The sequence below is a fragment of the Cydia strobilella genome, chromosome 6 (genome assembly GCF_947568885.1).
Source record: "Cydia strobilella chromosome 6, ilCydStro3.1, whole genome shotgun sequence".
In the NCBI taxonomy this organism is placed as follows: domain Eukaryota; kingdom Metazoa; phylum Arthropoda; class Insecta; order Lepidoptera; family Tortricidae; genus Cydia; species Cydia strobilella.
The window spans coordinates 80990-225168 of record NC_086046.1 but is presented as its reverse complement, the minus strand read 5'-3'; the positions used below and the strand labels follow the sequence as shown (position 1 = coordinate 225168).

The 144179-nt window shown below is 37.6% G+C and overlaps 2 protein-coding genes across 5 annotated transcripts; one reads left to right on the top strand and one right to left on the bottom strand.

The window, feature by feature from the left end:
* The first annotated feature begins 24486 nt into the window (after positions 1-24486).
* Positions 24487-26814, top strand: LOC134742516 (probable DNA replication complex GINS protein PSF2). Its single transcript, XM_063675736.1, has 3 exons — positions 24487-24835; positions 25233-25503; positions 25912-26814. The coding sequence occupies exons 1-3, from the start codon at positions 24591-24593 to the stop codon at positions 25987-25989; spliced, it is 594 nt and encodes a 197-aa protein (XP_063531806.1). The 5' UTR covers positions 24487-24590; the 3' UTR covers positions 25990-26814.
* Positions 26815-29845: 3031 nt separating this feature from the next.
* LOC134741948 (TNF receptor-associated factor 4) lies at positions 29846-141430 on the bottom strand. 4 transcript variants are annotated; one of them, XM_063674839.1, is made up of 7 exons: positions 141127-141430; positions 125240-125291; positions 37826-37930; positions 35119-35280; positions 34070-34219; positions 33151-33582; positions 29846-32221 (listed from the first exon to the last, which is right to left on the bottom strand). In XM_063674839.1, exons 1-7 carry the CDS (start codon positions 141159-141161, stop codon positions 31868-31870), a joined length of 1290 nt encoding a protein of 429 aa, XP_063530909.1. In that variant the 5' UTR covers positions 141162-141430; the 3' UTR covers positions 29846-31867. The 4 variants fall into 4 exon arrangements, with proteins under 4 accessions (XP_063530909.1, XP_063530908.1, XP_063530912.1 ...); XM_063674838.1 differs by lacking the exons at positions 125240-125291; positions 141127-141430 and adding exons at positions 73437-73892; positions 74604-74803; XM_063674842.1 differs by lacking the exons at positions 125240-125291; positions 141127-141430 and adding an exon at positions 38192-38489.
* Positions 141431-144179: the final 2749 nt, after the last annotated feature.

The window sequence follows — 144179 nt, the reverse complement described above, 5'->3', positions numbered from 1 at the left end:
AGACTTAGCTTTAAAACTCCCCGTTTGAACACACGGCGTAGCGATAAATTATTTTGTATTCTCTTTACTAAAAAGAAATACAAATCAAACTCCTTTCTGATAAGAGCTTACAGATTTAAGAATGATATTTTCTCAAAAATTGATATATTTAATGACTCCTTGTCTAAATTTAAACGTCAAGTACTTTTGGTTTTATATAAACAAACGAATTAAATACACTGTAACTTTACACTTAATTGCAAATTTAATGTATAAAAATAGTTTTATCTTCATTAATTTAGCCCCTGTCCTAATTCGACCCTCGTTGTTAATCTTTAAGTTTAGTTATCCCGTATTTTGTTTTTCTTTAATGAGCTATTAAGTGGTGGCAACTGTCCTGGTTTATGAATTATGTATAAGACACTAGTTATAAGAAACATGTACCGTTTGTGCCCAAATAAACATTAAAACATTAAATGTCTCATGATTGGTGCTGTTAACATATTAGATTAGATTCATGATTGTGTTGTATTAAATGTAATTTTTCCATTGGTACACATAAGGAAATTTATTTATAATACCACAGACGACATGATAATACTACATACATACAAAAAACATAGCATACGAGCCAAAACTGTAAATAATAACAAAATTGTACCCCATTTACCACCAGTGTCGTGTGCCACTGTAAACTCGAGAAATGTGAATTGTTACTTTACGACTAGAATCTTGTCTTCGTAACTTGACTAATAAGTAACAGCCTTATGTACATAACAGCATCCTTACGAACATAATATAACCCTCGGAAAAATTCAAAATCAAACAAAACATTCCGACCATTACGGCAACACGAAACACATTCCATTCAGAAGTTTGTAGCGCCCCTCTCATACGTCCAATAAATAAGGGGGGCAACAAAAACTCCACGAAGCATCACCTCCGCGTCACCCTGTTCAGATTTCATTATCATAAAGAACTGGAGGCCTTAAAACCCCCTACAGTCTAAAAGGTGACGTATACTAACCATTTTTGTAAAGACTTTAACAGCGCTCCGCGCCGCTCTTTCCTCCCCTTTCTTTAAGTAGGAGGAGGAGGGCAGGGGAGACCAGACTTGGCCGGCGGGTCGGATTCCCTAAGCGGGCCGGTCCCCGCGTCGAAATGTGCCGTAAATCGTCATAAAACTGTCTAGATCCATGATGTGACGCTGCCCCGGGGTAATTAGAGCGCAATTTATAGTTTCGCCCGCTCTCCCCTTTGGTCGGGCGACTGTTTCGGCAGTTTTTTGTTTAGCTCTCGGTCATTACTCGCATATTTTCAAGGAAGTTTCGGTCATATTTCAGTTTCTGCGGATTTTGTACATTACTGTATCTAGACTATCGGTTACGAACATATTGGATTATGGATAAACATTAGAAAACTATGTTTAAACACATGGAATTTATTAGACGCAGTTTTGAATTTCATTTTTAAATGGCAATATTATTATGATCATTTTAACAACAGATTAGTAGAAGTTTTTTTTTACCAAATTTAAAAGGATTCATAATTTGGCAGGACCCTTGTCTCTATGAAGTTTTTGTTTTATCTAGTTACTAACCTACCTACAAATTTCTGCACAAACTTTACATATCTGATTAATCACAATCACAAACGTGATGTAGGGGACAATTGTAATTTGTGTTTCAACTTTCAACACTGTTTTCTCAAACTTAAAGGAGGAGACGGGGAGAAATGTGGATGATACATATCTGTAACTGTAAATTATACCATTATATTTTAACGGTTTTCATCCATACTAATATTATAAATGCGAAAGTCTGTCTGTCTATGTGTTACCTCTTCACGCTTAAACCGCTGATCCGATTTAGTTTAAATTTAGCGTAGAGATAGTTTGAGTTCCGGGGAAGGACATAGGATAGTTTTTATCCCGAAAATCATCCCTTAAGAGGGTGAAAAGCGGAGTGGAATTGAGATAATTAATGAGTTGCCTAATAATTTGTGTGCATATTATGCTCAAATTGAATGATTGCTATAAGACTTTCTCCAGGCGCTATTCTTACTCTAGCTGGGGTTACTAAGTCCACGCAGACGAAGTCGCGGGCAAAAGCTAGTAGAAAATAAGACAGATGAACAATACAGTCAGAAACTTCAGAAAGTAAGTTTTCTGAACCTAATACTAAGATTTTGATGCAAAAAAGACGTTAAACTTGAAACAAAACTTGCAAGGACTAGCCATATCCGTAATATACATAGGTAACATAGGTAATGTATACTTATATCACTTTTTTCTTGAAATAATAGTATATTTTAATTAGGTAATTGCTAATTTGCTTTATTAGAGGAAAAACCGGGAAAAACCAGCCAGTTACATGTTAGCTCGTTTTTGTGTTCAAAGGTTAGACGAAGTCAGTGCTGGCTTCAATAGGCCGGCGTTCTATTCCCGTCAGTGCTGGCAGCCAGCTATCTGTACGAGGCCAATAACAAGCCAGCACAGCACAACTAAACCTAGCTTAACAGATACTTTTCTAATCTGTAATTGTTGATGACATATTAAAAACATTTGTAATTTTCTTGATTCAATTTTTTTGTTTCAACACCTGTAACTCAAAAATTAGTAGGCTATAGTATACGTGATCGATTTTTACCTAACCCAACCATGCTATACCCACCGATGTCTCATCTCAGCGTGGACCATAGAGTAACTGATACTAGAGCGTTACTGTCATAGTAAATTTTGTAACCCCAGTAAATTCACTGCCATCTGTCGTCACACTTTACAACTAAAAATGAATATTTATAAAAATACGATAGAATATATTTAAATATAGATAAATGTTTTTTTTTATTTGCATTAATTATTTTTATGATTTTGACCCATGTTCTTTCACTGATATGCGTTAAACTTGTTAAATAACAAACGAAACCGTCAACGCCATCTATACGACTGTAGGCCAAAACTAGTAGCGCCCTCTGAACGAGAATCAAATTTTCTTGATTTTTGAGGCACGTTTTTTTCCTTAGACTGTATCCATCTATTACGGAGTTATATCTATCTTTGGCGTGGACGCATGCCTTAACTATCACAGCCGTGTAAACCTAGATTAGATGTGTTATCGCCTTCGTCCCGAATACCAATGGCCTCATCCCGGCCTATCGCGTCACGTTCAAATCATCCTATCATGCGCCTGACGGACACCCGTCCCTACGAGCTACGTGACTCGCTTCCGAACATAGAACATACGATAAATCGCTAACATTGCTCCAAACAACCAACACCCCTTTGCACCACATTGGGCGAACTCACCCCGCGAAATGACCTGCATTTCTTAAGCCACAGCGGGGGAAGGCAGACCAAGATGTAATGGTGGCGAAATATGGTTCCGTCATTATTGAACGATGTTATTGCTATTATAAATAAGGATCTCATGATATTGTGGAGATATTAAAATGCTTTGTTTTGGCTACGAAGGGCGTTTGCAGCATGTGTAGATACCAACTTGTTTGTCTTTGGTCGTACGGTGAATGTAAAACTATTTGTGTTTTCATTTATCCGCTTCATAAATTACAAGTGAACTTTGCTACTAGGGTTGCCAGATTTTATTTGACTAATATAAACTCAATTCAATTAAATGATAAATGAGGTAGTTCGCAGGGCTTTGGTTTCAGTCAATGTTCCCTGTGTCCTGGAGCCTCCGGGATTGTGCCGGGCTGATGGCAAAAGGCCAGATGGTCTTACATTGGTTCCTTGGCAGAAGGGTCGGTGCCTCTTATGGGACGCAACGTGTGTTAGCACCTTTGCCCCGTCCCATCTGAGTCACACCATCGGTGCTGCTGGTTCAGCTGCGGAGTATGCGGCTAAACAGTACGAAGTACTCTGCCTTGGAACCAATGTATGATTTTATACCAGTTGCGGTGGAGACTGCAGGACCTTGGGGTGCGGAGGCTAAGGAGTTTGTGTGGGAATTGGGTCGGCGACTGAGAGATAGGGGTTGCGATCGTCGCTCCGGATCGTACCTGGTCCAACAGATCTCCTTGGCAATTCAACGGGGCAACGCTGCCAGTGTCATGGGGACGTTTGGGCCGGCTACGGTCCGGGGTGGCACCATAGCCTAAATAGTTTAATTTAGTGGTTAAGATTGACAAAGCCTGTTGCGGATTACATCATTTGTAAGTAGATGACGAAGCCTGTTGCTGATTTGCTTTTGTGTCCACTTGACGAAGCCTGCGTTGCCGATCACGATCTATGCATGGACTTTTTATTTACTGTTTTATTTATTGTGACGTGAAAATCTACCAATAAACAATAGATATATTCAATTAATAATATATATAAATTCAATTCGTTTAGGAGGTGCAAGCGCGCATTGCTCGCCCTTAGAGCTGGTCAAACACGCCTAGTCTTACGAAGATGGCATATAGTCGGGAAATTAGGACGGGTACCGCCGTGGCGAGTTGGCCTAGGGGTTCATGGCATTAGCCGCGATAGCTAAAGACGACGGTTCGAATCCGGCCTTACCACTTCCGGGCTTCGTCACTTTTCTTTAATATATGACATCGATTACAGTTTATAATTTATATATAGCAGTGTGACTACTTAAAAAACACAAATCAAAATATTTAATAAAATAATTTGATTTGTTACAAACTTGTTGTGGGCGTCAAGCCAAACGTTTTATGTATTTACTACTAATTTTATGTTAATTTACACCTTTACATTTTACAGTTTTATGTTTTTCTAATTTTATTGTGCAATTAAATCAAATTCATTTTATTATTTATTTTTTTCAATGTAATTAATTATTTATTCAAAATTATTTTAACGTTACATATTTTGCATGTCGAAGTGGACAAGCAGATCCCCCGTTATATTAGATAATTTAGCGCGGCGACTGCATACGTCACGGCCGAGCCGGTTCTCAGCCGACCACCTTGCGCTTGTGTGTGTGTGCTCAAGAATAAAACAAAAGAACATATCGCTTGTTTACTTTCTACGCCCGAAGCCGTGCCTATAGCAAGCAAGTGGATAGGTGTGGAGTATTCCTGCGTTATTACGCACCCCCACATTGGTGACTCCCTGCTAAACACCTCAGAATGACTAACACCAGCGGCACTGAACCAAACAAAGAAGTACCGTTACAAAATGGCGCCGAGCACTTAACGGCTGAATCATTTCGGGTTGGCGTCAAAGTGCCACCGTTTTACCCTGACAAACCTGCGCTATGGTTGGCGCAGCTGGAAGGACAATTTCGTTTATCTCGAGTAACGACAGACGAGACAAAATTTTATTATGCCATGGCGCAACTTGAACCTCAATACGCGGCGGAGGTTGAAGATATTATTACGTCACCGCCGGAGGAGGACAAGTATGGAAAGCTCAAGACGGAGCTGATTAAGCGCCTTTCTGCGTCGCGGGAGAGGAAGGTACAGCAGGTCCTGAACCTTGAAGAGTTAGGAGATAGGAAGCCTTCACAGTTTCTTCGCCACCTTCAGAACCTGGCAGGACCAGGACTACCTGAGGACTTTCTGCGTTCCATCTGGGTCAACCGGCTACCGAAACGGACGCAGGATATTGTCGCGTCGCAACTGAAATCATCCCTGGAGGACTTGGCGGAGCTCGCCGATCGCCTTCATGACGTCGTCACGCCCGCCCCGCAGGTGGCAGTAGCAGCGCTACCCTCTACGTCATCGGAACCCCTGATGCTGCAGATTGCGGAACTGAACAGGCGGATGCAGGCGCTGGATGCTAAAGTAGGTCGAATGTCCCGGCCCAGGGAAAGGTCATCGGGCCACACCAGGCAGCGTTCAGCGTCCAAGAGGTCCAACTCCAACTACCGGAAGTTCCCTACGTGCTGGTACCATCACAAGTTCGGAGAGCAGGCTAAGAGGTGCATCAAGCCTTGTGATTACCAGTCGGGAAATGCAGCGGGCAGTCGGTGATGGCGGCGAACGGCTGCCCTAGCAAAGGTCGCTTATTCGTCGTGGACTCCAGGTCTAAGATAACATTCCTCGTGGACACAGGTAGTGATTTGTGCGTTTTTCCGCGTACTATTTTAAAAGAACGCAGACAGCCAACAAACTATAATTTGTGCGCCGCTAACAACACGGTGATAAATACGTACGGTTACGTGCATCTCGTGCTTAGTATAGGTTTGCGCCGCGACTTTCCTTGGCGATTTGTAGTTGCAGATGTAACAAAGGCGATAATAGGTGTTGATTTTTTAATTCATTACAATCTTATTGTCAATTGCAGAGAACATCGACTCATGGATGGCAATACACTACTTTCGACCGCGGGTTTGCCTGCCCGATCGTCTGATGACATTGCCTCAATCAAAGTTGTAACTGGTGAGTCTGTTTACCACGCAATACTACGGGAATATCCCGACATCACACGCCCATCTGGCATACATCGCACAATCAAACACAATACACTACACCATATCCGAACTACACCTGGACCCCCAGTTTACAGTGCACCTCGTAGGTTGGCTCCTGACAAACTGAAGATCGCCAAGGAGGAGTTTTCTTCTATGCTCGCTAGTGGCATAGCCAGACCCTCCGAGTCCCCTTGGGCTTCTCCCCTGCATTTGGCCCCTAAAAAGGACAATGGTTGGAGACCCTGCGGCGATTACAGGATGCTCAACGCGCGAACAGTACCTGATAGGTATCCCATTCGCCATATCCAGGATTTTACGCAGAGTATCACAGGCTGCCGCGTGTTTTCAACCATTGACCTTGTTAAGGCCTATAACCAGATCCCCGTCAACCCTGAGGATATCCCGAAAACCGCCATAACAACGCCGTTCGGTCTTTTCGAATTCCCGTTCATGACGTTCGGGCTTCGAAATGCCGGACAGACGTTCCAGCGTTTCGTGGATGAGATGTTGCGGGGACTTGACTTTTGTTACAGCTATCTGGACGACTTCTTAGTCTTCTCAAAGGACGAGAAGACCCATGAAGTCCACCTTCGTCAGCTGTTCACCAGGTTGCAGGAGTATGGCATGGTCATAAACACGGCCAAATGCGTCTTCGGAGCGGCAGAAGTAACATTCTTAGGCTACCGTATCTCTGCTGAAGGCACCAAGCCCCTCCCTGCCAAGGTCGACGCAATCAAGGACTTCCCTCCACCCAAGAACGTGCGGGAGCTCAGGCGTTTTCTGGGTATGTTAAACTTTTATCGCAGGTTTGTACCCGGTGCTGCCCAGAATCAAGCTCCCCTGAACGCTCTCTTGGCGGGTTCGGTGAAAGCTTCGCACCCGGTCCACTTTACGTCAGCAGAGCAGGAAGCATTTGATCGCTGTAAGCAGGACTTGAGCCAAGCCGCTCTATTGGCCCATCCAGATGCACAGGCGAAGCTCTGCATAGTCACAGATGCATCTGACGTGGCTATGGGCGCGGTGGTACAGCAGTTCAACGAGGAGAAGGGCTGGGAGCCGCTAGCCTTCTTCTCGCGCAAGCTGAGTCCTGCCCAGCAGAAGTACTCGCCTTACGATCGCGAACTCCTTGCGATTTATGAGGCAATAAAGTATTTCCGGCACATGGTCGAAGCCCGCGACTTCACCATCTACACAGACCACAAGCCGATATGCTTCGCGTTCCATTCTCGTAAGGAGAATTGCTCGCCCAGGCAATTCCGTCACCTGGACTTCATATCGCAGTTCAGCACAGACATCAGGCACATCTCGGGTAAGGACAATGTCGTAGCAGACACTCTCTCTAGGGTCGAGGAGATCACGCCACCAGTGGACGTGAGCAGGCTGGCCGCAGCCCAAGGCAACGACCCGGAGTTGGAGCAGCTGCTGAGTGGTGATAACTCGCTGCGTCTGACGAAAGTCCAAGTACCTGGAACTAGTGCTGAGCTGTACTGCGATGAAAGTGGGAGTTCCTCAACTGCTAGACCTTACGTCCCAGCAGAGTTGAGGCGCCAGGTCTTTGAAAGCCTTCATTCATTTAGCCACCCAGGTGCAAATGCATCTGCGAAGCTTGTGGCTGACAGGTATGTCTGGCCCGGGGTCAGGAGAGACTGTCGTGAGTGGACCCGGAACTGTCTGGCTTGCCAGCGTTCGAAGGTAACTCGACACGTCTCCACACCACTGTCATCATTTGACGTCCCCAAAGGCAGGTTCCTTAACATACATATTGACCTAATCGGACCGCTTCCACTTTGTCAGGGTTTTAAGTACTGCCTCACCGCCATTGACCGTTTTACGAGGTGGCCTGAGGCAATCCCAATACAGGACATGACCGCCGATACCGTCGCACAGGCTCTGCTACATGGCTGGATAGCTCGCTTCGGGTGCCCGGTGAGTATCGTCACGGACAGAGGTCGCCAGTTCGAGTCTGCACTTTTTAAGAAGCTCTCCGAGCTGGCAGGGTTTGTACATAAGCGTACCACAGCATATCATCCTGCGTGTAATGGCATCGTGGAGCGTCTGCACCGCCAGCTAAAGGCCGCCATTACGTGTCACGCCGGCAGCACATGGGTTGAATCACTCCCACTGGTGTTGTTAGGCGTAAGGAACTCCTTCAAAAAAGACCTCCAAGCCTCCTCTGCGGAGCTCGTCTACGGACAGCCCCTGCGAATGCCTGGTGAATTTTTCAACCCAGGCGCTGATCCATTTCCTGATGTGACGGACTACTTGTCTCGGCTTCGCACGTTCACAAAGAACTTGCGCCCGACACCAGCTTCCCGTCACGTGAGTCAGCGTCGTACATTTATTTTCAACGACCTAGCAACGTCTTCTCATGTATTTCTCAGAGACGATACTCTGTTCAAGTCGTTGAAGCCAGCTTACACGGGCCCCTACAAGGTCCTTCAGAGAGGTCCAAAGGTATTCACTCTGCTCATAAATGGTAAGTCTGTGACAGTATCTGTAGACCGCATAAAGCCAGCCTACATACTTCACGACACACACACCAATCACATTACACATGAAACACAAACACACAACAACTCCCACAAAACAACCACCACCGGTTCAGCTTTGAATGAGGAAAATGTCGTCAAACGTACACGCTCAGGTCGTGTAGTTCATTTTCCAGACTATTATCGCCCTTAGCCGGTCTCTGGGGGGGGGGTGATGTGGGCGTCAAGCCAAACGTTTTATGTATTTACTACTAATTTTATGTTAATTTACACCTTTACATTTTACAGTTTTATGTTTTTCTAATTTTATTGTGCAATTAAATCAAATTCATTTTATTATTTATTTTTTTCAATGTAATTAATTATTTATTCAAAATTATTTTAATGTTACATATTTTGCATGTCGAAGTGGACAAGCAGATCCCCCGTTATATTAGATAATTTAGCGCGGCGACTGCATACGTCACGGCCGAGCCGGTTCTCAGCCGACCACCTTGCGCACGCGCACTCTCTCGCGGGCCGCGCTCACCAGTCAATCAGCCGCCTTGACGCGAAGTGCATGTCGCAGCGCCGCGTATTGCACCGCAAATTGCATTGTTTTGTATTCGCTCGCGCCTGATAGTTTTAAGTGCCTATCTATCTTTCTTCATTTCTCCTTCTGTAAATACTCCTATATACTCTGTACCTTCGCTTACGCTTGTGTGTGTGTGCTCAAGAATAAAACAAAAGAACATATCGCTTGTTTACTTTCTACGCCCGAAGCCGTGCCTATAGCAAGCAAGTGGATAGGTGTGGAGTATTCCTGCGTTATTACGCACCCCCACATTGTTAATATAAACTCCCTTTACATCGAATCATTTTACGGTTTAGACTCACTTGTTTTAGTCACTCGCGCGACATGTTTCGGAGAGCCTAGGTCTCCTTTCTCAAGCACTAATAGTCTGCAAAGCGTCTGGTTGACGTAACTGGTGACCGAAGAGCTGGCGGCTTTCTCACACAACGTATCAGCATTGCGATACAGCGGGGAAATGCCGCCAGCATCCTTGGTACAATGCCTCAAGGGCCTATTTTAGATTTAAGCTAGTTATTAATTTCGTTTACGTAGTACCACTGTATATATCTTGTATGTAAATAAATTTGTAAATAGTTCTAAAACAAGTGAGTCTAAACCGTAAAATGATTCAATGTTAGTATGTCTCACAACAGTTTAAATTCGATCCCTTTACATCTATATCCACATTCCTAAAGCCAGTCATTTTTCTTCTTCCAGGTTGTAAACAGAAGTAAATATAAAAATAATTATTTAAACATCATTTCAACACCGTGTCCGCTTACTCCCCTGTCCCCTCCGCGCTGACATCCCCCCGTCCTTTAAATCTATATCCACATTCCTAAAGTCAGTAATTTTTCTCGGCAACAAAGTGCGCTAATTAAAGTGGATGCCTGAGGTAAATCTGGCCGGCTTTGGTCTGGCTCACTCGCTAAGGATTTTGTCTCGAGATCTTCTCGTCCCTACTGTAACTAGATCTCTATATTCAGAACAATGATACACTAAAAGTAATGTTTGCATAAAACAGTTTGCATCTTCAAAAACTTGTGAGAAAGTTGCATTTATTCACAAGAGTGACAAAGTAATTTGATGCAAATTAATTGTGAGTTGTTTCGTCATGTTTGTTGGTGGATTTGGCTATTAAGTGATAATTTTGAATGATAAACTCATTCACTCAATTTCAAAAACTCTGGAATTTCATGTGATGTTGAATAAAAATGTTCTATGTCTATAAATATTTAATATGTTTCGTGGGTGACAAGCAAAAGTCACTCAGTACCACCACAAGTTAATAGCCATAGTAAACCGTATTACTATCCGAATAAAGTTGATTTTTGTTTAATTATTTTTCAGTTATTAGTGAGTTTTGCTTGTCACCTGACGATTTAATGGCGTTCATTTGGATTTCATTTGTAATGTTTTACAGTTAGTATTTTCCTCGCGTTGGTGTGGTGAAAAATTGTGTGTTCCATTTAATAGCAAAGTTTGCTTGACGCTCATGTCTTGGAACCCTCGCAACGCTCAAGATTCCACTTCTTTTCATTTCGAACCGCGTGCGTAGTGAAATCTGAGTTCCTACTCGACTGGTTTCATCCAACAATGCATGAATTGCTTTGAGAACAAGGGCTGAGGACGTATGAACACTTTTCTTTTTTAATCGCGCTTAAGTCTGATTTACGCGTCACGAGATTTGTCGGAGGGACGGATGCTAATGGCCCGTGTATATCTCCGTCGCTGACAGCGTGGTTTGTAGTTTGTGTGATGGTGGTAAACAAGTGTGCAGCCTAGATATTAAGACAAACTGACGACTGCCCCGAAACTTTGCCATATGAACTTAAAATCTGTACACGATGAAACCAGGCCATGCATGATCTGGTATATCTTTTTACCGAATGCACATATTCAAGCTGTTCTTTTATTTTTATAATCCATCATTATTGTAATTTATAATAAAAACACAATTATATTACAATGTATGGGCTTCTGTGAGTTTCCACCGAATATAATTTATCATACCATACCATCATACCATACCATACCATACCATACCATACCATAGATGGTGCTGGCCGGGGTGCAGGCAGGCCTAAAAGGAGATGGCGGGACGACTTGGACGCATTTTATCCGGATTGGCGGGACACTACATACGACAGGGTAGAATGGAGGAAACGAGGGGAGGCCTTTGCCCAGCAGTGGGACACTTAATTAGGCTAGTAAAAAAAAAAATCTATCATACCTTACATTTTTTGTCTAGCGTTTTTTGATAATCTTCACTCGCTTTGTATTACAATGCCACAATTGTATTTATATTTTCATACACTGTTTTATGCTAATTAGAATGTCATCTTACCAAAAACATACTTTTGGAAACTCTTTTATACTTGAGGTAGTCAGGAAAACTTTCTACTCCAAGCACTGAAAGTTGTTTTTCCGAGGCATATTTTGTCAAAAAGTCAAATTAGCCAAAGTTTAAACACTTCTGAACTATCTCAATCTGAACACAATTACAAAAATTTTAGGTATTGTCAAAAGAGAATCTAATAAGGTATAATTTGGTTTATAAATTTAAAAATAATAAAATATTTTTAACTGAAAAATTTGGTAAAGACTGTCAGAAGGCCGTGGACGAAAAAATATAGGTCCTGTGGAATATACAACGCTCAGTCACAGACAACCTATAGGTATTATGTTTCTAATTTTATAATGTTGTATGATGACCACAAATTATTAAGGGACAAGTGCTGCTTGAAAATGTACGTTCATTTAAAAGATTTACCACATCATGCGTGGCCGGGTTTCAACGTGTACAGTCTTTACGCGTCACGAGATTTGTCGGAGGAACGGATGCTGGCCCGTGTCACCCCGTGTGTGTCTCGCCGTCGCTGACAGCGCGGTTTGCAGTTTTTGTAACACGAAGGTGGCAAACAAGCGTGCGGTCGTGGCTTGCAACTCTAGCGGTAACAAAAGCAGTGACGTCTTTCACAACATAGATCAGGAGTTCGGCAAACTTTTGAGAAAAATAGCCGATAGATAACAGTAGAAGTCACCAGTTCTAGGAAGCTCAAAAAGCTACAAGTGTTACTTAGGGGTCTAAGATCTGTCAAGTGTTCATTTTTTGGGATCACTTGAAGAGCCGCTATTAATGATATGTCAGGGGTCGTCAGTTTTCTATAGAGAATGGTACAGAAATGAGCTGCAGAAGAGTTGCTCGGCCATTTAGGCAAATATGACTATATGACGTACTTAGCATATATACGATAGATTTCACTGATACTCGTATTTTAGTAATATTTAAACATACCTAAACATTATTAGGCTGCTACTCAGGGCCGGATCTAGGGTAGAGCGAGTGGAGCGGCCGCTCTAGGCGCTGGATGGCAAGGTGGGCGCACAAATGCCAAATGAGAAAAAAAAATAAGTTAAAAGACGCGAGTGTGACGCGGGCCCAAAATACGGTTCGTTTTGTTTTTGGGTAAAAAACTTCAACGAAGGGCGCCAAAACCCGATTTCGCTCTACCCTGATCAAGGACTCGGGCCGGCACTGCTGCTACTATAGGCTTTGAATTAAGATTATTGTAGGGAAGACCATGCATCTTTTGGTTAGGAGTTAGGATCCGAAGACCGTTATAGGGCAACAAGCCTCGTATACTCGTATGTATACGACAACGACATACACAGCCAGCAACATGCTGAGATGGGGCTATTACGTGACACTTTATTTTCACTATGTTCTTTTCATGTATGTCTATTCGTGTGTGTCTACGAATAAAAACTATTTTATTCTATTCTATACATACGTACTTCAATCAGACATAGTCAGAGAATATATTCTCTCCTGCTCTACCGACTTTTTGTAATATGAAAGAGTTTGTAGACGGTCTTACCTGATAAACGATCTTCACCACATTTACCTCATATTTGAATTAAAAAAATCTTACCCGTAGTAGCTTCCAATGTCGAATATCGAATTAAAACACAATCCACAATCACTCACTAAAACATTAAACACATATAATATGGCAAATGCACCACACAACTACACATAACACAAAAATTGTATATCACAAACTCACTGGGAAATTATTCCAACATTTCAACTATGGTATGGTATAATTTCAACACCCACTGACACTGACATAACAGATTCACAAATTCATCTAGAGTTGTTAGTTGCTAGGTTGCTAGCTTAGGTAAATATCTAAAAAGGTCTAAAGACTTTCTCTATTTCTATACTGTGACTATACAAAAAATATTCTCACACTGGAAGCACAATGTTTCCTATACACAGAACTACAATCAAAGGATACTTATACGTATTACCAGTTTTGATGGGAGTAACTAACTACTACTAATATTGTCTTCGGTTACCGCGATCAAAGAGGATATAATAAGATAGAGCGGTACTACTGTCATAGTAGATTTTGAAACCACAGTAAATTCACTGCCATCTATCGACACACCTTAAAACTAAAAATGAAGATTTATAAAAATACGATAAAATGTATTTAAATATGGATAAATGATTTTTTTGTTTGCATTAATTATTTTTATGATTATGACCCATGTTCTTTCATTGATATGCGTTTAAATTGTTAAATAACAAACGAAACCGTCAACGCCATCTATACGACAGTAGGCCAAAGCTAGTAGCGCCCTCTGATTGAGAATCAAATTTTCTTGATTTTTGGGGCACGTTTTTTCCTTAGACTGTATCTATTACGGAGTTATATCTATCTTTGCCACTAGGCAAAAGTTGCCGTGTATAACAATAAAAAAGTTAAGTCCGTCCATGGTAACTTTGCACCGACATGAATAGAATAAAGTGAGAGAGTGCAATAGAAGTATGACATTAGAAACGACATTGCAGTGTTAGCTTTGCCCGACAACTACCGATAGGATTTCCACAAGAAACTTTCCTGCGCTGATTCGTTGAGATTAGGGAACGCAAAACCGAATTTTAATAGGGGATATTACTGCAATGTTCTGCCACCAGTGTAGGACTAGCCTTTTTAGTAAACCATTTAACAGGTTTTTGACAAGTTTTCAGAGATAATAAAATATGACATTGATGCATCAAGGCGGCTTGTTTATTGAGGACCTACCGGGAAACGCGAATCCGAAATTACGCTATCTGCCTCTTTATCGCTCGAACATGCAAGTGACAGAGATGTTAGATAACGAAATTTCGATTTTCTTGTTTCACGATAGACCCTCAGATTGTGGTAGTGGCGCCCCCTACGCTGAGTTTCGCGTAATATTCCCTATTGTATGGAAAAATCGGTTAATAACCGAATATTAACCGAATTTCCATACAAATAAAAACCGGTTATGCATTCCCTATTTGAGATATAGACCTCAATCCTTGTTGGGTTCCTTGTTCCAAAACATGCTCACCCCTCAAAAGCCTTTCCGTTCCAGCGGCCATCGGCAAAACTTCAATTTAATTCTTCATCCGTTACAATCTTCCTCAAACTAAAGATTGATTGATTGAAGAAGTATAAACTCTAAAACAAATTCGTTTTCTTATGATATAGGAGAGGCAAACGAGCATATGAACCGCCTAATAGTAAGCAATTACCGTCACACCTGAAACACCAGAAGGGTTGCCGTTGTCGGCCTTTAAGATGGGAGTAGGTTCTTTTTCTTTTTCGAGAGTGCAGTCAATGACTTTTACACCACTATAAATAATATAATTCAAGAATTAGTTCCCTCCAAAACAATTACAAAACCAAGTAATTTTCCTTCTTGGTATTCCCGTAATCTTATCACGTTAATTAAGAAAAAAAACAAGATACACAAAAAATGGAAAATATATGGACGAGTAGCTGACTATAACGCTTTTTCTAATTTACGCTCTAAAATAAAAAACGAAGAAATCTCTTGCTACAATTTATTTATCTCTAGGGCTGAAAATAATATAAAAGTTAACTCTAAGTCGTTTTGGTCATTTATAAAATCCAGGAAGGATAATACTGGTATTCCGGATTCGCTCTATTTAGACAATATTACGGCAAACGATGAAGTCAGCACGGCTAATCTATTTAGTGACTTTTTTCATTCAGTATTTGAACCTATCTCAACTTCCATGCCTAGTGTCAGTAGCCCACAAAATTGTGTTATTAATAGCGTTCATATTGACGCACCTCTGGTGGAAAAATACTTAAAGAAATTAAAAGAATCCAAGGGCAGTGGCCCGGATGGCATTCATCCTGTGTTTTTAAAACGTTGCAGTAAGTCTCTTGCATTACCGGTATATATGTTTACTCTACAACATTTCACTTATGTCTGGGTCCTTACCAAAAATTTGGAAAAAATCTATCATTGTGCCTATTTTTAAAAGTGGTGATAAACATAATATTAGAAACTACCGTGGCATTTCCAAATTATCTATACTTCCTAAACTATTGGAAAAAATAATTTATGACACGCTCTACCCAACAATAAGACCGATGTTAATAACGCAGCAGCATGGCTTCATTAATAAACGGTCAACTGAGTCTAATTTGTGCGAGCTCCTTGATTATGTTCTGAGCGCAATGGACAAGAATTACCAAGTCGATGCTATCTATACCGATTACTCAAAGGCATTTGATAAAATTTCACACTCTGTCTTATTAAAGAAACTTGAAATGTTCGGTATCCATGGAGACTTGTTGCGTTGGCTCACATCGTACTTGCGGGATAGAACTCAGGCAGTTACTATCAAAGGATACACCTCTAGTTTTGTGCCTATCACGTCAGGGGTCCCACAGGGCTCGCATTTAGGACCACTACTATTTAACATATATATCAATGATGTCATTAACTGTTTTTTGAATTCTAAAGTATTATTGTATGCTGACGATACTAAGATATTTACCATTGTGAAATCCGAGGCTCATTGTGTCAAATCTATTAAGGTCATCCTCTTAATAGATTGAACAACTATTGTTTATGTAATAACCTGTACTTAAACATAAATAAATGTTCAATTATTACATTTACGCGGAAGCTTGACCTTATAAACTTTAATTATACCATCGGAAACCAAAAGCTTACTAGAGTTACGGAGGTTAGAGATTTAGGAGTATATTTAGACAGTGAAATTCAATTGGTTTCACACATAGATAAGATAACATCTAAAGCCTACAAAATGCTTGGTTTCATTTTTAGGCAAAGTAAAGATTTTAAAAATCCCACAACGTTACTTTTTTTATATAATGCATATGTAAGGTCATATTTGGAATACGCATCTACAGTTTGGAGTCCCAACTATTTAGTGCACATTAATTCATTAGAAAGTGTTCAAAAAAAGTTTCTTAATCGTATGAAGTATAAATTCAAATCTTTTAAGCCCGAGAATTTTGAGTCCTTGCAAGTGAGAAGAGAAAAGCGGGATGTAATTTTCTTGTACAAAATATTAAATAATTTAATTGATTCGGAAGATCTTCTCAGCAAGGTGTCATTTAGATGTCCTACGTATCGTACACGGTCCACCGCTTTACTATCAAGTTCCATTCACTCGCAAAAAATATGTAAACAACAAATTTTTAGCAAGAGCATGCAATATATTCAATAAGAAATATTCACACATTGATTTGTTCCAGCATAGGTGTAATAAATTTGTTTCTGTCATCAAACAAAATAAAAACATAAAAAATGTCAAATTTCGTTAACTCGTAGCTAGTAATAAAATTGTAAAAAAAAAATGTAATCTTGTGTTGTCTTGTTATGATTGTTATTGTAATTGTACCTATTTGATTTCAAATTCTAAATTGAAAATTGTGCTTGTTATTTTCCAAATTCTAAATTATGCTTGTTATATTTTTAATCGTGCTCGTGGAATATTACTGGATGTTATTGTTAAATTCAACTTACTACTTATTCAAAATACCTAATAATTGTACTTTTTTTTCGGAGCAAAGGAATTTTGTATTAACTATAAGTGGAAACTCTTTTGGCCTATGTTCTAACTATATCTTTTACCCTATTATATTATTATTATGTGCTGTATGTTTCCCAAATAAATAAATTAACAAATTAAAAAAGAAAATTTCTTAAAGGTTTGAAGGTCGTATCGGTCCGGAAATACCGAGGGTGACTGTTCATTCCACCAGTTTATGTAACTCATAGATTGTAGAAGTATGTAGATTGTAGTACCTCGAGCTTAAAATAATTTGTCAGTAAAGTTATCGTAAAAGTCGCTTCGACTCCGTACTTAAAAGTTCAAAATTATTATTTGACAATTCAGAAACCAAATAACTTAAGGGGTTATTACATTAAGTACATGTATCCTTTCGCAAGACTTTTTCTACTAGATTATGCCTCTCAGAGGAAATTGTCTTTAAAAATGGTTATGACGCCGTACAGCCGAGCGCTATCTTCTTCAATATTTACTTAGACTTTACACATCTTATACAACCACTGAATCCTTGCTCAAAACTCATCCAAGCCCACCCTCAAGCGCACCAATCAAAGCCCTCGGTTCATTAAACTCGGGTAATATTTTAAAACCATTAAACGTATCCAAGCAAATCAAACGGGAGTTGGGCAACATTCGGCGCGTTACTCATCGGAATCGGCGAAGTTGCAAGACTTGTTGGCCGATAAATCGTGCGGATCATAACGGTATATCAGGCTCGTCCATCCGTGGTAATTAACGTCTTAACTGGGGATGTGGAAATCTAAATGATTTTGCGGTCGTAAAAGTAGGGGGCAAAATTCTTGGTCAAAATCGGAGAAGCGCTACTTAATTGGAAGGTACTGTCGAGAGTACGAGTATGTCAAACTACTCGTCAACCCTCGCTTTTCGGTGAAGGAAAACATCATGAGGAAACCGGACTAATCCCCATAAGGCCTAGTTTACCCTCTGGGTTGGATTGGTAGCCCAGATGGTCGCTTTCGTAAACACTAGTGCCTACGTCAATTCTTGGGATTAGTTGCCAAGCGGACCCCAGACAACTCGAGGGAGATGATGACCATGTAGTTTTATATAAGGTATCATAAAAATCCATATTTTTTCAAAACTTTTGTTAAAGGCATGGAGGCCATTAGGGTGTTTAAAAACTTCTAAATCGAAGTTAGTTACCTACATATATGAAACAATTCCGTTTTAGGTATAGGTAAATAAATACTCGCGTACCTAATAGGTCGCGGGAATTCGGTGGTTGCGAGCGGCACAGGATCGGTCGGAGTGGCGAGCCTTGGGGGAGGCCTATGTCCAGCAGTGGACGTCTATCGGCTGACATGATGATGATGATGATGATGAAATAAATACTTCCCAAAAATCTTTAAAACTTGAAAGATATTTCTCAAATATTGTCGAGCTCCTTTAAGAAAGGATTTCGTGAAATTCAATCCTCGGTTGGAAGTTTGTAACGACTTAAGCGCACGAAATCACGGGCAAAGCTAGTCATGAAAAGAATCTTTATATAAAAAGTTTAAGCCACAAATACAGATTGTGGTGAATACGTTTAAGAGGGTAATTAAGTGAATTATTGTTATCTGTGCGGCCGCTGCACAGAACTTTGCAACTTTTCTCTTAAACTTAAGCTGCGGCCAACCTCGAGGGATCGCTGCAATTGTTTTTATTAATAATTATTGCTTTTTATTTCTCCATTTCGCTTTTGTATTAGGTATTTTATACATATTATTTATATTATAAAATCATTTATTTACATACAAGATATATACAGTGGTACTACTACACGAAAATATTGCGGTGCGGCGCTGACGATGATATTTTCCATCTTTAAAGGACTGTATGTCTGGAACAATACCAAAAAGATACTCAAAATTGTCAGAATATACGTGTTATTTCAAATGTATTAAAAATTAAAAATTATCAAAAAGTAATAAAATATAATAATGGACGCCATCTTGAATATCTCACTTCCGGTCAAGTTTTCGATCAGGCAACCAGCAAATTTGGATTCAGCGGGGTTAAATTAGATAAAAAAATCCGGTTGCCAAAACGTAACATGATTTGCCAGTCGCATCAAGGAGAGCGATTTTTTTTTTGTCTAGACTAATAACTATTGCACAATGTATGCAATGAAAAAAGTGTCAAAATTGCAAAGATGGTTTAAATAAAGTGTCTTTCGAATTAATATTAACACAGCTTTATTTATTTAGTAATTTGATTTACTGAATACTTATTTCGGTCATTTTTGTGCGTAGCGGCGTAAATTAGGATTAGGCGTCTTTTCCTAATTTTTTCCTAATTTCTTTGCTAGTTATCAAATTTAGTCACCAAATGTTTAACAATCTTACACTCATCATCATCATCATCATGTCAGCCGATAGACGTCCACTGCTGGACATAGGCCTCCCCCAAGGCTCGCCACTCCGACCGATCCTGTGCCGCTCGCAACCACCGAATTCCCGCGACCTTCACCAGGTCGTCGCTCCATCTCGTTGGAGGCCTACCGGCAGTTCAGTTCAGTTCAGTTCAGTTCAATCTTACACTGGCAGTCCTTAACTGTGTGTTTCTCCAGAAACTTCCTGCCACGCATAGCTAAACTGTGGAATGAATTGACGCCCGCGTTATTTCTTGACCGATACGACCTTCAAACAATGACGAAAAGAGTTGGCAACGCACTTGCAACCGCTCTGGTGTTGCAGGTGTCCATGGGCGATGGTAATCGCTTATCATCAAGCGATTCATCTGCTCGTATTGGTTTTTTTATGATAGTCATAAAAAAATGATAGCAGTAACATTTGTAAAGGTAAGATTTCGTAAAATTCTCGTAAAACTTGAACCCGCAACGGTTCCGCGCAACTGCACCCAAACGCGCTCAACCTCTTAACTTATCTCCGCCAAACCTTATAGTAATTTAAATCACATTTGCGCCTACCGGGAGCAATTAGCTGGATAATTACTTACTTGCGCAACTTACTGCTACTTATTATGAGTGCGTTCAGATTTTAATGGTTGGATAGTTTGAGATAATTCTTGGTAACTTAGCGCCACTTGCATCATCCCACGAAACCGGGGTCCAGGTTCACCGTTTAAGTAAACCTGGAGTTACCATGGCTACCAGTACAATTTGACACTCTTTAACGGTTTAACCGCTTAACCCCGGGTCAGTGGGGAGACGCTCGACACTCCTCCTTTCGGGCAAACTCGGCTCCGTTCAGCTCAGCATTGCTTCGAGCAATTATTAAGGTTGGCACAACTTGACGTCCCTTTGCGTGTACGACCACAGATAAGATAATGACCTGAATTTTGACAACCCTAAATAGCCGAAAGGGATACATATGAAAGGGACAGCATGATTCATCCCTGAATCGCTGGCAAACTTCGGGTTTGTAGGAACAGGAAGTGTCCCTTCTGTACGGTAGTACTATTATATACTTATTCTGTGGTCCAGGTTAGTGGTATCACCAACGTGGCTGCAAAATGTGGTGGCGTGGGTGCGTGGGTGTGAGTTGGTCAAGCAAATCTTGTCAGTAGAAAAAGGCGCGAAATTCAAATTTTCTATGGGACGATAACCCTTCGCGCCTACATTTTTTTATAATTTGCCGCCTTTTTCTACTGACAAGATTTGCTTTACCAAATAGTTTTACTTCTCGCGCTTAATCTTTACGCCGGTACCTATTCATCCTTTACCGGCGTAAAGATTAGGCGCGAGAAGTAAAACTATAAATAAAGAACGAACACATCCTCGTAACCAGCAACATTTAATCAGAACACACAATATTTATACCCCAAGCTCATGTTATTTACACATACCTAATGCAGTAGAAACGAAGAATTCGCGCTGAGTGACACACAGCGCCATCTATCTTTGAGCTCCGTGACTAGCGTACGAATCGCCGCGCGCCCCGCCAGATGTCGCCCTGCTATGCTGACTGTCACCGAGACATATTTATGGGCAAAAAACAGCGTTTTCCACAAACGGAATGGGTTTTAAATGACTGGGTGAATTTGCGCGCGATCTCACGAATTTGTATGCAGATTTAAGGAGAAAGATGTCTGAGGAGACAATGTGTTTTTTCGTTCGTGCAGACAGATTTGTTATTTATTTGCTGTGCGAGTTTGCTTTTATTTTATAAATCTTCTGCACTCACACTTATTACACGTTCTGGCAAGAGATTAACGGGTCTGTTTATTCACGATAACATATGTGTGTCTACTCCGGAAAAACACCTAGAACAAAGTTAATTTAACGAAAAAGGGAGATGTACAAGGCAACAAGAAGGCCGGAAACCGGAAGCGGAAGAAGAAACCCCTGAAAGCCTCTGACATCCGAGGGACAGCTGCAACGCTGGTGTGATATCTTCCGCGTCCACAGCGACCCCAGCACTGGGACTTAAAGTCAACACCCGGAAGACTCAGGAGATGAGGTGCAGGGCGACAAGTACCGTGCCGCTCCTTATTTTTTTTTAATTTATTTATCTCAATGTACATCACAACAATTTTCTTACAATTATATTCCTCGCCAAACTGCGATTGCAGATTGGCACAGAGGCTGTGGAGTAAGTCCACATATTTAATTACCTCGGGGGTGTCATGTCGGAAACTGGAAGGACCGAGGACATCGCTTCGAGAATAGCCAAAGCAAGAGCAACCTTCGCGCAGCTCCGCCCCGTATGGCAATCAAGTAAATTGACACGGAGAGTCAAGCTCAGAATATTCCGGTCAAGCGTAAAAACCGTATTGCTGTATGGGTGCGAGACGTGGAAGGTCACAAAAGACATCTCGCGCCAGCCATCTCAAGCAATCTGCATTAACCCCTGCCTCCGCCGAATTTTCGGTATACATATATATATATATGTATACTGGCCCGAGAAATTATCCATGCCAACCTGTGGAGACTGCAATGAGACCCCGATCGATCAGCAGATCAAGCGCCGGAAATGGAGGTGGATTGGGCAATTGGGCATACACTCCGAAGGGATCCTGATAACATAGGTAGGCAAAGTCAGGGGCGTGCACTTCATAAAGACAAAAAGACACTGCCTACCCTACTATAATTCCGATATCCATCCTTTCAAAATTATACTTGATCATACTCGTACTTTCCATAAACTTAAACAAAAAATCTAAAAACGTAAAACCGCTCCATCTATCGGTTAATGATTGTCGTTATCTGTAAAATAGCGACGACGTTCGCACCACGCGGCACTAGCGCCGCTGCGTGGCTTTACGGCAAAGACAGAAAACATTTCAGTCTAAACCTTTTCTATGTGTGCGCCTCCGTGCGTCGTAATTACACGGAAGCATCGAAGTGAGGCTTCCTATAAATACGTGCACACAATGATACACGTCACGCGCACAAACAGAGATTATAGGCACTGTCTAATCCCTGCCGATGCTAAAATGACGGCCGAAAGTTTCCGAAGATTACGTGAATATTTTAAAAAGTAGCTTTATTCGAATTTAAACTGCTGTGAGACATACTAACATTAAAAACATGTCGCGCGAGTGACTAAAACAAGTGAGTCTAAACCGTGAAATTATTTAATAGTAGCTTTATTTATGGGAATAAATGCAAAAACGAGACCATTTTATTTATTCGTTTATTTACTGTATTTGGGAAAATTAACTAAAAAAAATATTCGGCCGCCATTGTTTGTTTGTTTTGGTGTGATAAGTTGATAACGACTACCGGCAAATAGAAACAAGTTATAATTAGTGAAAAATTGATATTTATACTGTGAAAGTTGTACGGTGGGTGTGTGTGTGTTAAGTTTTATTTTACTTCTTTTAGTATAAACATGTCATTATGTCATTACTAACAGACTTGACAGCGAAAATAAAATCATGATTATCAGGAAGCAATATATTTGTTTAGTTAGTAGCTCTTATTTACTTTTTGTCTACCCAGTCTCAAAACTCTGTGCACGCCACTGGGCAAAGCCCTATATTGGAGTCCCCAAAAAAAGAGAAAACGTTGTTGCCCAAAGCAGACCTAGCTATAGCGACGGACCATTATTGCAGAGGCGAAGGCTATTGGGAAGACTGAGCGAAATGCGAAATCAAGCACGAAGCTCAAGACCGATCCAGATGGCGGAGCACAGTGGACGCCCTCTGCCCCATCTAGGGGACATAGGACATTAAGTCAAGTATGTCATACCTACTTTTTTAAATGGTAATCATAATGCACCTAATCAAACTAAATAACTTAGTTAAAAGCAGGTTGAAAAGCAAAATTGCAAACATAAACGCATTGAAAGTATTAAAACCATTTCCTACAAAGTCTAAATTAACGTTAATAAAACAGATACCCATAAGCCCCATAACTTAAACTACGACACTCGGCACCCCGAATTTCCACAACTACACATAAAATATCCTAGTAGTAGGTACAAAGTCCTTCAACAAACCTTAACTATAGTCTATGCTATGACAGACGTTGGGGAGGCAAAAGTCCGGGCCCCGTCATCCCATAAATATTAACCGTCTGAGACATTGTCAACCGTCCACCCTAATTTACTGCTAGTAATTAGGAGTTTGCACTTTGCTCGAAGCCATTTGCTTCGATCGCGTCATAAATCGACTTTAATTTCGCACGTACTGGAAATAATGATCGTCTTTGTTTAGTTTTTAAATGTTTTTTCTCTGTTTCCAATTGAAAAAGTTTGATCTTGGGGAAATGGTGTTGTTGAATATTGTTGTAAAATGAGGTTGTTAGCGACATCTATTAGAATAGATTATCTTTCCAGCGATAGAGCTCTGCTTTAGAAAGAGGAGCATCATGTTGGGTAACAAGGGCACACATTGATAGATGGAGCTGTTATTTATTTTTCGTCCGTGATTTTTCGTTTTATAACTTCTTAGCATTTTTTCTGCCCTGTACGTAAATTATTGCAAGTGTAGAGTTTACCAATATAGTTTGTCAAAGGATTGTCTAATTTCAAACATAGACGAAGAGAATCATACTGTCTGTTTTACACTAGTACTAGCACCCAAAAGAAAAACTTTTTTAATAGCATCGATCGCATACGTTTCTGCTTGTTAAAAATTAAAAACTTTTTTGTTCTTATTTTCTGACAATTTGGTATGACCAACTATAATTGTCTACAGCGGCAGTCTGCATCTGCACTAAACTGAACGCGTCTTTATTTTCCCGCGCTTTACTTTGACATCTAACCTCACTGTCAAGTCAAAACTGTCAAATCAAACCTGCTTTCCGGCTTTTGATAATTGTTTATTTACTTAGTTATACTGATAAAATTGCACTGTAAAAGCTTTAAATCGAGTAAGCAATGGATCCTTACGAAATAGAGTTCATTGGCGAGAACCGAATAGTTAGTATCATACCGAATTTCACTTACGACAAAATCTACTTGATTTGCGGGGAATTTGGGCCTTTCCGGGCTGGTTTGCCGATGAACGTGCCCCTGTGGTTGGCTGTGATGCTGAAGCAAAAGCAGAAGTGCCGCATGGTGCCTCCTGACTGGATGGATATCGAAGTTTTAGAAGGAATTAAAGAGGCGGAGAAAAACTCCAGGTTAGAGTTGTTTTTGTTAAAAAAATCTTTAATTTTGTTGAGAATGTGTATTTTTCTGCTAAGAATGGCAGTTGAGAATGTTTGTTTGTTATTTCTTTAAACATAAGGCTCTATTTGTTAAAGTAATTGGCGAAAACTAGTGGCTCTATGAACTGTAAACCTCCCTAGCGTAACTCAAAACTAAATCTATGGCTCGGCCATATTGACCAATTTCCAAAACTGAATTGACAAATTTTTTTTATTTGATCATAGATCCTGCTCACAAAATTTCACGAGAATCTGTTGAAAATTGTGACCTGTAGAGAAAAACATCACGACATATGAAAGCATTATTGCCCAAGCTGAAACGGAGATCTTTGTTAATGATCGGTCAATAACTTTCATCATCCTCTTCCAGGTTCTTCACAAAAATGCCCAATGAACACTATATGGTAGAAGCCAAGCTCATTCTAGGAACTGCCCCTGAGGATGTCCCGAGAGCCGCTGAGATCAAAACTATAATAAAAGACATTTGGGATATCCGCATGTCGAAGCTGCGGACTTCTATGGACGCGCTGATGAAGGCGGGAGGGAGCTACGGTAGGCTGGATCATTTGACCATGATGGAGATTAACTCGGTGAAGCCTCTGCTGCCGGAGGCAATGGATGAGTTGCATAGGATACAGATGGTAAGTACCTATTGCTTAAATAATTTCAGATTTAACACATTCACTGCCCCCAACGCACATGTGCATTCACCGTCATACAAGTTTGTGCCACGCCCCCTGACAGTAAATGCGTTAAACATTTCAAGGAGCCAAACAACTTAGTTACTTTATCCTTGGGAATATTATTTGAGATGAACAAATCTTCAATTACCTAAAGCAGCTATGGTGGTCGAATTGACACTTGAAAGTTGTCTTTAGCTCTTCTGGGTGTCACTAATGATGACCAGTGGACCTAATTCACTATTGCTACTATCTCTGCAGTAGTCTGCCATGTCATGCGTCATGCATATCTCATGTAATTTAAAAACCAAATTACATTACTAGTTATATATTATTTATCATTCTCATTTCTCATTCATTCATTTTCAGATGACATCAAAGAACATTCCCACGACCAGCCTCAACACCAGCTCTTTCAGCCAGTCGGGAAACTCACAGAATTTATAACCTTAAGCTTGCCTACTCACTATCTAGATACATACAGTACCGGCCAATAATATATCACCTCCATGTTTTTACGGTATAACTTTTTTTATATTTGTGAGTGACATCCACCTCACTGCTTTAGGTATTCTAGTAATATTCCTTTGTACGGGCGATGAGAATAGTAATATTCCTTTGTACGGGCGATGAGAAAAACTCAGGTCTCATGTAATGGTTTTTTTCATAGAGGTTTTTTTACTACAGGTTTATATTCATCATATATTTGAAAAAATAAAATGACTAGTAAAATATCATCATATCAGCCCTTTATCGGCCACTGCTGAGCATAGGCCGCTCTTCCAGTACGCCACTTGTTCGGTCCTGAGCTAATCTCATCCAGAAGTGACCCGCAACCTTCCGGATGTCGTCCACCCAACAAGCCGATGGACGCCAGGGGCTTCTTTCTTTCTTCTCTTCTTTCTTCTTTCATTCTTTCAGTAAATTCATTCAATTCATTCAGTAAAATATGCAATCTACAAACTAACCTACATTGTTTTGCTCTATACAAGCTCATACAAAATCAAAGGTGATGCATTATTGGCCGGTACTGTATAAGTATTTGTGGTATTTTCTATAAAAAGGGACCTTATTGTCGATGGGGCTTATGCCATTATTAACGATGCTCCGATATAAATACAATGCCGCGCGACGCTGTGCAGCGCAAGCGCCATCGACAATAAGGTCCCTTTTCATAGAAAATGCCTCATTTTTCTATGGTTATTGATAAGTTAGTATACCTTCTGGAATTAAGCGATCTTTGTTTATTTGATTATAGCATTTTAAGATTTATTGAAGAATTTTTATTTCAGTATTACATTTCATATTTGTATCCATAGTAAATCTGTATTAGTCATATCATTTGATATTTACCAGTCGCTTTTCGGTGAAGGAAAACATCATGAGGAAACCGGACTGATCCTAACAAGGCCTAGTTCCCCCTCTGGGTTGGAAGGTCAGATGGCAGTCGCTTTCGTAAAAACTAGTGCCTACGTCAATTCTTAGGATTAGTTGTCAAGCGGACCCCAGGCTCCCAGGAGCCGTGGCAAAATGCCGGGATAACGCTAGGAAGAAGGATCCATAGTAAATCTGGATCCAGGTCCCAACTAGATATAGGTACAGATGTGTCGGTTAGATTGTCTAGCAGATATTAAAATATGGTGAAAAGATCGTAATGTCTGACCCAGTAGGCACAGATGACATAAAAACCGGCCAAGTGCGAGTCGGACTCGCGCACGAAGGGTTCCGTACCATTACGCAAAAAACGGCAAAAAAATCACGTCTGTTCTATGGGAGCGCCACTTGAATATTTATTTTATTCTGTTGGTAGTATTTGTTATAGCGGCAACAGTAATACATCATCTGTGAAAATTTCAACTGTCTAGCTATCATGGTTAGTGAGATACAGCCTGGTGACAGACGGACAGACAGACAGACGGACGGACAGCGGATCTTAGTAATAGGGTCCCGTTTTTAGGGGTTACGGAACCCTAAAAATTATCTTCCAGAGCAGAGATAGGACAAACACATTTTTATGAATATCTATAATCAATTCAGCTTAGTCAACTGTGCATATCTGTTCAGGCGTTGCATATTTCCACCGATTATCATGAAAGCAGGTGTAAAATAGTTATTTGTGCAACAAGAGAGGAAAGTTGGTTTTTCTTGCGAGTGTTTATTTTGAGTCCCGAGAAAGCGAAAGATTCTATAATTGAATCACGAGCGAAGCGAGTGATCTTAAGGTAGAATCTTGAGCGTAGCGAGGGACTCAAAAACACGAGATGTAAAATAACTTTGCTCTCGTGTTGCACACATAATTTTTCACCTCAGTAGTGAGAACATATTAAAGGTTAAAATGTATTTCGAATTACACAGAATAAACAGAAAAAAAAGTATTATAATATGTACGATACGATACGAGACGAGACGAGGCCGGACCGGACCGCACCGTACCGTACCATACCATAAAAAAAATGTAATAAAAGTATGAAGTTCATGGCCTTCACTAAATTAAAAAGCTACATTGTTTCACTCCCTGGAGTGAGGAAAGTCGCACTTTCCTCACTCCAGGGAGTGACGAAAGTAGGCTTGTTCGAGCTGCTGAGGTGAAAAAAATATTTACAGTTTTGTGTAAGTTTTCAAAATGGCGAAGCTATGAGGGTTTTCGATGTCTACTGTCTATAGTCTATACAGTTCGCAACGCCATACTGAAAATGGCTTCAGTAAGCATCTTATACTACTAGCGCCCCGTCCTGGCTTCGCACGGGTGCAATGCTGATGAATTATACATATGAACCTTTATCTTGAATCACTCTATCAACCACCACCACCACCAGCTTGGGATCATGTAGTCCATCTGATAAAGGAGCAAGCGAGACATAGACTGTGAGACCTTAGTGTTGGATGATGCTGGACATTCTGATGTTTTGAAAAGATGTGTCCCGCCGAGTTTGTTGCCGGTCGCATATTGGGATACCCTCCTACAATTTAGGAGGGAATTAAATCTTCTCGGGTCCGTGGTGTAGGGTTGGAGCCGGCGTAGTTTTTATCGCGTATATATATATCGTTACTTGAAAATAATTGTAGTGTATAACTAGCCTTATGAACCGATTTTGCATGTACAACCAGCCTTAAAGTTTGTAGTCTATGATTGTTCATTATTTTAGTCTGTGGGTATTTTTGCACTTTGTAATTTTTCCTCAGTCACCCGTTGACCACGAACGCTGTAAAGGGTTTGAAACGTCGGGATGTATTATAAATTCAATATACGCGATATAATCCGTTTTCATAGTTTTATTTCACTCTGTCAATTTAAAAAAACCGTATCAAAATCCGTTGCGTAGTTTTAAAGATACATAGGGACAGACAGACAGCAGGAAGCGACTTTGTTTTATACTATGTAGTGAAGTGATGTCATATTTACGATTGCTAAAATGTAATTGATTCCTTTATCTGTCCTGCTCCAATTTTGCGTTTCTAGTTGCACGTCAACTTTCTGAGCTTAATAGATAACCTTTTATTGGTTATTGGCTATTATTGCTCGTTGTAAGTATTGTAGCGTATAGTTAAACTAGTAAGATTGACAATAATAAGGCATTATTATTGAAGGCATTCAAAACAATCTAACTTGTTATCATTCAGTGATAATTAATAATTATGCTAGTTGTCCAGTATACTATAACACATAATTACAAAGCAGTGCAAGATAATTGGCCGCTGACATAGACACAGCTTAATATGCTGTACATATAATTATTTCCATCTAGCCGAGTATAGGTAAATGGTGTGGGCGGTGTGGCGCCATCTATTCGAGAATGACTTTTTCTTGATTTCCGGGGCACGTTATTTCCTTAGACTTTATTTATCTTATATCTGTAACAAATTAATCAAGCGTAACGTTTGACAATTCCGTAATGTATGGCGCCATTTACTTAATATTTGCTACTACATTAAAGGTCGGTTGCACCAAACCTACTGTCACCGTCTGCGTTCGCAAAATTTTATTCTATAGGAAGTTCCATAATTCACTGCTGAGTGATGTTCACCAGTCCGCTAGGTAACTGTGGTTGGTGCAAACCGGCCCTAAATTGCCACTTTACGAATCTACCAATTACCTAACCATAGATAATGTTTATTATCTCCTTGGTTTTAAGCTGAGTTGCTATATAAAGGGTACTAGTAATGTTTGGATTGGAGGGGGTCCAATGGTTGCATCGACTGGGCTCCCTGGTGAATTTTCTTCAAAATAAAGGCCAATGATAGTATCGAAGGACCAATGACTGTCCGTTTCATTTTAGAAGGATACGCAATAAAAATACAAAAATATTTTAAGAAAAAAATAATATATTTTTATCTTAATCCAAAGTCATGTACAGTCCTTAATGCTAAGCGTAGAACTTAACTTTAGCTACTCTAACTTAACTACTTTGTTAGTCTTATGTTCCTTAGCTAATACACATTATACTAGTATATTGCGAAATGAGGAATGAAATAAAAAATATGCAAAAAACTTAGTTCAAAAACAGACCAAATTGACCAAAATAAAATATGACCAAATTGACCATAATACATAAAAATCTGTTATGGTATTTTGTACCTATGTTATCAGAAGTATTTTGGAATAGCCATAGAATAATTTTAGATATTTAGATATTTCTTTTGAAAAGTGAAAAAACGGCCTTCCTGGTAATAGCCAATTGAATTTGTTCATGATGTAGGATTAGGTACCAATTTTAATGTTTTTAGCTTAAAAAACTATTCAGTTGCTAAAACTTTAACTAATGGTGGGTTTTTTGTTAGTTTATGTACTGGTCACACAATGAAAGGCATTAAAATACGAGTATGGGTTTATGAAACGAACGAAGTGAGTTTCATAATATGATCACATTGATCACACGAGTTTTAATGTCTAATTATGTACAGTTACATACACTGCTTCATCTGATCAATAATGGTAAGATTTAAATAAATTTCCAATCAAAAATGGGTTAGCTAAAAAAGGACAACTGTTACAGAACTTATTATATGTTTTAATTGGAATGTATAATTACCGTTGAGATTAGTTTAAAGCGAGCTTACTAGAGATCTGACAATTTTAACAATTTAAAAAACGAAACACCAATTATAGAGAAATATCAATTATTAGAAAATTATTTACAGAAATAATCATGAACGCTCAAGCATTTTTCAAATTAACATTTCTTTGTTTAAATGATTTTGATAAAGGAATCAATGATAAATGCCTAAATATACCTACACACATATAACTACAGCGTTTTGCTGTTACATGTTTGATGGACTTTGCTGTAAGAAATGTATGGAGCGCCTTCAATTTGTGTTTGCCTTTTGATTCTGGTAATATATTTTTGAAAAGAAAACGCCTAAATAACTATAGTTTAAGCTATTTTCTAATCGACAAACAAATCTTTGGCGCCATTTTTTTCTCCCCTGGCAAAGTCATCACTTTGGTCTATCTCCAGCCTTATAACACACAGATAATGAGACTTTTTAAAAAAGTGGAAGAAAAAAAATATGTATTTACAATTTTTGTTCTTCGATAGTTTTGTATTTACAATAAATTTCTCAACTTTAATGGATAAATTATTTTTTGTTAAAACAGAGTTCTATGTACAAAGATCTGCCGAGGTAACGGAACTTGGCACGTTTCAAAGACAATCATTTTTAATCTGTGGGTCAGAGGTCGTCGGCGTTTTTCAAAAAGCCTTTAATATTAGTCTCAAGGCTGACAAAAACGCCTAAACGTAGCTTATTTGACAACACACTATTTTTGCAGTGTCCTATAAAAACGTGTGTCCTTTCTTATGGCACTTATAACATCCTAATTGCGTTAATTTCTCAAAGCGATATGCACTATTTGGCCTATATAAAGAAGGTTCAATTTTCTTTGAAACAGCTCAGTTCGTTACGTCCGTCTGCCGGCAATAAAATTCAAGAGATCTTTAGTGAAAGGATAACAATGCATCAAATGTGCTTCTACCCTACGATATTTACAAATATTCACATAAATAACCTAATTATAATATAAACTTAATTAATATTTACATTAAAACTATGACTTTTAAATATTTTAATACTAAATAACGATGACTAATTAAATTTTGTGCGGTATTCGCCTGCATGTCTTTAATTTTCAATAATGTTAATGTCAGATTTCCTACTAAAAGTACCAAGAACGTACGGGTATTAACTGAAAACGAAATTACTAATAAGTTCAAAATAGCAAAACCGTTGATTCTAAATAAAGTTATTGTTTCCAAAATTATCAAATTACTGGTGGCTTTTACAGTCAAAAATTTTGATCAATTATATTATTTTATTTCTTAACCTAAACGGCGACAATTTTGCTCGGATCCACCTTAACCCTCAGAAACATGACGTCATCCTTCACAAAACTCCTCTTCTTCAGCATCTCGTGCGACACGAACCTCGGGAACCCAAACCCAAGCGCGTCCGGCTCCTTCGACGGTCTTTGGAAGTTCTTCCACGTAGGGTCTGGTACGAAGGATTCCACGATATTGCATGCTCTGTCTGGCGAGGCGCTTTGGTCGAAGAGAGTGAAAGAGACGGTGTGAGCGAAGGGCCAGCGGAGCAGAGCGTCGTACTCTCCGGGTAGGATCTTGATGTAGACCGACATGTGCGTGGCCTCGCCGGCACCGTTGCCGTTCAGGAAGAGAGACGCCTGGAAAGAAGAGGTTAGGTAAGAAATTGTTTCATGTCACATTGTTGGGTGTAAAGTTTATCTCATGGAAGTAGGATGTATTCTTGTATGACTATTCAACAAATTTCTATCAGAGGAAAGACCTAGCTGTAGCATCAAACGCTTCCGAAACGAAAAAGTCTCCACGCAAAAAGTTAGTCCAGTCGAACTGTTTGTTCAACAGAGGATAGGCAATTTTTTTATAAATGTTTTTTGCTTGTGTTTTTTAAGTCTTTTCAAAAAGGCTTATATATCTCTATGAACACCATACAAAAATAATCCCTTTTGAAAAGACATTCATGAATTGTCATGAAAGCGTAGCATAGTAAAATATCATGTCAAGCAACAAAGATATCGTAACAGGATTTATGAGACAACGATATAATGTTGTTAAGTAAGTGTGTCATCGTTCTTTGATAGTCGGTTTAAATAAGGATCAGTGAGTAAGCGGTTAATTTTGTCGTGGCAACAGTGCGTCAGTGAGCGTGTCGGTAAACAAAGAGCTTTCGGGTATCATCGCAAACTGTCACGATGAATTAATGTCGTAAGAAAATGATTTATTCGTTAGGTACCCAAGATTAATAATATTGACGATGCATATGATACCGGGCGAAAGGTACTTTACAGAAAAAAAGTTTAGAGTTTAAAGCCGAGCGCGATTAATCCATTCAGCCGAGTGGATTCTACAACGATGAAGATAAGATGTCCAACATTAAGATGTTTTTTTACTCCTCTGCCGTTATGTCAGTTATACATTCATCACGAACACCAATATAAGAACACACATAATGCCCCCTCCATACTCGTGCGCGATATCGTGGGGGAGGAGGCGCTAATCGGCGAAATAGACTCCACACTCGCGTTCGAGGCTCGAAGGATAGACATTCGGGAGACACTCGCATACAACTAACCTGCAACTTATATCCATATTGAGTAGTATAGAACGCGGGCGACACCAGCTCCACGCCGTCCTTGCACTTGGCCTCCGCCATCTTGGCGGCCCAGTCCGCCACGCGCCACACGAGCGCGCCCGAGCAGTTGACGGCGAGCCGCGCCACCGCCGCGCGCAGCGACTCCAGCGCGCGCGCCTGCCGCGCCGCCAGCCCCGACACCAGCGCCAGGTGCTGCGCGCACGCCGCCTCCGCGTGCCGCTCCAGCGCCGGCCGCGTGCCCGAGAACCGGCAGCCGGCGTCCTTGAACGCGCACGCCCCCGCCCCGGCCCCCGCCACCGCGCAGTGCTCCCTCAGGTGCGTCTCCAGCTCGTGTCGCGGCGCCGCGGCCGAGCACTGCGGGCACGGCACCGGCGCCCGAGCGCACGTCGCGCCGTGCGCCGACACTGTGTCCTGGAAAGATAAACGGTGTTTTGTTAACACCCTGATACTCTTGCATCTTTTTTTTTCATTATTGTTGTTATTGTTTTTGTTCTTGTTTGCACAAATAGCTCTGTTTTACTCTGTAGAAACTTTATTAAACATGATGTGAAAATATTTTCATTAAGGAAACTGTAAGTCTAGCTTTAAGAAAATTTCCAATGTTATGTATAACTATAGAAGACTGTTTGTTTCTTAAATAAATAAATTAACGAGTTGTGTTCCATTATCGAACACTAGATCGGTCGGACCTTAAACGCGTCTATCTTTTTCAGAATACGGGTCTCGAAAGCGGGACGACGCGGGAAGATCGAGTTTAAGTGTAAGTGCGACCCGGTAGAAGTACCTCGCACATGCTTGCATCTGTTGGAATTGTTTGAGATGAACGACTATGGGAAAGAGTACGAGAGAAAACGCCGACAATTAGGTAAGTTAGGTCACGATCGGGAAGACCCATTACCTGTGTGTACCGCTGCCCGCAATGTCTGCAAGGCACGAGCCGCTTGCTGCAGTGCTGCTGGATGTGCTGCTGCGTGTGTCGGCGTTGCACTTTGGCGCCGCACTTGTTCTCGCAGTACACCGGCTCGTGGCCGCAGTTGCCGTGGTGTTCCTGGAATGAGATAAAATTGATGGTTTAAACAAATGGCTGAATTTATATTATAAGAAAAGTCATCTAAGTACAAACACGCTTTTATTAGGTCGACCTGTACGTAACTATGTAATGGAACCTAAGGTAACAAATTTGACCATCTTCCAAGGATCGTAGCGTCATGAAAATTGGCAGCTGTATGTAGTTCTGATGACAATACAATAATATGGTACTGTCGAACTGATCTGATGATGGAGCCAGAAAATATAAACTGAAACTTCATGATGGAGCATCGTACCTATCATAGCTGTGTTTGGATTTCTTAGAAAAATCTTGAGCACCAAGTTTCAAGGTCTGATGATGAAGCCGGAAGATAGGCACTGGCATTCCATGATGGAGTATCATATCATAGTCGTGTTTGCACTTGTGAGAAAGGTCACGTGATGGACTTTGAACATAAAAGCGTGTTTTTCTAGTGTTTTTTAAACTATTGATTTTTAGAAAGGTAATTTTACAGGCCACACATCAGGAACTCTTGAATACTCTAGCATTGGTTATGTCGTAGAATACTTATACAATAAATGGAATACGGTTAAGGGAATGAATATTAGCCAACTTGTTGCCAGGTAGAGTATGAAAAACCTAAGAGCGTTCAAATGATATATACGCAGAACCCAATTAAGTTATTCAGAGCAAAGTCTTGAGTGAAATAGTGGAACATCAACCATCTAGGTGTTATGGATTATTGCAACAAAAAATGTACGACGCCATGTGTTTGGTAAGGAACAGAGCCTAGGGAGGAACTGATCTTCAACAGAAGAGTTTGAGTCATGACCTTCGGAACCACTAAAAGAGCATGGTGACAGAAAATTCACACAAAACCAATTTGGCTTTAATATTTAAAGATAAAAAGTCCTTACCTCAAGAGCGCTTCCTGAAAACTCCTTCCCGCAATGATCGCAGTTAGCTCGTCTGCGAGCACAGGTGTACCGGAGATGATCTTGCATCAGTACCCGCGGAATCATTGCACCGCACTGCGCCGCGCAGAGCACCGCGTCATGCTTGCAGGTGTTCAGGTGCGCCTGAAATATGACAAGGTTGGAATTTTTCTTAAGAATGCCATAAAAATAGGTTGGTTGGTAGTTCCTAAAAAGACTAGAAAGAAAGAAAGAAAGAAAGAAAATAACTTTATTTTGCATGAAATATGGTACAAAAGGTGGTCAGACAATAGTCAATGGTCTAGGTATTCTTTAATGGCTTAATACATGTCCTAATGAGCTGACTATATACACTTAATTAACCGTATTGAAAGGAAAACAATTGTGTAGCGTATGATAAACAACAATAGAGAATGAAGAAGATCGAAAAGCTTTGCTACTTAAGGTAAGGTGGGGTGAAACTAACATAGTTTATTTTGCTCGGGGCAAGACAAACAGTATGAGGATTCAATACAAGTGATAGTCTAACCACACCTTACCTTATATATTTCTGTTGATTCAACAATAAAGATCGACTTGACACTTCTCTGGATGGATCTATTAATTAACACGATTTACTACGCATTTCTATCCTACACTTCAAAGAACCAGAAGTGAGTATTAGGATCACATGGAAAATTAAATTAAAAAATTCCACTCGACGCTTTATTGACACTGCAACCCAATAAGGTGTTCAGAGAAGTCTTTCCAAAATCAGAATAGTCATACCAGTGACATGACTGAGTGCGTTAGATTGTGAAGAAAGCGTATTAATCTGCGTAAAACTGGAGAAACTTCACTCGTCCGTGCATAGGCCCATTTGAAATAGTTTCTCCAGTATGCTTGAATTGCTACTATCACAGACCCCAACTTCATAAGAAACAAAAGTAGTTCGGAAAAACTTTCTTGTATAATATTGTCTTCGGTTACCGCGATAGTTACTCATGAAAAAAACTATGAAACGTCGAGATACATTCAATATACGCGATATAATCCGTTTTCATACTTTCTTGTATGTTTATTAAGAATGGTTTCTGTAGGACTTATTCTTATATTTTTAGTGGCTCGTATATGTGGCTTGGCTTTAAAACTCGTACTATAACCAATTAACACATATTCCGATTTTCTACCTTGCTCTTCAGAATATAAGGTATTAAATAGTTTAAAAATTATACATCTTATAATTTTACGTTGATTATCGTTGTTAGTTCCAGATTTTAGCGATGGACGGAAGTGAGTATTCTAAATTCGAGACCATAACACGGCTGCTAAGACACGGTCAATAAAAGCCAGGATCGGAATTCAAATCCGTAAATATTGGACATGTTCCTCAACAAATACTTCTACGCCGCGTTAACTTAATTGACCGTCAAACTGATTTGTGTTGGAATGCTGCGATACCGTGTCTTATCGGATATTTTTGGTATAAAGCACCTTTTCCCAACAGACAGGTACGAGTACAACCTATTTAGCAGAAATAAAATGAACCCTAGAGTTGTTCCTTGAGAGATTCCAAACAACTAGAAGAGAATAAAACACGAAATTTGAATTGGGATTTTCGGAGAGCGTATTCATTGCATTTATTGAATGGAATTCAAATGCTACATGTGTGATAAAATAGGTCCAATCACGGTTACACCAATAAATAGTAAAAGTGAAGTGAGAAAGCTTTCCCATGCATTTATCACGGAATACCGAGACTACCGAAATTAACAAACAATTAATGTAGTAACTTTTGTTTAAAGCCAAAGTCATTAACACGGCGTCCATTATCCAAATTAACATAAACATGTAAAGTAAATAACAATAAAGCGAGATAAGTGTGCCGTGTGACGTACCTATTGATACATTCGCTCGTGATCTAATTTCACTATCACTACTGTCGCAGTAAATACTTCTCAGTATTCACTATCACAATAACAAAGCCTAGAAACCTAGTTCAGTTAATCTAGTCAAAAAGTGAAACCAAAATACAATTCAACAAAAAAGGTAGCGCGTCACGATTTCATACAACTTTAAGTGTCACTATATCTAGGAATAAAAGGAACACGCAATAAAATGGTGCCTTGCGTTACACTTGCGCTGAAATGACAGTATTATCTCCATCACCGTCGCTCTTACAGTAATTAAGGCGGTTCCCTGAGCCAGAAGGCGAAAAATCTCCTTATATGATCATGTTTTTCTAAGAGGCGTTGATATTCGTAGACGTGGCAAAAATATATGTAGTTCTTGACTATATTATCTTTAACAACATAGCTTCCGATACACGAATTATGACACTTCGCTCGATTCAATTAATTCCCAAAGTAACCTCTAACTCGGACTTTCAATCCTACTTTACTCGGTTATTTATTATGTGATACTATAAACAAAAAAAATAAGAAAAAACAATCTTAACATCAATAGTAATTTCATAGCTTTAGAATTTCGATATTGTAAGGTAACGTTTTTAAAATAAATAAAAACCGACAAAATTCGATCAAAATTGACACTTGCGCGTATGTTAGACTTCTAGATTGAAAAAGCGATCAGCGCAGTATGAATATTCGACCAGAATTAATTTAAGTTTAAATAGTTTTACTGCTGGTACCCAAACCTACTAGCCTAAGTACCTAGGTACTAGGTATTAAGCACATTGTATAAAACTCACCTTGAGTTTGCGAAGCTCGTCTGACCACTGGCATCCTTCCTTATGGTGGATGCAGTACACCACGGATCCCATAATCGCCTTCTCCGACTCTGGATCCGGGTATATCTGGAACAAAACAAACAAACCATAAACAAATGTTGCTGACAAACTTACAAAAACCGTCATTAACAAACTCACTTTTGACATATTAGTCACTTTTTTAATTTTAGAAACTAGTAGTTTAAACATGTTGAATGAGGATCAGAAAACACGCGTAGCGAACGTTCACGCTAAGACTGAGCGCTGGCATAATGGATTAAATAGGACAACCCGATTATAAATAAACTCATCTCAAAAAGAGAATATAAAACGAACGCTCGTACGCACCGCGCGTTCGAATATGGAACACATCGAAATGGCGGCTTGAATTTGTTTTTCGCGCGTAATATTTTCAACGCGCGCTCACTTCGGAACGCTTGTACAAAATGAATGCACGCGTACGTTTTATCTTTATGGGTGCAACGAACATCTGCTCGGAGACCACCGCTGCCTGTTTGTATAGAGATAAGCGTGATTTTTCACTTCCCAAACCAGCTGGGTAATGGAATGGGCAAATAAACTCGTTCGAGCCTTTGAACTCGGTTTCTTCACATAACTTAGCTAATTCTTTGAAGCACCAAAGCGCAACGTTTTAATATGCATTCACCTTAAAGCACGCATTGTTTCATTTCTTTTTAATTTAACAATCAGCGGCGAAAGAAAACTTTTCTTCAATGTTAGGTATTTTTTTCTTCGTGGTGTATTTGCAGAATACATTTTCATGTTGATATTATTTTATGTTCAAAAGACGGACATACCTTATCTATCAAGACATATATTATAATCTCCATCTGTAACGTATCCATCAGTAAACAATAAACAAAAGTTGTTTGTAAACAATCCAACTAGAGATGTGTTAGCATCCTAAGCATCCCCACTAAGCGTTCGGTGTCACCGGCCAAACGCCTGCCTCGCGCTAAATCCATCACCTAACGACAACTACCTGCACTTCTCCTTACATTAACGCCTTTGTCCTCGTTCGTAATATTAGCCTCTGAGGCGAGCAGCCGATGGACGTAATAGTATAGTGAGCGAGAAGCGATCGAAATAGTCTCATTATATGCGGGTTCTATTTACAAACATTGATGCATGTGGTCATCGGCAGGACTGCCGCATAACCATACCACCTTAAGATCCATGTTCTACAAAGTAAGCCACGCACCTGATCCCGCTTACATTGCAAACTATTATAAATCTTGCTGCTAAGTTTTAAAGGTGAGAGTTCTGTGAAAGTTTCAAGGAAAATGCTGCTTACAAAGTTTGTGTATAAATTTTCAAATATAGAATGTTATTTGTGTCGTATTCTAAAAAGATAGAGTGCGATGTTGAACTCTCCCGCATCGCTCAATTATAGAACTCGTATCGTGAAGGAGACAAGACGGGAACATCACAAGCTCCAACATAATGCGCTTAGCTTATGGCCCTTTCGTGTCATTAGTCTTGAAAAGGGATAGAGAATGAAAACGAGGATGTTACGATGACATTTGTAAAACATAATTCAGTTGGAGATGTTGCTACTGGTTTATTTTGATCAAAATGGTAGGGATTTTGTGCTGGCAACTTTCCTATTCTGGAATTCTTATGTGGATGGAAATCAAATTCCTAGACTATTTTAACTCGAAGATGCGATATTGCATACTGTGCATACAGTCGAATTCGCAAACAAGGTAACGTTCCAATGGCCCAAAAATATAAAATACTCGCAATAAGGTCGTGTAAAATTAATATATTTTTGGAATGTGGGCTTGTAAAATTTGTGATCTCGACCGTACCTGGTTTATGGTAACCACAGCAATGGAACACGGCAATAATTTTAAAGATTTAACCGTTTTCCGGAAAGACTGAAAAGAATCCGGTTAGAAGGACCAACCGGTCCAGAGATGCGCGTGGGCAGCCGCAATCAATCAAATATCGACGCAGTGAATGCAAATGATTAGTGCTGCGTTTACGAAACGCAATCAGAGAAATAGTAACCTCCCGCCCACGACAGGCGGCGCGTAGGCAACGAGTCCTAATCAACGATTGTTTAAACATACTGGTAAAAAAACCGTTACTTGGAAATAAAAGATGGAAAACAAATAGATATGAGTTATGGTTTTCTATGTTCTTTGCTAATTCGGTATTTCTTTTGTTAATTGATAGAACTAGGAAGAAGGCTAACCTAGAAGCTTTTTTTTTCGTCCATCTGGACAGGCTAAAGCTCTAAGCCATTAACCTAGAAGCTAACTTAGAAGTCATAAATTATTACCTATCTGTGTGCCAAATCAGCGGGCTTAGCACGGTAGCATTTTTATCGCCTGTCACCATGCCTGTCACGTTCTAACAAGTATGTAAGTGCGAAAGTGACAGGCATAGTGACAGGTGATAAAAATGCAACCATGCTGACACCTCAGGTCAGTTATTCGTAGTTAAGGAATGTCCAAACATCCAATTTGAATGGTAACTATGGTCATTGTGGTCATATTTTGCTTTGTATCAAATAACACAATTATTTTATTACTTTAAAGTGTTAATCACACACTTGACTACCCTATAAGGAATATCTACATTTGACGAGTGGCAACATTGTCTGTCAAGGCTCGATGAAGGTCTGCGTGTGCGTAGGCGCCGATGCAGCGGCGTGGGAGTTCTATAACTACGTAATTAGATACTATTTAGTACCTTATTATTAGATAACGATCAAATTCTTGTTTATTTCGAAATTTTACTGCCATTTTTGACGAAGTACTAGCCACATATCCACATGTAGTGTGTAAACTTTATGGGTTAAGGTGTGGCTTCTTTTATCCATTTGTGCCATTTTCAATCAAAAGGGTACTCATAGGGTTGTCATAAGGCGCTATTTCCATACAGCATCAATTTGAAATCAACCTTATTGACAAGCGTTATAAGCGTTAAACCTTTTGGTTGACAATGTCACATTTAAACATACAATTTTTTTAAATATTTTTATACATTTTCATTTTTAGTTTTAATCGTGTATATGTCGATAGATGGCCGTAAATTTACTGAGACTACATAATTCACTATGACAATAACCCTGTATACTATCTATTCTCATTGATGGTACTATGTCAATTTTTAGACATGCCAACTTATACAACAACAAAATACAAACTATTTCACTAGCTCTAAAATAAGACAGAAATAAACGTGAAAATTGGAGACGTATCTTTTATTTGCTAAAGTTAAATTAACATTAATTAGTCTTAACGGTTTCCGAGTAAAACGATGTTAATTAACATAATTAAACAAACACAAATAGACATTTCAAATTTTTAGTGTTCTGTCATGTTTGAATTAACAACGAATATTAATCCTTGTAACCTCTTTTCGAAAAAAGGTATTTTTAAATAACAACTTGTCATGTTTTTGTTTGCAAAATTTGAGTCAATAAATAAAGTTATTTTAGTCGTTACAATGTATTCATGTTGCAACACTGGCATGTCCGCCGCGGGCGACAATTTACCCGACATAAACGACTCGACATTATTTCCAACGTTTAAATTTCAATTTCCGAATTTTTGTGCGCATTTTATAATTAAGCACGCGTTCCGTTGTACGCAACCCTTTGGATTGTTTTAGAAGCAAATCCAGACTTCATGCATTTGGATATGGTTATTAATTTATTTAAAAATGGTACTAATCTATCATAATAACCAAAGGGAGCCGCTTTGAACCATAAATACAATCCAACGTAGACAACAAATTACTTATTACTCTAGACTAGATCCCATAAACAAACTGTTTTCGAAACTTGTAAATGATTGACAAGTGACGGCGCCTGCACATCAGCAACCGAATCAATATCAACTTTAATTTATAGGCGATAAAGTTTAGATTACAGAGGCAAATGAACAATCGATAGCATATCAGTGTGCATAGTGACATGGGAATGTAAACAGTTCCCGAAATATCTGGACTTACAAAAACCATTACTCTGTGACCCCTAGCTTCGTTACTAGCTTAATATCTCGAGGGTCAGTGATAAATGGACGCAGTTTGAAGTATTTTCGTAGTAAACTGTTAAGGAACTGTTCGTTAGCCGTTATTGCGATTTGAGGATCAAACGGTAGCTAGTTAGTTGAAAAATTTGTGTCGTTTTCGCTTTTTTCCTGTGTTCTGGAAATTAAATGTTTTTACAAGCAAATAATTATTTTTTCCAACAGATTTTGGCTTCAGAACCCTTAAGTTAACGTCTTTATTTTATTTAGGTACCATTACTGCCTTAAATGAAATGGGACATGTTGAAACATGCTTTTCTTTATTATATTTCTCAACCCCCTCTAAATCTTGAGTCTATTAGCCAGAGTTTCAATTGCCCATACAACTAATACGTAAATTATAAGTCACAAAATCATGAATAAACAATTTAAAACACGAGCGAACAGTGTCAAAGACAATAGGGAATAAAGAGACGATTATCTATGGGTATGGGCACGACGTAAGTTCGACGGCCGCGCGTGAGATTACGTGTTAATTGTGATCGTTACTGTTTTGTTTACATTACTCGTTTACTAGCTTAAGGCCTCTACAGAGTCTACAGAAGTTGCAACAAACGGCATGCGATTTAAGATAATTGCTGGCTAAAGGATGACTCACGCCACGCTAGACCGGGCCGGGGCCGGGCCGGAGCTTCTGGCGCTTCCGTTTCTATGGAAAACACCATGGGATCACCGGTCAGCCGTCATAGAAAATTACGAAAATGACATGTCGGACGACTCGGCCCGGGCACGGCCCGGTCTTAAGTAGGAGCAACTAATTATATCGATCGACGTAAAAGTAGGATAGTAGGTAGTAAACTGGTTAATCTAAGTGTAATTTTAGTATCTAATATATAAAGACAAGGCAATAATTGTGACAATAAAATATGACTGAGACATGCATTAATTGATGCCAAGATTATCTGCATTTTATAATAACCAAGAAACAATGGGGTTGGCAACTGTCAAAGGTTTGCAGAGATGGCGCCATCATAGCTTGCCCCTTTTTCTATGAGATTTGGCTTTAAAGGCTGGCATCCAGGGCATTAAAAAAAAAATGACACAATTCTAGGGATTGACAGGGCAAGCTATGCTGGCGCCATCTGCTAATTATTTCGACCGGCCAACCCCATTGGATAATAGAAGTCGTTATAGGCGTAAAATAGAGTCATTCATTACCTATAGCGATTTATATCAAGGACCCGGGTATGTCCTTAAACTACGTCCAAAAGAGAGGTATGGGCACTGTGAATGACATCTCGCTTTGTGTGGTAGGGCACAGGACAGCGGATGTCATTCCAGATCTAGAGCAGAGCCCAACTGGGGAGGTACCTCCACCTTACAGAAAACCGCAGCCAAATAACACTAGACCCTACTAATAGTGTTGTGTTCCTGCCGGTGAGTAAGGTTGCCAGAGCTCGAGGGAGAGGAGTGTTAGGGTCGGCAACGCGCATGTAACTCCTCTGGAGTTGCAGGCGTACATAGGCTATGGAGACTGCTTAACATCAGGCGGGCCGTATGCTTGTTTGCCACCGACGTAGTATAAAAAAAAGAGATTTAATAAGCATTTTGTTTAGAAGCAAGATAACTGACAATTAGAGAGACAATTGAATTTTACAAGCACATCGTAATGCTATGAAACAAAAGAATGATGCGTCTTATTACATATACTATACTCATAACTTGGTTACAACTGAAAGTTACACGATCATTCGTCAAGGACGGACGGACAGCGGAGTTTTAGTAGTAGGGAGTTTTACCCTTTGGTTACGGAACCCTAAAAAGCGACAAATTAAAAAAATGTAGGCGCGAAGGGTTGTCGTCCCATAGAAAATAAGAATTTCGGGCCTTTTTCTACTGACAAAGTTGTTTGACAGACTATAGGTACGCCTTTATTCAATTAAAAAAACTGATTACCGATTAGGATACCTGAACGCAACGCTCATGCATCGATTGTTTACACACGTCATTTCAAACGTCAAAATTTATTTTCACGCTGGCAACCCAGCCATGTTAATTAGAAAAAAGAAATCCATTTGTTTTTCTAAAGAATAAAAGGTGTTTGAAAATAGAACACTTCATTTGAATGTGGAACATGATATCAATTAAGTTGGTTGTCGTCGAGACGTCGGGTGTCAGGTTGCAAGTTTTAATTTCAAGTACGAGCACCTATTTGTTCTATTCTCTAAATGAAAGAGTGTTGACATGTTAGCTACCGATAGCTGTTAGGATCGGATTTATAATTAAATCCCGTTGCTTATGTCAAGTCATAATATAGTCAGAGGAATGTAATATTATAGAGCGGTACTGTCATAGTAAATTTTGTAACCACAGTAAATTCACTGCCATCTATCGACACACTTTAAAACTAAAAATGAAGATTTATAAAAATACGATAAAATGTATTTAAATATGGATAAATGATTTTTTTTATTTGCATTACTTAATTATTTTTATTATTTTGACCCATGTTCTTTCACTGATATGCGTTTAAATTGTTAAATAACAGATGAAACCGTCAACGCCCTCTATACGAGAGTAGGCCAAAGGTAGTAGCGACATCTGATCGAGAATCAAATTTTCGTGATTTTCGAGGCACGTTTTTTTCCTTAGACTGTATCCATCTATTACGGAGTTATATATCTATCTTTAATATAGTACATACACCGGTCACAAGTCAAGTTATATATATGTGTATACGTAGAGAATCACTAATCAAGTGTCGCTAGTCAACATTCCCCACTTCTATTGGTCATTTTGACCTGAAATCAGTGAAATCTGATAACTCGATAAGCAAATATACCATGCAAATTTGATATTGACAATGCAATAATTTTGCTTACCGTTAAATATAACAATAACAAACTTATTTTAGATTACTTACCGACTAAACTAACAGTTAGTCTTTATAAAACCGACCCTTTATCATTGTATTTAGCTTTCTTACTACCAAAAAAAGGTAATTACCAACTAAGTATTTAACCTCTTGATCCTGACCGAATTTTAGCCACCTTTTTGCATTTTTTGCTAGAATGATTTTATCTGCTCTACACGGCACAACCGAGGTTTGAACCCACTATTTTTAACCACCACACACATATCAAAGGTTATAAGAATACCACTGATTGTAAGTATTTGCTAAACAATTTTGCTACCTACGCATAAGTCATCAACTCACCAGTAACAGAAACCAAGACAACCATATAAATAATGCAAAACTCAGTCAGCGCCATGGTAAATCTTTGCTTGCGAAATATAGAGTTTTGAATGATTCACGGTTAGTTTCACTAGACTTATATTGAGTCAATATAAGTCAATATTATTGACCGGGATATAGACCGTGATTACCTTTTGTATTATTTGTGAGCTCCCGATATTTCGACGCACACCCGCCCGCTATCTTCAGTCACCCGTGAACATGATGCATGTAACTGTAACTGCGTCGAAATATCGGGAGCTCACAAATAATACAAAAGGTAATCAAGGTCTATATCCCGGTCAATATAAGTCTTGCGAAATATATTCTTTCTTACAATTCATTCTAAATTCAAACGAGACCGTTGAAACGTTTGACAAGCCTAGGATCTAGGATTAAAAGGGCGCAGCTACACGGATACAATACGACACATACGACTTTATGGCTAGTGTTTTTTTTAAACCGCAAATATGCGCGTACGTTCGCCGCTAGGCACGTAGGTATTGTAGCGGTTCATGAAAAAATGATAGTAATAGGTTAACCCACTTGCTTATCTGATCAAGATTATCGAACTTTATTGATAACTAGCTTTTGCCCGCGACTTCGTCTGCGTGGACTTAGTAACCCCAGCTAGAGTAAGAATAGCGCCTGGAGAAAGTCTTATAGCAATCATTCAATTTGAGCATAATATGCACACAAATATTAGGCAACTCATTAATTATCAATTCCACCATGATTCCACCCCGCTTTTCACCCTCCTAAGGGATAATTTTCGGGATAAAAACTATCCTATGTCCTTCCCCGGGACTCAAACTATATCTACGCCAAATTTCAACTAAATCGGTTCAGCGGTTTAAGCGTGAAGAGGTAACACACAGACAGACAGACAGACAGACTTTCGCATTTATAATATTAGTATGGATTACTATTGGTATTAATATTGGATGGATTTCGCCGATTTAAAGGTAAGTTTTGGTTTTTATTGTATGTAGTCATAAAAACCGACATTCAGATAGTTTTATTTTATTGTCCCGAATGCAATTTGATAATAATATGTATATCAAGTGACCTTTGATTCCTAGATACGTTAAATAAAGTCGGAACTGAACAGCAAACAAATTAAATCACAAGTGCGTTTCGAAATTTTCTTTTGTCGGCCTGACACGACCTTTCTTCCGACTCGTAATAATATTTAATATCGATTATTGGAATCGGTAACTTTGAAGATAATAGTTGCGTAAATGTGTTTGATTTATAGGCCTTATCTGACGCGAGCTTACGACGTATAAGGACGTATCTGCAATTATTTTAGGAATAATATGCGTCATTTTAGTGAAAGTGAAAGATGGTGGTGCGTTCTGATAACGGTTAACGGTCGACACAAAAGTTCATATCATGCTATTGTTCTTTATTTACATTTATTAAACAAATATTTACCTACATAATATATCTGATGATAAGTATAACCGTTAGATTATTGTAATCAGTAATAGGATAAATTCTGACATACTTGTTATATTAAAAATCGTTGATATTAAACGGTGATAATATGAGAAGTTCCCAGAATTCCGATTTTGTTTACATAGCTACTTTCTGCCCCGTCATAAGAAGAAAAGAAAATTCTTTTAAGTTGGTTTAATTTAGAGAAAACTTTACAACAAAAATAAACAATTCTCAACTATTATAAAATAAAAAAATATTTTATACAATCGTGATATAATAGAGAGCTTTTCAGTCGAGTACCGTGTTTAGGCCACGAAACTTGCTGTGGCCTAATGAAGGTACGAGATTGAAAAGCTTGATTATATCACTATTGTATACAATACTTTTTCTACATCTAAAATCATACTTTTTCTACTATAAAATCTAAATAATTAAAGAAAATTAGGTAAGTATCTCAGTAGTACAAAAGACATCAACGCGTGCATAATATAGGTATGAATATGTCTATAGATAGGTATTACTCATGAAATAGTCGCGCGTTGGTGTCTTTTCCACTTGACCGCAGCGCCACGTGATTGGTCAAATTCATTAAAGTTGACTAAACCGTTTCGAAATGAATATTATAGTTGAGTTGGGAGCCCATACATGAAAAGTACCCAATTACAGTTTGGTATACGAAATCTTAATTCAACCATTACATTACGAGTAGAAATAAAAATATAATAGGACAATTCTACACAGATCGACCTAGCTAGTCCCATAATAACCTCAATAAGGCTTGTGTTCTGACTTCTGGGTACTAGATGATATAAAATAAAAAAGTATTACAAATTACCGTCCATAAAGCCAGTCAGACCGTAATAAAAGATTACGTTACAGTAACTACAGGCCGTGTATTAGATCCGTGGTGTTATGGCGACGTATCAGATCTACTGTTATGCTTACTTATCAACTTTACAAACCGACCTGCGTAACTCTGATCTTTATCAAGATATATTGCAAAGAAATCCAGGGACCAATCGAAACTATGAGCAGCCGAGAATATTTTGCGAATATGGTTTGATCGCGTAGCTGTCAATGCGCTTACGCCGACCGCGAACCGCCATCTTTGATTTAGTTTATAACTTCCGTATGGTTGGATTGACGCGTGAGAGACGGCAGACATACGGGACTATTTTAGAAACTTCAGATTACATGTACCTACCTACATATAGTAAGTAAAATCCGCATCGTTTCATTTCGCAGTTTATGATCATCCTTGAATATGATTAGTTTCTTCTTAGTTACGCCTTTATTATTCTCATAATCATTTAAATCTGCAACCGGAGATGCGTTCTGTTTATTTTAAAACCGTATGTTGCTTCACGTCAATATTTTCGCAATATCTGTCATTATGGTAGAAGAATCTTCACTTAGCCACGCTTTTATCTTGATTCAAGTAGTTTTTGAGATATTTACATGAATATAAAGCTTTATAAAGTTACTAAAACAACACTAACCAGAATATCAGAAAAAGCGCTACAATTTTAAGTTTTCGAACAAATTTTTGGTCTATTCTTTTTTTCAATCTTTATTAAAGAGCTTTATCGCTTAGCGATTATGTCGCTCCATATAATCATCATACAATCACACTCACTTACGATTACTAAGGCCTATATTTACTAGCTTAAACAGTGCTCTGGCCTCGTCCGACAATGGAGAAGCCAGGGCACTATTGCACCCACCAACATTGTTAAACATAATATTACATGATATTTTCAGTTGGCTCCTCAAGGATTCGTTCCGCACACATTCCACCAATATGTGGTACACGTCCTCAATCATATCGCACTCTGAACATAATGGAGAGGTAACTTTACGCATCATGAATCCAAACTTATTAAGTGGAATGTGCCCCGAACGTACTCTTAGAGCTGTTACAATTTCTTGCCGACTAAGCGAGCAATCTATCCATGGTGTATTTATAAGTTCAGGCTGGATCGTTCTGTACCAAATACCTTTTTCTTTTGCCCTTTTGTCAAAGTACTCTTTCCATTATTGGCGACATTGTTTTTTAACTAATTTGATACACTCGGAAAAGAACGGTAAGATGTTGCATATGGTATCACTATGACAGGCTTGCTTAGCAAACAAATCTACTTTTTCGTATCCGGTAATGCCTATTCTTCGTATTAACATTAACGAAGTGATTCATTTAACTCGTGCTAAGTTGAACTTTAAAAGCTTTTTCGTCGGCATCGATTATTACAGCTTTATTACGATAAAAGCTAATGCCATTAACGAACGCCATCACATCAAATCGCAGTTTGCACTTCCCTTGTTTTACGAGCACTTATAAAACTTTTAGGGGTGATTTTTCCCTTCACAATGCACAAATTGAATGATTTGAATGGGGCGCAATTTTTTCACCCTCGCTGATTCCCATAAGAATAAAGGCGCACCCGAGGGTGATTCAGACATTTGTATAAATCGATATTCTCTTGAGATCTCAAACAATGGATAATTTTAATAAAGGCGTGGAGAATATATATGTAAAAATAAAAATGTTTAATAATTTAACCGAATATTTTGCCTAATTTATTTTCCCTATTATGATTCTAGTGTGTTGGGTTTCTTGTGTATTTATGTATTCGTTGAGTGAGCTATAAAATACGCACAGTTTTTAAAAAGTGCGGAAGTGCCTATGGTTCCCATCAGTGTCAAAAACCTTATAAAAGTGATTGAAAGCGTAATTTGCAGCTCCGACACGTAATAAAGCTTGAATTGCTCGGTAACTCGCTAAATATTTAAAATGGATCGTCATTCCGGACACAAGCGCTGGTTTCCGGCAATCGATCAATCTGCGCGGGCGACGCGCTAACTTCTGAGAGTAGAAAGGGCGCATGTGCAAATGCGACTTTGTGCCAATAAAATATGCCAATCCCAATCAAAAAGGCTTGTCGGTTGTCAATAAGGCGCTCTTTCCTAAGCTATATAGCTTCAATTTGAAATCAACCTTATTGATAAGCGAGAATGTGGTATGGTACATTTTGGTTGAAAATGTCACAAATATGCAAGTGCAATGAGTGTTGTGGAGCTGCTTATGGCATGTTATTAAACTTAGCTGTAAGGTGACGAGCAGCGTTAAAATTCCCAATATGTATATATTATCTTAATGTATTTTCACCATGGATGACTGTCACTTAATTCTGCCGCGCTAGTTTAAAAAGTAGCAATAATCACATAGAAAAAAGTTGCATTTTAAACATGCACTCTTTTTGTTGAAGCTGAGCAGAATTTTCAGCAAATACTGTGTCTGTATGCACAGGCAAGATTTACAAATAAAGCGGGCGGTGTTTATCATATTTTAAAAAAGTTGACAATTGAAGTCTTAGCCCTTTAACCTTCCAAATAAAGCACAAAGATTTATAACAATAACTACACCCCCATGACATATGCATATGCGTCTTTTACGCCATTTCTCTTTCCGCAAAGCAGATGCGACCTTTCGAACCACAGTGTCAATTACCCTTTAGCCCATCATCCAATTCAGCTGAGTGGTTCGAGGCTCCCAAAGGTCAACAGATCGCGATTTGATTTGATCACATTAGTCCTGTTTGAGTGTATGGTCGTTAGTTGTTGACGGATTAAACACAATTTTCAAATGACAACTATGTAGAATTGTAGATATTTGTTAGGTTAGGTAAGTACTTTATTTATTTTTATTTTTTAGTTGACCGAGAGGTAGTTAGTGGCTTTGAAATGTCAGTTGCGTTGTTTTTAGGGTTCCTTACTCAAAGGGTAAAAACGGGACCCTATTACCAAAGATAGATATAACTCCGTAATAGATGGATACAGTCTAAGGAAAAAACGTGCCTCGAAAATCAAGAAAATTTGATTCTCGTTCAGAGGGCGCTACTAGCTTTGGCCTACACTCGTATAGATGGCGTTGACGGTTTCGTTTGTTATTTAACAATTTTAACGCATATCAGTGAAAGAACATGGGTCAAAATAATAAAAATAATTAATGCAAATAAAAAAAATCATTTATCCATATTTAAATAATTTCATCGTATTTTTATAAATATTTATTTTTAGTTTTAAAGTGTGTCGACAGATGGCAGTGAATTTACTGGGGTTACAAAATTTACTATGACAGTACCGCTCTAGTTTAAGTTACTCTATGCTATTACTAACTCCTCTTTCCGTCTGTCCGTCTGTCTGTCACCATGCTGTATCTCGTCAATCGTGATAGCTAGACAGTTGAAATTTTGACAGATGATGTATTTCTGTTGCCGCTATAACAACAAATACTAAAAAGTACGGAACCCTCGGTGGGCGAGTCCGACTCGCGCTTGTCCGGTTTTTATCCTATTTGTCAAGTAATTAAAGGTGCCTATAACTCGGACTTTTAAGTTTAGGTTAGTATTTTCTATTTTTGGTAACGTTCGACGAATTTAGTACTAAAGTGAGAAATCAGGCTTGAAACTTTGAAATAGGTATATTTACTTAATAAAAAATAAATACATTGAATATTGGTATATTCAACGTAGTTTTAAAATGAGAACGAAACTCCGTTTGTATGGGAAGGTGAAATTCGGCCGAGCTTGCCGGGGACTATAAAACAAGTTGAGAATCTCTAGTAGTATAAGGGTATCTGAATGCCTTCTCTTTTTAATGCCCATGAGAAACAAGGACGATAAGTTCAAAAGTAATAAAGATGTCTATTTGCGTTTGTCTACTTATAGTTAAGGCCCGGCCACGACATCGCGCGGCGGCGGCAGCGTCGAGCGGCGGCCATAGGTGGAAACGAAAGGTCCGATCGCTGTGTCTCGCTCCAACCTATGGCCGCCGCTCGCCGCTGCCGCCGCGCGATGTCGTGGCCGGGCCGTGTGCGATCGTAAACGGCAAGTTTTGGTTGGTAAGGTGGATTATAAATAGGCGCTCTGTTGGGATAGTTGTTATGATTTTGAAGCTTGGTTTAACACTTGCTAGTTCTTTAAAATAGATGTAAAGTGTAAAAGCGATCAAAACTATCTCAGCATATACAAAATTCTTGTCGATACATTTCTGTTGGATCTAGAACATATAGATTAATTGAAAATTGAAACCCAAAAGCCCCTCTAATAGTTCTAAATATCCTTGTAGACTTGTGTTGTGATCAATCAATTACTTCAACGTAACCAGTTGCGTACAGTAAATATTACTCGGACGTAAAACGGTAATAATTACCACTGACTTGCCTTTGGCGAGACATGGAATGGACGGACAAGTTTTATTATAACAGTCATAACTGCTAGTAAAGTGACAAGCGTAACATCGTTAAATTTCGAAATAAATCTAGATGGATGCACAATCTTTTTTCACGTTCAATCACACCAACAAAATGGTATAAGTTAAGCCACCGACTACGTTTTAAATAAGCGGATTTTAAACTGTGTGTTTTTTGTAAATTTGATGTCTTGATCTTTTAGATAGGTACTTACTTAGACATATAGGTAATTGGTTTTAAAAGGCCAACGTTAAGAAGTACCCCCTACCGCGAAAAACTAATTTTTTTTTTCTGTTATAACGTTTTTCGATTTTCCGATGTTGGCGGGAGGCCCTTAGGACTATGGTTTAGGACCTTTCAATAAAACTTTGTCAGCCAATCAAACTAGCCTTTTCCCTGGTTCAGCGATCGTCAATCTTTTGAGAACCAACCGCAGTAGAAAACACCAGTATTAGACCACTCAAAAAGACTTCGCGGCTCTTTGAGTGGTCTAAAACTCTTAATAATGTTTTTTGTTGTTTTCAGTGGTCTAAAAACTCTAAATGTGATTTTTTGGGTCCCTTGAACATCCGCCATCGTACTGACCTCCAAAGAGCCGCATGCGGCTCTTTGAGTGGTCTAAAACTAATTGTGTTTTTTTGTTGTTTTCAGTGGTCTAAAAACTCTAAATGTGATTTTTTGGGTCCCTTGAACAGCCGCCATCGTACTGACCTCCAAAGAGCCGCATGCGGCTCACGAGCTAGTTCATTTATTACTTCTAACCTAAATCAAAAAGAAACAATTCTCCTCGCAATATCATGTTTAGGACAGCCGTCAAAAGTAGTGCTTGCACGCTAATTCTGACACCGGGTGAAATCCAGGTCACCTTGGACTGTAGCTCAAGACATTTTAGTGCTTCAGTGCAAACAATAACACGTTTCTAGACATCTTGTTGTTAGAGGGTACTGTGTAGGTAGATAAATTGTATTGCTTGCCTAGCTAGGAACTACGCAAACTACTGGAACTTATAATCAGGCATCGTAAACTGCGAGCGATGACGTATGACGTATGACAACCAGTTAGACGAATGAAAACCCTAATACTTTATTGGATTTCGCTCGCAGTTTACTAGGTACTGGATGACTTCATTTAAAAATAAGCGGTTTTGACATATTTACGATATTAGTGGCGGTAATTGCTATAACTGTTCAAATTTGAGGTATCTACCTCAAACGGTCTCTGAGAAAAACGCATTTAACTGATTTGCAAGACCGAAGTGATCCCATAAGTGTTCCGTTTGTCAAAACAAAGTTTTGCACGGAACACTAATTAAAGAGTGTAAAATTTACTGTTTCAGTTTGTGCTAACAAGTCTAAAGAATAATAAAAGACAAATAAAGCTTTACCAAAAGAATATTAGTGACAATGGAACGTAATTTTGCAAACATTGAATGGAGAAAATTTTGAATGGAGATTTTGTATGAGTTGGTTCCGACTTCCGTTTGCAAACCTATGTCCAATTTTTACACGTAATTTACTATGTTTTGTGCATTAGTCATGACACACTAATAACGCGATTTTCATATCAAATTCATAATTAAAATCGTCCAATAAGTGTCATTATAAATTAAAATATAGATAAAGTACCTACCTATTTATTTATCAAATAACAAAGTGCAGTGACATTATCACTGTTGAATGAAGCTAGCAACAATATAGTGTCCAAGCTTTTATCAATGAGCCAAGTGATTCACGGTCAATGAATTATTCGCAACATTCACTTGTTTTACTAGCCGCCGTCTGCGCAACTTCAAGCGTTGCTTGTCATTTGTTTTTGGGTTAATACTTTGGTTATAACTTTACTAGGTTGAGGTCCAGTAAGCTAGAGCGACTACAAAAAGTTTTAGCACGGCTTTCAGTACTGGTCAATTGGCAAGAGATGGCGCCAGTGTCTATCGTGTCTATAACTACACTGACACTTGATAGTTTAAGTCTTATATTGGCTTGTACGAGATGCATTTTTCTTGGATTTAATACGCAAGAAGTCATTAGAGACAATACAGAAAAAGTGACTTAGGTTATAGGTTTATAACACATATCTACCTAAACCCTGGTGGAATTAAAAGAAATTGCATATTTAAATAATCAATGTAAGCATTTGTTTGATTAGTCATAATTGTAGTGCAAAGTGCAACCTAGAAGTGAGTGACATCGCAGCCTCACCGGAAACCATCTTATCGCCGGATGCGCAGACGCAGCGTTCTCAATTCTTATTCGAAATCATCTTCTTTACAAGAATTACAAGCTATTAAAAAGGTTATATTTCGACCCATATCATCAATCAGATCATAACAAATGTTGCTCTTAAAAAAACGTTTGTATATTGAATCAATTTGAGCATCTTCAAATTACTGAAAGCAGAGCAGGCGAGGTATCCAAAATTAACTGAACACGTTTTTGTTAAGGAAATAAGATAGTATTTTACATACTTACATATAGTCTGTATCTTTAGGTAGTTAAATGAATGTAAACAATGTGTTTTTACGTTTTCGGGTACTTGAAACATTTATCAGTTAACCAACCAAATAGAAAACTGCCTGGATCTGTTCCTTCATCGTTCTGGCTGCCACCTATTTCATTTAATCGTGTAATGTTTTCATCCACCCTCAAATGCCTAAATAATTAATTAGTCGATTTCGTTTTAGGTTCTTTACTAGAGCGAACTAAATTACTATTTATTAATCAAATCATCCCGATATATTCATATTAACAAAATAACACACGATTACAGTTACTTCGTCGTTACTCAGAGGAGTAAGTAATATAATCGTAAGTAAAACTTCTGTAAGTTTTGGCACATCGATTTAAATTAATTTACTTAAAGAATTTTCTTGCCCAATAAAATACCTAACTGTGGTTTGTTTACATTCTTTTAAATACCTTAAGATACTATAGGTACCTAAGGAGTGTACAGGTTTTTAAAGGGTTGGCAACGCGCGTGTACTATCTCTGGTGTTGCAGGCGTCCAAAGGCTACGGTAACTGCTTACCATCAGGCGGGCCGTATGCTTGATTGCCACCGACGTGGTATAAAAAAAAAGCATGATTTGTTTTCGACTTTTCAACTGTACACAGCTAACAGCTAATACGAAGGTAAGGTACATTTCTCGTCTCTTCGTCTAGTTCTCACACTGTTATCTCACAGTTCATCAGTTATATTACATTACATAACGAATGTTGATGTGTGGCCGTAGATGCTATCCTGACTACCGTTCGACGTAGACATAAAGCAGTTTACCCTCTCTTAACACATAAGCTAGAAAGAGAATAATGCCTGCCTAAATAGGTGACAAGTCAAGAGTAATTACTTTTTTAATTTTTTGTAAAAAAATTAAATGATCACACAGCCAAATTTTAGAAAAGATTTTTTTTTATTCATATGTGGTAACCCATTTTAAAGATAACCCATTTCTATAGTGCGCCCCTCCTTAAAGCACCTACGAACACATCTAAAGTAGGTATAATTGTATAGACACAACGTTAGCACGGCCTAACTTTGATAGAGAAAGATAGTCTTATTGCGATTCCTATAAGAGGAAAGAGAAAATAGTGCCATGCTTTGTTCTTATCACCGAACGGGTTTTTTTTCATGGTCGGGTTATGGCAGCATAGGTAGGAGGCGAAGGCGAAATACCGAAATTTATAAGAGTGAAAGAGAAAAAGGATTATGCTGCCATACATTAACCTGTCAATACATAAATATGTCTTTCTCTTACCCCTGGTCGCTCGGTTTCATGTCTATAACTACTATACCTACTATGTCTATGGCTCGGCCACGCTCGGCCTACAGTGGCGCTAGTATTGCTCTCCCCTACATTTTCCTATAGCCAGTTACCTAGTTCCCCTTTCGGCCACCAGTTTACGTTTAATATGTTTGCGCAAACGACTATCGAGAACGGAAGTTGGCTAATCACTGGGGCCGAGAGCGGAATTTCTTGGGAAAGGTACCTGTGACAGATTGATTGGATTCCCGGGCTTTAAAAAGTTAGGGTAATAAATGTTGGTAAAACTGAAAACTTAAAAAATAAGATAAAGTCTAACATAGACAATATTATAAATATCATTTTAAAATATGGTTGGTCCCATAAGTATAAGTTGCTCAGTATAATCCCAAAACCTCCCTGGCAAAGGGAATGCATTTATTTTTTAGCCAACCTGTATATAAAAGGACTAAAAAAGCTAAACGTGGCAAGTAACGGAATAGGGTTAAGCTGTACGAACGAAATTTACTTTTTAAGAGGATGTGAAAAAGTAATCAATAAGTACCTATTTGTTAATTTCAAAAACGATGAGAAAATACATTATCAAGATTATACCAAAGATAGATATAACTCCGTAATAGATGGATACAGTCTAAGAAAAAAACGTGCCTCGAAAATCACGAAAATTTGATTCTCGTTCAGAGGGCGCCGCTAGTTTTGGCCTACACTCGTATAGAGGGCGTTGACGGTTTCGTTTGTTATTTATAATTTTAACGCATATCAGTGTAAGAACATGGGTCAAAATCATAAAAATAATTAATGCAAATAAAAAAAATCATTTATCCATATTTAAATACATTTTATCGTATTTTTATAAATATTTATTTTTAGTTTTAAAGTGTGTCGACAGATGGCAGTGAATTTACTGGGGTTACAAAATTTACTATGACAGTACCGCTCTAGTATAAGTTACTCTATGATTATACTTTCTACGATTGAATGACGTAAAGGAATGATTAAAAACATTTATATACTCTGGGCCAGAGTACCTATATAAATGTTTTAATCATTCCTCTGGCACACTAACCTTGTCAAGTTGTCAGTAGAAAAAGGTGGAAAATTTGAAAAAAAATGTAGGCGCGAAGTTAACAATGTTAACATCCCCTAGACATTTAGAATTTCGCGTAAATTGAATTCATCCGTTCTAGTAACTTAAAAAACCGATTAAAAAGTTGGTCACATAGCTCCGGCATGTCACAATCACAACCTGCCGAGACCTGCAGATACGACTAGAATCCATAATCAGTCGCAAAACTAGCTTCACGTTTGCTGTTTACGTCGATACAAACTTCAGTTAATAGTTATTTACGATACAAGTGCGGAAAAGAGGAAATTCGAAACGAGTGGCGATAAATTAAAACACGACCGCAGGGTGTTTTTAATCGACACGAGTTGCAAATTACCTATTCGCACGTGTATCGTACAACGTTTTACAGTACATATGGCCCTTTAAACTTTAGACATATGCACGAAAAGTGCTCTTTTACGCACTAGTGCGAGAAAGTAGTACCATATGTACTGTAAATTCATTTATGCAACATTACGTTATTTTATAACGCAAGTTCCTGTTTTATTAGTTGGAACAAAGATAGATATAACTCCGTAATAGATGGATACAGTCTAAGGAAAAAACGTGAATCGAAAATCAAGAAAATTTGATTCTCGTTCAGAGGGCGCTACTAGTTTTGGCCTACAGTCGTATAGATGGCGTTGACGGTTTCGTTTGTTATTTAACAATTTTAACGCATATCAGTGAAAGAACATGGGTCAAAATCATAAAAATAATTAATGCAAATAAAAAAAATCATTTATCTATATTTAAATACATTCTATCGTATTTTTATAAATCTTCATGTTTAGTTTTAAAGTGTGTCGACAGATGGCAGTGAATTTACTGGGGTTACAAAATTTACTATGACAGTACCGCTCTAGTATAAGTTACTCTATGGTTGGAATGGCTAGTCACGCTTGATATTTTTATAAATCAACAATAAGATAACATCGATAACAGATGTCGATATTTCATTATGTCAATTACTCGTTTTTGCTAGGAATAAGTACCATCATCATTCAATTTAAGAGTTGTGGTCTCTTATCGGTGCAGCGTGATGAAGTTGTCTCCAGTGTCTCCACCTTGGTCGATCCGAAGCCAGCCCTTTAGTATCCTGGTACTTTTTAGCCCTTTAGTATAAGTACCATGTCTGACTATTACTAATCTGTTTTTACATACTAATGTTATCCTCCATTGGTTTATATGTGCAAACCCCCTTTTATTGAGCATAAGCATGTTAAGTTTTACACAGTAATATAAGATAACAAAGATAGATATCCATTTTTTTTTACTACCCAAGCCGTCCTCTTGTCTTAAAAGAGGACTATTATGAGTCGCATATATTTTTTTATTAATAAAAATAAAGACAAGCTCAATTTGAACACAATAACATGCATAGCTACCATACCGTCACACTATCTCTTAAGCCAAAGACGTCTTTTAATATTTATCACAAAATTCTAATTAAGTAATTTTAAGCCTCAGTAATTGGTGTGGGATAAAGTGCATCAAATTGCTAATTTAAAAGCCCCAAAAAGGGGTATAACAAATTGGCATTAACTAAGTGGCAGTAGTTATCATTAAGATTTCCCATGCAAATTGGTCGCATTTAGTAGGCAAAATACTTGACTTGAGTGTTTCTGGATTTAATATGGCAGAATTTTCTCACGCTCAGCTGACTGCTTCTCTGAAGTGTCGTTTAGACTAATTAGACTAATAAGCACTTAATAACGTTTAAATACAAGTAAAACTAGACTGTAAAAGAATGGATTAAGGTACATTAGTGTTCGTTTAGAGATTGATGTTATTGCCAAAGCCAAAGCCCTAAATTGTTTCTAGGATACACTACACCTACTGATTTGTCTGTAATATCTTATCCTCCAACATGTTAATTTAGTATACATAGTTATGGTAATATATAGTTAAGAAAAAAAACTGGCCAAGTGCGAGTCGGACTCGCCCACCGAGGGTTCTGTACATTTTAGTATTTGTTGTTATAGCGGCAACAGAAATACATCACTGTGAAAATTTCAACTATCTAGCTATCACGGTTCATGAGATACAGCCTGGTGACAGACAGACGGACAGCGGAGTCTTAGTAATAGGGTCCCGTTTTTACCCTTTGGGTACGGAACCCTAACAGGTAAATAGAAGCCTTTTCATGCTTTTCATGTATTCTTGGATAGGTATTCAGTACAAGCTAACTCCGCACAGATTTTGCAATAACAGAGTGTGGAAGCGTCGCCGTACACGACAAATTTCTATAAAAATATGACGTTTATAGTTGCTAATTGTGTGGCAAAGTGTGGACTTTGCCACACAATTAGCTTAGACGGATTCTAGCAAATACTGCCATACAATACACCTTTTACAGTTTTTAGTGCCATATAACACGCCTTTTACAGGTTTTAGTGTCATATAACACGCCTTTTACAGTTTTTAAGTGTCATATAACACGCCTTTCAAGGTTAATTCTAGTTTTTAGTGCCATATTACGTTTATTGGTAAAATTTTTAGTCAGTAAACAGGTCGAATTACTTTTATTACACTGACACGAAGATCAAACAAAGAAAACTCGTTGGACCGGTTTCGGTGTCGATCCGCCTCGATGTAAGTAAAATATGCAAACAAATTTGCGACGATTTTGACCCACTTTTACTAATATGAATCGGCGAGTCATTGTATAGTAAAGTCAAACCAATTGTCATATACCCCTAACTTTATTTCAGAGAGACATATATGGTAAGCCTATTTGTTCCAACATAATTCAAGACATTATAAGTATCCCAGACATCCCAGAAAAGCTACAAGCTAACTATTAACACCCACCTTCAGTGGAATCGCAATAAAAAGGCATTTGATTGCCTATGGCTTGGTGTAAAAGCTTAATGGATTCGATGTTCGGCCAAGGATGTTTAGGCTGACCTACCTTCCACGGAAGCGGAGATGAGAGGAGACAAGCGGGAATGAATAAAGCAATAGCAGAGCGGAAAAGAAATGTGAATTATAAATATTACAACCAATGCTATTGCTTGATTCCCGATCGTCTGTGCCACTTCATATATTTACAAGATACAAAGTTGCACAGAAACCAAATAGGCATATGAACAATATGAACATACATACCTCTAAAAGCTCATATAGAAACTCCACGTAACTCGTTTTGCACATTGCTCGGTAACTAAAATGGGAAAAATATTGACTTTGGGAACTCGTAGAATAAATTTTGAAATTTGAATTAATGTTTTGTTAAGTATTTTTATTTTGAAAGATACACGTTGCGACTTGGCACCGACCATCGGAAGAGTGGCAAAATTGCCTAATTTACCCACCTGAGCTTACGGGAGGTTATGCCTCACCCATGCGCCTACGCAAGACCTTATAAGGCCGCTAATCAGCTTGCCGAGTGGAACACGTTTGAATAAAGAAAATATTTACAGTTTTGACGGATTGATAGGCTTTAGGTGTACGGTTTGTTAATCTCTAAAACAAAATACGAAAAGTCATAAATCCTACCCATAATAATTGAGACGTTCGTACACTACATAAACCGCTTGCCACCAGAAACTGACGTGTGTTAAAAAGTTTTAAGTATAAGACTATCGTTTGAATGAAAGATTCCATTCCAACTATTGACGACAAAAAGTTCAAGGAGATTTACAAAACTAAAATGAAGACATTGTATGCATCGCCAATTAGGTAGTAAATAGATCGCTAGTTGATACAATAAGAGGAAAGCCTTCAACCTGTCCTGACACGTCTCCGGACAAGTTAAAACTCGGAGCAACGCGCACATTCCAAACCATTAAAACATTTAACTAATATGTTGTAAGGACACTTCCTTTCGTAATGATAGCTACAAATAGTCTAGCTCTTAAAGTGAAAGACTTGAAGCTTTACCGCGAAGACTTGAAGAGGCAACCGGTTTTTAAAGTAGGCTTGCAAAATCTTGATGTTGGTAAACAAGAAAGGCTGTTGCGAACGACCCGCGTTGACTCAGACCAACCAGTTCAAGATTTCTGTATAATCAAGTACCTAGTTATTATGGACATAGAGACTCCGGTATATTGGTTTTACTAGTTTAACTTGATTGATTAAAAATGAGAATAGTTCATGCAAAAAGAGCATTAAAATCTGGCTTCTATGCGTCGTTTCCCTTTCTTGCGGAGTTAACGCTACGTTTAAAGGAGATTGCGGCACACTAATGCGGCTTTAAATTACTTTTCTTTGTATGATCTTGTTCGCTAAAAGCTAGGTAACATAGGTAGTGTTTTTAGTGTCTTTAGTGTGCTAAAATGAAACGCCTACCTGTTGTAATGGATTTCTCAACTCAATCTATACAAAGTTTTACTTTGTTAGCGGTCAAACTAAACTAAATTGTAGTCTTAAAAACACATGTAACTTTATATTATTGACATGATTGTTGTAAAAAAAATTATGCTTATAATTCTTATAAATGACATCGAACGTTCTATATAATAAACGTGGGACGATTTGTTGATCGACGTATATGGAAGACAGGAAGACAATAAAAACTAAACGTAACAAGTTTAGTGTACGGAAAGACACTACTAAGCACATAATGAACGTATTGCAGTGTAAGTAGTGTGGTGGTTATAAGAAAAAAACACTCGAATAAAAGGGTCTAATTTGAACAGAAGTAAGTACCTACCATATGGTAGGTACCATAATTGCTTAGCGTCCATATGGACGCTAAGCAATTTGTCTAGAGCGTGATAATAAATCACGGTACTTACACACGTCAAAAAGTGCTTACGCATCTGTAGAACACGGTTAATAACACTAATGATAGTGCCACGGGCCAACCGGCAATCAAACGACTATCAAATGAAAGCATGACGTTTTACTTTTTTAAATCGCCTCAGGCACGGATATGTTAAGTTTGAAAACAAAACAGTCGCGTGTATGGTTCGTGGGAAAATAATCTGGGTTGCCAGTTTAGCGAAATTTAGATTGTTGTGTTGGTAGATTAAAATGTTTTTGTTTTAATGTTGGTTGTCAAGGGCGTTGTCTACGGTCAATGAACACAATGGCGGTGCGAATGCGACAGCGAATTGGCATAAAAAGTGGCGGATGTAATCAAATAAATGCGGGTTGGGTTGGATTTATCCGTTTCTGTGTCTGCTGATAAATTTACTGTCATCCACAGCAATCCCTTTGATATTTAGTAATAGAAATTTCAAAATGGTTGAAATCATCATCAAATAGGAAGGGTACAGAGTTTGGGTTCTACTCTTTGAAATATACATGTGTGAGCTGTGGTCACCTATAAGTGGCTAAACATCAGTCAATGTCAATTATCCTTGTTGTAATGTACTAGTGTTGATGTATTATCCGTTGGTGATCCTTAAATAAATTTAATAAAATAAAGTTCAAGTTGGAACTTACGAGCTAATTCATTGTCATTATCTGTTACTTAATAAGTTCCAACTGGTAAAATGTACACTTGTTATGATTACAAGACTTGGTTGATTATCTTCAAATAACACGCTATCAATAGGTAACTAAAAACATTTGGTTGTCGGTTGTCCGTCATCATCGATGATTTCAACAGAATCAATCTTTTTGCATAATGTCTGGTCGATTCGTTTCGAATGCGCCCCGTATACATGTAGGGTCAATAAATTAAATCGAGGTGCGTGTGCGCATAACAACACGATGACTAAACCAGTAATGACTAAGGGTACCCATCGACCATTTTTGTCCAGGAGATCTATATCTTAGATTAGCAAAATGTTATTATTTATAAAGTTACTCTAAAAATATGTGCCATTTTTAATCAAAAGGGTACTTATTGTCGGTTGTCAATAAGGCGCTATTTCCATACAGCTTCAATTTGAAATCAACCTTATTGACAAGCGACAATGTGGTACCTTTTGGTTGAAAATGTCACATATGTTGAAATTTTCTAGCTCAAGATCTCCAAGAAGAATGGGATAAGTAGTCTTTCCGTTGAACCTATTTATAATAATAAAAAACTCTGATATCCCAGATTCTAGGTAAGTGCTGCTTGTCTTATTTTACAGCTATGGATTTCATACATCATTTTAGATGACAAATAGGTAAAAAAACATAAAACATAATAGGAAACAAAATAGATGTGCATATAAAATAGTATCCACCGACAAAGTATAATCAGCTTAGGATCTAATAAGATAAAGATGCTCTAGCGTAGAATTTTAGAACTAGATAACGGTTAAGCCGTTTGCCTAAAAGCACTCTTGGTAAATGTGGACAAACCGGTGCATTACGATACAATGTACTACTAATGACATATTTGGGTAATGTGTGCACAAACTGAATCCATAAAAGCTACATTTTGAAAAGAGCAGTAAAATTTCAAACCAGGAAACTCTTTTCCTCCACTACCTATTTATAGTAGTTTTCTTGCTTCAAGAATTCGGAAGATCTTTGTGGTTTGATGTTTGAATGACACCATTGTTTAATTATATCCACGTCTGTTTTTATGGAAATTCTCGGTAACTCAAGCGTATCCTAACAGAAGAGCCATGACATTGAGAACTAAAAAACTAAACAATGAAGATATTTATTACTCGATCACTTGACCGTTAAATAAAGCCCAAAATTACCTTGACAATGAGACATATCTCAAACGTTCCAACATACTTAAAGAATAATGACGCGACAATTTCGTTCGCCTTCGAATTGATAAAATTCGACAATTTGAAACGCTCGTTACGCATCAGACATTTTCCCACGGATTAAATAAAAACTATAGGATTTACTAATGGATAGGTACCTACTGACAGCACTGTAGAATAAAAACAAAGTAATTTGTGTTTTTATGACGTTATTAAAAAGTCCAAATTGGATTGTGACGTGGCCGAAGGAGCGGCGGAGGACGGCGGAAATCAAGTGCGTACTGCGTAATGCGGTACGACTTTTAAATATTACCCGACATCCGGCCAACTGAGTGTCGCGGCCATATGGATAATTGGAACCCAGTTAAAAGAGCCAAGATCTTGATCGATAAAAAAGCAATTTTTATTTTGAGCGTTTGTGATCGCATCTCAAATATTCGACCGCCGTTTTCGTGTGGTCTTAATGAATTTTTGACCATATTCATTTCTGTTTATCTAATCGGCCGAATAATAAAGGGTTTTACAAATTTTATCGTTTATAATTTTGATATTTGGTTGCAATAACTTTGTTTTGTTTCTAAATATATACTGTTTATCTAATTTGTCAGTATATGCCTATAAGAAGGTCAATGGTCATTGACAAGTTTTTAAGGTTTCAAAGAGAGAGGAATTATTAGCAGATCATTAGACGATCTTGAATATAGAAATTTCGTAAAAAGGCTGACTACTGGTGCCTTTACGCTATCTTACTTGCGATCCAATTTTAATACATATTATATAGTGATGATGACATCATGCACCTATAATGTAGTTTAACCAACAATAAAGATATCAACCGCCTATACACTGCACCACCATCAAAATTTTAATTAACCTAAATGGCCCTTCATCCCTAAAAGATATGATCGTGGAATAAGTATTCTTGTCATGCAACAAAATGTGGGTCCATCAGATAAATTAACAGTGATGCTTCCGTGTTCAGTCACAGTGAAGAGATCGAATGAAATGATAGTATTTAATAGCTCTAAATTAGATTAGCACTTAACTTGATAACATTTTTGAAACAATTTTGATGTGAAAAGAACAGACACAACGAATGAGTCAGAACATAGACGTAGATGTGACTTGTGAGTCATTATGGACTCAATTCAAAGCACGTAATATTATTGAAGAAGACAAGCAAGTGAAGCAAGTAAGAAGTATATTTAAAAGAAAGAATTAAAACAACTGACGATGTAAATTGACAACATATTGAGGTAAAACAAACAATTTTTTGTGATTTCTAAACTTTATCTGTTTCTATAATGGATGTTCGTTATTAACTTCCCATGGGATCGTTAACCAAACAAAAGACTGACAACTTAAGCATTGTCATACTCTTCGTACTGTCCAATTAAGCTGCGCAACTTAAGTAGCCGACGACTAATAGGATAAGTCTTCAGCCATTGGTTATTGACAGCCTATTAACTACTAAAGCTTCGATATCTTAATAATGTTCTGCTCGAACACTCTAGGTAGCAATCAAATAGACAAGTTTAAACAGACTGACGTCTCACGGAATAATCACTTCTGCGCAAGTACGTTACCCTTTCACGCTCCAATCATCCTCTATTAACAATAAAGGCTTATGATTATTATAATCATTAACACGCCTAGCAATTACACCTAACGATACAATAATTAAATCAATTTCGTCATTATCATCGGTTACTGATTCTAAGTCAAATGATGCCCTGTCAAGTATTATATGATCGTTACAATCCTTCCGAGTGATTAAAAAGTTATAAATTTATAAACTTGCATTTGGGACCACTAATTTAAGAAAAAAGGGTAAAGTTTCGACCACTTAAAGGTGATTTGAATTTTGTTCACTTTTTTGCTTGGAATGCTTTTGGTTCCCCAGACCCGTTATTAGTTTGAGAATTTTGAACATAAAACCTATCAAAATAACAGTGGCATCCGAGCGGATCAACCTTAATGGGTTATATTAAATCAACGTAAAATGTTACAAACTTTAGCTCTTCAAAACGACCCAAATCGCTTCGATATTCTTTTTTTATAATTGCTATCCGATTTGAATTAAGCATAATATTACGTTCCAATCAGAAATCCATCTCGAGCACAGATCTCGAGCTATATGTTTACTTATAAATAAAGTATATAAATGAGCATACCCTCTTTTTTACTTATGGGACTATCTATCAGTAAACAAATCACCAGATAAAGGCACGTTGGAAACATCACCCACTTCTGTACAAAACAAGATTGACATTGAAGTATGTTTACAACGTAAAGGTTACAAGGGGGAAGGTTCCCTTGGACTTGGATAATAAACAGTTGGGATACGAACCAGACTTCCGACTAGAAAGAGCTTTTGTTCCTTTATAAATAAACCTCAAGTACCTTTGAGTCGCTTAATATGGCTCCATAAAAATTATAATCTAAACAAGGATGTTCTTGATTTTGTTTAGAATATTTTACGTTATATTTAAAGCAACCTAGACTATTGAAGGTCAAATGCCCTCCGGATTGAAATTACATTTCAATAATAATATTTCAATGATACAAGAGTATATAATGCATTCACTTTGCAACTGATAACTTTTTCAGGATTAAACCATTTTGACACAAAACACATTCCTGAGTCATGAGTCCTGCGTGCATCACACGTTTCGCGACCTATATTTTTTTATAACAAATCAGAAAGGTTCTTAATTCGGAAACCATCTGCTCAGCTGATCGACAAGCATTGTTGAATCCTCTCGAACCAGGTACTAAATTCTTTTTTTTTTTCACTGTCAGCTGGTCTTTGGTGCGTGCGCCCAAATTCTATACATTTAAGCATGGCCTTCCTTTCATTATGCCAACATCTGCTCCCGGCAGGTGCCATTTTGGAATTTTGAATTTCGAACTCTGTTTAAATTTTAGTGTTGCCACTGGACAATTATTTCAAGTACGCCTCTTAGCCTGTCGTAGGGTGTACTTATTGTCTTGTTTAATACACCGCATTGTTATTAAGTGTGCTGAAGTACTTTCATTAATTAATATTCTTTTATGATAGAAAAGTTGCTGGGTTTGTAATTTAACAAACAACATGAATCATATTTTTAGAGTAGGTTCTTGTGTAGTCGTTGTAATACTTTAATTAATTTATATGATAGAAATGTTGCTAGGTCTTATACTCACAACCAACCTAAATGATATTTTTTAAGTTGTTTTTGACTTTCTAGTTATTTGAGGTTTACCCTAAACGGATGATGTATTGTCAAATCTTATCAATTCCCGGCAGTTCTAACCGTTTGACATCCTTTCTTTAGGAATAAATTCCGGAACCTTTTTTATCATTTTTTTTATATCCGGTAGGGAGAGGGTCATATATCTTGACAAAGAATATCGGATATCGCATCCGTTACTCGCCGATGATATTTGATATCATGAAGAGGCATTTTGTGTGTGCGATAATTCTTTTGCGAAGTTTGTCTGATAACTTTATGCAATAGTAAGATATGGCTTAATGTGAGGCCGCATAAAACGCCGGTTGTCAACAATATGCCAGGACCTAATACTCATATACTTCGGACACCTCTCACGTCGCTCCTCAGATAGCCTGGAGAGAGTTATTATGACGGGTAAAGTTGAAGGCACCAGGCCTCAGGGCCCTCCTTCTACTATATGGTGTGCTCAAATCACTTCACTTATGCAATTAAAACTGCACGAGACCATGCGCTTGGCGAAGAATAGAAGCCTATGGAGGAACCTGATCTTCAACAGAAGGACATGATGTCACGATCCTCAGCATTGAGGGACCGACTGAAGAAGTCGTGAGGCCGCGTGAAAAGATAATCTTCAAAAATAACGTATACCTACCTAAATCCGAAAATTTTAGCGGTTTTTTCGATTTTTGACAAAGTTGCGTTCGGCGCTCTAAACAAGTCTGCAAAAAATCTGAACGCAAACGCTAAATGTATAAAGTTACTGTATTAAAAAGTAAGTACTTGTATATTTATTAAAATATTCATGCTGCATGCTATTCGGCGGTGGTATCAAATAAGAAAACTGAGGTAAGAAATAAAAATTACGGGATCAATAGCGTAATTTTTAACTTGCTTTTATTTTATTCTAATATTAAGTAGGTATATAAATGTTTCAAATAACTACATCTCTACCTACTCTCTTTAAAAGAACATATGCGTCACAAGAATAAAGCATAAAATTGTTGGCACCCGCAAAAAAGGTTCCGTTCAAAATCTCTATTATTTATGCCCTTTGTAAGAGTGGGTGTCGGGTTCCGCAACAGTGACGAACAGCTGACGGCACAAAAAACACCCTTCCTTGTCTGTGGTTCACTGCTTCATATTGTACGGGGGTAATTACATATGTGGAAGGTTAGCTCAAGTTTTTGTCTTAATCGTGGTTCTTTACTGGTAATCATTCTTCTAAAAGAAATGTATAGCAACATTAGCAACTAATAATGGGAGTACAAATGGTGTAAGCAAAGAAAAGGAGCATAAAGATGTATGAGATAGTGCCTTATTTATGAAAACGCGTACAGTAGGCCGTTATGGGCAGATGATTATACGTTAATTATATCATAATTTTACTTTACTTTGTAAGATTTAAGAGCATTGTTACATGAGCTGACCTACAGGCTACAAGTTGTCTGAAATAATATATCTTTGAAAAAACATTGGCTAAAATTAAACTCTAATTTTATGTTTATGACTTCGGGTTACAATATAATCCATTGTAACCCGAAGTCATAAACATAAAATTTATTATATAACTTAGGTATATTATTATAAACTTCAATTAATCTTTATCAAATTCCATTTAAAAATCATTTATCAAACTTTAAAATCTACACAAAAGACGGTTAAAAGCATAGACAAGCTGCCAATGCCAACCCAAAACCAACAAAGCACGACGACATCGACGACGTTCCATTTTCGAATCTACATAACTTTATATTTTAAGTCATGTCATGTGTGCTGTGTGCGCTCTGCGCTCGCTCCCACCGCTTGCACATGGCACTATGGAATTTGACACGCAGATGTTTTGCCGACTGAATAAAATACCTAATAAATATGGCCGCTGCACTTTCTGTCTTAGCGTTAAAAATGTTGCCATGTCGGAAATAGAACGTGTTTTACAGCGGATCATAAAAAGTATGTGGATGCGTGGAATGGTTTATGATTTTATTCTGCCATTAAACGTATTACATTTATGTATTTTGTAAAGACAGTGTATGCTTTTATTATTTCGTTTAGAAAACTTCTATGATTTCGTTTAGCAGCACCCATTAGTGACCCGAATGACCCGAATCGTTTGCTTTCCAGTGTAACTCTATAAGAGGTTATCTACATAGTGCTGTAAATTGATTAAAATAATAATACCTATAAGAAAAAAGTTCTCGCATTAAAGTATTATCAAACAAAAAGACTATGTCAAAGCCTTAAACCGAAACTAATGCTTCTGTTAGCAAAGCCACGCAAAGCTAAGGTCCATTAAAAAACCATATTTTATCAAGTGCGTGAAAGTCAAGTCTAGTTGGCATAATGTGAATCACGGCGTAGCCATTTGACCGATTAAAAGAAAGTGCCTGGGATGTCCATTAACGACGCGTGCTTTACTCATAACCATCTCATAACGTATTGAAGATTTGACATGTCGTTTAGAATGTGAAAAAACATTAAAGGGTTTTGACACACTAGATTATAAAACTTATGAATAAAACACAAATGGAAAGCAGTGTTTAGAAAAGGATTTGAACTAGCATTACATGGGTTTAAAATATTTAAATTTGTCCCACTATATATAAACAAATAAACTCATGGAAGTACATAGGATAAGACAGTTTTTATCACGGACATCGCAGAAGAAGCGATTACAGCCAATAAAATTGACACTTATTATTTAAAAATTGTTTTACTTATCTCTCTTAATACTGGCGATTACAGCCAATAAAATTGACACTTATTATTTAAAAATTGTTTTACTTATCTCTCTTAATACTGACATACATAGAATTACCTTCTAATATTGACAATTGAATTACCTATAGGAACATTAGGTAATCTAACACGTGAAAGCTGTGTACAATATCGCAGAATGTCAGTGAATGTACATATACTACATATTATCGAAGAACGTTGCCTTTCCCAGCCGGAGGTTTAACGGCAGCGTTATGGCAATCAAACGCATTCCACGATAAAGGAATTCGCCAAGTTATGGACACACTGCTCGGAGCATCTGCTTATGAAGCTTTGCGTAACAAACAGGTAGTTTAACAATAATACTTGTGTAATTTTTAAACAAAAGGTACTTTCTTTCAGTAATGTTAGTAATGTGTAAGGCGCTACTGCCATAAAAGTTCGTCCGAAATTGACAGCCGACAATTTGCTTTTGGTGATCAACGAATGATCTTTAACTTCAAATTTTACATCTCTTTAAATTAATGCTATAGACCGATTGGTATAAAGAATTGACTTTTAATATCCTTTACGATTTACGCTACTAAGTAGTAGTCTTAATTTTATTTGTTTGTTGACGAAACATTGACAAATACAATATCTTACGCCACACCGTACCAGCACTGAGCATTTTCTTATTAAGCTTTGCGAATTTATATTCAATGTCATTCATTTTTGATACGTCAACCTTAGGCCTATTGTTGTAAAGGACTATTTATTAACTTTTAATGTCCGTTACGTCAATTTGGAATTTTTTTTTTTGCTTGTTTTCTGAAACTGACAAACATATTACTTTTCATTTCTCATGCTCTAAAAGATCTGCAGAAAATGATACGTTTCTGCACTAGAGCATTTTACGTTCCACTTCCAAGTACGATATTTTTTTTAATTATACGATAAGCAATTTAAATTTGCGTTTAAATGAATTTGTTATACATTATATTATAATTATAGCATATCGAAGAATATCAAATTTCTGTTATTAAGTAAATAGATAATAGAAGAATTTTAACGCAGGCATTCGAGTCAAGTTCAATGTACTTGCACAGCGACCTTTACAACTTTATCGTCAATAACTGAAACGTTAAACAACTTTTTAAATTTAACTTTATTAATTCGTTGTAGCTCCGGCGTGCTATAAATCCGGAATGGCGGATTATTGATGGCTTTCTTTTACGGCTTCAGTTTTATAGTTCTTATTTACGGTGTCATTTACTGTCACGAGTCTTGACAAGCTATTGTATTGCCCTGGATGATTGTTAATACTTAGTATTTTTGTAAAAACAACCGCTCAAAACCAATCTCAATGTATCAGCATAAAAGCGAGAGTGACAAGTTGACAACTTAGACTTATTAAACTCATTAAACGACTTCATGCGAAAAGTCGTAAGGGACCAAATTACTTTTGGAGCCCTTAAATTTTTTTATTACTTTGTTTTTTTTTTATCCTATCTGGCTTTTACTCCCCGCAATTTTGCACGGGGTGAATTTGCCAATGTCGGTTTTTGACTTTCACACGTGAGGAGAATGTTCGGTAGTCTGGGATGATATATCTTAAGGTTTTACTTTAGATACTTGCTTGACACTGACAGTTCTTAGACTTAATACAAGTTCTAGGTATGTATTTCGGCAATATAAGAGCGGATGATTTAGACAAATAAATTCGGTTAAGTTCCCAATATATAAATCGATTATATACTATATAATCGATTTCGATCGATTCGAATGGCTGAGTTTCTTGTTTGGAGGTTATCCTCAAAAAAAATACCTTGTTATCAAGGTATTTTTTTTGGTAAACATTTATCTTTTCTTTAATTGAGTATGCAATAAACGACAATATAATAGTATAATAAACAATGTTTTTATTATTGGGGTTAATGGAATTTATAATCGTTCCTACTAACGAACGCGAAGCGAAGCGGCTCGGCGGGCCCACCGCGTTCGTGTTCACAACGAGATCGCCCACGTTGGACACTTCTATAGGTATCAAAGGATTGATTCACCCCGCGCCACATCGCTTCGTTTCGCATGCGCATGTTGTTCGCCTACGTAGTACGCTGCGTAAATAAATTGCAATACTTATGCAAAACTTTGATCAGTGTTTTATTGCGGAAACTACAACACAACGGTGTGTTTAGACAAGGGAAAGTGAATTACATATGTTATGTTATCTAAAATCTTCGTAATTAGTGATTCAATGGCCACAAAGTAGTTATCTGTTGTACAATGAAAGTTACGTTCATTGTTTTATTCTAAATTTAAAATTGCGTATAACCAGTGATTAGGATTACCATTGGTATTAACGTGTACGTGGGCACTAGAACTAGATGATTATCTAATCAAGAAGTACATCTTCGGATACTCTGGTCAATCAAAATAAAGTTTTATAAACATTTTTAGTATTTCAACATAAAAGCAGCTAGATAAGTATCAAGTACGTATACATGAGCATGCAATATACATGACAATTTAAATATTTGCATGTCTTTGTGACAAAACATGTAGTATTTAGTATAGCAGTTTTGATATCGCAAGTTAAAAATATTTGTCACCGTTTAAAAGATGTATATGAATGTATATACCTATAATATGATGCATTGGTCATTATATGCAATGTATTAGAGATAGCTTTAAGCCATCGTAATTAAGTAAGATTTAAGCTGCAGTGTCCTACAGGGTTCATAGCTGAACCAATAAAATGTACCAACTTGTATAACCTATGAAAGCAATTAAAACAATGACAACTGATTTGATTACATAATTAGTATCTGTAAGAGTAATGAACTGTATTATATACCTACCCAATTTGATATGTACAAATTGTACAATACTATGTTTTATGAATAAATGCTTGAATCTTGTACATTTTGTGTAGTAACGATAAAACGGCATCCTGCTATCTTCTAGCAACTAAATACTTTTTTTTTAACTTGTAATTCATATTTTTGAAAGTATCTTTTTCACTCAAATTGATGTAGCACAACATAATGTATCGGTATAGGCAACTGGACTTTTAAGTACCTAACCTTTTAACTTGATGGCTGTTAGGTAGGTTATTTCTTTGGAGTAAGAGCTTTCTAGCCAGGTATGTACAAAATTTCATATCCCAGCAAAAGGCCTGAAAGATTTAGAAAGGTGTCTCCAGCGGTGAAAGTCATGTGCTTGCAAAAACTCGCATCTCGGCGGCCTTGCCAAGGTAACTGCAAGGGGGGCATAACGGTTACACCGGCCCCCGCACACCACGACACTCCATCAGCATCGTTACTTCACACCAACACGTTATCCAACGCCTGTTTGACAAGGTACACCAAGGGTAGCATTGAACAGACACATCATTCTATAACGCAGGCATAGATTTGGTCGGACCTGTTCCAGATTCACTTCCTTTATGGATTGCTTCGCAAATATGGAATGCATATTCGGATTTGAGACACGTAGCAAACCTTTTCGGGATGTGGATCTAACTGTGCCACAACCTTAAAGGATGTATAAATAAATAACTTGTTTATTAGACGGTTGGTATGTGCCAAGACTTCAAAGTTCCATATAAGTTTTTTGACGAAATAGAATTGTGTTAACAATAACAAAAGGTAGATGGATTCCTATTGAATTCGGATCCTAATGATGAGTCTTTTTGCAACGTCAGAACACCTTGACGTAAACAATTGCGTTACTCCAGTAATGCACAATGTGATGTCGCCATGTGAAGAGTTAATGAGCCTGGGCATCATCATTACAAATTAAGGTGAAGGATAGCAAAACACGTCGCTGGAATTTTGGCACGTTCTAAAATGGTTGAACTTGATACTAAAACCGTGTTTGGATGAGGTAAAGGACATTTTTGGCAATATATTAATCGATTATGGTGTAAGAGACGTATTAACAAATTTTTCGCATATTCTTGGGCAATTATTGCTCAAAAAATACCTTTGCAAGTAATTTAAAAACTTTTCATCGAATATCGTTCATTTTTACAATTTTCTGTATGATTTAACCTTTTAACCTTTAAACATATTTTTTAAATAATATAAAGGTGAAGTAAATTTATATAGGTAACTGAATTATTAAAATTTAAGCCATAAAACAATAAACAAAAAAGTTTTAAGTCATCAAATTCGAATGCAAGCGTGCAACGTGCCTATTTAGATGCAAAACGCATCGCATCACAATCTTAATGAAAATTCTAGGAGGGTGAACGGTAGGTATAGTAATCACTTACGATTTGGCTGATCTCCGTGATGGGGATAGGGGAAACTGTCTTATCCGATCCTTGGGGGAGCGAGGAGGCGCTCGGAGTCGGGGACACTCCAGGGGAGCTCGGTTGCACGTTGACCACACTCTCCTTGGAGGCGCGGTTGGGAGACAACCTCGCTGGGAAGCTGAGGGTCTTTGTCCACTGAGACAGAGAACGCACCATGTTGGCTGTCCATGAACACTGCACTACACAACGCGTCACGTTAGCCCGGCGCGGGGGTCGGCGGCCGAATGCCGTTGCCGGATACAACAACAGCCTGCAAGTTGCGACCCGACTGGAGAGGGGCGCACCGCGTCCCACAGGCCGTATGTCCACTGCATCATAGTAGCACTTACGTCATTGTGTCGGGTGTAAGTGCGCGTGTGTGCGTCGGTGCAAGCCGTGCAGTCTTTTGTTTATTGATATGCGTTCGCGTTTAGCCTTAGCCTGAGTTTAATTGGTACGGTAAAGTTCAGAACTAATAAGGAATTCGCTTTCGCATTTCTAGCGTTTTTATGACACTTTGGATGTTTACAGCCTATCGCGCAGGGTACCATAAAATATAAATTACATGATGCATTGTCAAATAATTCTAGTAAGGTTGTAATTGTTACATTAAGTTTTTTGGCCGTTGCCACTGAACATTATAAAAAAACTTATAAGATTTATAACTGGTAAGTATTTTGTTTTTAAATTTCATTAACGGAAAATAAGTCAGGTAGGGTTTGTTCGAGTTTGACTTTCAGTTAATAGGTAGGTATGTATATGTATGTACAAGATGATAGAGCCTAGCTACACCTAAACATATTGACTTAATTTTTATGAATACAGACAAGATACAAGACAATAATATATTGCTTAGAATAAATTTAAAAGTGGAAAAATTACTGCCTTGGGTGAGACTTGAACTCACGGCCTCTGGATCGATACTCCAGTGGGAAGATTTGCTGACTATGGATGAGGTCTTGGTGGCTCAGTTGGCAGAGCGCTGGAGTATCGATCCAGAGGCCGTGAGTTCAAGTCTCACCCAAGGTAGTAATTTTTCCACTTTTAAATTTATTCTAAGCTTAATAGCATCGATCGCAGACGTTTCTGCTTGTTAAAAATTAATTTAATAATATATTCAAAGCTGAATAAAATTGAACCTGACACAAATATGTCTATATTTACTTGCTACAGCAAATGTCAGTATGAACATGTAGAACATATGTGTGTGTAGTTATTTATTAAGTTTTATGCCCGACATGTGGTGAAGTAAACCTCTGTCCGGCAGCTGCTGGCGGAACGAAACAATAACCAATATAACTGGCCACATAGATCCCCCACGACTGTAAAATGACGTAAGGGACATTATTACATCGTATACGTCGCAATTAGCTCCTTAAAAACAATTCCATAATATTACTTGACATTTATCATGCCACGGTACGGTGTATTTTGTATAGAATTTTAAAGAACAGTAATACATAAATTACATTTCTAATATAAAACATTGTAAAATATTTGAGGTAATTAAATAAGGTCATTGCTCTTACCTAACTTACGAATATAAGTACATTACATAAGGCCAGGATTACACTTGTAAGTTTTACTTACGTAAGTAGGGACACAGCTATACTACAGAATGAGATATGAATATCGTTATCTTATTCTAGCAAATAGCTTTGTCCCTACTTACGTAAGTATAACTTACAAGTGTAATTCTGGCCTAAGAGAAGACATTAATTTCTTAGTGTTTTTTTTTGTGTAATTTTTATCCTGAAATAAATAAATCTAAATCTTATAAGTAAAAAGCCTTGAATCTTCATACTCATTGTAAGCAAACCGTCAATATTGATGTTTATCGTGTACCTTCATACCTTGTAAACCACCTAACAAACAATCATATACGTGACCTACTTATCAGTCTACCTGCATTAAAATTCATCGTGTCTAAAGCCCAACCTCTAATAATATCGATTTGCTCTTAGTATTATGATGGATAATTACATGTCACATGTCACTTACAACATTTGGTCCTTGTCCTTACACCATTTGGCTTCGACCCACATCTCGGGAATTGGCGACGATCGTAAAGGTTCGAAATAACACTCATTACAACGGGGTGGCACCCTTGGACTCAGTTTAAAACTTGGACATTTTGAATTTAAACGGTCATTGTATTAATAACTCGGCTCAATGGTGGAGCTGGCTGTTATTAACATTGCATTGTATTTGGACGTAGCATTATATGTATAAATATGTTGGATACCAAAAAAGTTTACGTAAGGGACTATAGTATAGTTTGTCATTTGAATAAAAAGAAGGCTTTGTATATATTAGCGAAAATTGAAATTGTAGTTTTATTGTTTTCTATTGTATTCCGAAAAGATAAATTTATGATATATGGTGTATTTCATATGTAATATGAAAAACAGTTTTGCGTAAATTATTGGAAATCATGAAGTATATTTGAGAAGTGTGTGAATTCGCACAAGGTTATCACTTAGGTATTTAGATTCTCATGAATATAAAGCTAATAAGTTATAGAAACATTCTACTCATAAGCTTAATTAATTGCACAAAATACAAAAGTGGTGCAAGGAGAAAATCGATTTCTAATAATTAAAAGGCAACTTTTGCTATGCAAAATGTTGCCCCCCGGACACGGATCTGCGCCCGCGCAGGCCACCGTGGCAACGCGCACGTGCGCGCGCAGCTGCCGCCCGCAGCGGCAAGGAAGCACCTAAAAAATATAAGCTTTTTGAGGTTTAAGAGAGATCTTATTGCAGTTTCCTTTGGTAAGGGCTCTCCTTGAAAGTAGCTTTAGTGGGAAACGACCAACTAACGTCATCCTTTTTGTTAACTAGAAAATAACTAAACTAGTAATATTAATTAATACGAATAATGAAAACATAAATAATTTAGGTACATATTATTAGATCAAACCCATAATAATGTACAACAAACAAATAAAATAAGCAAAATGAGACTAATCACATCTTAATTATATTCGTTTTTTAAATAATATTTATAAAATTATAGAAGCAATGTTTATAACAAAATCAGATTCAGAATTAGCTGGTGGAAATTGGTCAATTCTGCTGCACCTGTAGCACACTTATGTGAGTATTTAACAATACATTAGTATGTTGTAGTATGTAAAATTGTCTTCGGTTACCGCGACAGTTACTCATGAAACAAAACTATATAAACCTTTATATACTTAATATATACTCAATATACTCAATATACTGAATATTTTATTGCAAATTCACAAAGTAATTGTACAGGTGGTAAACTTATAAGCTAGGTCTTTGTGAACCCTGTTGGGCACTGCAATATACTATAACTATAACTATAATTTACAATTCCAAGGAGAGGAGAATTTTTGATTAATTATTTTAACATACAATCATTATAAGCAAATGTAAAAATAAGAATTTAAATGTCAAAAATACACTCTTCGTGTCAAAAGTTTTAATTGCAATGTCATTTGTCATTTATTATTCAAAACATTAAGTATTATATTAACAAAACCAAATAATCTATAGATATCATTAAAAAAATGTAATATGACTTATCTAATAATAACTGTTTAATTTTATTTATATATATATTATCATTTTCTTCTTCTTTTATACAGTCCGGGAGTTTATTATATATTTCAATAGACATTACTAAAGGGCCTGATGACAGTAGTTTAAGTTTACAAGGTGGTGGTATTAGTCTATTCTTGTTACGTGTTATTATACAGTCATAGTATGTATTAGTAATTTGGCAAACGATGTATTACTCAACTTACTAAACACAAATCAGACAATACGTTAATGAAAATAGCATAAACGTCGAGAATTGCGCTTCACATATCTCTCGCCACGGGAGCCCAGATACAATCTTAACAGCCAAACCCTTCTAATTACTTTCTCCCCTGATGCAACTGTAAGGGACCCTCGAGGACAAAGGGAGGCTGAGTGCCCTGCCCGGCTCGAGGGTCCGCACAAAAGGGTAGCGAACCCTTTTTTGTTTGAAGATGCACTGTGTTATGATAGGTTAGGCATGTTGGACGTAGCGTAAAGTATCTTAGGGAATTTTTCGATAGTAACACATACATACTTAAATAATGTAATCATTAATATTTGTTACAAAACTATACAACAATTTCTTCAATTAAAATATATACCTATTTTAAGTGGCCTGTAATTTATGTAAAATTGATTATATTTTTTTAATGCTCATGTATTATGTTACTTAAGACCTCTATAGTATACAATTCAAATTATTACACGTATTATCGCATGTAACTATTTATGAATTTGGGTCAAAATTATTTTCGTTCGATCAAAATGTAAATATGATTGCGAATGCATAAAAATGCACAAAACCCCTGTAAAAATAATTTCACAGTATTTGGGCCATGATTGTCATGTATTGTTTGTAACCTATTGTAGCTATTTAACTAACGCATATAATTATTAAGTATTTAACTTAGCACGAAATGGACCCACATATTGCTACCCTACATATTGCACTATCCTATTGTTTGAAATCCTACATCAACAATACGTAAACATATTCCTAATTATGTTTCATCCTAACCCTCCTATATTCCAATACCTTACCATCCAGAATACTACTTGTCAGTAGCACCTTGTCAAATTAACTAATCTGATGCAACGAAACTGTCTTAGTTCATTATTGTACAGTCGCCATCAGATATATCGGAGCGGCCGTGGTGTTCACAATATCTGAACACGCACTCTAGCGCCTTGACAATAGAGGCGTGTTCAGATATTTGTGAGCGCCTTGGCCGCTCCGATATATCTGATGGCGACTGTACTAACAACAACTTTCATCATTGACCATTGATAGAGCTTATATCATTGCAGCAAGGCTCACGAATCGTCAGTGAAAAGTGACGATGGCTCATACGACAAAGGGCTAAAAACTCTTACTTTGTCGCTGACTACACGATATTAGTCTTACGTCAAAAGCGTTGTAGCCGAAATGAGGAGACTATTTCTGGGCCCATAAATTATAGAGGCAAAGCGTAAAATGCCACGTCTGTTGTCTATAGGATAATTATTGGAGGTTCCTGATTGATTTGGATGTCATAGGTTAATTTAGTATATGTACATACAATAATCCTTTTGTAAAGATAATTACTTATCTTTTGTTTGTGCTTTTCTGTACAATTAATAAAGAAAGGTGTTAACATTGTTAAAATAGAGGGGATACTCTCTATTTGCAACTGGTACAAATGGATGCTGATAAGCAATAATGTGTTAACCCACATAAGCACCATTTTTAAAAAGGGGGGCTAAAGAATTTTTCGTGGTTTTTGAGTGTTTGTTTTAAAAATTTAAGATTTTGTTGAAACAGTTATATTTGCCAGTTTAAATACAATGAATACTAGTGATTTATAATTATAATATTCGAAATAAATTTAAATTTGTCGCAATAATCCCCTTTTCGTTTATTGCGAATTGAGTGATGACGTGAAACTTTCTTAAGAACGTGTCAATATACTTAACACAGTTTTGCTAATTGTGTAATAGTGCCTTTGAACTTATAATCAACATAAACATAAAGTATTGTTGTTCAATACTAACTTAATATAAATTTTGTTTTGCAATAATCAATCAAGCCTCATAATGCATTAATATGATTTTTTTTTCGATTTGAAAGAATTATTCATGACTAACAAGTTATTTAAAATCATTATAATTAAAAAAAACATTATATTACGAATGGACATACATTCAAATTGTTGAACTTGGCATTTAAAATGAATTGCTAAGAAAAACTACAGCAATTTGCGGTTTTGTTTAATTTTTTTTCGGCAAACTTCAATAATAAAACCCGTAAAAACTAGTGTGATTACGCTTTTTGAATACTTTATTTCGATCAGCATTAGTATTTACTTCTTGAAGACCGCAAAAATTAACAGATTTTTGCACAAAATTCGTAAACTTACATGTTATAAACAGATTTTTTAGCAACAGTTACCTTCAAAGCGTAAGGTCATTAATTTTTGCAAAATGAAGTCGAACGGGTCAGCTACAATATGTCATTAAAATCTCATTTTTTAAGTTTTTGTGGGTTGACACGACATTATTGCTTATACAAATACAGCATGCAAATATGTACATATGTTTTGGAGGCATTTATGCATTATGTATTTTTCAACGGCTTGTCCCGATTAATATGACTTATATTACAAAGACAAGGTCATAGTACTTTATCTCAGTTATTTTTCGCCATTGACATGATACTATTGTTAGACATAATTTAGTTGTTATAATTTTATAACTGTGAGAACAGTCATAAAACATAGTAAAGCTTGTTGTGACTAATTATTTTGTACTAACATGCATATTAACAGTAAAACGATGGGTGGCAAAAATATACTGATTCATAAAAATAAAATAAACTATTTAAAATCTAGAGGAATTACGATGAGAGTCCATATTGTATTTTCTAATCAGAAGATATGTAGTCTGTGAGTCTGTGACCGATCGAAGATCTGTATAATGATCATTGTTACAATGATGCATGGTAAAGTACGAAATAAAATAACTAGAAAAACACTTCAAAAGGCTAATTTACCTTTTCATTCAATCTTCCCCATAGCAAAATATTTATCAGTACGGTTTTTACTCACTATTATTTTTAGTCGCTTTTGGCGACATGTTTCGGATTCTTTGGGAATCCATCCTCAGGCACGAGTGTCCGCGGCGGTTGTACGTCGTGCACACAAATAATAGTGAGTAAAAACCGTACTGATAAATATTTTGAAATATGTCTCACGATAGTTTAAGTGCGATTATTGCTTCCCCATAGCCTCTAAATACATATTCAGCTTTCCCAAATTTAGGCCCTTTATCCTAACTACGTGTTCAGCTGAAAAAATACGTCATTATAGGGATCTGAGGACGAATTCCCAACAGCCATTTAGAAGAACTTAAGGAAAATAGGTGAAATAAGTACTTCAACTACTTCAAGTAATTAACTAATGACAAACAAACAAATGATCTTGCAACGGCTTTTTATTTCCAATGTTTTCGTTTTGGATTCCTACATAAATGACTAAAATTACACTTATGAAACTTGTATTTTTTGGCCGATTTTCAACTCTATTTCTTCACAATCCAAACTTTTCGAAGTTGTTTATGACAAATCGCTGCCCCAATATTACAGGGTTCTATGTTTCACTTTTATCGAACTGAAATTTGAACTTTATCATAGTGACATTAAGTCGAATTTCAACTAACTTGAAAATGTAACATAGAACCCTGTAATATTGGAGCAGCGAAATGTAAAAAAAAAACCCTCGATAAAGGATAAGGGTATTAACACTTTATTGCACTTAACGAGGGTTAAAAATAATTTCCGGTCTTAACAATACATAAAATAACCAATTTATCCTTAAAACAATTAGTAACGAAACAATGCAACAATTGAACAATCCTTAATAAAAAAAGTCATAATAACCACTAACATTTTATTCAATTTTAATTCTTTATATTATTGTACTAAGGTTGATAATGCAATAAATAGAAATTATAGTCAATTTGGTTTAAGTATGGGGGTAACATAGGGATTAGGGAACGGGACTGCACACATGTTTTGTTTTTTAGTTATCTTGGGCCATGCCGTTAATGTGACAGCCGATAAATTCAGGAAAACAATAAAATTAATGCTTTGTGGGAAAAGCAAATATTGTTAGGGGAGATATGTATTAGATGTCGATGATGTATGGTAAATGTGTCTATTATTGTATAGGGGTAGATAATCATCATCATTAACTTAACAACATAACAAAACATAATTTAAATATATGTTCATGCGCGATTTAGGGTTACCTGTAAACGGATTTAAGTTCTAAATTGAAATGTGTACCTATGTGTAATGTGTGGTGATCATAAAATACGCACTAAGATTAGGGAAAGAAAATACTTCAATAGTAAATGACGTAGAAAAGTGTGATCGGACTAGAGTCTGGACAGACACAAAACCCCTACCTAAAAGAAAAAAGTTTCTTGCATGCAGAGTAATATAAGTAAAAAGAAATGCTCGCCACCTTAGGTACCACATATTCATGTAAGTACATATGTTAAAATTTTACGTTTTTAAACTCAAATGTCATTACAAAAATGTAAAAAAATAATTGCGGATTTCACATTTCTGAACAAACAATAAAATATTGTTCATGAATGCATGTAGCCCATTGTCAATTCACAGTGCCGGTAACGATGATACTATAAAAAATCAATCGGAACCACTTTCTTAACCCGCAGGCCTCAATATCAACGGCCAAACGGGTCTCGACCGGAAACATGACATTTCCATCTCTCTCCATCATTCCCACCAAACCTGTTGAGTAAAAAAGACAGCAATTGTCGAATATCGCGTCCGGTTCTGGTTTGTGAACAGCTGATGGACCTGTTCTTGTATTTGTTGTATGTCGGTTATTATTAAGTAGTGATGTACCGACTAGTGATTTGGCCGACTAGCCGACTGGCCGACTAATCGGTGCTCAGGTGGCCGATTAGTCGGCCGACTAGTCGGCTAGTCGGCCGAATCCGTAATCATTACTTTCTCTATAAAGTTTACATAGGGATTTTCACTGCAATAACTTTGTCTTATTATGTAACACTAAACTCTCGCGTTTTGTACACATATTTAATGACATTAACGGGTCTACCGCGATAAAAATTCACTATTTTCTAGCTGGTCCAACACAGCAAAAACCATTTGTGTCGCGATATTTATCAAATTACTAATTGAAAGATGTTTCCTGCCGATGTAAAGACTTAACGACTGGTCGTGTGGAATAACAATTCAACTATTTATTACCATCCCCAGTGACCATAGGCTGTAGAAGCATTGTGCTAAGCCATTACTCATAACAGTAATAATTCCTCTGCGGCTTAAGTGATATAGAATTTCCTTATGAGACCCGCGTTTTGTAAGGTTGGTAGGTCCTACCTAGCAGCTTAATTAAAGACACCTCAAGTAATAGAAATAAAATTACCTATAATTCATATTACCTACTTTCGTAAATGCAACCAAATACAAAATATGATACGGTCTGCGACGACATTGCGATAATAATAATTGTGTATGTACAAAACATTTCGTACGCAATCCAAATAGATATTTATCATTTGATATTCGCTGTTTATATCGTATATGTCCTGTTATTTCTGTTATTAAAAATAGGCCGACTAATCGGCCATTTTGGCCGACTAGTCGCCGACTAATCGCCGACTACAAATGTGGCCGATTAGTCGGCTTTCCCGACTAGTCGGCGACTAGTCGGTACATCCCTATTATTAAGTATATGTGGTTAACTGACCTTTCGAACGTTATGTTTATATCATAGCTATTTTTGAAGAGGCGTTATGATGCCTTAGATTGGAATGTGATTGGTGCAGTTTCCTTCCTTGCAAAAAAAAAAAAACACTTCAATTTTTTTATAATATATAATAACTTCTATATATAAGTTATAAATTGAAGTTGATGTCATATACTAAAGACAAAAGCCCTTCAGCTTACGCTGCTAACGCTCTGGACCTCTTTCTAGACCTCTAGGCCACCTTGTCGCACTGACAGAGACGTGAAGGGCTTTGTCACTTTCTTTAGTACACATTTGACACCTATTTCAGTTCGTAGTGTAGGTACAACTTTAAGTAAAACCGGCCAAGTGCGAGTCGGACTCGCGTTCCAAGGGTTCCGTACGTTACACAATTTAAACAAATGTATTTTTTATGTGAAACGTGAGTGAAATGTCTTTAAAAAACCCGTAGGGGTCGGATCAAAACCTAAGTAATTAAGTCCGACTCACGCTTGACTGCACATTTCTAATAGGTTTTCCTGTGATCTATAGGTAAAGATCTATTTTGTGTATTTTTTTCAAAATTTTAGACCCAGTAGTTTCAGAGATAAAGGGGGGAATGGTCATTTTTTGCCTATTTTCTTGAATAACTTCTTAACTATTTCTCCTAAAATTATAAAAAATAATAATTTAAGATTCTCACAATGAGCTCTTTCATTTGATATGTAACACGATATAGTTTGGAAAACTTTGTTTTTTAATTTTCTCATTTACTCCCCAAAAGTGGCCCCCATGTTTAAAATTCATTTGTTTACGTTACATGTCCGTCTTTGGGTCACAAACTTACATATGTATACCAAATTTCAACTTAATTGGTCCAGTAGTTTCGGAGAAAATAGGCTGTGACAGACGGACAGACAGACAGACAGACAGACGCACGAGTGATCCTATAAGGGTTCCGTTTTTTCCTTTTGAGGTACGGAACCCTAAAAATGGCTCTAATACGAAATAAAACGACCTTCTGTTCAAATCGCAAAACCTTCATAAAAACCATTCATTATGAAAAATTGAAAATTAATTTAAAATTAGCATTAAGATTTAAGACACAGTAACCAACGACTACAAGTAGGTACCAGCTACTTAAACCTACGTAGTTCCTAATCATTCCTTGAATTACCTATACAGTACAAACACAGGAACAGCCATCGAGTCCCGTGACAGGTCAACAAAACCACCGCTACACCAGTTACCTACATAGGCTACATACAAATTAATACCTCACATACATGCTCTAATCTAAAGCCTTAATAACCAAAACGTATTTACACAAATTTAGACCGTAAGTATCTTGACTCGTAGCAACTCAAAATCTGAACTTGGGATGTTCTGATTACAAGGCAGTCTTAAAAATAACCGAAACTTACGTCAATGTTCAATTAATTTTAGACCTTAAGATGCTAGTATTTAAGTGATAATTAACACTACAATGCTATGTGTACTTGGGACGTTTTAGATATATTTTAAATATCATAGCATAATAGACCCTTAATTGGGACAAAGATTAACCTGAGATAAAATTCTTGTGATTGTCAACAATGGATTGAATATGAGGATTGAGGATATTTCTTTAGATTGGGGCTTGAGTTTGTGGTTGAAATGGTAATACGATGGCGCGTCTATAAATTCCATAATAGTTGTCATAAGAATGATCAAATGTTGTTTTATGTCGCCTGTTATGTTTTTACTCGACTGCGGCAATAGTAGATTGTGTCACAAGGGAGCAAAATGACATAATTTACGGCGAGGGCGTACAATTGAATCCTACACGAAGCGAAGGACGCGGACCCGGGTATGTCCTTAAACTACGTCCAAGAGAGAGGTATGGGCACTGTGAATGACATCTCGCTTTGTGTGGTAGGGCACAGGACAGCGGATGTCATTCCAGATCTAGAGCAGAGCCCAACTGGGGAGGTACCTCCACCTTACAGAAAACCGCAGCCAAATAACACTAGACCCTACTCATAGTGTTGTGTTCCTGCCGGTGAGTAAGGTTGCCAGAGCTCGAGGGAGAGGAGTGTTAGGGTCGGCAACGCGCATGTAACTCCTCTGAAGTTGCAGGCGTACATAGGCTACGGAGACTGCTTAACATCAGGCGGGCCGTATGCTTGTTTGCCACCGACGTAGTATTAAAAAAAAAGAAGAAGGATTCTATAATAGAATTCCGAGAGTAGCGAGGGATTCTAAAGTAGAATCCTGAGCGTAGTGAGGGATTCAAGTGTGTTACTCCCAAGATGGAAATAATTTTGCTACCATGTGACACATATTACTTTTCACATCACCTATGAGGTAATTATAATGTTTAAAAATATTATTTAAGCTAAAAATATAATGCGCAAAAAAATGTAAAAATAGGGTCCTAGAACAGAAAAGTGTTACTTTGATCCTCCTAGCAGGGAAGAAAAAGCCCTTTTTCGAATTGGTGATGTGAAAAGTATACAGAAAGGATTATAATAAGAATCAATGGCATACCTATGAGTCGCTTTAAAATTTGATATTTTGTTGCGCACGCGCAATCTACGTGAGCGTATCGTATCAAAACATCAAATTACAATCGGCCTCCGGTAGAGAACACAAGATCCTGTTTATTTACTCGGAGCAAAGAGAATAGATAGTATAGAGGGTTATTGTCATAGTCTTTTTTGTAGTCACAGTAAATTTACTGCCATCTATCGACACAGGATTAAAACTAAAAAATGAAATGTGACGTTTTCAACCAAAAGGTACCACATTGTCGCTTGTCGATAAGGTTGATTTCAAATTAAAGCTATATGGAAATAGCTTTAATTTGAAATATACTTTTGACAACCGACAATAAGTACCCTTTTGATTGAGAATGGCACAAATGTATAAAAATATCAAAAAAATTATATACAGTCACAGTCACATACAGTGGATTTCATTACGACCTTGGTTGTAGCGACCATTTGGCTATAGCGACGTAATATCAAATTCCCATGAATAGCATACTTTAGTACAAGATTCATGTGGATATAGCGACTTCAAGTGTGACGCCGAATCCAGGTGAAGCGACGGTTTTTAATGAACTATTTGTTGAAATAAATGTCATATACGAAGGAAAAAATGACCAAGGCCTCCAGTGTCCAGAGCTGGAATCGAACCAGCGTACCCCGTTTACGGGACAGGTGCCTGAACCGCTCGGCTATTTTCGGCCCATGCCATCGTGACCGGATAGCCGAGCGGTTCAGGCACCTGTCCGGTAAACGGGGTACGCTGGTTCGATTCCAGCTCTCGACACTGGAGGCTTTGGTCATTTTTTCCTTCGTTTATGACATTTATTTCAGTTTATAGTTTAAATAGTAGTGTGTCTACTTGTAAAACCACAAATTAAAATATTTTCATAGAAAATAATTTAATTTGTTCTTAGAGAACTATTTGTTATTGTAAGTAGTGTGTTATAAACTGAAATAGACAAATCAGAAAATATTTCAATAATTTGATTTGTTTCCTAGTTAAGTAGTGTGTGTCAATGTTTATGTAGTTACTATTATTCTATCAAGAAGCGAATAAAAACAGTAATAATTTGATTTAGTGTCAACTTAAGTGGTTTATAGCGTGGGCGTATACAATCAGCCTATTAACACACTCATTAACTACGTTTCCTCATTAAAACTAATACTACATATTAGCATATAAGATAGCATCGATCATGCTCCATTTGCATTTTTTTTAATTTATGATGATATTGGTTACGATATTGGTAAAGTCATTATGTCTTGACATGCAATGCAGAACACAGGTACCTATACTTACACTGACTTATTGTATTACGTACTTACATACACGTACATACTATTCGAAGAGGGGAAACAAATAACGCAACCGTCGCTTTCGGTTGGAAACCGCCGGACGGAAGCCGTGGCTCCGGGCGCCCTGTACACTCTTGGCAGCGGTCCGTCATGAGTGAGCTACGAGCGGTCGGGTTGAGCTGGAGCGAGGCCAGAAGGGTCGCTGAAGATAGGAAGGAGTGGCGCGAGCTTGTGAAGGCCCTTAGCACCTCTGGGGTGCCATAGGACAACAAGAACAACATTACGTACTTACTTATCTTGGGGTGTCGAGTTGAACCAAATGGTGAACATACCTGCAAATAAAAGAGTAATAACATTAATTTTGAAATGTGTTTTAACTTAAAAAAACCGGCCAAGTGCGAGTCGGAGTCGCCCACCACGTAGATCCACGCGGGTTCATAAGGTCTACAGCCCCCAGTATATGGCTAAAACGTTTAAAGATAGCTCAGCTATTTAAACATACTTAAACGTCAAAATGTCGATTTTATGCAGTTTATCATCTCATCAGATTTAGACATATGGCCGATCAACTTCACAATATCTATTCCTATATAATAAAAAACATAATACCTATGTAGACTGAATTGAATCTACAACAGTCAATGGCTTTACTCAAGGCATCTCAAGCGGTATCACTTTTCATTGATAGATAGATAGATAGATAAACTGTTTATTTGTTTGCCACAATACACACAAAATATTCAAATACAGAAATGACATAGGTACACAGAACAATCCAGAAAATAAATAAAAATTACAACAACAAATAAGTCACACCGATTTTTACATAATATGTAGAGGAAAAGGAAAAAATACATAAAAATACTCTTTTATACAAATAAAAATCCTGTGTGCGTCGCAGCAAAACAAAAAGGTTCTGGCTCAGTATTACGCTTCACCCATTAGGAAAAGCACTGATTTTCTGCCAGGACCTGATCACGTCACCAAAAAACAGTGGAAAATAATGAAATAGTCGAAAGTTAGTACTTACCTAATTAATTATTAATAAATAACTAGTGACACAGTTTAAACTATAGAAACATTTAATCTTATCATCACAGACAAAACCATAAAAGTCAACTTCTATTCGTCGTCAATTCTCAAAAGCCTTCTTATAACAGCACAGCGCATTTTGCTGCGTCAATACCGTTGACCCAAAGAATTCAAAGATGCCAGACATTCATTGTCCAGAGACCTTACAGTTGACCCATAAGACCCGAACATAAATTAGCGACACCCCAACTGTCATTTTGAGATGTGAATGTCATGTCGCGTCAGCTGATTCTGCCAACAGCTGTTAAAATAACTATTCCCATAGCCTACCGAGTAGAAACCAACTTAAGCCATGGTACCTTTCCAAGACACTAGAATACGTATTTCATGTAGGTAACTAGGTAATACCTACCGTTGGCAGCAATACTTATACGAAATAAATAGGCGAAAGACCCTCAAAGTCCTCAAACCCATAAGCATCTACGTATTCTACGTCATACTTGAATCTACACTTGAATCAAATCAGAGATCTTACTGCTCGCTGTTCGAACTGACTGAACCCTGCTGCGGGCTTAACACTGTAGCCTTTTTATCACCTGTCACTATGCCTGTCACTTTCGCACTTACATTCTTGTTAGAACGTGACAGGCATGGTGACAGGCGATAAAAATGCTACCGTGCTAAGCCCGCTGGTTCGCCTGAGTGTTTGACTCTGTAAGCGATTTTGATAACGATATTTCAATAGTATTCTGATGAAAGAAGTCCTATTGGCTTTAAAAAAAGGTATGAGGATTCAAATAAATTTACGTCCTTTTGAACATAATTGTAGTACGGTGAGCATATGTGCACGCTGCACACGCAGAAATGGCGTTCCTTTTGTACGCATCCGACACGGACAGTCGTCCAAACTCCAAATGACGATTTTGTTTGTGTTAATGAGGTTGAGCAAGGATCGGCCAATTTTGTAGAAAACTAATTTTATCAGTTTTCTGCAAAATGGACTATTGGCTAGACGCAAATTGCGGTGTGTCAGTCCTATTTACTAGTTATGTAACTTATGGATACCTTTTTTGAAATTGCAACGTTTTTTCCCGGAATTTAAAACATGCTCTTTTTAGTGATATTACAAGTATTTATTTTATACACTAAGATATTCATAAATCCCGCACTTCTCTCTCAGTCATGTTAAGTTTTATGTAACAATTATGACCCTTATAGTGATTATAGAACAATTCTTCTTATTTATTAAACAATTATATACTTACATTTTGGGGCTATTGGCCAATCGCTCAGTATTCCGGATATTGGGCTAATTGTTCCTTCCGGTCGATTTGACCTTTTGTTCACCATTCGTTTTCGTTCAATCTGCTAATACGGATGCTGTTAATTAATATCAGAAATTAACTTGTTAAGTTTTTAAATAAATGACTTTTAAGAAATGAACCTATGAAAACGGATTATCACGTATATAACTACGCGTATCGCGCTGAGGGTTCGAAACGTCGGGATGTATTATAAATTCAATATACGCGATATAATCCGTTTTCATAGTTTTATTTCATGAGTAACTATCGCGGTAACCGAAGACAATAAAATGACTTTTATGTCAACATCTCCAGTTTAAAACGAAACTATTGTATTTAATTAGGTTTCGTAAGTACGTGAGGCACGTAAAGTAAGTAAGGTAGGTCATCATTGGCCACAGCATCTTTACAGATGATAGTTGCAGCGACTAGAGGTATTTGAGGAGATGTCTACAGTCTACATCGACTGCGGTGACTGTAAAGACCAATGGCTGATCGGCATTTCTTGCCGCACCGATCACAGACAGTACCTATATATGTGTAGGACTGTAAATACATAAACTATTAGGTATACTGCCAAATAAAATAATAAGTACCTGAAATTCAGCGTTAATAATAAAAATACTTCCAATTTACAGAAAGTAGGTCTTAGGCTCTATGTTCTAAGGTCTCGGTATCTTATAAATCTTGGTAAGACTAATGGGAGATCTAATAACTCTAATTTGTGACATTTCTCACACATGTCTCGTTTAATATCGGGAGGCACAAACCAATTCGATTCCAATTATAGATATATATCACGTTTTAGGTGGTTTTAGTAGGAACATTGGATATTGGATATAGATCTAACTTTATAATGTAATATCATCAGTATTTTCAAGTGAATTTTATCAGCCACTTATTTGACGTTATAAATCCTTAAATGGTCCTTAATCTATTCATTTGACAGTAAAATTACAGTTGACATTAAAAAGTAAAACATCCCAATCTGAGAGCACCCCTAATCTCACCAATTACCAACACCTTTTTGTCAAAGTTTAAAAAAAGTTTAATAGCCGGCATTATGATTGTCAGCCTGTCATCAGAAATAAAAATATAATCACTATGTACTATTACGTCTCTTTACTCCCCTTCGTGTTATTGCAAAAGCATTCTTATTCCATCTAAATATAGTCCATATTTAAAAGAAATGTGAAAGGAAATGCGACATTCGGAAAGTAATCGGAAATTAAAAAGTTACGGCGCCAACGCTCGCTAGGGTCGTACGTTAGCTCGATTATGATTACGGAGATTTACTCGACTGTCGACTGTCAAACGAATTAGTCGGCTAGAGATTATTCAACGTCAACTTGTTTCAACAATCATTTGATTACTTATAGCCCTTATTGGAATGTGATAAGGTTCATATCATAATCATGAAGTCTGGTTTAGGGAGTTTAAGCCACAAACCACGTTGTCAGCGTAATTAGTCCAGTTAACGTTTGAAAAAGGTCAAACAATTTTTTTTTATAGAATGTAATTGAGGTCCTTTTCCTTTTTTACTGAAGTTTATCGAATGTCAACTGTCATCGATAATTTGAATTAAGGAGATTATTTTTAATAAATTGTGGTATTTATATTTGATTGATTTATTATTGGAGTGACTTGTAAATTTATGTTGATCTTATCTTAACAACAAAAGAAAATACCTACATATTCTGCGTTTACATATTGCGCACGCGGTATTAATAAACTTACGTTAGTACCTATATTTATCTTCGTTTTCCTTAAATTATTTAATCTGCATGTAGATACTGAATTTTATTATAATATTGTCTTCGGTTATCGCGATAGTTACTCATGAAATAAAACTATGAAAACGGATTATATTCGCGTATATTGAACGACGAACGCTGTATGTACGAACGTTGACCACGAACGCTGTAAAGGGTTCGAAACGTCGGGATGTATTATGAATTTTATTAATTAACTTTTACTTACACCACATTTAATGCAGTGTCAAGTTCAATTCGTCACAGAAAATGGATTTCTTTTAATTTTACCTTCACTCTAATTTAAAAGCAGCTATTTCGATTCAGCCATCAATACCGAATTCCTGCCTTCACCCAGTGAAAACAATCAGAATGCCCGCCATTTCATAAATTAACTGTCACTCTCGCAACGCATTATCGACCGTTATGACGATTTGTAATACTCCCCTTTGTCTGCCGCGTAAACATTCTATTTTCAAATCTCAAAACCGTTGCGTCATTCTCAATTTGAAAATCAAGAGACAAAGAAAGGGCAGGGAACTTTTAAACTATAGCGTGAAAAAATATAAAGCCAGTGACACATTTATTAGAAGTGTCAGTTGGCTTAGTTTGACAGCTCATAAGTTTCATTCTACCTCTAATTTGTGATAAGCTGCATATTTGGTTTAAGTAGAATGCTGGCGCTACCGGATTATTGCTTTCACTGACCTTTGTGTGGATCGAAGTATGATAAACACCATTACTTGATACACCTTTGTCTATTAGATATAACTCCGTAATAGATGGATACAGTCTAAGGAAAAAACGTGCCTCGAAAATCAAGAAAATTTGATTCTCGTTCAGAGGGCGCTACTAGTTTTGGCCTACAGTCGTATAGATGGCGTTGACGGTTTCGTTTGTTATTTAACAATTTTAACGCATATCAGTGAAAGAACATGGGTCAAAATCATCAAAATAATTAATGCAAATAAAAAAAAACATTTATCTATATTTAAATACATTTTATCGTATTTTTACAAATCTTCAATTTTAGTTTTAAAGTGTGTCGACAGATGGCAGTGAATTTACTGGGGTTACAAAATTTACTATGACAGTACGGCTCTAGTATAAGTTACTCTATGCTATTACTAAGCTACTTAAGTAAGCAGGTAAATTGGATAGTTTGAAAGATTATTTTTATTGCTAAGTGATATAAAGCAACGTAAATCGTGATTGTATAGCTTCACTTCAAAATTTGAAACATATGTTATCTACTACTACTTGTAAAAGATAGGACAGGAATCCATACTAATATTATAAATGCGAAAGTCTGTCTGTCTTTCTGTCTGTGTGTTCCCTCTTCACGCTTAAACCGCTGAATCAATTTAGATGAAATTTGGCATAGAGATAGGTTGAGTCCCCGAGAAGGACATAGGATAGTTTTTATCCCGAAAATCATGCCTTAAGAAAGTAAAAAGCGGGGTGGAATTGAGATAATTAATGAAGTGCCTGCTAATTTGTGTGCATAATATGCTCAAATTGAATGATTGCTATGAGAATTTTTCTAGGCGCTATACTTACTTTAGCTGCTGTTACTAAGTCCACGCAGACGAAGTCGCGGGCAGAAGCTAGTGTAAAATAAAGTAGATTATTAGGAAATTAGCCATTTTTAACGGAAGCCAATTACAAGCTTGTCCAAACAAGAATAGTTGGGATTTATTCTAAAAGGCCGTAAATGGTTTTATTGAATGAAGGCAAGACTTAACATAGATATCGTTCATTAGTTAGTTTCCGAATAAGGAGCCCCTAAGGAGGAGTCTGTCTGTGTGGGAGGCTGCAATTGAATGCCAAATAGATTGGGCAGAGCCCGCCACATATTTCTTAGTAGCTTGTTTACATACTTAATGGCGTTATTTTCTTATCTACTTGTAAATTAAGTTGTTTGAATTAATTATATTTAACCTTAAGTAGTTGTTAGAATTAATTGAATTTAACCAAAAAAGATAAGTCATGAATATTCATGATAGCGATAAGTTAAATAAGGATTTTACCAAGAATGTCCACAATTATATGTCGTGTGATTTGCGATAAGCGAAACACGGTATTTTCTCCATTACACAATTCTAAAACATATTTTTTTTTTATACAGATCATATGGTTCATATGGTATCATATGGTGGTATGGTACTTACATAAATTTCGTATTTCGCGCTTCGCGGTAAGGACTTCTGATCACAGTAAAACGATCTGCATAATCTAGCAATACTCATGTTCATCGATACCATAATCGACGATGTCTCGCATCTCTATTAAAAACAATTCCGAATTCAAATTTCAAAAAACCATTACGAAAATTCAAATCTACTTATTCCAAATTTAAAAATCCCAGGTTCTTTACAAAACTGTCACGTACTGACGTGCAAGACGATTAAAACAATATGGCGCCTCACATGGAATGAAATTATACAATATCCGTGGACGAGCGGCGCGTGGCCACGATTTTTGTGATTGTCGATTGTTTTGTTTATTAATAATGCAAGAATAGCGGTTCCTGTCGGCTGGTACTGGGAATATTCGTGCCTTTTTGGTACCTGTGTTACACTTAATATAGGTACCTACTTTGTCAGGTTGTCCTGAGGAATTCACGGATTCTTAGGCGATACTACCTACCTTCGTCTATCTTTATATTTTGTAAACTATATATAAAAATGCCAAAACCCGGGTTAAAGTTTTTCAAACACTAGTTGTTTAAAGGTAAATATCTTCTGCTCTCAACTTTGCCTCTGTGGAATAATGATGATAGGTAATTGATAAACGCTATCCTATCTTTCCCGGCATCAAACTAACTTCATACCAAATTTCATCTAAATCGGTTCCGCGGTTTAAGCATGAGAAGTAAAAGACAGAGTTACTTTCGCATTTATAATATTTCTAGGGTATGTAGGGATATTCCAGCTATTTAATAAAGTAGATTATGGAGGATGGATAAAGGAGATAATTTAATATGTGTATGCAGTCGGTAGTTCACAACAGCTGCTGATGATGCGCTGGGCTAAAAGACCAAAGGACCTTTTCTGCAAAAAAAAAACAGTTACAGAAAAAATGTCAGTAATCTTCTATATCAGCCTGCCTTCTGGCGTTGAACTTTTTTCACCCCTAAAAGGGCAATTTGTCTCAACCGCTGTTAAAACAATACGTTTGTCCGTTTGTTCAGGCGATGCTCTGATTTATGCGTCCATAACTCCATGTGGGTTGCTAAACCAAGCTAAAAACCAAAAAAGCCTATCTCCTACCGCGAACATCGACTCTTAACTGAAATTTAATTTCATTATTCGCATTTCTATCCCTCTTGCATATTCGAGTGATAGAGTTTAATAAGCGAACGGACGAAGTATGTAGTTTGCGATAGGTCCTTAGATTCTAAACATAATTAAACCTTAGACTTATATTGACCGGGATATAGACCGTGATTACCTTTTGTATTATTTGTGAGCTCCCGATTTGTGAACTGCGTCGAAATATCGGGAGCTCACAAATAATACAAAAGGTAATCACGGTCTATATCCCGGTCAATATAAGTCTAGTGAAACAAACCGTGAATCATTCAAAACTCTAATAATTAAACCTTATTGTAAGGAGATAAAGACTATCACTAGTAAATTAATGTTGTCATAAGGACGAATGTCGCAAAGACTTCCGAGTCTCATAAATCTAGCCGCCGCCATCCAATTTAAGGTAGCTATTACGCTTAATACAAGGAAATCACAGCAAGTAGAAATTTGACACAAAACTTCTAGGTAGCTATAATAACAATGTTTAGCAACATTTTAGCAACAGCAACTAGTACCTACCTACCAGATGAGTACCAGACATAGATATAATTATGTTTTGTCAGGTTTCATGTAAATGTTGTTTTTAAATAAGAGCGCAATTTCGATTGTATGTGAGCGGCTTTTTTGGCGGCGAGTTGGTGTAACTCTTAGGTCGTTTTGATGTTACGGTAGGCATGCATTCGTGACACATATGGTGTTTGTGTGAATAGGCCTTATTAATGGTGCTAGGGGAGATTCTTTTACTGGTTTTGCTTTGGGACTTGGGAGATCAGTGGTATGTTTGACTTGTTGTAATGACTGGTTGTGACATGGCTTGCAATTAGACATTTTTAGTTGTGGCAGGATAATGAAATTGATGCGTTTAGTATAATACTCGTATCAAGGGTTAGCGAATTATCTCAAGTTTTCAAAAGTTTAATTGGGAATTCAAACATAGGTATGATATAGCTTGACTCTATAATTTTTATTCTAAATCTTAAAGCCAACGAAAAAAAAATCAAAGATAATCATGATGTGTAGGTACCTATAGGATCAGAGGATAACTGCAGATTAAATTTAAAACATAAAGCTCCATAAGCGTCGGTATGTCGGTAACTTCAAAAGACAGACAACACTCACTGATTGAAATCCCCGATTTCAATAAATCCTCCAAGATTATTGACAAACGCAATTCCTGACTTCTCCGAACCTCCATATTGGACAATAAAATACATGTCAACACTGATTTACCCCAGACCACACAACGGCATACCGATTGCACCAAAACACAAATAAACTAAACGATTACTAAAAAAAGATCCATTACTTCTTTACTTAGTACAATTTTAAAAATACGCGCTGCAAATGCGGCAATGGACAAGCAGCGAAACAAATTTCAAGCTTCAACAACAGTATAACAAAGGCACAAATTCACTGCTGCCTTTCTACATAAACTGATGCCTATGTGTAAAGAAACCAGCGATGGATCTCGCGTATTAAATATTTTCTTATACATTGTCTGTTATAAAGGAATCCGTAGGGTAAACACCACAATAAATGGACACTAAATTTCGAGAACTTCGGTGCCTTTTATGAGTCATTACTAATCATACGTTGAGAATACAAAACGTTCCAACTTAATAGATCGAAATTTAGAAAGTCAACCTTATTTTATACTATTTATAGTTTATTTTTTGAATAATGGTAATGTGATGTTATGAAGAATTAATAGTTATACAGACAGATGGACGCGCAAACATATTGTTGACTGTAATTAAATGTGTTTTATTAAGTTTAATGTTTTAATAGATGACAAATATGGATTTAGCTGTATTTCAGATATGACTGTTATTATCTTAAACATACCTAATGATTTAATGGTTTTAAGAAAAGATAATAAAGTTATACATATATGTGAGTAAAGTTTTTATTTTGTAATAATTTATTTATCCACGGTGACATGTGAAATTAGGTACATATCTTAATAATCAACATCAATGACAACGTGGTTTTATGGCTTAACTCAAATATTTCACGAAGCATTCGGCACTTTTTTACTTAAGTCGTGATAAAAACGTTACATTTTAGCATAATCGACTTTTTATTTCAGATTTTAGTAGCACATCGCGACATGTTTCGGTGAGCCTAGGTCTCAATTTTCAAGCACTAATAGTGTACGAGCAGCAATCACTATAGCCTATATAATATAAATGACGAAATCGATAAATTACAATGTGCCTACGTAATATGTTGGAATACACGAACTACATACATATTTCTCTACAATCTCTACATACCTACCATTATTTTATTTTGTTGTCTCAAAACACCGTGTATTTTGTAAGGTCTTACTTTTATAGGTAATTGACCATGAAGACGGTTTTAATTTCCAAAATAAATAGTTTCTCCGAACATTTCGGCCACTAAAGAGATCATAAAACGATCACTTATCGCGAATTGTCGACAATAAATTACCCCACAGCTGTCATCGACGAGTCACTTTACCCTGCCGCCACCAACTTATCTTTACACTGTCGTTCTAAAATACACTTTAATACGAGGGAAAAAGGGTTAGAGAAATGCAAACTTCGTCGTGTATTTCGACTCGGGTGGTGCAAGACACCTGTATATCACAGCTTGACACCTAAGACACCTTGTTACTATCCTTAAATAATTCAATTTTAACTTTATTTCCATCAACACAAAGACCAAATTTCATTGAATTTTTATCTTCTAGATGTCAAAATTGTAATTGAAATAGAACCCAATCGGCTCATAATTAAGGTTCTTTTTTGCTAGTATTTCAACATTTTTGTTGTGAAAGATGTAGTAGGCGGCGTGATTGAGTTCCGTACAGTGGGTTCTCGTTCTCGCTAACTGATTGTGTGTTTGTTTGTTTGTTACGTGTCGGGCCCGGAGGTCGGACAATTCTCGGTAATGAAACTGTCATCTTCGGGATCTATTTTACCGGTATTTGACTTTGTCGGTTTTTGCTTTGAGCGGGCGATTAAAAGGAAATATAAGATAAAGGCTTTTGAACTTTGGACACAAAATAAATTAGTATTATGTTACAGACGGTTCACTTGCCGCTTTAGCAGCCTACTGGGCGCAGCTACATGCCACATTATGTAAGAATTTTTATTAATGTTATACTAACCCTAGATTTAAGTACAGTATATGGACTTTGTTTGAAACAAAATGATTTTTGATTTGATTAGATCAAAGATGACAATCATAATTTAAAACTAATACGGGACTTAATCGCGTACAAACTTACGTTTATTTATGGCCTGACGTTTCGAACGTGACGTTACGTTCGTGGTCACAGGCAGACTGGCGAGGAATTGTATCAACATCTTCTTGCCGCACGAGTTTTGCGAACTACCCGCACTTGATCTTGATTATTAACTTGTACGCTAGGGTTGTCACTTTGCCTACACACAACACTCACGACATCCAATGGTATGTGGCGGGATATTTTTCCCCCTTACATTTGCTAATTACTGGATTCCACGAAGACGAAATCCCCTGTCCCTCATTTTGATTGAAATTTCGATGTTTTCTGATTTCAATTGCTTCACGTACCTTCCTATGAATTTATTTATTTTCCTATGTATTTAAATTATGAGTGAAAATCGTGTTAGTTTAAATCAGTATAAAGATGACAATCGTTTGCAGAAAACGAAAAGAAACGCTAAGATTATAAACGTGAGTAACATATGAAAATGATAGCGTTTCATTTCACTACACACACGCCCCCTACAGTCCCAAATAAGTACTAAATTTTCGACAATGTGTGTTTGTTTTTATTCACATAAGATTTAAATTTACCTCCGACGTTTCGAGGACGGCGTTGTCCCCGTGGTTTCGGAGAAGACTGGCTAAATTTGACATCAACATCTTCTATATTTTTCGAACACGAAAATATATTTTCATTAAAACACACATGTCATACAAAATAAAACATTACAAAAATCTTAACCTAAACTAGAACCTAACAAACACAAAAACTATTCACAAAATGCGCCCCGCGCCCCTCCAGATGCAAAGGAGCCCATCACGCTCGCCGCGTTGCCACGTTGAACAGCGATGGACAACCTTTGCAAAAGGAACGACCCGGAGCGAGGGTTATAACCACTCTCCCGCAACCGTCTGCCCACTTCCCCAATAAAAGTCTTGGCCTCAGCACACCAACAGCCAGTGGTTTCCACGGCAAGAGGGACAAATAGGTAGTGCGTCAACACCGCATACTTTTCCCGCTTCCGAGCCGCCGCTAGCTCAGTACTTTCGAACTACCCCAACTTGGTCTTGTTTAATGAGTAAGAATCGTGAAAGTTTAAATCAGTGTAATGTGTGTTTGCATGTTGCTCCAAACTTTTCAATCTAAAAGAGCGAAATTCACCTCCACTGGATTCACGTTACGCCAGTGGTTCCTTACCTTTTTAGTACTGTAACCCCTTTGACTAACTAGGGAACTTGATTTTACCCCTCCTCCATAATCATTAATATTTTTTCTTATAGATAGGTACCCCCGTAAAATGTTACGCGCAACGCAATGTTATGAAATATTACTAAATACCTAAATATTATATTATCTAAAACCGTACGAGATGATATCACTACAGCCACTACAGGCAATAGGCATCTAGACAAGGCCGTCCATTCGCCTTTACCCCCAACCAAACTACCAAGACCTACAACATTTACATAAAACAGTACAAAACCGTTAACAAACACTCGCTATCATTATCTAACACTAACCATCAGACAAAGATAGGAAATGACGAGTAATTAGACATATTTTAATTATGGTAATTGAGAGATAACATTGTGTTTAAAAAGAGTGTATGGAGAAGGTTTATGTGGAGAGGTCTCGGTAAGCGGTTGCGGACAACAAAAAAATGTGTTCGCTTGCAATGGGCAATGACATTTGGCTACGGTGGAACTTGTTTTTATTTATAATGTGATGGATGTAAGATATAAGGCAGATAGAAGAGGCAGTAGGTACTATAAGTACTATAACATTATTGTCTTCCATGTTTCGTTGATGTCTATTACTAGATAATAATTTTCTAATACGTCTTATGGTCAAGTTCGCGTATGGTAAGAATACTAAGAATAGTAACCTTTAGAATGCTAATGAATAACCGCTAGAAAATTCTGCCAAAGGAATATTATGCGAAATGACTATTATGGCAATTATATATTTATGCAAAAGTATCATTCGACTAAAAGTTTTCTGCGAAGTGTATTTCTGACAAATAATGTTCTGCCAGATGAGGGGAACCTTTCTTGATGGTTTAATGTGTAATATAACTCGATTGCGTGCAATACGGCTACTTCACAAAACAATTGACGTAGCTCTGATAATTACGAGTACTTACATTACTTATAGGTAGACTATTAGAGTTTTTAGCTTATCATAGGCGCTCGCGTGCACTTAATTGTAGGCAAATAAATGGAATGGCTTCTATGGCTTGTGTTGAATTACTTTTATTGGTATGATATCTAATATAATAGTAGATTGTGTCACAAGGGAGCAAAATGACATATTTACGGCGCGGGCGTACATCGAAAATCCGCCCAAGATGGAAATAATTTTACTACCATGTGACACATACTGCTTTTCACATCACCTATGAGGTAAATGATGTTTAAAAATAAGCTAAAAAAATAATGTGCAAAAGATTTATAAATAGTGTCCTAAAACAGAAAAGTGTTACTTTGATCCCTCCTAGCAGGGAAGAAAAGTGCCACTTTGATCCCTCCTAGCAGGGAAGAAAAAGCCCTTTTTCAAATTGGTGATGTGAAAAATAATTTAAATAATGCCTACAGTAAATCCAGAAGATTCGAAGTAGAGCCATAGACAACAGTTGGTCTTATAGATTTATTTGTAATTTGTAAAAGATAGTTGCCATCGTATATCTTGATAGAGAAATAAAGACTCGTAAAATTAATGATTGATAAATTCAAATATCAATCTTTCATTTCGGGTCGTTATTTCTCTATCAAGATATTCAATGGCAACTATCTTTTACAAACAAAAACAAAAGCTAGAGGCCTTCACATTCGATCCGACTCATAAAAGGAATGTGTTCGTTCTGAACTTGTCGCGACATGTTGTTTACCTGTCCGACCTTGTCCGACCTCGACCAGTCTGTCTGTCCGTTATAACGGCGAGAACGTGAATTGGATCTAGTAACAACTTGTGTTGTGAGTGTAGAGTGTTACTGGAAGTCATGGAAATGCTAACACCCCCGCAACTGGCCACGAGACGTGATGGTGTATATCAAGGGATCCCTTTGTTTGACATGATTATTGAGTCATAATGTAATGATTGTCATATTATCATTAGTCATAATTTTGAAACCGTTAAGTTTTCAGGATTTTCCTCAGGTTATCCTATAGATAGGTTAGGTTAGGTTAGGTTTGTTTTATGGCAATCCTGAAAAGTTACGCGTTTCTGAGAAAAAAACAAATTATGACTAACGAAAATGTGGACAAACAATACATTATGACTTAAAACTATATGGGAAACAATAGTGACCCGTATTATCCATTTATCCAAATATATAGGTGTTTTCATATACCTATAGGTAAATCATTCCCATGCATTTGTCCCCGCCTCATGCATGGCGGTTAGGTACGTAGGGTGGGGAGTGAGGGGACAAATGGGAATACTTACACCGAAGTGATCGAGGTTAGAAGAAAGCTATGAGCATGTTTATTAGCTGATTAGAGACTAGTAAATTTTCAAGACTAACAACCTCCAGTACCGACACAGCACTGCGTTCTTCGCGTGCCTTATTGTTTTTTTTTTTTTTCATATAATCCCTCTACCAATAATTATAATATAAAAATGTGAAATAAAAGTAACTCCATCTGTCTGTTTGCTACCTCTTCGCGCTTAAACCAGTGAATCTATTTATTAGATAAAATTGGGTATAGATAGAGGCAGATAAAATTGCTATTTATTTCACTCTTCCTTATGGTAGAAATAGATAGCATTCTCCCTACCTCCTAAATAGCATTTGCAAAAAAACAACAACAAAACAATCAATAGAGACATGTTTTATAATGCTCGTGTGGCAAAACAAATGCAATCCGTTATCACGCATAATGTGCAATACTAAACCAAAATGGCTGACCATTGTGTCAAAAATTAAAAACAACTTTATCTTTGCGCATCGCTTCTTAAGCATCATTAAGTGTAATGTTAGAAAACGTGATTTTGAGGACCGCAAATGTAACTTTGTAGTTTGTACACAGATATAAGTGAAAAAATCCGTTAGAGGAACAAAAGACGACTCCTGTAAAGGATCCGTTGTTAATGTTGTTATGGACTGTTGCATTGCACGGTGAAAAGAAATTGATGACACGGTGCTAAAACTTAAAACACAATGGAAGGTTTACCTCAGCAGGCTTAGTTTATGATGCCTCAAATTGTAAACAATACCTGTTTAATTTGGTAATTTTGAATCTTATTACAAAGGAGTAAGGTCTAGTATTTTGATGAATGATCAATGTTTAAATGCAACGGTTAATTGGGTAAAATAGTGTGACAACGCGTGCCTACTTACAAAAGGCATAGGTTATTGAAAATATTCGTCTGTAGGTAGCTCTTTCGTAGATGAAGCGCTTCGTTTTGTAAAGAATTTGCTTTTTTGGTGGACTTTTGGTTTCTGTCATTGTGTATGGTGCATATTTTTATACCAGGTACTTAACTTAACAGTAGTGGTGGTAATATTAGGGTAAATAGAGGATTGAGCAATAAGTAATGTAACGATTAGTCACAGATCTTAAATGATTAAAATTTATGTTATAATTGAGGGATATGTTTTTATCTGCTGTATGGTAAAGTCATGAGCCGAACATCATCGGAGAAACGAAAGCCGCCAGGCTCCGATAGCTCGGGCACGTAGTCCGGATGGGGGAAGATCGCGCAGTCTGGAGGGCGTACTCTGGAGTACCAAGTGGCCGAAGACCGTCTGGACGCCCTAGGTACCGCTGGAGAGACGAAGTGCAGAAAGACCTCAGCGAACTCGGCGCCGTCGACTGGACAGAAACGGCTTTGGACAGAGTAGCATGGCGGTCTTTGGTGTCGGAGGCCAAGATCCACTTCGGGTCGTCGCGCCACACCAGTAAGTAAGTAAGTATGGTAAAGTCAATAACAAAAGCAAATACAGTAAGGTTTGATATCATATAGATAACATAAATTGTGTTACTTGATATTGTGTTACATTATGCTTCTTCTGAATTAAAAAAACTAACTAGGAAAACAATGAGAAATAAAATAAAAAGAAAATAGCTTTCTTATAAAAAGAAAAACAAATGATGAAATGAAACCTTTTGAATATTTGATTTAACAAAATTAGCCTCAGCGCCACTTGCACCATCCACTAACCCCCCGTTAAACTGTTGACCCAGTGTCAAATTGTACTGGTAACCATGGTAACTCCAGGTTTAACCGGTTAACCCCGGGTTAGCGGGATGGTGCAAGGGGCGCTTAACCTAATAGGATTTTTATTGTTTTATGAAAAATACGTAATTAAAAAACAATATAAGATCATGTGGGCCCCACATTGTGGGGTAAGAGAAACATAGTTTATTTTACTCGGGGCAAGAGTAACAGTATGAGGATTCCCTACATGTTACTCTTGCCCCACGTGTTTGTCTTACCCCATCTGACCTTACTTTTTTTTTATGTGATATTCAGCAAACGAGCAGACGAGCCGCCTGATGGGAAGCAGTCATCGTCGCCCATGGACGTAAGCAACATCACAGGAGCCACTTAAGCATTTACTTAGTTGGGAAACTTATGTTATGGAATTGGAGTTCCAGACGCAACAAACACATAGTCTATAATGTATTATGTGTGTATGAAATAAACATAGATTTGAAACACGGCGAGTTATCGTCTACGATCTGTGGTCCTATGTTAAACTGTTAATACATAATTCAGGTGAATTTTGAGTTGGTCCGGGCTTGACCTCTGTCTGTTGCTATATATGCGTTTATTCATGTTAGCGTTAACGAAATAGGGATAGAGAGCTTTAATACGGTGTATTGAAATGAAATGTGAAGTCAAAGAAACGCACTTGAAAAAGATTACATTTTTTCCTTCGATTTCATCCCTTTCGTAATAAAATTAAATTTGATCCCACAAAAAACATTTCATGTACTAAATTTAGATCTCGTCGGTGACCCCTTACTACTGAGTGAATCCTACTCTTCTTTACGAGTACCTATTATAAAACAAGCGCGCGTCAAACTCGCGCACGAAGGGTTCCGTACCATTACGCAAAAAACGGCAAACTTATCACGTTTGTTGTATGGGAGCCCCACTTATATATTAATTTTATTCTGTTTTTAATGTTTGTTGTTATAGCGGTAACAGAAATACATCATCTGTGAAAATTTCAATTGTCTAGCTATCACGGTTCATGAGATACAGCCTGGTGACAGACAGACAGACGGATAGTGGAGTTTTTACCCTTTGGGTATGGAACCCTAAAAAATATGTAAATTAAAGATGAGTCAAGATATCGCAGGCAGCGTTTGTCTCTTACAGACGTCCTTATCTCATTAAAACAGACAAACAGAGACACAATGATCTGATCCATGAAACATTACATCAACCTATATATCCAACCATCTTGCCACCTGCGTTCTCCATCCCACTCATCACCAGGGCCATAGAGCAGGAAGGCTATACGATTACCATAAAGATGCGCCGATAACAAAAGCATAGTAAATACAGAGCTAATGTTAATTTGATTATACATTGTCACGGCTCGGTACGCGCCAGCTATTCCCAACAATTTGTGTTAGAATAGGTATAAAAACGTAACTTCATTGTATATATTTTCTTGATTTTATTTTTTAATAGGCAAGTGTTGCATATGTGTGCGTGAGGCAGCGTCCACACGCTGTTACTCGTTGAAATATATGTCAGTGCGCTAACGGCCGTTAACGGCAGCTAGTTTTCTAGATAAAAAAAAATATGTACAGCATTCATCAGATTTAAAAAAAATGCTTTCAGTCCAATGACATTCATAGTTGACAAAATGGATGATTGTGACAATCTTGACACATTGGCGTCAGCCGTACGACTTAAGGATGACTCACGTTAGACCGGGCCGTGTCCGGGCCGGAGCTTTCGGCGCTTCGTTTTCTATGGAAAGCATCACGTGATCACCTGTCATGTCATAGAAAAGTAAGCGCCGGAAGCTCCGGCCCGGACACGGCCCGGTCTAACGTGAGTCATCCTTTACTCAATATAGGTTCCGGAACCTATATAGGTATTTGATGGCTCACGATCGTGCGCCGGGTGCCATATCTACCTCCTCTTATATACTTACATCCATGTTTCAGTCATTATAAAATCAAGAAAATTTCAAAAAGATGAAATTTTTATTTTCTTGCTAACAAATCGTTTTGTTGATAAAGGGTATCTGTTTCGTCTACATGGATGGTGGATGGATATGACCGGAGATGATAGGAGACGTGTGAGAATCAACTAAATAGCAATAGCAATACTTGTAATCTAGCGGAGCGGAGAAAAGAACTAATGTAAAGCCTGACCAGTAATATATGATCATTGTCAAGAGGGCGCTTTTGTTCTCATGTATAGGGTGACAGTTTAGTATAGTATGAAAATATTAGTTCTAGAGAAATTCCGCAACATGGTGCGTGATCATATATTCCTGGTCAGGCTTTAATTACTAATTGGTTCAACAAATTAATGACAATGATAACATTTCGTTACGTAACCTATACGTATAATATCTCGGCGCAGTTAAAAGACCAAAAATGTAATATGTACACGAAATGAAATTTATCTGGCCTTATCACTCCCAAACTGGCCACGCGTCAGATTGTAACCATCATTAAAAGAAAAGGTGCAACCGACATGAGATTTCAACTCATTTCACATGCCACAGCCCACAGCAGCTGCGCGCCCATCTGCGCAAGGTGGCCCGGCACGTGTGGGAAGACCTTTATTACCAACTTTATTTTACAGCTAATTTAGTTGGCAGTGGAGGAAACTAACGTAAAGTTAAGCTGGTAATTGGAAAACTTTGTTTTTGCGGCTAGTTAATGTGGCGCTGAAGGAGTTGAGGTGTAATGTAAAGTTGGTCAGTAGTGGTTTGAGGATATGCTATAGTTTTTATTTTTGTTCTAAGGGCTTTCTTTGCTAGGTGGTTAGTGATGGAATTTTTATGAATGTATATCGATGGTGTGCTACTTTTTAAATTTATTTTATTTTATTATAATAAAGGTGATAGAGAATGTAAATAAAGATGTCGATCATAATAAGGGTCGGCAACGCGCGTGTACCTAATATCTCCGGTGTTGCAGGCGTCCATAGGCTACGGTAACTGCTTACCATCAGGCGGGCCGTATGCTTGATTGCCACCGACGTGGTATAATATTACAGATAATTATGCATGTAGCACATATAGATATAACTCCGTAATAGATAGATACAGTCTAAAGAAAAAACGTGCCTCGAAAATCAAGAAAATTTGATTCTCGTTCAGAGGGCGCTACTAGTTTTGGCCTACAGTCGTATAGATGGCGTTGACGGTTTCGTTTGTTATTTAACAATTTTAACGCATATCAGTGAAAGAACATGGGTCAAAATCATAAAAATAATTAATGCAAATAAAAAAAATCATTTATCTATATTTAAATACATTTTATCGTATTTTTATAAATCTTCATTTTTAGTTTTAAAGTGTGTCGACAGATTGCAGTGAATTTACTGGGGTTACAAAATTTACTATGACAGTACCGCTCTAGTATAAGTTACTCTATGCATGTAGTTACATGGCGCTCAAATTATCTATCTACTTTTACAAAAAAATTATGATCTTATGATTAATACAGCCTTCAGCTTTTCGGTTGGGTATGTATTATTAAGTACCTACTTCCCTACCTATACTTCTTTTGATGATATTATTTCAAGCATACTACATACATAACATACTCACCCCTATCCTTACTTATTAAAATCTTATGTAAACTACAACCATCTTACACAACACAAGATGTCTTATAGAGTATAATCTCTACTATCCCTACTACATATTTATAATAATATTGAAAATGCGAAAGAAACTCTGTCCGTCTGTCAGTTTACGCTTTAACCGCTGAACCAATTTAGGTATATATAGATAAAGTTCGAGGCCCAGGGAAGGACATATGTACATATGTACAATAGTTTATATATCAAGCATCACCATCATTCCACGCAGAGACGAAGCAGGCTGAAGTTAGATACTTATAAATCTAAATTTCGTATCTTTATACTAATCAAGATGTTGAGTTCCAACACATTTACATAATATGACCTAACCATAGTTCTTTGTTTTAAATGGTTTAACTGATATGAATACCCGCAGTAAACTATTTAAAGTCAAGTCATGATGAGTGAGCGTTTCGTATTTAAACACAATATCACACGAGATGGATCTTGAAGAGATAACCTAATAATCCCAGTTCACAGAACTCGGACTCGGACAGTAACGGACTCAGGTTTTCTCACGTTTTTTTTTTATACCACGTCGGTGGCAATCAAGTATACGGCCCGCCTGATGGTAAGCAGTTACCGTAGCCTATGGACGCCCGTAACACCAGAGAACGCGTATTACACGCGCGTTGCCGACCCTTTAAAAACCTGTACACTCCTTTTTTGAAGAACCCCATACTGTAGCCCCTCGGGAAAACCTCGTAATATTTACACGTGTCATTTCTTTTCTTAGGCAAACGCTCAAGGAGACCATCTTAGGGATGATCTCGAGACAGTCAGGATTCGAGTAAGGTCATGTATGGGGTAGGTAATAAGAACAACACGCAATGAATAAAATTAGGCGTTACTTTACGGATATATTTACGGTTTATATCCCGCCGGCCTCTAGCAAAGATACCTACATTAACCACCTTAAATCTATCGAAAAAATACAAGACTCAACTCCTAATTGTAAAATATGTGTGGCGGGAGACTACAATCTGCCTGAACTCACATGGACGGCGGGCCAAGGACAATTGATCGCTCAAACCACCTCTATTCCAAGTGAAGCCTGCCAACACTTGCTCGATACAATCAACCTATTAGACTTGCACCAATACAACATACTGACTAATCATAACATGCGAACGTTAGACTTGCTACTCTCCAATACAGATTGTAAGCTCTCCCCTCCCGATACAATCCTAAGTAATATTGACAGACACCACCCTCCATTTCAATTCAACATTAATATACAGCCTTTTGCTCCATTGCCGTCAATTGACACCCCAAAATATAATTTTTATAAAGCAAACTACTCTAACGTTATAAATGAAATAAATAAGATCGACTGGCCACATGAACTAAATTTATTGCATGCAAACGAGGCGGTTTTAAAATTTTACAATATTATCTATAAAGTAATTGATGACAATGTTCCCTTATGCAAAAAAAATAACATGGCCTACCCTAAATGGTTTTCGCATGCTCTTATAAAAACGTTAAAAAGAAAAGAAAAGGTATGGCTAAAATGGAAAACATATAAATCACTTAGGGATTATAGCGAATACTCACTGCTACGTTCACGGTGCAAGTCGCTAATATCAAACTGCTTTCACAAGTACACGGAAAATACCGAGAACGCAATGAGATCAAACATAAAATCATTTTGGGCGTATATATCCTCGTTGAAAAAAACCAAGTCGAACTACCCCCATACTATGTTCCTTGACGGTAATTCCGCAAATACCCCCAAAGACGTAACTGAGTTATTCTCAACATTCTTCAACTCCGTATTTGAGCACAAAAGCAGCTGCAGTAGACGAGATTTAGACGATTTACCATGCTCACAGTCGGCTAATATTATTTCCGATATATGTATAAGCGACATCGATATCAAACGTAAGCTCTGCCAACTAGACACTAACAAGGGACCGGGCCCGGATAAAATTAGCCCACAATTCTTAAAACATACCTCACCAGCAATAATAACGCCACTTAAAATATTATTTAATAAGTGTCTCCGGGAGGGTACTTACCCCGAATATTGGAAGATGTCGCTCGTTACTCCCATTCATAAATCTGGTTCCAAGGCCCAGGTCAATAATTACCGGCCGATATCAATTCAATCCTGTATATCAAAGATACTAGAGTCAATTATCCAAGACATAATTTATCCGCTTGTCAAAAATAATATCATACCACAACAGCACGGCTTTATGAAGAATAAGTCTACATCTACCAATTTGCTAGTATACTCTAACTACTTATTTTCTTCCATGGATAGACGTACTCAGGTAGATGCGGTATATACGGACTTTCGAAAAGCCTTCGACAAAGTGGATCACCTACTGCTACTGCGTAAGTTAGCTTTTAATGGTATTAAAGGCAATCTACTGAGATGGTTCGCTTCGTACTTAGAAAACCGTACCCAAAAAATTGTTATTAATGGTTATGAATCGCAGGCATCTCACGTAGCATCTGGGGTAATTCAAGGATCAATTTTGGGACCGCTTCTATACACTTTAGTTGTTAACGACATCGGTAATTGTTTTAGAAATTGTAACTATGCTATGTTTGCAGACGACCTGAAAATATTTAAAACAGTAAAGAACCAGTATGACTGCACTCTCATTCAGGAGGATCTCGATCGGTTCCATCACTATTGCCTAGAAAATAAACTTTACTTGGCGTATGATAAGTGCGTTCATATCACATTTACCAAAAATAAAAATATAATACTCTCGAGGTACAATATAGGAGGCGAAACGGTCCAAAGAGTTTCACAAGTAAAGGACCTTGGGGTGACATTCGATGAGAAGTTAACGCTTGACCAACATATAAACAAAATAACGTCTAAGGCTTTTCAAATGTTAGGGTTTATTCTCAGATCAGCCAAGCCCCTAAAGAAAAGCTCCTCGTACATATTACTCTATAACTCTCTAGTGCGACCTTGCCTCGAGTATGCATCAGAGGTATGGAACCCGCATTACGCTGTGTATATAGATGCTGTAGAAGCCGTTCAGAAACGCTTCCTCAGAGCCCTCCACTACAGACTCGAACATTCATTCTTATCATATACCAAGCTACTAGAAAGGTACAAGCTAAAGACGTTGGCGAGCAGACGCCACGCCCAAGATGCCACCGTCTTATATAAAATATGTACCAGTCAGTATAACTGCCCGGAGCTCCTGGAGGCTATCAGTTTCCGAGCTCCCACCTACAGGACACGAACAAAGTCCCTATTCGCGGTCCCGACGCCCGCCACTAATGCTGGGGCACGAGCCCCGCTGCGTAGAATTTGTAATAATTACAATAAACGCCTAGTCTCGGTTGACATATTTAATAATACGCGATCTAACTTCAAGCGCAAAGTCAGCTTGCTCCTATAATTTTAATTACCCATATTGTAGCTTCATTTCTTGTGTACTATTTATTTACTGTAATTTGTGTAATAATTATTTTTGTGTTTATGTAAGTTTAGCTGCTTAAGTTATGTTACGAGTAATTATCGTTATTGTTTAGTTTTAGTTATGTAGTTTTAGTTTTAGTAGGGATATCTGTTTATGTACCGATTACAACGCTGTCTTAAAATTAATGCCTGAACTCCTAGTGGGAATTGTGTTAGGATGCATGCTAAACCTATAATTTTATAATCTTATCTGTGTATTCTCACTGGCCTGTATCTGTTTTTTTCCCCAATAAAGAAAATGAAAATAAAATATCCATGTTAATTAATATCAAAATATTACTTTGCTAATCCGCGAAAAGATAATCAATCAGTGCTAACCCTGTTATACCTACTTACTTGCGTATTTTTTACATGCTGGCAATGCAATGTCCCCACCCTTCCACCGCAAAAATAAATAACGCAAATAAATATAACAAACCATCACCAAAAGAACAATACTCGACACGTGTTTCGCTATTTTGGTATTATTTAATGATTAATTAAGAAAAACACTGCTTATTATTTTCGGGGTGAAGATAAACAGTATGAGGATTCCCTAGTTTCCCTACAAGTTTTTATATTGCCCTAATGTGTATCTTACTAATTTCCGTTAATGACGATATTGCCACACGTTGTCATTGCCAATGCCATGCAGAGTTAGCTTGGTCCAACTCTACGAGTATTGGTTTCGGTCCGTCTGCACCATGTCCGCACTGTGTCCGCACCATGTCCGCACCATGTCCGCACCATGTCCGCACCGTGTCCGCACCATGTCCGCACTGTGTCCGCACCATGTCCACACCATGTCATATTACATATATATATGTATATATATCTAGTACTGCGCAAATACATGTATACCTACTGCTAGATAAGATTAAATGTGATCCGGGAGAGGTGGTGCTTCCTGCCGTCATACAGTTTTTACTAGTACGGAGGAATCGTTTCCTGCTCTTATAAACAACATGATGTAAATTAAAATTGTACTTAAAGGAAATAAATAAATTGAAATTGAATGTCCGCACCATGTTCGCACCATGTCCGCACTGTGTCCGCACCATGTCCGCACCATGTCCGCACTCAACAAGCGTTGTATTGTAACGTGTCGTGCATTTGCGTAGGGTGAAAGCCCTTATTGAGCATTCTCACCAATAAAGGTCCTAACTCTCATAACTCTCATAAAAGTACCTACGCCTACCTTTCCTACCTACCTTTCTGGGTATGGTAGTGACCTACAAGAATTAAATATAGTCCGGTGTATAATTGATAAGATTAATCTATGAAAGGGTGCATCATGAAATTCATGAATGTGTAATCTGGAAGAAAAATTATTTTTTAACTGTGGGAATCTGTCAAGTCCGTCAACGGTTTTTGAGTATCACTAGCTGTAATAATTGTCCAAATTATTTAGACATATTTAATGTTGATATGAATGACACGATAGCCACATTTTTTTAATGTTGTTTTTAATAGTATACTAATTGACTAGAGTTACTGCGTGTGCTATCAAAATCGTTGCAGACTTGTCTTGGTCTGACTAACAAGTTATTATTTAGTGGGAGAGCAAAGTTTTTGACTTCCGGTTCGAACGCCATCTTGATAGTAGCCTCGTGATTAATTCCTTTGTTTTTTGCTCATTAATATTGTTTAAGTGTAATATCGATAGCTTTATTATACAATAATCTAATGTGGTAGTGTGCAGTGAATGGAGAATTAATCTCAAAGCGTGTTTAACCACCATTTTGGAGTCAACGGCCGGTAGTCCACGTGATTCTCGTAAAATCCAGCTATCGGTTTTACGAGACAACTACAACAACCACCGAACAGCGTCGTGCTCTAAGAGCATTTATTTTGTTCCTACCCTTTTACGTGACATTGGCTACGGGCAACACCGCCCTCAAGTCCATCAAGAAAAGAAAGAGCAAAGTTTTATTAATTACCTAACTCACAAGAGTACACAAATAACTATTTTTTTTCTTAGTTCATAACAAATCATTTTATAAGTACCTACCTATCTCCAATTCCATCTTTCCAATCGTCGTTTGATATCATATTATTTGTAGGGAGAATAATTAGGTATGTCCTCTTAAGCTGTGTACGGAACCCTACGTAATGTATGAACATTGTTCTTTGACAGACACATTCCTGTCGGCTTAACTATCTCTTGCATCGACTGTAAATCACGTGTGACGTCATAGGTCACCCCGTGTCACATACGGCTATTATGATCCAACTAACGAACGTATTCTGCTTTTAGGTTAAATCGTTTTTGATGGGTAAGATAACTAACTTTTAAAAATAGGACATTTTGATCGTGTACACAATGTACCCACGTCCGTGTGTGTGTCTGCACTGGTTATAGGTCTACCAGTTATCTCAGGTGGTGGGTAAAGAAGTTGCATGGTCATTTTCTAGTAGAAGGTAGCTGAAATTTGGGACTAAATCACTATTACATTTTTCATCATCATTATCATCATGTCAGCCGATAGACGTCCACTGCTGGACATAGGCCTCCCCCAAGGCTCGCCACTCCGACCGATCCTGTGCCGCTCGCAACCACCGACACAATTCCCGCGACCTTCACCAGGTCGTCGCTCCATCTCGTTGGAGGCCTACCGGCAGTTCGTCTTCTGGTACGCGGACGCCACTCCAGAACCTTCCATTACATTTTTACTTTCTTAAAAACAAATGCGTCCTGTTGGTCATCCTAAATATCGTTGGGCAGATAGAATGGAGGCAGAAGATATGCTGACTTTTGTGTTGTACTTAGTTGAGTCCTAAGTTTATATATTTATTTAGTTGTGTTATAGGTATATATTTGTTTTTATATGAATATGTATTATATATGTATATTTTATATTCTAGATTTTAATTATTTACGTTTGTAATAATTGAATCATAATTTACTTTTTGTTTATAGTGTTCGTTTGTCTATCTTGATTTGTTTATTGTTTCATTCTCAATTGCTCAAAGGGTAACTGGAAGATATCCCTTATAGGGATAAGTTCGCTTTTGTACATTTTATATATTTTTGTTTTTTATTGTGTTTGTAATCTGTCTTGTGTACAATAAAGTGTTTACATACATACATACATCTCCGTGAGCTCTGCGTCGGCGAAAGATGGCTTGATACTCGTACCGCTCTGGATCGATCAAAGTGGTGTGCTCTTGTTTTAGAGGCCAAGACTCATTTTGGGTCATCGCGCCAGCCAAATAATTAAGTAAGTAAAATAATGGAAATCAGCTGCATGCACTTCCGCTTCAACCAGTCCATAGCTGACCATCATAATTTTTTTTTCTAACCGTCTAGACAACTAGCGACCTGCCCCGGCTTCGCACGGTTAAACAAAACCTTTACAAATTATACACTAAAATCTTCCCCAAGAATTACTCTATTGATAGGTGAAAACCGCATCAACATCCGTTGCGCAGTTTTAAAGATCTAAGCATACATAGGGACAGACAGACAGCGGAAAGCGACGTTGTTTTATACTATGTAGTGATTTTCCTTCCCGTTTCCTAAAGTTTCCTGAAATAACGTTTAATGTTAGAAAAGCTACACTTGTATGACAATAAACTCGAACACAAACGTACATCTAAAATGATTTAGATCTAAAAGTAATGCGCCTGGTACTTTTCGAAGGAATTACGGGAACCTTTGACCGGCCTCATCTGGCTGCGATAAGCCACAGCACCAGTAAGCGGCTGTGATGGATTATGATTACCTAGATAGGTCGGCTAATAGGGCTGCCACCACACAGCGGTATGAAGTTTTTAATTCAAGTGAACTCATTTCGTAAGGTTTGGCAATTATATTTATTCATTTGATAGTTTATGAACGCGTTTATTAGATTTTACTGTATTAGACAATGATGTAAAATATAACACTTTAAACTCTCGCGTTTTGTACACATATCGCGGTATTATCGCGGTAGACCCGTTCGTGTAATTTAATAATGTTTCTTAAACATTAAAAAAACCTGTACCTCATAGGTCAATTCGATCAGGTATTACCTGACATCAAAACGGTTTGATGTCAGGTGCACAATTCGAATTGGCCTGTAGATGTAGGTACGTCTTTGATGCAAAGTCAATGTGTACACGTAAAATTCCGTACTCGAGCGCTTTTTAGGGTTCCGTACCCAAAGGGTAAAAACGGGACCCTATTACTAAGACTCCGCTGTCCGTCTGTCCGTCTGTCTGTCTGTCACCAGGCTGTATCTCATAAACCGTGATAGCTAGACAGTTGAAATTTTCACAGATGATGTATTTCTGTTGCCGCTATAACAACAAATACTAAAAAGTACGGAACCCTCGGCGGGCGAGTCCGACTCGCACTTGGCCGGTGTTTTTTCAAACTACCTATTATAGTACTTACATGATTGTTAACTTCATCGACAAAGCAGCGATGGCTTTTATCATCAGATTCAGCTTTTAGCAGACAAAAGCTCTTAAACGCTCTGTTTCTTAAGGTCAAAAAAACGTACGCTCGTGGACGGCATTTCTCGCAGATGGATTTGTCTTCAGTAAAGAATTAAGAAGGGATTTTTTTCATCTTAATATTAAAATTGCGTATAATCGCTTTAAAAACTCTATATTTAGATTTAGCATTACCCTTTTTTTGAGGGCCAAAGTACGAGTACCATATATGTATGTATTTCATATGAAGCTAAAATAAATTTCTCGTGATGGCATGACGCAACCCTAGCGGTACCGACAGCGACGCGCGCGCGTCTTGACTTGAAGCGTTATGTGACAATTTGATATATTCTCCTTAATATATTACCGCCATTGTTACACTCGATATACGTAATATAAAATATATCGCCCGTGCCTTGAAATATCGCCATAATTACACCGTTTTAATATACCTGTGTCGATCTATTGATATTTTCTCTACCATTAGTTGATACTTGAGAGCCATTCTTCATAGCAAGGATCAAGCTTTGACGGTTTAGTTTATTTGTGAAATCTTTATCCATAAATTACACGTATTATTAGATTAGAAGGTAGAGAGTTAACATTATGAAAGGGTGATTAGTCCATACAAATGCAAAGAATAGTCTGTGAAAAATGACTATAGATGTAGTGAGACTAAAATCGGGTCAATCACACCCGTGAACCGAATTGCTGCTTATAACTATTTTATACTACAAACAATACTAAACTACTAGAGTCTGCGCCGAAAGAGAAGTCATAGAATGTATCGGTTCCCTTATATGTATTCCACATCTCTTGTCTTTCCACACACACTAATATGAAGAAATGCTTAGATATTTTGTCGCGTTCTTATGTCTTTGCGCTTTGCGATGTTCTATGAATTATTCGCGTTAACAGATGTGATGGTACATTCACACGGATATTAAAATTTAAATCAAACTCATAGAAAACGAACCCGATCCACAATAAGACTAGACAACTATTGGTGCACACCCCGATGCGCACGTCTTTTGTGGTGTTGTCTGTCGGCGGAGCGTGAAAACACGTCCAGAGAATATTCTAATGTGGCATTGAAAGGGTTTTCTGAGGGAATATGATATTTTGATAATCTGTTTTGGGAATGTTTTATCTATTGTTGTATTGCTTAACTGGTTTCATATCACAACTGAATTATTTATAATAATAGACATGAAATGAAAATGAATTTGATGAGATCATTATCTACTGTGAAATTGATAAAAGCTAAGGTATTCTATTTTATACGGGTGGCAATTGGATAGTAGCTGAATTTAAGAATGATGGTGGATTAGTGGAAGAACATAACGTAAAGAAACTAAAATTCTATGTCAAATTTATCAAACTACTTCTCACAGGTTAAAAACTTTAAATCCGTAAAGGCCATTACGTCAAATAAATAATATAATACAGAGTGAGCAACTTAAATGGCACAGTCGAGGCACATAGGAAACTAAAGATAATGTTGATTTTAGTAATTACGAAGAAAAACTGCCTCAAGGATTAAAACTTATAGCACAATATTCGCAATTACCTATACAATTTCTTTGATCAGTGTCATCATGTTTTTTTCCTTAGACTGTATCCATCTATTACGGAGTTATATTTATCTTGGTGTCATTTAATATTTGTACCTAGATCTGCCGTCAAACAACCAATTGCAAAACCTTGTTATACCTACTACCGACGAAATCCGAAGCTCCTAATAAAAATCTTGTACAAACACGTATCAAATTATACAAATGTTTATCAAACCTCAACCATCGAGTGTAATCAAAGGGCTCACATGTCGATATCTCAAGCCAAACAGAATGAACATAGTACGTACTTCATAAACAGTAATCGTGTTTAATCGGAAATTAATAGCTCCATCAAATATTGAGCGAGCTAATCGGCCTGTAGTATCGTTTGTCAATAAATACCGGTAATACCGGGCTATAGGTGCCCTTTTGCAAATCATTGAGAGCAGAAGAGGGAAGATGGTTGGGCACCTGTTACGACACGACGAATTCATAAAAAATATTGTGGAAGGGAAAGTAGAAGGAAGGCGGAAGAGAGGGAGACCAAGAAGAACATACTTACATGGACCAACTAAAGGAAAAGATAAACGTCGTGACGTATCAGGCGGTCAAATGAAAGGCTCAGGAAAGAGATACATGGAAATTGCTCCACCGACAAGAGCTAGGCTCTTAAATAAATGATGATGATGAGGTGCCCTTTTAAATCGTGATAATATATTAAGTAGTTTCCATTGGGAAAGAAATCGCAATTGCGAATGATGCTTTATATTATAATAATGTTCTCAACCTCGTGCAATCGCTAAAATGATGGACTTTCTGAAATTGGGTAAACTCAAGAAAGTGGAAAGTGTGTGTGATCGACTAGCTGTAATTATAATGTAACTGTCAAGACGCGAATGGGCCATACACATTTTATAGCAAACTCGATGGGAATCTAAAGCTAATTTTCACGCGGCAACTTTACAGGCGGGATAAATAAATTTTTTCAGTACTTGAGACTCAAATAAGAAAAACGGGATATTTATGTAACAAAATCGTTAACTTTTTTGTATTGTCCACATAACTGACCTTTTTTTACAAGGTGATTGGAGTTTTCGCGTCTTTTCTATAGACATCGCAAAATTAGCAAATTTTTACGCGGCACCTTTCCAGGCAGAATAAATTCTTTCAGTACTTGAGACTCAAATAAGAAAAACGGGATATTTATGTACAAGAGTCGGTTCCGATCCCGCCTCCAACTTCCAAGGTAACTTTTCTCTAAAGTTTTATATGGTGCTTTTCATCATATTTAAGAAAAAATATTTGATTTGTTTAAAATTAAACAAAAATGCACCCAAATAAGCTCAGTTAGATACCTTACCTAATAGACAAACTAGTGTATACTTGTTGTTGGGCTCTAATCTAATATATTATTGTGCGTGTGTGTGTGTGTGTGTGAGTGTGTGTATTGACAGTGAAACCTCTAAATCGAACAAAAGCGCCTAATATAATAATATTAGTCATTACAATGTGAATGCTATCGACCATCTTCGGACGTAGACGTGTATTCACGTCACATTCCGCCCTTTGTCACTCAAATTATAGATTAATCTGTGCTAGGGATGCGCGCGCGCACCGCATACTCATTCTCGTTATCCTCGCAGTATGTTATGTTATGTTACATCAATGTGCTTACCTAAAATTTTCTTTGTGTAAGATTATGTTTGTGTCAAATATCCTTACTTGATTAGACATAAAATAAAATATGTAGGTATGTCATATTTTTACATATCCAAATTCATGTTTATTAAAATTATATTTTTGTTACTTATATAATTGTTGGTCGTATAATTAAATAGTATACCTATTTTGTTTCTTTTTTCTAACAAAAAAACGGAAAGATCTAACGGAATTTCTAAAGGCGAAATTATGGTTTCTTTTCTTCTCGAAGATCGTAACTTTCCGTTTTCAAAAGTAAACAATTTATCATCATACAAAAAACTCATCCCGAAATAAAATGTGCATTTTCACATACAAGTATGTCATGCGCAACACGCATTGACAAAATTAAAAGCAAAATAGTCATTACATAAAAAAAAAGTTTTCAAATCAAAAATTTCCATGAAATTTTATACATGTTTCCGAGAACAGTTCCACCTTTTAGAAAAGTTTCCGCAACTTGCACGTATATAGACAGTTTATGACTTAGCCTCGGTCTACTTATAAACCCTATCTTAAGGGTCAAAAGACCAATCTATCCCACCCCTAGTTGAGATAGATCAGTGACCTCATCCCCAAATTGACTATATTCAAGGCTTTATTGAACATAAAATGGGTCCTTTTTGATGCAAATATCCGTAAACAAAGGAGACGTGGAGGAACGTGGAATATTGAATACCCGCGACATCTGGGCTTGCTTGTAGTATAATGGGTTTTTTACTACTGGGGCTTGAGATGGGTTTGAAGGTCTGTTGACCTTTTAGAAAAGGAAGCTGTTATGAGAATATCATATGCAGTCGAGAAGAATACAGGCAAGTATCTTACTTATAACGACGCAGCGCGCAGCGCTGACGAGGTGGTCTAATATCTATAAAAGGGGGTTTCGTTTTTAGATAAAAGGAACAAAAGATTCCCTTTTTATAAGAATACCGAGCAATAGCAGTCGAGTATTTTCCGAGTTTTTCTAAAAATGACATGAATTTTTGAATGAATAAATGAATTTTATTTGCGGAATATGGGTTACATAGGGTTGGTATAAATAAATATAGTATTCATAAGTTCTCCATATTCTACATAGACAAGCATGCAAAAAATTATCTGTATTTTTGGTGGATTGTTAATGAATTAAAGATCCAACAAGATACAGAGACTTAGCCTATTTACAAGTCTTATCCAACAACATGGATACTATTATTATGTACATTTAACATGAAAAAACTTATCTATAGAATACACATTTAGATCACATAACCAGGCATACAAGCTCCTTATGAACTGATTAAGAGGTAGATTTTTTATATTTCTTGGAACCTTATTTTATTTGAAGAAAGAAGTCCTAAAAACGCTTTAACCAAGAGGTTCTCTAGGATCACCTACGTGTTCACTGGTCATTTTCTGCTTTCTTTCTCGCTTCAACGAGTTTTTCTCAGTGTGTCAAAAACGACCAAACCGGTAAAGAATGTTAACATGCAAGAACAAAACCAGATCAGTATCATGTGGAACCACCAACAACAGTAATGTGTCTGATCCGATCCAACTCGATCAGTCACAATCAGCCAATGATCAGCCGCGCAGGTTCTCACGACCTGCGCCCGCGCAGCTGCCGGACTGTCGAGCAAACCGGACACTTACAACGTCTTACAACTTCACTACAGTCTCTACTTATTATGTTGCAGTTATGCAACGCCTTTATTAAAAACAATATTGCAGGAACATAAGGTCCACCGATCGTCAAAGAGAAAAAAGTGTTGAAGTGTTGTGTTCTAAGCTAGGATTTATAGTTAGCTGCTGTTACCCATCATAATTTAGAAGAATTTCAGGTCCAAAGTTTAATTTACCATAGTTTCGTAGTACCGAAAGTTAGTTTAGGGTCACAAATCTACCTAACGCAAATTAACCTAACACCTTTTCTTAGTCGCAGAATTTATTGGTTTTGGAAAAAAAAGTTGAATAATTTCCCATTAAGAAGCGCCCTTGTGAAATTATTAATCATTTATTTACTTTTTTAACGCATTATTCACATGTAAATTGGTTTTATGAATAAAATGATTATGATTATTATGATTATGATTATGATCGTATCGCACTAATAGGTATATTCGATAATTCGAATCTATTACAAAACACTAAACTAATTTGGTAAGAATGTGAAAACCGGGCTGATACTTCTACAAAATGGCGAAGGTTCCATTTTAACTGCGGAATAGGAAACCCTTTTTTACAGGAAATCCTTACGCAGATTCAAGAATAAAGACGAGTAATTTTCTATCCTTTCTAACCTTTGTTTCAATGGGGTTGGCAACTGTCAAAGGTTTGTAAAGATAGCGCCAGCCTATGCTGGCTATGTTTTACCCGTCAAAACCATAAAGTTCCAAAAAAACAATATGTTGACACAATTCGTAAGATTGTCAGGTAAAACCTACTCTGGCGCTATTTGTAGAATACTTTGACCAGCCAACCCCATTGTATAATTCCAAGTGCATCTATTCTAAGATCGACCACTGCATGACTAACGCCATCTACAATTCACCTGTTGAACTACTATCTCTACGACCCTTTTGCTCCATAGCACAAAGGTGCGCGAGCGCCATGCTACCAGACCGGTGTGCGGTCAGAGCGAGACGACGCTATGTCGACGCGGTGTGTTAGAGCGGGACGGGCGCGTCGCGTGACTGGTTAGCATTGCAAGGTCGTTGGGAGAGGTGAGTGACACGAATGCGCAAACGCATTGGTCGGGTGCGCGCCGACCGTATGGGGTCGCGCGGCGACGACATGAAGCGGTATGAAATAAGTAGAAAGACAGTGTCAAACCAGAACTATCTGTCGACAAACTTTAAAACTAAAAATGAAGATTTATAAAAATACGATAAAATGTATTTAAATATGGATAAATGATTTTTTTTATTTGCATTAATTATTTTTATGATTTTGACCCATGTTCTTTTACTGATATGCGTTTAAACTGTTAAATAACAAACGAAACCGTCAACGCCATCTATACGACAGTAAGCCAAAGCTAGTAGCGCCCTCTGAACGAGAATCAAATTTTCTTGATTTTCGAGGCACGTTTTTTCCTTGGACTGTATCCATCTATCTTTGCTTGCTTATCAGCAAATGTTTTATCCAATCGCGATAACTTACAATAAACGCAGATATATATCCATGATATCATATCCGTGCAAGAGCATAGCATGGTGCTTGACAGTCGGTTGTGATGTTATATCCAATTTCTACCTCAGCGAGTGTGCGCCCACTGTTGGGCATACGCCCCTCCAAATCTCCTCTAAGCAGCCCGATTTGCTGCTTCTCTCCTCCAGAGTGGGCCCGCAATCATTTTAATGTCATCCTCCCATCTTGTTGGAGGTCTGTGAAATGGTCTTTTTGAGCGCGGCCTCCACGCTAGGACACGCTAGGACACATTCAATTTAGGGACGTAAAAGCGTCAAATAAAGAGTTCAGATCACAAAGATACTCTAATTTAGAGAAAGATATAAAGATAAAAATTGTACGGTGCGTTGCGTCACTTGCGTCACACGATCGCTGAATGACTTTAGTATAGTTCAACCATGTGACACAATCCGTATTTTTTTATACGGAATATGTATTTTATGTCAATAGAACTACGTTTCATTGGGAATCTAGACATTTTACGCAAAAATAAGAAACTAAATTTCAAAGTTCTAAATTTTTATTCTATGCGTAATTTTGTTCTTTAAAATTCTGAAAACCAATCACAGTACGTACCTATTACCAATGCTTAGTGTGGTGCTAGGTTGAACTGTCTAAATTTGACCCCAAATATGTGTTTATTTCTTTTTTATTTAATAAACCTACACACAAAATCAAAATCACAAATTATACACTATACATACATATATAATTTTTTAGCAATAAATAATATCAATACATCTATATAGATGCTTCTGTATCTATAATAATATCATTCAGATTCCAGAACCTAAACCATACGATCGATGTCGACGCGGCAAACGCAGCGACCTATGCGGTCGGTGCGCACCCGACAGCTCGCGTGCCAAATCCCCATGTTTAGGTTAACTAATCCAGTAATATTGATTATTAATTGATGACCAATTAATAATTGCTTAATGGCTTCACGAGCAATAATCGCCTAGATTTGTTTTCGTTGCTCCTTTGTTTTATCCGGCTCGAAGGACCAAAGTAAGGAAACAAACTTATACGTGCGGTTAATCGTGGCGCTACTGTAGAATAATGGGGAGGAGTTAGTACGGAATGAGGTTAGTTCAGAGTTTTGACAGCTGCAGAGGTAAGTTGGTGTTGTGTAATTGCGTGTGAAATCGTTAGCCCGTTTGAGAATTTACTGTAGTTGTCCGTAAAATTCTGTTGCTGTTGCTAGGTACAAGTTTTTAAATGTTTAAATATATACATAAAATACTACAAACCCACAAAAAATACCAAAGTACATGTAGGCATGTAGATATGAAATGTTATGCAGATAGCCTTTATGATATTATTATTAAATTATTAAGCTATAAGAAAATTAAAATTATTGCCCCACTGCATATTACCGTCACGCCATCTTACGAACAGTATTGACATGAATCGGTTATATTGAATCTTTCAATGTAGATGGCGCTATAATACAATAATTTTTATTTTCTAAAAAAGGTTGTATAAAATGTTATTTTCCAAAACTTCGACTAAGACAATTTGTGATTTGCTGTATTTCTTTTTGACCCGTAACGTGTAATTATTTTGATTTAAATACAATAAATAATCATTGACATTTGAGAACCAAAATTGACTATAAAGATTTTACCGTAGCCTATGGACGCCTGCAACACCGGAAATATTACACGCGCGTTGCCGACCCTTTAAAAACCTGTACACTCCTTTTTTGAAGAACCCCATACTGTAGCCCCTCGGGAAAACCTCGGCAGGGAGCTCATTCCACAGCCGAAGCGTACGCGGGAGGAAATTCCTCTTAAACCGCACAGTACGCGACTATTTAGGTGCTAGGGTGTGAGGATGAACGCCCTGCCGATGGCGAGCGGTGCGGTGATAGAAAGCGGCCGTTGGCATCATGTCAAACAATTCTTCAGAGCACAGCCCGTTGTACAAGCGGTAGAACACGCATAAGGAGGCGAAGTCTTTCGTTAGACTTAAAGGTTCAATACCGCTTGTGAGTTTGGGATCGTCGACGATTCGTACAGCGCGCCTTTGGACTGAGTCGAAGGGTCCAAGCTGGCATCCAGGTGCTCCTGCCCAAAGGTGACAGCAGTACTCCATATGGGGATCATCGAATAAAGAATATCTCTTAGAACATTTTATTTGCATACATTTAAATAATATAAGAACTTAAAATAATGTACGTCGGCAGGAGCTTGCTGGAAGAAGGCCATCTAGTGACGTTTTATCTTCAATAAATAACGCATCAACAAATTCGAAGATATTACCGAATCACAACCTAAGACGTGAAACGCCAGTTATAAAAAGAGAGACCTAAGCCCTCTTACATGACGCGACGAGACATTCAACGCGGCTGGATAACTTTATTGTCACATAGAGTAATATTTCAACAGTGACCTGAAGAAAGCCTAAGTAAATGACTCGACGACCCAGAACCGACGTGTCTGGCGAACAGGGACGAGGAGAGCCGACCCCAAGTGAAATGGGATAAAGCTATAGAGAGAGAGAGAGCAGTAGAGGGATTCAGGCACGAAAAACAACGTCCATTATAATGCACAACAACTCGCTGTAATCAATGGGCCGATTGCATTAAGCCAAATAATCCAGTGATTGTATCAATCATTGCACTAACATCGACAATCTTATTAGCTGACCATCAGTGGACCCTTTGTCTTTACATTAAGTTTTACAATGAATCAGCCAACTGCGCCAATGATAAATGTGGTCGTAAAAGCCGATGACACCGCCTCCATCATCTGAGAGCGGCAGCTCGGAAACGTTGCATTATTCAGGGGATTTAGATTTGAGATTCCGCCGGTTCGCACGCCAGCCGGCAAAAAGCGCGCGTGCTGTACTCTGTCTCTGGTGGAATACCGTTTGTTACTCACAATATGTTACCGTCAATAAAAATTTCTACAGCTACAGAATAATATTCCACCATGCGTAGCGGAGCTTGAAAGAGCTAAAAAACCTATCCCTGGGACCCTGTTTCTATACCTATGTCTCGGCTACTCTGAAGTGAACTCTCGAAGGTTTCTTCTAGGGGGCTGTTTATGGACCGAGTTTATAGACATATTGCATCAAAACTGTGTTGAAAGTTAAATTTTTAGTGCTCCGTACAAAACCGTGTTAACGCAGCACTTGTGAGAACGTTCGATACGTTTTTCTCAAAGACCGTTTGACGCAGATTAATATTTTGATTATTTATAGCAATTACTAGCATAGTAAATAAGTCAAATCTGCTTATTTTAGGGGGAAATATGTGCCATTTTCAACCAAAAGGGTACTTATTGTCGCTTGTCAGTAAGGCGCTATTTCCATATAACTTCAATTAGAAATCAACCTTATCGACAAGCGACAATGTGGTACCTTTTGGATGAAAACGTCACATATAGCGGGTTGAGAGGTGTAAGCTGAATTTATTTAACACATTAATACATTAACAGTAATGTCTAAATATAATAGAAAACTGTCATGACAGTTACACTTTCTGAGAACTTTTAGTCTGTGAAATAAAGCTTCATGTTTATTTTATTTCCTTCTTTATCTTCACACTTGAACAGTTACAATCATTAAACAGTGTTTACGTAACTTAAACAACGCCAACTGTTTGTTTACTGCCAGTAAAGCGAGTGGTACTGAGAGTGGTGGTTTTGGAGGCGTTTATCCTTTTTTAGACATAGTCAAAAATTCACTCAATGAACCACTCCACGAATGTACAAAACGAGCTACAATTACATGAGAATGGCGACGGATTGTAAAGCTTGCCACCGGCCATGATATGACGATTACGACCGCTCTGACAAGAGTGTGACAAAGAAGCAGAAGACATTTATTTTATCATATGGTTGGATGGGTACTTTCCACGAGTTTGCCGCTGAGAGGGGCGTGGAAACAACATATACCTTTCTCTGTCCTTCTCCGAAGTGCCCTGAGAAAGCGTAGATGGAATTACCCCTTTACGAGCAATAAAGCTACTGGTACCGAGGGGGTGGTTTTGTACGGTTATTATTTTTGTGAAGCACGCCATCTCGCGGCAGCTGGCGGCACCGCAAGGGCGTCGGGCGACCACCCGCGCGGGCGCCGGGAACCGGGAATCAAGGAACTGTTGTCATTAGGTATGCAATGTTTGTAACATTCAAAATATATGGCGGACACACGCTACGCTACGCTTATTAAACTGGAAAAGTATTCCGGGGCCGTAGATGGCGTAAATGCGTTTTCCAGTATTCCAGAAGAGATATACGAGATCTATCCATTTCGCGTCAAAAACGATCTGTAATGTAATAGATTGATTGTAGTGATCAGATTGTTCTACACATCTTTTTGTATGTATGTATGTAAGCTTATCACTAAATAAATGATTTATGATTTATATGTAGAGCCAATTTCTTTTTGTTATGTTATTAGAGAATGACTTTTGACGCGTAGTCTGATATGTTACTTTGAGGCTGACTGTATATCGTACAGTAACCTGCAATAATATCTGCCCTTTGAAGGCTGCAACAATATGTGACACGCTCTTACTCATCCATATTTCTATACTAATATTATAAATGCGAAAGTCTGTCTGTCTGTCTGTCTGTCTTTCTGTGTGTTCCCTCTTTACGCTTAAACCGCTGAATCGATTTAAATTAAATTTGGCATAGAGATAGGTTGAGTCCCTGAGAAGGACATAGGATAGTTTTTATCCCGAAAATCATCCCTTAAGAAAATAAAAAGCGGGGTGGAATTGAGATAATTAATGAAGTGCCTGCTAATTTGTGTGCATAATATGCTCAAATTGAATTATTGCTATGAGAATTTTTACTTTAGCTGCTGTTACTAAGTCCACGCAGACGAAGTCGCGGGCAAAAGCTAGTGGCTCTATAAATAAGATTGTGTCAGATATTTTTGCGGCCTTCCTTGTGTAATTATTCCTCTTTATGTAATTATTCAGTGATTGGTAAACTTCACTTACCTTAGCGTAGTCGACGGGGGAGGCATTCACGGGGCACGTGAACAGACCCTCACTGAAACAAACAAATATTACACTTATTAATCGTTGCCCTGTAGTTACATAAATTTGTAAAAAATCAAAAATATAAATAAAATAAGAAACAAGTAAGTTAAATTCGTACGGATCCATCGGTGGGCGAGTCCGACTCGTACTTGTCCGGTTTTTCAACATGCGATCAATGCGATCGGACTAAAAATTCAGCAATTTGAAATGGCGTTCAATTTTAGCAAAAGTTATTGACGTTTCATAAAATCATGGGACCGAAAAAAAAATCTCCGAATCAATTTCCTTAATGATAAAGTCATTTCATTTCTCTTATGCAAATTATTTATAATACGTATAAATTTTCTATAATTATTTTTAATTGTATTTCTACTAGTATGTATACACAGATAGTTGTGCATTACATCCTCTAGCGGAGTGAGTAAGTATCAATAGACGTGGACAATTAAATAGCAATAATGCATGGATCTCGGTGGTGGTCGTTATCGCACGCGCAGCCGCTTGACGCACCTGACGGCGTATTAATTGATGCTAGATGCCCAGTAGATGGTACAGACGAAGACACAAATATTAATAGGCTCGATTCGCCATTTTTAGAGTTCCGTACACAAAGGGTAAAACGGGACCCTATTACTAAGACTCCGCTGTCTGTCTGTCTATCTGTCTGTCCGTCTGTCACCAGGCTGTATCTCATGAACCGTGATAGTTAGACAGTTGAAATTTTCACAGATGATGTATTTCTGTTGCCGCTATCCGAATACTAAAAAACAGAATAAAATAAATATTACATAACATACAACAAACGTGATTTTTTTGTCGTTTTTATAGATAATGGTACGGAACTCTTCGTGCGCGAGTCCGACTCGCACTTGGCCGGATTTTAAAAACTGAATCGACAAACTAAATTTATATAGTTATGGAACCTTCTCACAAGGTTTCACAATAATTTACAAATTGTTTTGATAGCATTAGGGTACTCTAACCCAAATTCGTCCTGTTTATGTATTGGATGGAATCTTTCGGACTTTGTTGGCCTTTGAACCATAATAAAGCCTTTTAGGCTGCCGTTCCACTGAGGCCAATGATCGGAGTAATAATGAGAGAAAACGTGCGGGAATCAACCAATAGCATTTGCACAGATTATATAATACTATGCATTTGGTTGTACCTAGTTGTAATCGAGTGAATTGGAGACGAGATGTGATAGGCAGCCTAATATGGCAAAATAAATATATTTCCCACAATGATTTTGAATAGGCTAGATGACAAATTTTCGATCAGGTTTATTTTTAGGATCAGATGTCTATATGGGACCCATTGCATTAAAGCAATACAAAGTCAGAAATGATAGTCAAAGCCGTAGTCGTACTTCACTCGCGAAACGCTCCTAAAAAAAGGATAAGTGAACGTGACGTCAAGTTCACTGAGAGCCCATTTTGAATGTATGGACAAAATAAGAAAATTGCGTTTTTGTCGGTGAAATATTGCGTTTATGTATATAGTTCTTGTACAATATTTTTTTGGACAAAATGTAAGAAATCGAATGGTACCCTTACTTTTTTCCTTTTTGAAAGTCGAAAAATTACTTAAATTTTGAAACTTTTAAGACTGTATTTCTGTATTATTTCCATATATTTCTTTAATATCTACATTATTGTGATAAATTGCTCATTTTCTATCTATGTTACTAGATTTTGTTATAAAATTCAACATGTGTTATCATCCCCTATCGTACCTATTTCAAAGTCATAGAGTTCGATTTAACGTAATTTCTGACACCTTTACGCCCGTTAAAGGGTTAATTATATAGCTGCTAGAAAATAAACAATGACGCCGTTTACCCTGACTTAGGCACGGTTTAGGCTATGAAGTAAAGTTAGCTTCTGTACTGTATGACAAACAGACATATTGAAGCTATGCTGCTGCTCAGATACACCCTTTGCTCACTAAGAACGTAAACAATACATCATAAAATGTTGCGTAGGCACCAGTAACTTGACGGCTGTTGCTCATACAGTTTACTAGGTAAAGTGGCTACTGTGTTTACGTAGGGTTTTAAGGTTTTGTTAATAATCCTAAATAGGGTATTTGACTGTTTTTAAAATAAATTATTTTACACCATGCATAAAATAAAGCACCAGAAGATTAGAGTTTTGAATGATTCACGGTTAGTTTCACTAGACTTATATTGACCGGGATATAGACCGTGATTACCTTTTGTATTATTTGTGAGCTCCCGATATTTACAAAAATTTTAATCGTGAAGATGGGTTTAAACTGTCAAATGTGTGGAATCCTGTGATTTGTTTGTGTAAAAAACCAGTGATATCCGAATCAAACACGCGTAGTGACACCGTGAGTGTAGTGTGTTTGGACAGACCAACGAGTGTGAACGCGACCGGACCAACAAGTGTGAATGCGACCGTTGGTAACGTTGAAAGTGAACGCAGCCGACGCGCAAGAATGAGGGTAGACAGAGCGCTGTCTACACAACTTTGACACCCACCCGCTATCTTCAGTCACCCGTGAACATGATGCATGTAACTGCGTCGAAATATCGGGAGCTCACAAATAATACAAAAGGTAATCACGGTCTATATCCCGGTCAATATAAGTCACCAGAAGATTAATAGAGAAACCTAGACAGCAGTTATTTTTAGACACAATTTACAAGATACAAGACATTTATTGGTAAAAGTTAATGTCAATTTAAAAGCCCGTATAAAACTATAGAGTAGGGTAATTTGATTGTGACGTCATTTATTTCGTTTTGACATTTCGAAAAAAAACTGATTTGACTAGTATGTGGTACAGTATGAATAAACAGTATGACTGCTTGTTAACTGTCAAGCCAAGATGTCATTTTGACCGAGCGAGCACATGCAAGGCGCGAGCAAAGGGTTTCCGTTTCAGCTGGGGAATAACTGATTTCGTGTTACTATTCGCAGCTGTACGGCTGTTCTCTTTTCTTAACCTATTCTCGCGAAATTTTGTGAGCAGTTTCTATCTCTCAGGCCAATTCGAACAATGATCTAGATATCAACTAGATATGAAACAGAAACGATAACAAGATATTTAAGAAAGTCCTGTCAAATTTGACATTTCCGCGATTCCGAATGTCCTCATGAACGATCTCTTTAAGATCTGCTTAAGATATTACTTAGACATCCAATGGATATCTAATGGATATCCCAAAACGTCACAATAATTGTAGCGTGAAATGACAATTGGTTTCTCGAATCGAATTGCAAAAGATAACTAGTTGAGAACTAAACTATAACGTATCTATTAGATCTCGTATTGTTCTCATATCTAGTAATTATCACGTTGTTCGAATTGACCGGACTATTATAGAGATAGTAATCTCTATTATAATAATAGATAAATGTATTTTTATTGCTAATACATTTTTGGAAAGTTTTCAAAATAGCGGAGCCGTACATTCAATACTCCGTTTTAAATTATACACGACTATGAGTTACGCTTATTAAACTTGGGCGCTTTAGTAGCCGACTGTACCATTAATGAGTAGTAGATAACAATTACATCGGACGCAACACGCAGACAGATGGACGGGTTCCGGCATCCGCGCGTGCGCCTAGCTAGACTGTAGAGGCGAATACCCGTCGAGGTATACGGACTTTAAATATGCGTACGTATGATGATTGATGAATGACGTTACATACATCATCATCATCTTCCTGGTGTTGTACCGGCCTTTTGCAATGGCTCATGGTCAAGGAAACCTGATGTCCGCTTGGGAACGAATAACAAGAATTAGCGTAGGCACTCAATCTTGCGAAAGCGACTGTCTATCGACCTTCCACCCAAAGGCATTCCATACTAGGCTTTATTGAATTGAAAATAATGGCAGGCAATCTAAATTGCTGCCTATACTAAGCTTCGTCTAAAAGGGCCCACTGATTACCAGTCCGCCGGACGATATCGGCCTGTCAGTTGTTCGGAAATGTCCCATTTTTGTTCTAACTGACAGGTTGATATCGTCCGGCGGGACTGATAATCTGTGAGTCTATTACTATATTATATCGTGCAAAAAACCAATAATGTAAGTAATAAAGTAATATTAAATATATTAATAACGGGTAACTCATTAAGTCCGTCACCGTCGACGCAAGCTCCTGATGACGCTCCTCGGTACGGAGTGAAACATGTCGAGCGTTTTCGACTTAAAACACGTGAGTGACCCGTTATTAATATATTTAATATGTCTGTGTCTCACGGAAGTTTTGTTAATAAAGTTATAATTGAATTGTTCTTAGTTATAAAATAAATAATAGTTACTTCAATTACAGAAATTCATATTAATATTGCTTTAATGAAGAATGTTGCCGCTCTGACAAAACGCGTGGATATGCGCGCTATGCCAATAGAAGATGGATGGCATTTGTGAAAGACGGACGAACAAAATGTTTACTATTCGTCTTTTTATCCGCCCGCCGCTGAAAGGAGGTTAATGTATGTGAATATCTTGAATGCTTTGGACTTTAATTGGCACATTAACATATCCATCATGAAGAGATTTGGCAAGTCTAATACCAGGGATACAGATCTACTGAAGACCTAAACTGCAGACGGTGCAGACCACAATTTACATATTGACAGTTATAATTTCATTGCAATAACTATCATTTTGCGTAAGAATGGTCAGTTTTTACAACTATGACGGCTGCAGGGCAAAACCAGATGATCAGGATATCGCAATTTACATGATCAGTTTAAATCTTCTTCTCGTGTCGATGGTTTCAGACTTTCAGACTGTGCGGGACCAAAAGGCAGCGACATTTATCGCCCTGTCCGTCGCATCACGGAGATCCTGTTCAGAGCAGGAATGCGGGCACGCCGGGCAAGATAGCATGTGTTCCATTGTTTGGGGAGTCGTCCCACATGGACATTGTTCTCCTTGCTACGACCGACCTGGGAACGCAGTCTGTTTAAGGCTTTCCAGATCGGCCACGGCTGCTTGTGCCCAGCGGGAAGCGCTTCAGCGGGGCGGACGTAGTCGTCAGGAGGGGCGCGGGTACTCTTCCATTGGGCGAGTCGATTCTGGGACGGTGGAATCCGGATCGCTGCAGTATACCGCATAAAGCTCCTACGACTCTTTAGACGAGATGGTGGTAGCTTGTGGCCGTGAAGAGGATGCCTAGGGTCTTGTTCCTGCTTCAATTTTTCAATCAGTTTAAATTAAATACGATAAGGCAAACGCTTGCGGCCTGCTAAGACGAAAGCTTCTAAAACGGAGATTGTGCGTTCGAACCCCGGCTCCTACAAATGCGTTTCTTGACATTTTTATACGAAATATTATTTGATATTTAAGTCTATTTTCTCTTCGATGAAGGAAAGATTCGTAAGGAAACCGAGCTAATACCAATTGTTTCTAATAGCCTAGCCTCTGGGTTGGAAGGCTAGATGGCAGTAGCTTTAATAAAAACCCATTAGTTTACCAAAAAGCGAATCCCGAAGTTTCGGATTCAACTGGGAAAACGCTAAGATGCGAAGATTACGGTAGGCCAAGCGAACCGTATAGAAAACTATAATCTTAATCTTCTTTGGACTCGATAATTGAAAAAACACAATCTTCTTCATTCCAGTCGATAATAATGTAAAACTCTGTCACCAAATCTATCATTAAACCTCAATAAATCAGCGTCCACGATCCACTGCGTCGATTATACTGGTTATTAAACAAAACTGTTCCGGTAACGTTCGAGATGCGCAAAAACGCCCCCCAACCATCCACACACGCATCCAGTGTTAGTATCCATGGTACTCTCATGAGACAAGACAAACCAGTATTGTATGAACTCCCATTGTACATGATTGTTACTGGTCTTAAGATCAATGAATATTGGTTTTGGAATAAGGCTTAAGCAATGAGAAGAATACTTTATTTTCTTCGCATTGTCGACTAATTACGAATGATTGAGAAAAAATCTCCTTGCTTTATACCCACATTGTATTTATGAGTTTTCCACTCGCCAATCGACATATAACCTAACGGTGTTAACTTAAAGTCTATTTTAGATTGTGGATGGGATGTTAGACTGGGTATAGACTAGCGTAAGGACAGGAATAGCCAATAAGAGATTATGTTGTTGGTAATTACCCATGATAATGCGCGTGCGCTGGTTTCTAATCAAACGACAAAGACTAATTGCCGAGCCGCATAATTTAGTGGTGGTTTTTATAATCGAGCAGTTAATCATAGTGCGTTGATTATTTAATTATGTTCGTCGCCGTGTGGAACTAAAAGTACCTATATAAACATGCGTAAATTAATAATTCTTTAATTCAATTGATTTAGATTAAAACAAAAAGTAAGTATACGTTTAGCATAATAATTAAATACCGTTCGTTTTTAAATAATAATAACCCTCTGAAATGAAGGATTTAAACAGTTGAAACGCATTGATATTGTGTTTAAACAAATATTTATTTGCCCCGGAGTTATGGTTTGCTATGTAATTATGTATTGTATTCAAAGTCAGTCAAAATATTCTTTATTCAAATAGGCCTAGTAACAAGCACTTTTATAATCCAAGTACCTGGTTAAGTGAATCGTCGCCTATCACCGATAGTACAAGCTTTGATCAGGTCGTGTCTCCGACGTCATCCAACACAAAATAGTCTTATAGGAATTGCAATATATTCTTCAAAATCATTTAGCGAATTTGCTTTTAAAACAAAAAAATACTTTCTGTTTATGGGCGTTAGCAATCAAACTAAAGTACATTCTTAGGAAGTCTTCACACTGGCACCGCAACCGCAGCCGTATGGCGTCAGTATGATAAATGCCTTCGCAAAATTACGCCATAGGTTAGAAGGCTTGTAGTGCTTAAAGTTTACGACTCCCTTTGCATTGTAATGGGTAAACTCTAAAGATAGCCGGAGCCAGCTATTTGTGCCAATGAGATACAACGCGGGGGTCAAGCGTTGCAATCACTGCACACAACGAATGGCTTTTCATGGACCGTATGTCAACGCAATACGGTTTATGAATTGTAAATTAACTGTAGCCACAATGGTATAGTCAGCATCAAAAGTAACAGATCAGACTACGCGTCAAAAGTACATATCTAATGTTAGATGGGGTAAGAGAAATACTTGCTGTAAAGGAATCCTCATACTAATTCTCTTGCCGCGAGCAAAATAAACTTATGTTTCTCTTAATCCACATGAGCTTACCATTCTCTAATAAAGAGTGTCTCTATACCTATATACTTAGAACAATTATACTGTGACAGATTCCCGAACTATACAAATATATGAAATAAAACTATGAAAACGGATTATATCGCGTATATTGAATTTATAATACATCCCGACGTTTCGAACTCTTTACAGCGTTCGTGGTCAACGGGTGACTGAGGAAAAATTACAGTGCAAAAATACCCACATACTAAAATAATGTTTTTTTTTTTTTTTTTTTAATCGCGTATATATATATATATATATCTTTACTTGAAAAAAAATTATAGTGTATAACTAGCCTTATGAACCGATTTTGCATGTACAACCAGCCTTAAAGTTTGTAGTCTATGATTGTTCATTATTTTAGTATGTGGGTATTTTTGCACTTTGTAATTTTTCCTCAGTCACCCGTTGACCACGAACGCTGTAAAGAGTTCGAAACGTCGGGATGTATTATAAATTCAATATTCGCGATATAATCCGTTTTCATAGTTTTATTTCATGAGTAACTATCGCGGTAACCGAAGACAATATTATATACAAAAATATATCTCTATTTAGAAGAGTATACCAGGAGGACTTTTGGCACGTTATTTTAACCGCTACTGACTGACTGTACTGACAGCAAAAGTCTTCACTGACAATGTATATTTTGTTTTTGCGATAAAATATATGAATTGTGAGATTTGTGAGTTAACTATGGCTATGCTAATGCCTAAGCTGTTCAGGTAATGATAAACAACTTACAAATATTGTGAGCAAAATCTTTGCGTAAGGCCCACGTGCAGTCCTACTAACCCGGGGTTAAGCTGATAAACCGTTAACCCAGTATCAAATTATACTGGTAACCATAGTAACTTCATGTTTAACCGGTTAACCTGGGTCATTGGAATGGCGCAAGTGGGTCTAAGAGATCGTGATAAATGAAATACAAATGCAAAGATGACTAACTACTCGCGGCGCTTCAGTCTTCTGGGATTTCGTAATTTCCAATATATTTATGTACAGAAACACCCACGCCCACACTAATTTACAGAACTTTGTATGCAGGGGGCGTGCCTTTTCTCTGCAGCTGACGTACTATGGATGGGCTACATATATGATATTATCGATACGAAAGAAACTTCGTTTGTCTGTTCCTAAGTCTATTTTTCCCCAGTATAATAATTACAAAACTTAACCAACTAACTCAGAGACCCTAAGAAGATCCTCGGCTCTAACAAATCATTTTTAAGGTTTCATAAAAAAAATAGCTGTTTTGACTGGTTAGGAAAGTAACTACTTAGTCTAAACAATCACCTTTTATTAATAATAGACGCGTGACTTTCATAGTTGACAAAACTAAAATGCAGGCAATATTTAGTAGATGATTGTGACAACCTTGACACATTGGCGTCAGCCCGGTTGCACGATCGAGCGCCGGGTGCCACATCTACTTCCCTTTACTTACATCCATGAGTCTAAATAAGTCAAGCTAGGTGTTTGTATTGTATTGTAGTTCGGGCGACTTTCCGCAACTCGACGACTGGCGCCTATTTTGCGTGACATGGGGGTGGGCTAGTCCTGGCAGCCCAGCTCCTCGAGTAAACCTATCAAACCTTTGATGTTGAGTAGCTAGGTGTTACTTTTTGTCGAAAAACAAGCGCTAGTAGCTAGTAGTTGTAACCCAGTGAACAGCATGTCGCATGCATATGCATGGGCTGAAGGTATGCGGTCACGTTACGTGGACACTAACCTGCCTCGTACACAATGGATTGAGTTGTCATCAAATTTGTTTTGGCTTCTCTTAATTGGTAGTTGATGCGTTGACAGTTTGGAGACATAACAGGTATGTCGCCAATACAGCTATTATACCTATACCCCTCGCGTCGAAGGATGGCACTATTTTTAGGGTTCCGTACCCAAAGGGCAAAAATGGGACCATATTACTAAGACTCCGCTGTCCATGTCCTGTCATTTATTATTACACAAGCAGACAAAAAGGGCGATTAAACTAAACGTACTTAATTAATCAAAGTAGAACGCCTATTTAATTAAATTATGTTAAGTGCACAGTTGACGCTTTCTCTACTCATGGGCATGAAATCAAACAGGGAGTAACGCAATATCAATACAAAATAATACAAATAGACCATCATGCGTACGCGCACGGCACAGCGCACGCACTGCCATTCTGCCAGTGGTTCTACAACTACATAGTACGCGCCCTTGTGGGAAAACAGTTCAGTCAGATGCGGTAACCCTCACCAACTTTTAGTAAATATGTGTTTGGTACCCCAAAACTGACGGGAGATATTGGCCCAGGTAGAGCAAGTGAACATGTCCCGCGTAATGACGTCATCAAAATGGCTGCCGCCGCAATACGAAAAGTCAATATTGATAAAGATAAGATATCTATTCGTGACAGTAACAAACATGTACAGACAACAAAAGCAGAAGAACAGAACATTAAGTGGGAACAACTCATATAATAAATAAATAAAAAATAAAATTAATAAAATTAATTTATTTCAGGAAACAGGTTCCATAATATTGCACCCAAACTATGCATTGCACAATGCACATGTGGGGTAACAAATGATAGCAGATTAACAGATATATGAATGCGTGTGTCCTCCGTCCTCCCTGACTGACTGACTGACTGATTCATCAACGCAGAGCCGAAACTACAAACGATATAAAGTTGAAATTTGCACACCAGCGGTGTCAGCATGGTTGCATTTTTATCACCTGTCACTAAGCCTGTCACTTTTGCACTTACATACTACGTGACAGGCATGGTGGCAGGCGATAAAAAAGCTACCGCCCAGCTGCTGCAGCTGCAGCTGGGCTGAGGCCCGCAGGTTGCATTTATAAAGTGTACAAAAGATAAGCTAACATAAACCAAATGTGGTTAAACTGTACATCATATTAAAAAATATGAACTTTTAGAGCAGTCCTAAGTGTAACATCTGATTGCATAGCTAGTATGCGGAGTAGTTGGTTCCCAGACGGCTCGGTTACTGCGACCGGCTCACCAGCTCACCACACTCACTCACTGCCAACAGCTTGACAGCAACTTCTTGTACGAATGTGTTATAATGTATTCATGTGATTCAGGGCAGGTGCCCAAAATTCCCAAAATTGCGAACAATCTACATTGAAAAACTTCGGGAACATCACATATTTTTGTATGAGGATCGAAATGTTCCGTTTCTAAAATGAAATTTTCATTAAATTCCTTTGAAATTTTCCTGAAATTATAAGAAAAGCACCTAGAGTGCCTGCTTTATAAGGACAAGGGTTCAATCAGACAACTAGGTTTTATATCCCTTTCATACTGAGGTAGGGCCCGTACATTTCATGCTGTTGACGAGCGCGCAGCGAGTGGCATGCGCTCACCAACAATGGCCACGCGCTCACCAACTATGGGCACGCGCACCCATAAAAGGAACAAAGGCTTTTGTTTAAGAGGCCGTAGTCGATTTTATATTAAATAACAAGTATTGATTTCTATTAGCACGTCTTCTCATCTTGCCTTTTAATAATGAGGTCGCGAGCGTGCGTCACCGGTAATGCATGAAGAGAAGGGGCAGTTTTTAAAAATTCATCAAAAAATCATGGTGGTAAATTATACAAATTGATGTATAAGAATAGTTTCAGCAAATGTTGTAGATTGTTTAAGTATCAAAATTACGTTGAAATTAAGTCGATTTTTAGAGAAATTGTCACTTGTTTTGAAGTAATTTCTGGAGAAAATTGATTTCGTCTAACTTTCATTTACACTACTTCAAAGTCATAATAATAAAAATGTAGTCTGATAAACGTCAAGTACAGGATATGTGTAATACAAAATTACCATGTTTAGCAGTCCAAACTTTACGAAATTTACAAATAAGAGCGACAAAATCAGTGCTTTACGCGCGTTTACCTAAACATCGATGGATGTTTTTTTTTAAAGCAAACATTACTAATTTAGTGAGTCTGTTTTCAAAAAATTGATCTGATAAAAGGTAAGATAAGAAGACGTGCTAATAGAAACCAGTACTTGTTATTTCAATTAGGTAACAAAAGGAGTAAAATTTCACGGACTAAATCTATCAATTTTACATTTTTATGTATGTTTTAAATCCATACTAATATTATAAATGCGAAAGTCTGTCTGTCTGTCTGTCTGTCTGTCTGTGTGTTTCCTCTTCACGCTTAAACCGCTGAATCGATTTAGATGAAATTTTGCATAGAGATAGTTTGAGTCCCTGAGAAGGACATAGGATAGTTTTTATCCCGAAAATCATCATCATCATCACCTTAAGAAAGTAAAAAGCGGGGTGGAATTGAGATAATTAATGAAGTGCCTGCTAATTTGTGTGCATAATAATAATATGCTCAAGTTGAATTATTGCTATGAGATTTTTACCAGGCGCTATACTGCTGTTACTAAGTCCACGCAGACGAAGTCGCGGGCAAAAGCTAGTTATATATATGCCGCAGTAAAAAAAATTTTTGGGCCAATCTGTAAATAAAACAAAAAACTAATGGCAAATCCATTAGATACAATAGACTGAATACCTAGTATTAAACATAATTAAAACACAACTGATTATATAAATTTTGAAACCTAATATTTCACTGTAAACATTCCTTTTAACTACACTTCATAAATTGACAGTTGTTTCCACTTTTTTTGTAAGACGTTTAAATTACGTACCTACTACTAACCTACATAGTTATAACAGCAAGTAACCAATAAGTAAATAACTTAATAAATAATTTATGATTGGTTTAACTTATTAGGTTACATGTATCACTTGTAGCAAACATAGATATAACTCCGTAATAGATGGATACAGTCTAAGGAAAAAACGTGCCTCGAAAATCAAGAAAATTTGACTCTCGATCAGAAGGCGCTACTAGCTTTGGCCTACTGTCGTATAGATGGCGTTGACGGTTTCGTTTGTTATTTAATAAAAAAAATCATTTATCCATAATTAAATACATTTCATCGTATTTTTATAAATCTGCATTTTTAGTTTTAAAGTGTGTCGATAGATGGCAGTGAATTTACTGTGGTTACAAAATTTACTATGACAGTACCGCTCTAGTATAAGTTACTCTATGCTTGTAGCAATAACCAATCACTGGCGCCCACAGAAGTGTGGCCGGTTTTTCTACGATAATCGATTAAATTGATTAAAATTCGTCACGTCGCTACCTCACTAGTAAATATACGTTACACTAGAAATGCTTGTTATGGCAAAACCACAACATGTATGCTCCACACTGATTGTTAAACAATTAAATTTCTGTTTAGGGTTCCGTGCCTGAAGGGTAACTAATAGAACCAAATTACTGCGTCCGTCTGTCTGTAACAGGAACTGGAATATATAGGTATCTCATCTTACGACCCGTAATGGTAAATGTATGTAGTTTGATATCTTCATATATATCAGATACAACCACAAAGTAAAAATTTAAAAAGCGCTTTTTATATTTATTATTCATTATTTAAATGTTTAATTTTCAACTTCGGAATTCATGCCGTAGGGCTCTAGCGGCTGCTTTTCTCCAAGGATCATCCGATAACTGATATCGGATTGGACAATATGAAAACGCTCTAACGGAAACATTGGTGCGCGATTCGACGCGCACTTAGCGGGTTTCATTTGAAACTTACACAAGGCGTTATATCAAGTATAAAGTCATCAACTCGTAATAGATATTGATCGAATGTTAGCGAGTGATTTATTGTACATTTCCACGCGATATGAGCTGAATTCTGATTTTAAAATCTGTTATGATTTGACATTAGATGTGATACGATCGCTCGCGCTGATTTATGCGCGTGAAATACGTTACAATGCACAACATGGAAAGCATGTCTTATTGGTGCGCGCGAGATGTATCGCATGTCTTGTCATTTTTATTTTTATTTATCGATAATAACGATACAGCTATTATAACAGTTAGTGTAGCTAAATGTAAACTATAAAACTATTTCTAAGTATAACATAACAGAACATCAAATCATCAAAACATATTATAACAATATCAAAACTTTACGCTCTCAATGTTTAAATTACTAGACACTTGTCATGAACATTTACGGAGGTAACATATAGGTTTTTATGTCGTAGGTAGGTAGGTAGGTAGGTAGGATAGGTAGGTAGGTAGTTTTCGTTGCTAAACCATTGTTATACATAGGTACAAAGAAAGTATATTGAGTACAAGTTTTACAATGTACAATGTAAAACTTGTACTCGCTCTAATTTCTTTGTAGTTATTACAATTTCCAGAGTCCGTAGGGCCCGTAGGGCCTGTAGGGTAGGGCTCTAGCGGCTGCTTCATGTTACTTCAGAATGTCGTTTTAAATGAGAGCGTGACTTCTATTGTATGGCGGCGGCGGCGGCGGCGGCGGCGGCGGCGGCGGCGGCGGCGGCGGCGGCTAGGTAACGTTCGTGTGACTTGACAAATTGTAAAGTCCGAACATCGCTCATGTAAACGACAGTCACCACTCTCTCCACTCATACAGAGCGTCAGATTATGTAAATATTGCGGTAATTATACACGTATACGGTGACATTTGTGCACTTGATATAATTTATATAAAGATCAAGGCACGAACGAAATGCTACTGGCGCTACCTGGTTTAACGGACTGACGAAACTAGGAAGTCTTGAATGATAAAAGTTCGTATTATTTATTTCATATATTAGCTATGCTTCTGGCAAGGTTAAAGACCTGACCAAAAGTTCTGGCTAATTTTTTTCATGACTATTTAAATATTTAATTTGAACCTGTAACAATTACAGACTGCCTCAAGAACCTTTTTTTGCATTTTTTGAAAAAATATTTTGCACGCTTCTGGCAAAGTCAAAGACCCGACCAAATATTCTGGCTTATTTTTTTATGACTATTGAGATGCTTAACTTTAACCTGCAAATATTACAGATTGCCTCAAGAACCTTTTTTAGGACGAAAAAAAAATATAAAAAAATAATCTTTATTGCAACTTTAAATTATTATATACTTAACATTGGTTCCTGTCTCTCAAAGTATATCTTTATCATATTTTATCTATTATAATGAATTGTTAATTTTAATTTTATTTATATTACTTGTAAATAGTTTACATATATAAGCCAAATAGCTTGAAATAAATGAATATTTTTATAAGGGTTGATTTAGCTCTGCTACCCTGCAGCCAGACCTGCAGTGCAGTCTGAGTTAGGGTATGATAGTATAAGTACGAGTATCAGGCAAATTTTCAGCTTGCCTCAAAGGACCTACTCCAAAATGTCTACCAGCTCTCCGCCTACTGCCATTGAATACCGCATAAGCTAGGCTTGATTTGAACTTTACAGATGAGATGTAAATTTATGCCGAGCTCCGACGGACATTAATCTCACTTCGTCATGTCGGTCCGTCCGTTTGTCCCAAAAAGCCAGTAAACTAGACTCGTCATGACACTTAGTTAGTTTATGACTAGGTATGTAGGTAGCTTTTATTTCAGTGTAGGTAGGTAAAAATGGGACATTTTTTTTTATTGCAAATCATGGTACATAAAGTTATTAATATCACAAATGTATATATCACATGGACACTGACAGGGTATAGCAAGAATATTCTTAAATATATTAATAATTGAGTAGTTCTTAGCTAGATACTCTAGATAGTAGATATTATTTAGCAAATTTGCCATTAAAGATTCTTAGCGCCACTTGCACCATCCCACTAACTAGCCCGGGGTTAACCGATTAAACCGTTAACCCAGTGACAAATTGTACTGGTAACTCCAGGTTTAACCGGTTAACACCGGATTAGTGAGATGGTGCAAGTGGCCCTTATCTTTTAGGAACTCTGCAACAGAACAGTAGGCTTCTTAAATGACAAGCGTAACGTTTTTAGTTTAATCCTTACTATCATAAATGCGAAAGTAACTCTCGGCGCGATTCGAGAAACGAATTAGAGATTCACTAGATATGAAATAGTAAAGATATGTGACATTTGACGAAAAAGGTACCTTATGGCGGCTGGCGCTTACGTCGCATAGCGACTAGCGTCGCTAATTATTGCGACGCTATGCGACGTAAGCGCCATCCAATATTAATTGGAGCGGCGTTATTAATAGCGTAAGCTCCAACCGCCATAAGGTACCTTTACCCGTGGGACGTCACATATCTTGACTATTTCATATCTGGTGAATCTTTATTCATTTCCCGAATCGCGCCGTCTGTCTGCCCACAGTGCCTACCTGTCTGTTACCTCTTCACGCTTAAACCGCTGAACCGATTTACATGAAATTTGGTGTGTTACAATTACAAGTTATTATGCAATCGGCCCCTGATTCTATTAATTATTTCAAAATTAAGTTTAGGCAGTAAATATAATATAAGTATTTTGATGTATGCAAATTATTCTGAAATTAAATTTATTTAAGATACCTCTTTAAAAATATTTAAAATAATAATTCTGCAAACATAAACAACCTAGGTACACGCGAACATATTTTAATGCAACATCTCAACTGGCACCTATTTACTAACAACATAACCGGCATAGAAACAAGCACGCCCATACATCTCAAACCAGAACCACCATACATAGGCAAGGCATGCATACTTAGTGCACGAATCATTAACACCGCCGTGCCAACTCACCTGTTCACTTTAAACAGAAGTCCAACTGGAGTCATGGCCACTAATAAAAAAAAACACTAAAACTTTTTAAAATGACTAAAAGCACTGGCCGCAAACAGAAAAAAAAGTTCAGTGTGATTTCGCGTGTTCTATTTTCAAAACTTGGGTCCTATTTTCAAATAGGAAGAGTTGAGGGTGTATTCTCAAAGCGTTAGAATCTAATCAAATCGAGCTCTTTATGCAGAGCGTATGATCGATTGCGCGTGCTAGCCGGGCGACGGTCGACACCATTCTGCTCGACACAAACAATGTGGCGGCTACTAATTAACTAACTTAGTTCTACAAGTTTCCAGAGGACAGGTGGGATCATATTCTGTATTTAAAGTAACGGAATTCAGTCAAGTTTGATGCATGTCCTTCGACTGAAATGCTTGAAATCCTGTTTAAGTTGTGTTCTATAAAAAATCGGCAGACGGCACATTTATGGCGTCAATTCGAGTTAGTTCTTAATGAGAATTTCTTATCGAATTATTGCCGTGTTTTATTAACAATCAATTTGCAGTGGTATTTTGTGGAAGTAGAAACTGATTTAAGTAACGGTCGCGTACTGTGCGGTTTAAGAGGAATTTCCTCCCGCGTACGCTTCGGCTGTGGAATGAGCTCCCTGCGGAGGTTTTCCCGAGGGGCTACTGTATGGGGTTCTTCAAAAAAGGAGTGTACAGGTTTTGAAAGGGTCGGCAACGCGCGTGTAATATCTCCGGTGTTGCAGGCGTCCATAGGCTACCGTAACTGCTTACCATCAGGCGGGCCGTATGCTTGATTGCCACCGACGTGGTATAAAAAAAAAGTACGCACTGTCAAAAAGTTATCAGATCTCTTGTGGAGCCAAGCTTCTAACTCTACAAGCCCTAACTTCACAAACTACATCTTAGTCTAATTATGTGGCTTGGCCGTTTCGCTACCGTCACATGAACATAAGGTGAAAAATGTATTCACTATTCATTATTTTTTATTATACAATAGTTCTTGTAGTAACGGAACGGCCAAGCCACATAATTTGACTAAGGTGTAGAGTTTGTGAAGTTTCAATTGAAACTAAAACAACCCTAAGGTCTGTGTTTATACTATACAGTACATAAAATTAAATGTAAACGAGTTTAAACTATTAAGGAGACTTCCTGTGCTCGGCGGTAGTCAGTCGTAATTGTAGCTAGTAAGTCTAGCAACTTAACCTGTTTTATTCTAGTTTTTACACAAATGCAAGAGCTCGGGTTGGATTTAGTATTCTTTTGACGGACGGTCAGTCCAGCGGGGCTAAGATGGACGGCTGTCTATCATTTGTCATCATACCTGTCACGCTCTAACAAGTACGTAAGTGCAAAAGTGACGCATGTTGTGACAAGTGACAAAAACGCGACCATGCTACCAAGCGGCTGATATTAGTACGTGTTCGCGAAGCAATCGCTTAAGGGGATCACTTATCACACTTTACTGGGTTTCAGGACACTTTCTGCTGGGACGGACATCAGAAAGGTACAAGATGACAGAAAATATCCGACGAAAGGATGATTGTATTAACCCATGCCTTAATAATCCTGATGTGCGGAAAATGACACGCTGCGTACTTTAAATGTCAATGTGTTGCCATTGCCATGCAAAGCGCAGTTACGAAATTGCAAGGCCACTTTATGAATGGATTTCATCGATAATGTGTCCATTGTCCATTCACTCAAAACTTACGTTAAGACCTGCACGTCTACCAAGAGTTGGCATTTGACATTTACATTAGCGACTGCATGTACTCGATCTCTTTCCCTCTGCAGTGCGAGCAAGATGGACAGAGATCTAATTTACGTGGTACGTCTACTGGGCGTACAATCAACGTCAGATCTGTCAGGGGAAGACTGACAGCTAGACTTAAAAACATTATAATATATCTGGGAGACCGAGCTTTGCTCGGAAAACATATAAAAACTCCCATATAGCAAATTTCATCGAAATCGTTAGAGCTGTTTCCGAGGTCACCAAAATATATAGATATATATATGTATACAAAAATTGCTCGTTTTAAGGTATATAAGATTCAAGTTTTTAAAATGACGACTGTCACATCTCCAACATCCATACCTCTACTGCCAAGTTAGCCGAAAGACTATTAGGACGCTGGATTCAACTATCTCTTAAGGAGGCTGGCCGCTGGATTCAACTCTTAAGGATTACCATAACAGAGTCTAAGTGCGCAGATCTAATCTAATGCCATCTTGAAGAGACCATCGTGTATGTAAAAGTGGTCGCTAGAATTTTTTATCGCGTATATATATATATCTCTTTACTTGAAAATAATAGTAGTGTATAACTTGCCTTATGAACCGATTTTGCATGTACAACTATCCTTAAAGTTTATAGTCAATGATTGTGCATTATTTTAGTATGTGGGAATTTTTGCACTTTGTAATTTTTCCTCAGTCACCCGTTGACCACGAACGCTGTAAAGGGTTCGAAACGTCGGGATGTATTATAAATTCAATATACGCGATATAATCCGTTTTCATAGTTTTATTTCATGAGTAACTATCGCGGTAACCGAAGACAATATTATGATCGCCAGAAGTCAACCAAACACGTGCAAGAGCGGAACCCGCCAGTCGATCTGTATTTTGAATGCTAAAGGCTTTCGACTTTCGTTCATAGTTTTATTACACGACCGCATCCGCGCCACCACAGGATGTTCCCTCGCCAACTTAACCTTATGTAGCTCACACAGCCTTAGTTGTGCGGACTTAAGTGTTATATTCGCTTGTTTTAGTGATGGGGTGGGGTTGTCATCACGTCTCCATATTTCCTTGATATAAAGTGTATCAGTGCAGGGAATTTGATTACGGATAATCGGTGTAACGGACGCTAGTTACGAGCGTATTAAATATATGCGTGACACTTATTGCGACCACCACTAAAGCACAAAGATTTGATACATATATCTAGGTATTATACAAGCGATGGTCATTGTAAAATGACCGCTTCGCAGTGCACTCTTTTCACTCTTTTACCTTTGGTGCAAAAAAACTAGACGTAGG

Coding starts and splice junctions, on each gene's coding strand:
- LOC134742516 (XM_063675736.1), top strand. CDS start 24,591: ATGGATCCTTACGAAATAGAGTTCATTGGCGAGAACCGAATAGTTAGT. Junction 24,836..25,232: donor GAGGCGGAGAAAAACTCCAG/GTTAGAGTTGTT, acceptor ATCCTCTTCCAG/GTTCTTCACAAAAATGCCCA. Junction 25,504..25,911: donor AGTTGCATAGGATACAGATG/GTAAGTACCTAT, acceptor ATTCATTTTCAG/ATGACATCAAAGAACATTCC.
- LOC134741948 (XM_063674838.1), bottom strand. CDS start 73,634: ATGGTGCGTTCTCTGTCTCAGTGGACAAAGACCCTCAGCTTCCCAGCG. Junction 34,220..35,118: donor TTTCAGGAAGCGCTCTTGAG/GTAAGGACTTTT, acceptor ATCTCATTCCAG/GAACACCACGGCAACTGCGG. Junction 33,583..34,069: donor GCGGGCAGCGGTACACACAG/GTAATGGGTCTT, acceptor TTATCTTTCCAG/GACACAGTGTCGGCGCACGG.